Genomic DNA, 144,179 nt, shown 5'->3' with positions numbered 1-144,179 from the left:
TGAGCAGGCTGACCTACCCTTTTGATGGGGCCATAGACCTCAAACTCGCGTCGAAGCTTGGACTCTGTAGTATCATAGTTCTGCATAAAAAAGCAATATTTTATTTTAAATATTAAAAATGATGTGTCTACTGCAGCGCATTGTAAGGACTGCAATATACGTTGATCCAACCATACTAACAATTCGTGCAACAAACAAGGTCTTGAAAGCGTCTCCTTGAGCATTTGGGTCATTATGAGGGTCCCCTGTGGTAAAAAACAATAAAAGCAAGTTTAGTCTAAACCAACAATGTAAAGAAGTTTTATATTGGTACAAACTTACAAAGCTTAAGTTCTGTTTCCAAAACAGTCTGCCGTCTCTCAATTTTCTCTCGTCTCTGTAAACCAAACAAAACAACCAATAAATGAAGAACATTCACCAACATTTGTTTAGACAGAACAGCTGGTTTCATGCTGCAGATTTAATTTGTATTCAGCAATATCAATTTGCTGTACATTGACATAGACATGTGCAACGTATATTTTGCAGGTGTGACTTGTACTGACTTATTTTCCGAGCGACACACCAACACGACAGCTTTTCAAGCTACTTATGAATGAACTGGTGCTTGTAATTTTCTCTCCTGTATGGTAGTCCATTGAGAGTACCAATTGACATGATGCAAACCGTCAATACATTCAGTGGAATTGTCAGCAAATGTTCAGATGTGAAAGGCCCCTTACCTAGAGGAAATGACTGATTCTCTAAGTAAGGGGAACTGGATGTATGTACATACCTACCTACTTACACACATACAAACACAATCATATCACCTGGCTATGAAGTTCAAACCTTAATGAAGTTACCAAACCAATTTTGTATTTCAGTATGTCAGTGACAAATAGTTAAGGGTATTCAAAATCAATAAAATGATAAGAGTACCCAAATTTCTGCATCTGTCAAATTTTGTTTTAATGCATATTGCACATTTCTGTTAGTCCAATAAACATCATTTCAATACTGAAATATTACTTTGTCCATCAGTTATTAGATATGTCAAACTGAAATAGCTGTTGCAAACACCCAAATATTTAGAAATAAAATAAGATTAAAAGGGGTGCCCAAACTTGTCTATATGACTGTAGAAATTAATATTCAAGCATTTAAATATGAAGCATTAAATTAAACCTCACTCAAAGGTTAAACACAGCAGGTGTGACGCACCATAATAAATATCATTATGATTTAAATTCTCAGAGGAGCGTTCCTTTCTCACTTTTGTTCTGTTCTGTCATGGAAAATCACTCCATATCTGAAATCAATGAATGTACCACTCGGACTGTCACATATGAGCTGAAATAACATTCCATTCCTATTCCATAGGGTTCAATGACGTTGGTCCACCCTTTCCTTTGCAGCTAGAACAGTTTCAAATCTTCTGGGAAGGCTGTTCACAAGGTTTAGGAGTGTTTATGGGGATTTTTGACCATTCCTCCAGAAGCGCATTTGTGAGGTCACATACCGATGTTGGACAACAAAGCAGAAGGCCTGGCTCTCAATGTCCGCTCTAATTTGTCCCAAAGGTGTCCTATTGGGTTGAGGTCAGGACTCTGTACAGGCCAGTCAAGTTCATCCACACCAGACTCTGCCATCCATGTCTTTATGAACCTTGCTTTGTGCTCTGGTGCACAGTCATGTTGGAAGAGGAAGGGGCCAGCTCCAAACTGTTCCCACAAAGTTGGGAGCATGGATTTGTCCAAAATGTCTTGGTGTGCTGAAACATTCAGAGTATGCATCTAGTATACTCGATGTATCGTGAGTTTTTCAATTTACGATGGTTAAAATGGCACAATCGCAACCATCACGTACAAATTGTTCAAATAATAAGCTTTCGCCATCAAATTCACTGCAAGTATGGTTTATCCGACACCCTGCAAATACGTCACTAGTCTCTCCCCCCTACCAACCTGAAAGTTTTCTGTCAGTCTAGTTCTGTCGAACTAGTCTAATTACGAAGAGAAACACTGCTGGATCAATAATTTGGCAGTAGTTCAGATTTTATATGGAGGATGTCAAACAAAATGAGGTAATTTGTGAAACATGTTATAAAACTATTGCCACAAAAGGTTGTACCAAAAATTTATTTCACCACCTAATAAGACTATTCTTTTACATGCTATTAATAGCCGCGCTGCTGCGGTAGAACTATTCTTTTAAAACAAAACCTTGAGATGTAGGTATGATTCATTTAGTGCAGGCATGTCCAAAGTCCGGCCCGGGGGCCAATCACGGCCCGCGGTCAGATTTCATACGGCCCGCAGCTTCGGTCTTATAATGTATTATTTATGGCCCGCCTGCACTGTGAAACAGAATAAATAAACCATAAAACTTGAAACTGTAATTCCTCCTTTCACCAAATGGTGGCAGCACCACTTTAATACTATCAGTCTCTGCCTCTGTGCAGCGAACCCCTCTCCACTCATTTCTGCCATGGCCACTGCAAAGAAAACGAGGAAAGTTTACAGTGAGGGCCGCCGCTTTCAAGAGAGATGGGAATTACAATACTTTTTTTCTGAAAATCAAGGCAATTGTGCTTGTCTAATTTGTAATGAGACGGTTGCCTTGTTTAAGGATTTTGACGTAAAGAGACACTACCAGACTAAACATGCTAACACATACAACAAGCTAAGAGTCACCGTGCTGAAAAACTGAAGCAGCTCCAAGCTGCCCTGGCATCACAACAGCAATTTCTTTGGGCCTGGGTCAAAAGAAAATACCACCAAAGCAAGCTACGATGTTAATGTTAATAGCTAAACATGGCAAACCTTTTACTGAAGATACATTTATCAAAACTGTGTTATGAAAATGGTGGAGAACATTTGCCCTGAGAAGAAGCAAGAATTTGCGAATGTTTGCCTGGCACGTAACAGTGTGGCACTGAGAGTTGAGGACATAAAACTGAGTGTTTTGAACGGTAACGTCTGTCACTATCAGCAGTGAAAAGCCAAAAGAACATTTATGCACTTGGATTTATGGCACTTATTTTTATTAAACTCTTGAGTAAGATTTGGTTATGAACCTGTAGATGTGATACAAACTATTACTTTCTGAAAGATATTGTAAATGACAAGAGCAAAATTCACTTGTTTTAAAATTTAATAATAACAGACAATTTTGCATTACTTATAACTCCCGTTTAAAATGTTCTTGAGGCAAAGATATTTTTAAACTCATGTAAATTTAAGGTATTTTATACAGTTTGTTCAATGTTATCTGACTCTCCAGATATGAAAGAAAAGCAGAATTTCTGCTTTTAGAGTTGCCTGAGTGGCTTATATTTGGTTATTTTGTCATTTGAAAAATAAAGATAATTGTGACAATGAAAATTGTTTTATAACAGTGTGTATTTGCATGACACTTTTGTAGTTAAAAAATGTCCGAACAAACTATTGGCCCCCAGGCATCTTGACTTTATCAAATCTGGCCCTCTTTGCAAAAAGTTTGGACACCCCTGATTTAGTGCTATACAATGGGAAAAATAACTCAAAACCACTCATTCTTTTTACTCTGTCTCTTTACGGTACACGCAGACTTGTTGCGTGTACCGTAACTTGCGTGGGTGACATTATGATGCAAGGGATCTATAGTTTAAAATAATAGTGGAGCTCATTCTAAAAATATTTTGCGATATATATCGTGCATTGCAAAAATATACCGGGATATTAGCTTTTCCTCAAATCAATCAGCCCTAATTCAGAGTTCCTTTCACTGGAACTAAGAGGCAAAGTCCAGCTCCTGAAAAACAACACCACACCACAATCTCCCCTCCACCAAACTTTATACTTGGCACAATGCAGTCAGACAAGTACCGTTCTCCTGGCAACTGCCAAACCCAGACTCATCCATCAGATTGTCAGATCGCTCCTCCACTGCTCTAGAGTCCAGTGGCGGCGTGTTTTACACCACTACAGACGACACTTTGCATCACACTTGGTAATGTATGGCGTGGATGCAGCTGCTCGAACATGGAAACCCATTCCACAAAAACTCTCTGCACTAGTGCCATCACTGTGTTGTCTGGGCCATGCCAGACGATACAGACACTTTGGTACATGCGCCGAGCAAACAAGACGAAACCCTGTGTTGGCGCGCATATAGCTTTAAGGAAAACCAGTTCCTCGTTTGGTTGTGAACGAGTCAAATTGTATTTATGAGGGAGAAACTGTGTCGACACGTTTGTGGTTTTTGTTGGATGGAGATACTTTGCGTTGCGTTGATTTTTGGCTCGTATAACTGGAATCAATCAATCAAGAAAGAGGATGTTTTCTCCCATGTGGGATCATTTTGATCTTATCACGGAGAATAAGGTAAATTATTATTCTATTTTTATTTCCACTTCTGATCATATTTCTTTCAGCTTATTCAAATTCCTTTCCATGGGATATTTGAATTAGTTTACATGGATTAGCTTTTATTTACAGATGAAACTTTGCTCACATGTGCTGTCTTACTAAGCACTCCCACAATGCTGAGGCATCATCATGCCCAGCATGAGGGGAATGAACCAGTTAATAAAAACCTGGTGTTTCCAGTAAGCAGGGGATTGAACTGGAGCTTCAACTCAACCATTTGTTCCCAGTTCAGGTTTGTCATGATTGTTAATTGTGTTTATTTCAATTTTAATGTTCTTGCAAATCGCTCCATGTAATTACAATGAATTAGTAACAGAGATTTTACTTTTTTCTCTGATGACAACCTGTGGCAGCAGCTGAACATGGAAGTCGAAGAGAGCCAGGCCAATTTAAATGTCACCACTGATGGAATTATCATGGTACAAAGATGCATCTCCGAGGCGAACACACCAAGATCACAGGATCCGCTACAATACTGAGAAATGCAAAAACTTATACAAACTTGCAATTAAATTTCTATGTGCGCCATCATCATCATCATCAGTGCAATGTAAAGGTGTTCACAAAACCAGGTGACATGGTTTTGTAAATTGTGCAATCGCCTTGGCCCAAAGCTGTTACGGAAGCTGATGTTTCTGAATAAAAACACGTGAATGAACATTCTGTTTCCAGTCTTTATTGAATTTGCATGCAATGTTGAAATTCACTGAGCTCCTCAAAGCAACCCATTCTTTCATAAATGTTTTTGCAAACAGCTGCATGTCTAGGTGCTTAATTTTATACACCGGTGGCCATGCAAGTGATTGAAACACCTGATTCCAATAATTTGGATGGGTGAGCAACTACTTTTGGTAATGTAAACTAATGCATGTAAACTTCTGGTTCCACTGTATATATAAAATCGTATTTCTTGTCAGTCAGCTGTACATCTTCCTAGACTATTCAGGTTACTTTTTTAGCACTACATAAACATAAAGAGTTACACAACATGTCCACAGATCAGTGGATAAGGGCAGTGGCAAAACAAATTCAGTCACTATTTCAAATACTTGAAAACTGTTAACCAGCAATTCTAACCTTTCTCTCCAGACGCTCTTCACGAGTCTCTGCTCTGGTCGGTGGAGGGGCATCTCTTGGATCCTGACCCAAAGACAACTATTTCAGTTAGAAAATTGGACGTTAAACCAGAGCAACATACAAAACAGAAAAACCAACAATCACCTCGAAGTGCCTAATAAAGGGAGCGATACCACAGTAGGGCTGGTTGTGGTGCTTCTCATGTGGTAGTTTTTCCAGCTGAGGTAAGAAGGGTATGGGGTCCCGAGGCGCAAACAGGGCCAGCAGGTTCGGTGGGAGGAACTGCGTCATCTTTCACATCAAAAAAGAAACATCGAGTAGTTTAATTACATCCCAAGTGTCTGGTAGATCAACAGGCTAAAGGCTTGCTGCATTGTTAGCGTGATAGGCTCATTGTTGTCCCCGACTTCCTTATTATCACTCTTATTATTATTATATGTCCAGACTATAGGCCAACAGCGGTGAACCCTGCATTAAAACTACAACTAACGTCGAAACTATACGTAACATTCAATATTCGTAACACTATCGCTGCTAGGTCGCATTTAAGCCTTATCTTGTAATGCTACCTTCATCGTAGCCGCTAAGCTAACAATGCTACCACAAGCCTCATGTATTTGTCCTACCTTCGCTCCTCCACTGTTCGACAAATTTCACACCATGGACTTCAGAGAAAAACTCCCGGTGTAAGTTGCTCTCCCGGACCAAAGTAGTCTCCCAAAGCAACAATAAAATGATCCCAACAGAACCGTTCAGAGTTCCCACAAAAGTGAATATAGCGCGAGCCCAGTAGCTGGATTGGTACAGGAAACTTGCAAAGATTCTCAAAAAATACAAAATGGCGGGATGTCGTAAAACGAAGACTACTGACGTAAAGCGAACAACATGAGTGCACGTCGGCAATCCCAAAGAATGAGGACTTCGCATTACACTGTGGAGGTAAATTTGTTTCACAATTAAAAAGAAAAACTAATCTCGATTAAAAAAATAAAATTTTGGTCAAAATTTTTGAAATTGTAATAACTTTTTTAAACAAAAAAGGGTTTTAAAAATATATATTTTAAATTAAAATCACTCAGTAATCTTCAATCTTATAATATATTGGTTCTCCAAAGCACCAGTTTTAAATAACATACCCAATTTAATATTTCATATTATTAGAGAATTATATTTTTTGTTACAATGTGATTTTGAATTTAATAAAGTATACAGTATATGTATAGGTTTCATCAGCAGGTTCTCCTTTAGCCTACTCACAGTTGTTCTCTAAACATAATTTCACACCATATGCCAGTACAGAATTATTGATACATCCTTTCAAACAGAAAATTATTTTTCATGGAAAATCTATGGAAGCCCTTTTCAGCAAATGTGATTTTAAAAAATCTCATTATTTCATTATATTGAGATATTTATCTCATTATTGACATACTATCTCATTATACTGAGATTTCTTCTATTAACCCTTTCATGCATGAATTATGATCTTTTGTGTCAGAATTTTTTTCTAAACTTTTTTTGATTTTCTTAAGGCATAAAAAAGGTAGGAACATTTTTTGTAAAATAATTTTATTTAATTTTACTTTTTAGGTGATCAATTGTAATTTTCTCCAAATACAAAGTTGTTATTTGAAAAATACATCAGTAGTATTGTTCTTTAGGGGTTATCTGATGTTACAATATTTTTTTACCTGCAAGAGTCATCTACAGTAGAAGGAGGGACAGGGTCTGTTGGCATGCTTTTTTGTCTGCCGGCCATATTGGATTTAACAAAAATAATTTCTTGCATTTGCAGCTGATGACCAGTAGTTGATGGTGTATTTTATGATGCATTAGTGTCCAATTCAGTGGTCTGTGTGCATTTATAACATAAAAATCCACAAGCACAAAAAAATGGCTTTTAGATAGCGGTCCACTGTAGTGACCACTATGCATGAAAGGCGTGCAAAAATGTGAGAATTGACAGTATACCCCTGTTTTGTAACTTCGACATCCAAAATGGTCACTGTCTATAATAATTTGTGCTGCTAAAATGTACAACTACAACAACAAAAATTGATACAGAATAGGTATTTTTGTTTTCCAAAACCATAAAATGTGTTTTGTTATGACTTGTTCAATACAGAGCAAAATTTAATGTGATCATACCTGCTCAGTAGAATGAAACAATTATTTCAATACTTTACTTTTGAAAACTGATTTTCTTCCCTCTCTTTTATTGTAGCACACAGTTTGCTTTATGAACACTGCCATATTTCCAAAAAGGCAAAAAAAAAAAAAACACATTAAAATGTACTAATATTCAATTTAACAGTATGCTATTTGACTAATTTGAGGCTTGATTACATATGCAGATGCTACTAAATAAAAAAAACATCTCCTTTATGTGGCTAAAAGTTAGTTTGGTATAAAGTGGAGGTAATGTGCTAACAAACATTACATTAAGGAAAGACAAACATACGGCATATAGATAAAGGAGAAAAAAAGGCCTGATGCTACATTGTGAAAAATAAAAAGACTAATGGAACAAAATGTCCTTCTTTAAATAAGCTGTGAATGTTGTGACTTTATAAACCAGATGTTACAATAAATTCATAAGGAACTTTGACATTAATTTTCTTCCCCTCTAGCCTGAGAAGAAAATATTTGTTTAAAAATTATGATATATTTCTAAAGAAAATAAGAACCAAATACCTTTCTATTCCGCACCCACAAAGAAATTAAGATATTAGTTTGATAATTATGTATGAAGTTCTTCCTGTAACAACTTTTTGCAAAAGAAATTCAAAAATAAGTATCCATTCTTGCGTGCTTTGTGACTGAGATTGTGAAACAATGCATCTTTTTTCAATTACTTCACTAACGTTTTTAGAAAGATTTTCAAAAGTGGATATTGTACAAGAAATCTGTTCCATCCTTAAGTTATAATAGAAGGCAATTTGGTCTAACAGAGGATGAAGAGTTAAATTATGATGTTAATGATTTAATCCTCTGGCTAAGTTTTTATTCACAAATAATGTTTTCTAAAAATTACCCCCATTTTCAAGTTAAATAATTGTATTTAAGAGAGCGTTTAAACATCGCAACATCACAAAAGCCCAATCTTCATACCAATAAGCATCTTTTACTTTCTTCACAGTTAGTGTAACTATTCTTTGTTTCTTCTTTTTTTCTGCTCAGTTAATGTCAAACTCTTTTATTACTAATGTGTGCCTTGTCACATAGGCGCCGGAACAGGAGGGCCAAGGGGCCATGGACTTTCTTAGACAATTCTGCCTAAAAATTAAATGAGATTTCTGTATGTCACCTTTTATAGAACTGTGACAGTGTTTTCTTTCTAATGGCGTTGGGATGAGTTGGACAACTGTTTAACCCGCTACTAATGCGTTCACACCAATGATGTAATGATGACAAAACCTTCATACAAACAGGGTGTTTTAATACCGTCGATCTCTGTATTCAGCTGTTCTTAGGTCGGCTGCAGGTATTTATCCGTCTTTTACATATTTCCAGACTCGTTTTGAAAATGGAATAAAGTCCATACCGCCATCTAAATGCTCTGTGTAAAGCTGCCTTCTGCATGTTCCCCACTGACAACTTAACAGAGCCACCTTTCACATTAGGAGGAACAAAAACAATGAGTTAAGAGGCTAATAGTTTCAGGTTATTTATATTAAGATGGCATGCTATTGTGAGGGCAATATCAAATTAGGTGGTTTGCGAGTGTCTGTTAAATGAGGCAAGTAGTCCTCAGCCTGAAAAAGAAACACTGTAGTAAAGGGTGCGAAATGCATAAAAATATCATAATTAAATGACCAAAAAAAGTTGCAAAGCTATTTTGTTTAACACTCCATGGGTTAACTCCACTTTGTGTTGGTCCGCTACATAAAATCCCAATAGAATATGCTGAAAGTGGAGGTTGTAGTGTGGATAAAATTCAGAGGAAATGCATACTTTTCCAAGGCACTGTATTATTATTTTTTTTGATATTTCAATAAGTGCTCTACAAAGTCGAAAAGCTGGACAAAAGCCAATAGAGAAAACAGCGCGGTATAATCTTAGTGAATTTAAAGAGACTTTTGTGTGAGGAGCTGAAAATGAAAAATAAAACAGTACTGCACAGCAATTTTCAAGCAATGTTTATATTTGGGAATCCAAGTTATTTTATAAAGACATTTAGTGATTTTCCTCAACTTCTGAACCACATGCACACAATACATAGAATAAAAAGAAGTCAGACAATACAATGGATCTGAAGTGTCCAGCTCAGAGAGATGTGATAGTGTCTGTGTGAGGTGTGTCCTTGAGCATTTTCCAACTGATTATTGGTGAGTGGAACAGAGTGGTGGAACATCTCCCTTCTCTATTAAAAAGCCAGAACATCTCCTCCAACAGATAGAGGCAACAAAATGTAACTTTCATAGAAGTGCTGGACTGCAGCTAATCACAGTCAGCAGAATTCACTTCCAGGAACACTTAATTCATGATCAGGATGAGTCATCTTTACATAGAACATAGAAATAAGAGAACAGGTGGCATAAATGTGTAGACAAAGTTTCCAAAACAATAATAAAATAAATGAAACCAGTCACAGTAGTGCTCAGACACTGAGCTGGATGGTTGTTAGAAACAGACTTCTCTCAGGCAGAGGAATGCAGTGTTCCCTGCTCCCTGTCTTCTCGCTCTTCTTCATCCATTTTGCGTCCGTGTTTCCGGAAATATTTGTAGCGCTGAACGTACAGTTTTACTAGGTTGCTGACTTTTACTGGGTTGATTTCTCCAGTACGGCTATGGCAAATCTGAGAGAAAAGCAGATAGTTAACCCTGGTTTTAAATGAATTAATACCACAAAACTTTACATTAATCTTGCAAAGATTTAAGAGGTTTCACTTTTTCCATGCAGTGATTTGGATGCTTACACTGACCTTATGCACAGCCTTTCTGAGGATGTCTTTATACTCTTCCTTATTGATGTCTTTGCGCTGGTAGTAAGGTTTGATGGCAAGCTTCACCTCCTCCACTGCCCGCTCTTGGGTGTGCAGCTTCTTCAGATACTTAGAGAACGAAGTAGTAGTCATTTTAATATAGCTGCAAAATTTATGGAATACAAGCATTGTAGATTTTACTAATCAACGCTGTCAAAAATAGAAATACTCCAAGACGTACATACACTCTACCAATATTTTACAAAAAACCTTTCATTAATTTGATGGGAAACAATTCACAAAGTCCCAAAGATGGGTACAAAACGTTTTGGTATTATTTGAATGTATGTGGTGTATGTATACATTTGAATCTGTTTCCATATATGTAGTTTATTTAAATAAGAATTATGCTTATAAAAACATTAAAGTCATGTAATGTTGTTCAGAAATCTACTGAACATTTTCTGAAGGTTTTGTTTGGTATTAAAAATCAATCTGTCCAGTCCATTACCAAAATTAAGTCCTTTATGATTGAATCGGGAGATCTATTCAGTGAATATTACCATTGTGAAATGGTAGAGAACTGTAGTGTAAAGAAATGTACAAAAAATTGACCTTGAACTTCCTTGCTCATGCAAATACCCTAATTTTACACAAGACTTCTATTCCACATATTGTCTCCTGAGATTATGTACCGTAAGTGATTAGGAAGATATGTTAAAATGTGTAAAGAATTTAGAAACTTTTAAATTGCATTTTAATTCAGATTCTCTAAAATAATGATGTCTAAATAAAGATGGACACCCTGGACAGAAACCCAAGGTGGTATCTGTGCAGGGTGTCCATCCTATGTGCACTTGGCACCAGGACACCTGAGGCCGGAGATCGATGATCAATTTTGTCATTTCGTTGCAGATCCCACGTCATTTCGTTGGATCAGCAACCACATGCCTAGGACACTTGGGAGAAGAGAGGTGCGGAGCTGTCCACTGACCACTATCTGGTGGTGAGTTGGCTCCAGTGGTGGGGAGGATGCCGGTTAGACCTGGCAGGCCCAAATATGTTATGAGGGTCTGCTGGGAACATCTGGCAGAGTCTCCTATGGGCTTCTTTGGCCTGCGGGACTTCGGAAGCAGCTGATGGCTACTGGCAGTCCAAACGGCTCGGATGGTTGTGAGGCAAAAACTCAAGCGTGGGAGGATTTCGGAGAGGCCATGGAGAAAGACTTCCGCACGGCTTTGAGGTGATTCTGGTCCACCAGGGTAGGGTTAGGGCTAACCCTAACCCTAACCCTAACCCTTACCCCATCACAGAAGGGGGAAGCAGTACAGCACCAACACTGTTTATATATAGTGGGGATGGTGTGCTGCTGACCTCGACTCGGGACGTTGTGGGCCGGTGGGCATAATACTTTGAAGACCTCCTCAATCCCACCAACATGCCTTCCATTGAGGAAGTGGAGACTGGGGACTCTGGGTCGGGCTTTCCAATCTCTGGGGATGAGCTCGTTGAGGTTGTCAAAGAGCTCCTCGATGGCAAGGCCCCCCGAGGGTGGATGACATTCACCCGGAGTTCCTTAAGGCTATGAATCTTGCAGGGTTGTGTTGGATGACGCTACTCTGAAATATTACATGGACATCAGGGGAAGTCTCCTGGATTGGCAGACTGGGGTAGTGGTCCCCCTACTCACAAATAGGACACGGGGTACCGCCATTTTTTTATTTTTAGGATTTTAGGAAATCTATCCATCTATCCATCTTCTTCTGCTTATCTGGAGTCAGGTCGCGGGGGTAGCAGCCTAAGAAGGGAGACCCAGCCACTCTCCCTCTCCCCAGCCACTTAGGCCAGTTCCTCCGGCCAGTATCCGTGACCTCGTTCTTTCAGTCATGACCCAAAGCTCATGACCATAGATGTGGTTATACAAGGACCTAACAGCCCGTATCAAAGGGCCCAGTACCCCATACTCCTAGAGAACCCCTCGCAGTGCTCCCTGAGGGACACAATCGAACGCCTTCTCCAAGTCCACAAAACACATGTAGACGAGTTGGGCAAACTCCCACACACCCTTCAGGATCCTGCTGAGGGTGTAGAGCTGGTCCAGTGTCCAACGACCCGGACGAAACCCACACTGCTCTTCCTGAATCAGAGGTTCGACAGACCCTCCTCTCTAAGAGTCCTGAATAGACCTTGCCAGGGAGGCTTAAGAGTATGACCCCTCTGTAATTAGAGCACACCCTAATTTTCCCTCTTTGTGATTTATCTATTTTATGTCTCTTGGCTTAGATGTCCTCTGAAGGAACTCCCTCATGAATCCTTTCAAACTTTTCAAACAGTTAAGTCAGGCATTTAGAAAGCTTTCTTATGAATGTAAACAGAAGGTTTGCCTTTCTAGACAAAGAATAAGGTGAGATATTTATTAGCTAAGGAAAACCTGAATATTCATTTTCCAATCCAAATTCTGTATTTGTGTGTCTTGTTAGGTAGATAATCATTATGGTGGAGTGATTACTAAAGGACTTTAAGTCTAAAATACCTTGGTATTATGCTCACATCTGGACTTAGGTTTGTTTGTAATGGTTCAGGATGATACATTCATCTTTGGCTTAAACAAGTTTAATTATTTGATTATCTCTCTTAGTTTATCTAATGGAATCATTTGTGGAATCTGTAGGAATAGTTTGGTCTTGTCAAAATATGGTCTAGAGCAGGGGTGGGTAACTCCAGGCCTTGAGGGCCAGGATTGCCCACCCCTGCTCTAGAGATATGTTTTCATCACAATTCCACTCTACATCTTACATCCAGGATTCTGTACTGAAATGGCAATCCACATGATATACAGCGAAACCAAATGTATCCAAATTAAAATATAATGCATGTAAATACTTTTAACATGGATTTTATAAAAAGCTGCTCCTGCAGAATGTTTCACCATGATGGTGCTTTCTTTGCCAGAATGTTGTACAGTACAAACAAGAGCAGTAAAGGAGTTACATCATCAAATTTATTTATAATTACATCATAGCCTTTTGAATTGCAATCAAATCCAAATCCTAAAGATTATCAACCCTATTTCCTCTGCATTGTGCTTAAGCTTTAGTGATCAGAAGTTTGCGTCTACTCATCATGGGAATGATCAATGGTGAAATTAATACATAAATAAATGCTGTAGATCTAACCATAACATTAACAATCAACATATTAGCTTCTCTCAGCTGTAGGAATAATCATGGCATTCCTGTTCGAAATTAAAACAATTGTATCATGTTATACTTTTCTGTTTTTATTCTTTTTATTAATACTGTCAGTATAACTACAGGCCACTGTATAAAACTTCTTAGTCGTACCTTATCTGAATCTTTGTTCTCATTTTCCCATCTGGCTTCACCAGAGCTCCCTGTCACTCCTGACAGCCCCACAGGTAGCATCGGCGGTGGGGTCTGTGCACATCCACCTCCTAGGGAGGGGTGCAGGTGAGATGGGGGCGTTTTGGTGCATCCCACCAAAGGGAGAGAGCTGTGGAGGATGAATTGGGCTGGGCTCAGACCTGCTGGTGGAGGCACGGTGGGAGGTGGAGGGATTTGGGCGGACGAGGAAGTTGAGGAAGGAGGAACGTGATGCTGGGATTGGTTCTGGTTGGAATGGGACAGAATCTGCATGTGCAAAACCAAATCAATGAACAATTAGAGGTTACTTGAATTGAAAGTAAGAGTAGCTGTAGATGGTTCATTTTTAAAACTTTTCCTAGGCTAATTTTTTGCCAACATCTTAAATGTAATGTTTTTCTGATTTTGTTGAATAATCACATTTTTATATTGTATATTGCTTTATAAAGTTTATAAAAAACGACTGAACAGCAACAGCCTTTCTCACTCACCTGACTGGTTGCTTGAATGAACTCCTGTGCTTTCGCCCTGCTGGCAATATTGGCCTCCTCCATTTTGAAGAGTAGAGCCGTCACTGACAGAATAATAATTTACACAGGTGAGCATGTATTCCCAAATATTCACATAGAAACATAACAGAAATATAATGTTTAGAAGCTAAGTGTTTATAATTGTGAACTCTAACAACACTTCTATGAATTATGATCATTGGGCGATGGTGGCTAAGGAGGTAGGAGTTGTAACTGGTATTATCCTGGTTCGAACATACGCCCTCTCTGTCTGAGTCGTCGTGTCCTTCGGCAAGACACTTTACTCGCCTTGCTTGCTGTTGGTGGTGGTCGTAGGGTGCAGATTGTGGGGCAATCTTTCCCAGGGCAGTTGTGCTAGAACGTAGCTCAGTGTGTGAATGGGTAATGTAGTGTAGAAGTGTAAAGTACTTTGGAGTAGATAATCTACATATAAGAACATACCATTTACAATGGCATTCAAATGTTCAAGATTCATGTTTCTGAATAATCCAGAAGAGCATGGCAAGGTTCTGCTCAGGTAGGAGTACAAACTTACATGCTAAAACACCTCCAGTTGTACAGTCCACTCCTGTCTGAAGACTCCAGGGCAGAGTAGTTGCTGCTGGTGGAGGTGGAGGAGGTGGTGGTGGCAGCTTACTGGCAGAAGAGGAGGATACTGAGGACGAAGAGGAGGGGTCAGTGGAAGAGAGCGACAGCGAAAGGGAGGTGAGGCCTGCTGATGAAGATGAGCAAGGAGGCGAGGTCAAAGATTTTGACACGTCTTCTGGAGGGGGAGGCTTTACAGTCTGTGTTGACAGGGTACTTCCAAGACCAGCTCCCTGGGAAGTAGACAGGCTCGATGGACTTAAAGCTGGGGGAGAAGGGCTATTCTGATTTGGGCAGTCCTCAACTAGAAAAGCGGGCTCTGGTGTCTTACAACTACTGTCCACAGTTTGAGAGTCAGGAGAAGACTCTCTGGTGTCCCGCAAGGGAGCATTCGATGGAGGCGGTGTGTGTGGTGGAGAGGAGGAGGGTGGGAGAACACTGGTGGAGGAGGATGTAGAAGAGGAGGATGAGGAGCAAGGCGGAGGGCCAGTTTGACCTGTATGTGGACCAACTAATTTACTCCCCTCTCCAACAGCTGATGGAGCATCAAAGGAGGATACAGTCCAGCCTTCTAATGTGGATTTTTTTTGGTTCCTTTCACCAGCAACCATACCAGCTGTTCCAGCTTTTTTACTGTTTTTCTTAGCTAAGCGGCGGCGACGCTTGGTTGCCAGAGATGATGAGGGGGAGGATGCAGAAGAAGAAGTAGATGTGATGGAGCTTGGTTTTGTTTTTTTGGATTTCAGTCCAGCAGGGCTGGCTAAGGATGATGGCGGCCCCGACAGGCTGCTTCGTTTTCCCATACCAGCTAGATCTTTACCTCGGCCACCTAATGACAGGGGCTCTGAGCAAGGCTTCAGGAATGGAGACCTGCTTTCATTGTCTCTACAAAAGACTACGGCAATAGAGCCTCCAACCACTGAACCCCCTGCTCCCGCTCCTGTACCCCCTGGGCCCAAGAGATCCATGCTTAATTTTCCAGAACCAACAGAAGCTCCAGTGGTACTGCTCACTCCCTCTCGCACCAAGACCGACACTTTGGACTGAAGTTTGCCTTTCCGACTGCTGCTGCTCTCTTTCTTGGATTTCCCAGAACTTATTAAATCTTTTCTGCTGCTTTTGTCCCGTACTTTATCCTTCCCTACTTTTCTGGCTCTCTTTGCTGATGTGAGACCAGGAGTGATGGAGGTAGGACCTGAAGTCACTGTCAGTGAGGACAGGCATTTCCCTGTTGTTTTATTAGAAGAGGAAGGGGAATCTAACTTCTTTATTGTGTGAGACTTCTTTTTTGAATGACTTTGTCTGGCTTTAGGAGAAGGTTTTGCTTTAGGGCTTGGGATGGGTGGTTCTAAAGGCAGAGCAGCAGGAGGTGTATCCTCCAAAGATGGGTAATCTGAGTCCAAAGCTTCTCCATCTAAAGACAACATATCAATTTCCAATTTGTCAGAGTAGTGATCTGACTCATAGCCATGATACCTTGGTGGGGAGCATGACCGTGAGCGGCCACAAACACCTTCCCGTTCCTCTGTGTCTTCATTTGATTGCCATTTTCTTCTTTTCCTCTCCTCCGTGGGACGGCAAGGAGACGCTGCTGCAAGTCTTGGCGAGCCTGGGACTGTGGTGGTGGTAGTGGTGGTTGTCACTGTAATGGTTCGTTTAATAGCAAAGAGGTCAGAACCATTGAGGTCTTGAATTGATGGCGGGACAACAGGGCGACCATCCCGTCGATGTTCCCTTTCATGCTGCCTGTCTCTATTACTTTCCCTCTCCTCCCTACTGCTCTTATGCTTCTTTGGAAGGCCCCGCTCTCTGCTGCTTGAGTGCAGTTTGCCCTTCTTTTCCCTTTCCCTCTTTCTAGAATTAGAATCTCGTACTCTCTCATCTTTCCGGTGACTGTTGCTGTGATTATGATGCCTGTCTCTGTCCTTATCTCTGCCTCTATCCCTTTCTCTGTCTCGATGAATTTTTCTGCCCCTGTCTTTCTCTTTTTCCCGTTCCCTGTGTCTTTCTTCAGACAGACTTGAAAAAGAGCGTCGAGAATGCATCTCTTTTCTTGAAGAGTGATGGGAGACTGCAGGGCTGCCATGTCGCCTCTTCTTTCCTTTCTGACTACTGCTTCTACTGCTCCCCCTTGTTTTAACCTCCTTTAAATCCTTTTGTCCTCGTTCTTTCTCTTTGCTCTTCTCGCAACCCTCCTCTTTTCCCTTCTTCCTTTTTTTCCTTTTGACCACCTTTTCCGCTGGCTTTCTTTCTTTGCTTTTTTGCCTGTCGCGATCATTAGAACTTTTGGAGCACTTGCGATTCTTGCTTGTTTGCTCTACCGGGGGCGTGGCAGGAGAGGCAGACATGGAAGCTTGAGGAAGGGAAGGAGGCAGTGGTGGCTGAGAAGACAGAGGGGAAGAGGCAGGAAAGGACAGATATCTTTCCTTCCTCCTGCTGACCAACTTCCTTCTCAAATCCTCCACTGCGATAGCAGGCTCATCTTCAAGCTCCCTGTCATCTTCCCAGTTTCCCTCTGTACACACAGACACAAACCCATCTCCATCCAGCACACGCAAAATGCGCTCTGGTTTCGAACCAAAGAATGAAATATTGGGAGAATTCAGAGGAAGGGGTTCCTCTGAGGGCCTCTTTTTAGCTCCATCTCTGTCAGCAACTCCAACTATCTCTCCCTCCTCTATCTCAGAATGCTCTGAGTCAATGCCTTCTCTTTGCCCCCGGGCTTTGAAGCTGCTACTTTTCACTCTCCTCCTCAGATGCTGTTGGCTGGTCAGACTGGGGCTCAGTGGATTCATCAAAATCTCTGTGGAATCTGGAGGTTCTTCATCTTTCTTATCATTTATTTCAGCAATTTTCTCTAAGACCTCATCTCTGTCAAGCCCATCATCCACATTTGACTGTGGAGAGCCAGTTGGATCAAAAGGGTCATATTTCTCCCCATGCCTCTCCTCCCCCATCAGATTTCTCTCTTTCTCTACATCAGTTGGACTGTAAGGATTGTATATCCCTCTTTTCCCATCATCTTCTTCACAGCTATTGCTCGCCTGCATTGCCATGTGAGGAAAGCGCTGTACTGAGGCGTTATTGGACATAGATGTGGCAAGAGGTTGTGTGGAAGTAGAAGAAACCCTGGCCACCTCACTCAAATGTGTTACATTATTTTTATACACTGAGGTATTGACACAAAGAGAGGGCGATGAAGATAATGGTGAAGACAACGGTGAAGACGGCTCAGAAGAAGGAGGTGACGGAGACGAAAAGGCTGAGCAGGGAGGAGGGCTCCTGGCGGTTTCTCCAACCTCAACTGGGGAAGAGGAGGGTGATGACCTCCTTTTGAAGTCTGATGCTGAAGTCGAGTCCATGGGTTGGGAAACCCGGTAGTATAAAGGTCAGCCAAGGCCACACAGCATAAAAGGTCCAGGCAAAAACCTAGCAGAGAGCAGATGTGACACTTAAATAACATAATAATCTTTGTGCTTTGCAGAAGTATTTAAACTTTTTCACACTTCGCATAATTGTGAAGTGGAACAGAAAGATAGTCTTAAAAAAGCTGACAATTGTGATGTGCAATTGTATTCTGCTCCCTTACGCTGATACCCATAAATAAATCAATCAAGATTATTTGTAAAGCACAATTCAGCAAAAAGGTAGTTCAAAGTGCTTTACATAATAAAAGCACACAAATACAAAGTCATAGAACACACAGTCAACAATTGAAACATTACATTCTGCCAAGGCTGTCATTAAACAACAAACATGTTGGTCAGTGTTTCATTTATTATGGTTCAAAAGCAACACTAAATAGAATCCAATGCAACAAACTGAAGTTACTTCATATAGTTTATTTCTGCAAAACTGTTGATAAACTTGTCTCCACTCATCTGACTTAAATATCAGATTTAAGTCAGGGTTCTGTCTGGGTCACTTCAAAATGTTATGTTGTTGTTATTGGTTGACCATTTCTTTAATGCTTTAGTTGTGTTTTGAGTCACTGTGACACTGAAGCCAATAATACTGTTCAAGACCAAGTCTCTGTAGATTTCTTGATGTTATTGCAGGCAATCTTGATTATAATCCTTCTTTATGATGCCGTTTTCTCTAAAGCAGCTAATCCTGTCGGTTAAAAAACACACACCCGAAGCATTGTTTCCACCACTATTCTTGACCCTGAGGATGGTGTTCTTTAAGCAAGGCTTCCACTTTATATTAGCATGAAAAGCATTCATAACACTTAAAATAGGGTCACTGAAAGTTATTGCTCTCCAAAGAGCTACTATTACCATCTGAAGAAATGCACCTCTCCCAGGCAAACACTTCCAGAGCCAGGAAGAGTGTCTTAGTGCTGTTGATCAACCTCATGTTCTCACTGATAAATGTGTTAATAGAGGAGAAGCAACTTACCGTTCCAGGAAAATTGTTTATCCGCCGTCATCGGTGGCCATGCTAACTAGACTGAGCATTCATGGCAGCCTCAGTTGTAGTGAACCAGCTGTAGCATATCAGAGAGAAAGGGAAAGGTTGAGCAGAAGTTGGTTGACAGTGCTAAGACCCTCCTGCTGACTCTGATTGTTTCTAACAAAGCAGTGCATTTGTTCAGATGACAACAGGACCACAGGAAGAAGTCAGAGGAGCTCAATTTTTTCATAGATCATACTGTCACAACACTAACAGGTTCAATAAATATGCAAATAACATATTTTTTAAATAAAAGTTACACACAGCTGCTTCAAAGTCAACTTTTAATTTAACAAAAATGTTTTCTTCAAACTGGAAGTAATATTGAAGTCTTGAAGTGGCCCAGCCAGAGTCCTGGCATAAATTTGGGGTATAGATTAGAGTGATGGCAAGGAGGCCTTCCTCGAAGACTTAAGTACCAGTGGAAATATGCAAAAATCTGATCAGCAATCATAAGGAGGATTTGAGCGCTGTGGTTTTCCAATTGATAAGAGGACGACAAGTTGAATTTTGTATAAAAGCATTTTTTAAAACAATGAATAGTCCATTATTTTATCTTTTGAGTGATGCCAGACTCATTAGAAGCAAACTTCATATTTTCAAAAAGGTAATTTTAAATCTAAATTTACAAAGGTTATAAATAATTTTTTGGGTTAACTGTGTATGTGCCAGAAAATTCTCACTGCATATCACCCTAAAACACTACATCCTCACTCTAATACATGGTGCTGGTGGCAGGATCATGCTGTGGGGATTTTTTCTTCACTGAGGACAAGGAGGTTAGTCAACATAGATGACTAACTTCCTTGTCCTCAAGTGAGCAATCCTTGTTTACTTTCCAGCAGCACAACCCTCCAAAAATACCACCATTCCTACATTGGAATGGTTTAGACTAGTGTTTCCTAGCCCTGGTCCTCAAAGCACACTGCCCTGCATGTTTTAGGTGTTTCCATGCTTAATATCCCGGATTCAGATGACTATAGTTTAGCAAACATCTGTTAATCAGTAATAAGTTGAAATCTGTTGAGCCGAAGAACACAACTACACTCAAGTAGCGTATTAATAAGTATTCTGAAGGTAAATTCAGAATCATGACAAGATATTATATTGGATACAAGTAACATTCAGGATAAAAAATTGCAGATCAGAGGTCAAGCTAGTCTTCCTGCCTATATTGTAATAGTAGGAAATGAGTAGCCAGACAGTTTTGCTAAAAGTGATGCAAAAAAAGATTATTGTTGATTTGAATGTCAAAATAAATAAAAATTGTACATTAAGAAAAAATGGCAAGAATAATGGGATAGAGAAGAAAATTTTAGATTTTATTATAGTGTCAAAAGAGAATTTAGTAAATGTAATAGAATTTAAAAAAGAAGATATTATATTGAGGATGACATTTGGTCATACAGGATTAAACAGTACTCTTAAAATAATCAGGTTTTAATTATTGTGGACAAATAGAAACAGTACAATATATTTCTTTGGAATGTGATACATATGTTTAAGAAAGAAAAGTATTAATTGAAAAATTAAATAAGAATAAAAGTAAATTACATGTAATTGAATAATTTCAAAGATCATCTAGGTATGTAGTTTCTAGCAGCCTTTTTAGTTTTTTGAAGAAGAGCAGGTATTTTGGGAAGAATATATTTCTTCTTATAATAAAAGATTTCAACCATACTCCATTCTGGAAGGTGCCAGTAATGCACCTTAAGCTGTTTGCCAACTGCCAAAAGAAAAAGAGAAAGAAAGAACAAAAGAAATAAAGAAAAGACAAACAAACAAAAAACACCTAAAACATGCAAGGACAGGTGCCTTGAGGACCAGGGTTGGGAAACATTGTTTAGATCACAGCATAGAGAGGAATTATCCAGTCCTAAAACAAACTGAGAATTAAAAATAAGACTTAAACTGATTTTTTCAGATGTTCTCCAACCAAGCTGAGTGAACCTGAGTGGGTTTTACAAAGAGGCATCAGAAGATATTCCGTTTACAGACGTTCAAAACTGGTACAGGAAGCCCAAAAGAAGTGCAGGTGGACTTTCAGTGAAAGATAATTTTCCCAGGGACCACTGTCCTACATATTTAGATGCGTCTCTGTCCCAGAACACCAGATTCGAGTGATTGCACGACCTCCTCTGTATGCCATCAAGTGCTACAGATGCCGTTAATCGCCCCGTTATTCAAGTTAGGTGTGTGGCAGAAGGGAAACATCAAAAATATGCAGAGAATTGGTCCATGAGGACCAGAATTGAAAAACACTGCCTTAAAGTATTAGCTCAGGAGGGGAGGGGGCGTTATACAAATACACCAATCAGTTGTCATTTTTATTGGCAAAACATTTAAGAACGTTGTGTCACATTCCTTCTAATTTGCATTAATTACGGTATTTATCAAGCTCCGTGACGGGATCATTACTTTTACTATTGGGGCTAGGGAACATCTAGCATTTAGCAATACAGACACCGCTGTTAGCATCACTGCTGACGCCGCTGGTTGCCGGCCTATTCATTTTCATAGTTAAATGTCGCATACATCTAGAAAATACAAATCTATTCCTACTGAAAAAAATGACTTCGTGGTTAACTGATTAGCTCCAGTAAAACAATTCAGAATATGAAAACATTGAGCTAGCTGGGTAACCGCTTTACCCTGACAAGCCCATGTAGTGAGAATGGCTGTGTGCTAACATGCTACCTTGACTCGAATAGTCTTTAGTCTGACGGCGAATCCTCCGTCGTTCATCCACCTGAACCATTAAATCAACCAAATGATCAAAGTTTTAATTGCTAATGTATCAAAAGCGGAGGAGCCCTGCTCTATTAGTCGCCGCCATCTACCTTCTCCTGAAGCCGGACGACAAAGAATCATGGGAAACTGAGTTTTTGCGTGTGTGGTCGTCACTCCCGTTGGTTTCCCAATAAAATTTAAGCCCCAAATTCAAAGAGAACATTTCCTTTCTACTATTAGTCAGTAAAGTGGCCTTTTTGTTAAACTGTATGAATCTATCACTGTACTAAGAAATAGTCTAGGGCAGGCATGTCCAAAGTCCGGCCCGGGGGCCAATCACGGCCCGCGGTCAGATTTCATACGGCCCGCAGCTTCGGTCTTATAATGTATTATTTATGGCCCGCCTGCACTGTGAAACAGAATAAATAAACCATAAAACTTGAAACTGTAATTCCTCCTTTCACCAAATGGTGGCAGCACCACTTTAATACTATCAGTCTCTGCCTCTGTGCAGCGAACCCCTCTCCACTCATTTCTGCCATGGCCACTGCAAAGAAAACGAGGAAAGTTTACAGTGAGGGCCGCCGCTTTCAAGAGAGATGGGAATTACAATACTTTTTTTCTGAAAATCAAGGCAATTGTGCTTGTCTAATTTGTAATGAGACGGTTGCCTTGTTTAAGGATTTTGACGTAAAGAGACACTACCAGACTAAACATGCTAACACATACAACAAGCTAAGAGTCACCGTGCTGAAAAACTGAAGCAGCTCCAAGCTGCCCTGGCATCACAACAGCAATTTCTTTGGGCCTGGGTCAAAAGAAAATACCACCAAAGCAAGCTACGATGTTAATGTTAATAGCTAAACATGGCAAACCTTTTACTGAAGATACATTTATCAAAACTGTGTTATGAAAATGGTGGAGAACATTTGCCCTGAGAAGAAGCAAGAATTTGCGAATGTTTGCCTGGCACGTAACAGTGTGGCACTGAGAGTTGAGGACATAAAACTGAGTGTTTTGAACGGTAACGTCTGTCACTATCAGCAGTGAAAAGCCAAAAGAACATTTATGCACTTGGATTTATGGCACTTATTTTTATTAAACTCGAGTAAGATTTGGTTATGAACCTGTAGATGTGATACAAACTATTACTTTCTGAAAGATATTGTAAATGACAAGAGCAAAATTCACTTGTTTTAAAATTTAATAATAACAGACAATTTTGCATTACTTATAACTCCCGTTTAAAATGTTCTTGAGGCAAAGATATTTTTAAACTCATGTAAATTTAAGGTATTTTATACAGTTTGTTCAATGTTATCTGACTCTCCAGATATGAAAGAAAAGCAGAATTTCTGCTTTTAGAGTTGCCTGAGTGGCTTATATTTGGTTATTTTGTCATTTGAAAAATAAAGATAATTGTGACAATGAAAATTGTTTTATAACAGTGTGTATTTGCATGACACTTTTGTAGTTAAAAAATGTCCGAACAAACTATTGGCCCCCAGGCATCTTGACTTTATCAAATCTGGCCCTCTTTGCAAAAAGTTTGGACACCCCTGGTCTAGGGGCTTAACCCACAGAAAATGAATAAAAACATTGTTTGAATACAATCTCTTCTCTTATTCTTCCATCCTTCTGTAATTTACATTGAAGAATAGTGATGCTCAAGTTCACAACAGCCACTCTTTTGGAAAAGCACATTTATTTCTTCTCCAAGTGTAGTCAGTGTTTGATCAGAAAAGCATGTGCTTTCATGATGTATGAAAGATAATAAATTATTAATTGCGGGAAAAAAACTGCATTTGCTATAAAAGCAGCCACATCATGCTGACTATGCCAAGAGACATAGCATAGTATGCTTGCAGAGGTTGGATGAGCAGCACAGCTGTTTGCCAACAGTGGCCTGGAGCTAATCTTCAGAAAACGTCACTGTTAAGTTCATCCTTTGGATAACTTACATCAGCAGCAAGTACACAAAGTAGTGTGAACATTTAAGACCAAAATTACTAATACAAATCACCAGAAAAGCAAATAACTGCATATTACTGCAGCTATCACTCTGACTTAAACATCTGGAAACTACACTGGATTTTTCAGATTGGGTTAGTGTAACCTCACACTGGATTTCAAGCAACATGCATGCTGGTCCTCTTCACTCTTCTTCTGGAACCTTGATTTCCAAGTAAAAATACAAATGCTACTTGAGCTACTGAGCAACAGTCCAGTTCTATTTCTCCTTAGCCTAGGAGAGATAAACCCCATGTTGAAGATATCTGTTCTATGGCATGTAGTATATCAGAGCAACAGCTTATATACAGCTGAGCGAAAGCTCATCAGGAAGGCCATCTTTATCCTAGGATACCCTATTGACCCAGTGCAGGTGGTGCGAGATGGAATAACTCTGGCTAACATAACATCACTTTTGGACAATATCTACCCTCTTCCTTCTCCATTTGAAGCTATTGCAGAACTGGAGAGCTCCTTCAGTGACAGACTGCTGCATCTTAGGTGTACATATGAGCGTTACCACACATTCTTTCTCCTAATAGCTGTTAGACTTTATAACCATCACTGCTCCAAACAAACTCAATAAGTGCTCTTGCACCCTTGATGTTTTCACGCACCTCTTCTTGCTAATCTTTAACAAATACAATGACTTTCTTGTAGATTTCTTAAAAGCAGCATACACAGCTGCACATTTATTATTTTTAGAGTTGTAGCAGCTCCCCAGCAGTTGAATTAACCAGCCAGTCTCGACGGGTGAATTTAACGTTTTTATTTTCTTCGGGTGATTCAGAATCACCACAGTCACCATGAAAACTAAAACATATACAAATATTAAAATACAAACATAAACTTGTAATACAAAAAACAAAACGTACCTCGCTGCTTTCACTGGGGAACACTAAGTGTTGATTTCTTCATGCTATTCAGCTTGACAGTTCAAGTCATTGATTGACACGACGATTCTACCAGCTTTTAAAGGGCCTGCCCTCATTAGTTACAGCAGCCCAAGAGGTACAACAAAAAAAAAAAAAAAAAACATTAAAGTGCAAATACCAAACAAAACAAAAACAACAAAAATGCTAATCAAAACAGACAAACATTCATAAACAATCTGCGTCATACTTAATTTAGAAAATTCTTAATTTACTTTAATGTACCATCCGTTACACTCCCACCAATAACGCATGAACTATTACCAAAAAATCATGCGTCATTTCAAAATTTCCCTTAAACCATGCAGATTGTTTAAAACATGCTTGTCTGTGTACATTCAGTTTACAAGTCACTTTCTAATACCACCAATTTTTGCACTGGTCTATCACTGAACTCTTAGAGATAAAATCCCTTCCTGATCTTTGTTCTCCACTTCACTTTTCGAACTAAGCTGTCACTATCAACCATTGTTTCCACAACACGACCCAACTGCCACCTATTTCTTGGGAGAAAATCTTCTTTAACAATTACAACATCATTTACTTTTAGATTGCGGCGAATTACATGCCATTTTTGTCCAATGGAAATATTCTGGAGGCATTCTCTCTTCCACCCACAAAAACTCAGGACCTGTTAGCCAATTTGTAGTTAAAATCTCAGAGGCACATAACCCTCTTGATGCATGATCTGCTGGATTTTCAGTGGTGTCAACATGATTCCATTGATTTGGATTTGCTCTAATTATCTGGACCCAATTTGCCACAAATGCATGAAACCGTTGCACTTCATTATTAATATATAACACTACTTGTGAATCTGTCCAGAAAAACTCTGTGTCTATCTTCATATCAAGTTCTGATTTTAACAGAACGCTCAACCTAGCAGCAACCACTGCAGCTGTAAGCTCGAGACGAGGAATGGTTGTAATTTTCAAAGGAGCAACTCTGGCTTTAGCCATGATTAAAACACAATGAATTTCACCTTTGTCATTCTCAAATCTGAGGTAAGAGCATGCACCATATGCTAGGCTGCTAGCATCTGAGAAGTGATGTAGTTCTGTTTTAACAATTTTTCCAAATCCTTGGGGATGATAACATCTTTGTATCATTAACCCTTTCACATCCTGAAGGCTAAACTTCCACTTCTCCCACCGTACAAGTAAGTCTTCAGGCAGAGGGTCATCCCATCCAATACTTCTGTGGCACAGATCTTGTAAAAATATATTTCCCATTCATAATGAATGGTGAAATAAATCCCAGCGGATCATATAGAGATGCTATTACTGACAAAATACCATGGCGTGTATCCGATTTGTCCCTCAGATCAATGTGAAAGCCCAAACAGTCACTTTTGACATGCCATCGCATACCTAGGGTATGTTCAGTAAGTGTTAAATCAGGCTTGAGATCAGCAGAAACCACACTTGTGGCTCTCTCAGATGGATTCACACAATCTAGAACTTCAGACCTATTGGAATTAAATTTGTGGAGTCTCAAACCACCTTCTTTGCACAGTTTCTGAGCTTCAGTTATTAGTGTGGTGGCATCATTAGTTGTAGGGACACTTATTAACCCATCATCAACATAAAAATTATTCTCCACAAATGCTGCTGCAGATGAAAACTTTGATCTCCGCTGATGTGCCAACTATTTTAGACCAAAATTAGCACAGCCTGGAGAGGAGGCAGCACCAAAAAGGTGGACTTTCATCTGAAATTCTTTAGGCTCGCTCTCCAAATCTCCTTGCTCCCACCATAGAAACCTGAGGTAACAACGATGCTTTGATGAAACATAAAACTGGTGGAACATCCTTTCAATGTCACAAATAATAGCAACAGATTCTTTTCTGAAACGCAGAAGGATTCCAATTAAAGAGTTAATCAAATCTGGACCAGTCAACAAAGTGTCATTCAAAGAGGTACCACAAAATTTAGCTGAGCAGTCAAACACTACTCTTAACTTATCTGGTTTCTTTGAATGATACACCCCATGATGAGGTAAGTACCACACACAACCATCATTGATGTTTGTCTCAGGAGCTAGTTCAGCATCACCACAGCTAATGATTGACTCCATAAATGTTTTATAATGATTGTTGAACTGATAATTTCTTTTTAACCTCCTCTTTAGATGTTGTAAACAAACAATAGCCAGCCTCTTATTATTTGGCAACACAGGAAGGCAGGGTGTTTTAAATGGAAGGGGCATCTCCAAATGGCCATCATCTTTCTGTGTAATATTTTCACTCAGAAGTTGTATAAACCGAATGTCATCTTGGGAAACACATTTTCCTTCTGGACCCTTTTCATTGAAATCCAACTCCAAAACTCTTAAAACATCAGAAGCCAATGGAGCGGGCATTTCTTTCACCATCACTCTATGTACAAATCTTTGGTTACCTTGCCGATCTACATGTGGATTGGCTGCCCCGATAATACTCCAACCAAGAGCAGTCCTCTGAGAAAAAGGTTCATTTTCCCCAACAACAACTTCCAAGGGAGCCAAAGCAGGACAGTCAAAACCAATGAGTAAACCTACTTCACAGTCTTGTAAAGCAGGCATTTTGCCAGCCAGATGTTTAAGGTGAGGCCACTGTAATGCTGTACTTCTACTTGGTATGCAAGATGTATCAACAGGAATGAAGTCATGCGTGTATGCTTGCCGCAACAGTATATAATTATCAGAGAAAAAACTCCGAACTTGCAAGTCATACACATTTTGACTAGAAACAGGTGTATCAACAGAAACCATGGTACTAAGTTTTAGCTGTACTGGTTTGGTTTCAACAGTCAAGTTTTTCCACAAGATCTTCTAAAACAAAGGAGGAGTCACTCTGAGTATCAAGGAGTGCATAAGTAAGTATTTCTTTCCCAGGATCCTTCACAGAGGACAGAAAATCTGGAATAATACTTGATGTGGCAGAAATGTTTCGGGTGAGTGCATAAGATAAAACACTGTGAGAAACCTGAGGTGTTTCTTCTGGAGAGATTGAACACTGCTGACCAACATCCCGACATCTCACTCTGTCCTTGTGTAAACAAGTAGGATGACGTCGTCTACACTCTCCGCAAACATGCTGCGTTTACAATCTTTCAATAAATGGCCTTTCCTTAAACATCCAAAACAAAGATGGTTCTGATATATAAATGATCTTTTGTCTTCCATTGATTTTACTGCAAATTTGGGACATTTAGCAACACTGTGTGATATGTCTGTACAAACCAAGCAAGGCAGTTTAGATTTCAGAACATGACCAATTTCTTGTTTCTTGAACTCCGTACTGGTATTAAAAGCCTTAGCTTTCCTGGAAAGATCATTTGAAGAAGTTTTAGACTTTAACAAAAATGGAGACGCAATAGGATTACATGCTATACGTGCTTCCTTTTGTATAAATCTAGAAAAACATTCAAAAGATGGATATTCTCCACGCATCAAGCACTTCAACAACAACTCTACTCCATTTACGTACAACCCAGTCTGGTAATTTCTTCAACATCTTATGATTTTCTTCACAATCATTTAAGATGGACAGTCCTATTACTTGAGGCATAGCCTCTTCACAACTTTTCAAAAAGTCAGCAAAATCTCTGAGAGATAATGGATCATTTGGTGCAATCTTTGGCCATAACATAAGTTTATCCCTAAATCACAGGCGTCAAACTCCAGTCCTCAAGGGCCGCTGTCCTGCAGTTTTTAGATGTGCCACAGGTACAAAACACTGGAGTGAAATGGCTTAATTACCTCCTCCTTGTGTAGATCAGTTCTCCAGAGCCTTGCTAATGACCTAATTATTCTATTCAGGTGTGGTGCAGCAGAGGCACATCTAAAAGTTGCAGGACACTGGCCCTTGAGGACTGGAGTTTGACACCCCTGCCCTAAATGCTTTCTGAATTACAAATGGGTTTCCATATCTGTCCTGTAGAACTGACCAAGCACCCTCATATGTGTCCTCAGAGCTTCTGTAAAAGAAACCTTCCACAGCCTTTCGGGCTTCTCCAGAGAGATAACTTTTCAAATACAACATTTTTTCCCCAACAGAGATGGATTTTGAATCAATTAAAGTTGTAAATGATATCTTAAAGTCCACAAATTTCAAAGGGTCACCTGAGAATATGGCAGGTTCAGGAACAGGAAGGCAACTTAAACTCAATGAGCTCGTTAAGGCTTCAGCCAAGTTTACTGCAGGAATCTCAGAGCAAGCTTGAGGTGGTAGAATTGATGCAGCCCTTGCAGCTGACTTTCTTGGGTGTTTTAAAATTTGCACTGATTTAACCTCAGGCTTAAAATCAAGATTTTCCCCTTCAACTCCATCTTCAAGTCTGCTATAAACATCAAGCCGAGCTGCAGCCATTTTAACTTCCATATCTGTTTGCATTACCTTTAACTTGCTCTTCTCGTCAAGCTGCTGTAGCACTTCAGCTTCTTTCTGCCATAATCTGGGACTCATGACGCTTCCAGTCACATTCAAGCTTACTGACTCTCACATGTTGAGCTTCAATCTCCAACATGGATTTAACTTGTACCCTTTTAGCCGCAAGATCAGCTTCTGCCATTACACACCCTTGAGAAACTTGGGAGCTGGTAATTGATGAACCACATGTACAAGAACATTCAGTAGAGATTTCTCCAAAAACAGACTGATATTCGTCTCTATTTAAGACTTCTCGCACCCTTTCCTTTTCAATTTCTTGATTAAATTTTTCTTCAACAATACCCCCTTCTAAACGTTTACACACAAGATCATAAATCTCATTTGTTGGTATAGTACAGGCATCTAGTTTCTGCACAATATCTGGAGTATTTAAAGAATTACATTGAAGAAACTCATAATTCTGTTTCACTTTATCAAGACTGTTTTTATCTGCTGATTTATTTCATCCAGATTTTCCTGAGAGCAAAAACCCTTTAATTTCTTCCTGGCTTCTCTAGCAATTTGTTTCCAGGATGCATAAGAGTTAAGAAATGCTTTTATCTGTTTTGTAGACTCTGCTTCTCTGAACTGCTCTCCTTTTCAGTTAACTTTCTTGTGCGAGGACCTGAAACCAACTCTTGTCCTTTTGGCTTTTCTTCAGTGCACACATCTTCAGCAGAAAGTCCTTTTTCACGTGGCAGTGACATCTTAACTCTAAAACCTTACAGTGACATTAAACCCACAAAACTTAACATTTAGTTACAAAAACACCATTCTAATATTTTCCCTTTTTTTAAATTGCATACCTTATAAGTAATTTGGCATATAATTTGACCAAACATAGTCCCTGAACTCATTTAATTTCATACATATTCAGGTGACGTCGTTTCCAAGTTATTTCCGCGTTGTTTGATCAGTCAATTTCTCACCGCGCCAGTGGTCATCTGTTAGATTCAGTTTCTGATGCTAACTTGGATCCTCCACGAAGACAGCTCCTCATGGTGGCGTTGACTCCGACGCAGCGCCAAACCTCGGCCGATGTCCGATTCAAGCGTCTCACCGTCAAATGAAAGGCGACACATGGAAGCCTCGAGTTTTCACTGTAGCAGCTCCCCAGCAGTTGAATTAACCAGCCAGTCTCGACGGGTGAATTTAGCGATTTTATTTTTCTTCGGGTGATTCAGAATCACCACAGTCACCGTGAACACTAAAACATATACAAATATTAAAATACAAACAAACTTATAATACAAACAACAAAACAAAACGTACCTCGCTGCTTTCACTGGGGAACACTAAGTGTTGATTTCTTCATGCTATTCAGCTTGACAGTTCAAGTCATTGATTGACACGACGATTCTACCAGCTTTTAAAGGGCCTGCCCTCATTAGTTACGGCAGCCCAAGAGGTACAACAACCCCCCCACCACCCCCCCAAAACATTACAAAGTGCAAATACCATCAAACAAAACAAAACAAACAAAAATGCTAATCAAAACAGACAAACATCCATAAACAATCTGCATCATACTTAATTTAGAAAATTCTTACTTTAATGTACTATCCCTTACAAGAGTATTTTTCTTACATTGTAAATTTTCTTTTACTGTAATGTCTCTAATTTCTATTTTTTATGTGAATGTGCTTTCTTCCATCTGCATGACACTCTGCTGTAGGTACAATGTGGTAGAAAATTACTACAAGTTAACATCTGCTGATCATGTTACATTAAATGCCTGTGAACTCTCACCAAAAGAACTATTTGGGTTACATGTACAAGGTTTTAAGTTGTTTTCAACAGCCTCATCAGAACCAGACTGTCTTTCCCTTTGTTTTTGAATTCCGTAACCTTGGTATAAAACTCATGTGTTGTCTCTGCCTGGCAGAGCTTTTTCACCCAGACCTTCTTCATTATTGATTATCCTACAAGCTCTCTGTATTGTGCACAATATATGAATAAACCTGATTGAGTGATTTCACCTGACAGTGCTTGGTAAAATAGATTTTTTTTCACAACAATTTGGTGTCGTGACCCGGATCCCTCGACTGGACATCCAAGGACGTCGACGAACAGCGTTAAGGAGCCAACCTGGACTAGGCTCCAGCCTCAAACTTCATTTAGGATTTGAGAGAGAAGAGGGCTGTTGGTCGGCTCCACGGCTCCAGCGCTGGGATCAACGAACTCAAAACCACTGTTATCAGGTGGGATACTCACTCAGGCTAACAAATTAACTTTACAAATTCTAAATTATAAAATCTAAAATAGTAAAGGATCCGATAAACCTTTCACCCTGCGGAATAAAGACTGGCGTTATTAAAAGGAAAAAATCGGGTTAAAGTCCCAGGGGGAAAAAAAAAAATATAATAATTAAAAAAGAGGTGTGGGTTCAAGTCCCAAACTGGTAAAATATTTTTTTCCCACAACATACACCTTAGTGTACATGACAATGAATTCGTTTTTCTAATGGTATGAAATGAACGTTAAACAAATCACTGTCAAATATTGCTTGGAAACATGCTTTTATTAACTGCTGACCTAAATAAAATTCTCCATATACAAAGCTTTGTAATCATAATTCCATAGGACCAATAATTCATTAACTCAATCCACAAATATTTACTATGCAAAACACAGCAAAATGTTTTTCACACCAAATCTACAAAACCATCAAAGCACAAAACTTACTTTGCCAAACAAAGAAAAGGAAAGCAACAGAAAACATTTCAACATAAATAACCAAAGTGCGCTCTCAGTGGTCTGATGACCGTGAGCGAGAGCAATAATTTACCAGTCTGACCAATAAGGACTTTTTGTAATTTTAACAAAGTTCACTGAGATAACAAAGCTCACTTGTAATGGAAGATACATTGGGGTCTTCAGAAGACAGAAGACCCCAATATATCTAAATCACACTATTGCAGAAAAATGTTAAGTTTTTGTCCAGATGAATAAAATAGAAATTTTAAACAGAAAAAAATAATTTTGTTTTTCACCTATATGGTATTCTAGAAACTTTTTGACATGCTTTTAGATAATTTTATGTTCATTTAACTTCATGTTAAAACTGAAAGTTCCATGAGAAAAAAAATTGTAGAAATTAGAAAACTATTTTTCTGTTTCAAAAGCTCTGTATTTTGTAACATAAAATACAAAAATCTTATCTATTATAGTGATGGAAAATATCTGAAAACCAGTTCTTTACTTGTTCCTGTGTTACCTTTGTATTATTAATGAAACATATCTTAAAATCTGTAAACAATTCAATAAAATTGTATTAATGTCCTCTGTTATGGACATCCGTATTTGATACTTTTATCCTACATGGAAACACATGGAAATCCTACATGCAATTGAAACCTTACACAGCAAATCACCGTGAACACCCCTTTCTTCCCCTCTGTGAAACATGGGGATGGCACCATCATACTGAGGCGATGCTTTCTTTCGGCAGCAACAGTGAAGCTGGATATCCTTGATGACATGGATCCTGTTATAGGCAGCAGAAGACTTGAGATTGGAGTGCAGGTTCACATTCCAGCAGGATAATGAACATATAGGAAGAGGTACAACAAATGTATGTTTTAGAGTGGCTTAGTAACAGGCTAGCCCTGTGACAGCCTGTAACTGTTCAAAAGTAGTCGAGACATGGTCAAAGAAAATTTGGTTCTACAAAGTGCTGACACAGGAAAGTAGACCACAAATGCACTCTACATTTCACATTCTTATTTTTAAAATGTTTGAAAATAATCAGCCCCTTACTTTTACTACAAAATGTGCACATCTTTGTGTTGGTCTGTCACATAAAATTCCACTCAAACACATTAAATTTCATGGCTGCAGAGGGAAAATCTTGAAGGGGTGTGCGTATAGGCTCAAGAACTTGAATTGTGTAGAAGGGATAACATATGGAAATTAGTGAGTATCGTAATATCTCCGCATTCCGATATCATCCTGAATTGCTTTGTGATTCTCATCTCTGAGCTGTTAATTAATTGAGATACCTAATTGCATAACTAGATATTTCACCTCTCATATTTGTCTTCAAGAAACAAGAGAAGTCCAGTTCTCTTGTACTTGAACATTTCCCAGGAGACTGAGAATCTGCACCAGAGTTAGTTGGCTTCTTCACATTGAAGCCAAGTTTTCCCTTTTTGAGAATAAGGCAGCTGCTAACCAAGCTCACTTCTCCTGGCTGTGAGACAAATCTGATGTGATCACACAGTAAAACACACAGTTGTGTGATGGCGTACTCCATCTGACTAGAGAAGGTAGATTGTGTCGATTATGATCAGACTGTAAAAAATGTAGAACAGAGTTCTCCTTTCAAGTCTGAGCCAGGGATGTCCAAAACGTTCTTCTGTAAAGTCCAAGTTAAGTAACACGTTGCTGATGCCGGAGTCATTTTCTTTCAACTGTGTCAATATCACAGGATATCAGACAAAACAGAACATGATTGAACTAAGACCTAATCTAACACACAGACATCTTTAAGAAAAACAATTTAACATGCATAAAGCTGTTTTGGACTCCTGTGAGGATATTTTGAAAAATGTTAAGTTGGGGTTATTTATCCCATTAGAACAATTACGGAGAAAAATAGCAGAAATGAGTAGACACCTGTTAAAAGCCAAAACCATTTAACAGAGTTCACTTCAAAATAAATTAGTTTGATCATTCCAAGTAACTGACAGCTAATATGAATAGATTGCTATGAAACATTAATAGCTTATGGTCTATTAATAGACCATAAGCTATTATATCAAACTCACCCTTCCATATACACATTCTGCCAGGGCAACAGCTCAAGAGACTCAAGTCCCAGACCTGAAGTACAAGTTAAGTTTCAAGACTTTCCTTCAGAAACTTAAGTGCAACACAGATCCATTTATTAATGCTCATCTCTAGTCTGAGCTTTTCAAAGAAAGATGAAAAAAATGACAGAAAGAATGATTGTTCCAGAATGCCCAAGAAAATTGATGAACTTATGGGGCTCAGTGAAAGCTGCAAATGTGTCGCAGTAAACCTGAATGATTGACAATGTGTAAGGTTTTAACACAAAACAGAGATCCATGTATTCTTCTTAAATATCATCTAGAGCTGCTTAAAAACTAGATTTTAAAATATATAAAGCCGGCATTTGGCACATATGGTCTCTGCAGCCTCAACTCAGTAGTGCTAGTGTCATTATGACAGGTCTGTCGGTAACATGGTCCTCCATATAAATGGCAGGAAAAAAAAAAGAATTGGTCAGAAACTAGTAAGAATGAACAGAGAGAAACAGGCAAAAATTAAACCAAATAACTGATGATGAACCATTATGGTGAAGCATGTTAAACAAAACCTTCTACCATTAAAATCACTTCACACCTAAACAACTATTTAATTTGCCTGCCGCTCTGAAAGAAAAACGATTCTTCCAGAGAAAGCCAGGGGAGCTGGGATGCTGCTGAAGAAGGTGGAGAGACTTCCGTCTTTAGACCAGTCCAGCATCTTTGGCCATCTTGTAAAATGCTCCCTTGAGAGCGATGAGATTGGACGGAGAGTCAAACTCTGCCATCTCTCCTTTATCCAACAGCAAAACCCTAAATGATACAAAGAGTAAGGGTTTATTCTTCAAACTGCACTGCTTAAAACCAAAACAACACACACAGCCAGAAGTTTGTTTACATATTTCTAATGTACACTAAAAAGGAACTACTGAGCGTAATCATTAGAGACGTGGTGATCCATTCCTCTTTTAGATATTTATCTGTAACCTTTTTAAACTGTGATGAGACCACTTGAAAAAAAAAAGTAATTTTGTATTTTTCAAGCCATTCAGTGGTGTTCTTTTGGGCTGGCAGTGGTTCTGGTCTTAGAAGTGTCTTTGTAGGGTTGTCAAAATAATCATTATCTTGATAAGATTGCAACTAGGAAATCTATTTATTGAAAAGTATTCATTAGTGTCAAAATCAACATAAACTGACCCAATTATATTGTCGTGCTTTTGGTTGCCAGGGTTACGGAGGCGTTTGTGTAGGTGAAGATACACGACAAAAAAAAGAAAGGCCTCTTGCATGAAATTTACTTCTTCCAGCAACAGATGAGTTACAACGGCAACCGAGTTGTTCTCATGTAAGAACCGTGTGGCTTCTGGCCTCTAGCTTTGGCACAGACAGTACTTAGCTATGTCCGGGCAGTGAGCAGTGAGAGCCATAACAACAACAGAACATTAACATCAAATCTCACGATACTAGCCTTTTCTCTCGAGCTGCGTTGCATTTACTGACCTAACTTAGGCTCGGAAAACTAAAATAAAAAATACAAAACCAAGCTTAAGGTCTAAATTAAGTGGAACCTTCTTTACACTATCCCCCCTTTTAGGAATACTGAGTCCCTTCAGTACAGGTTATACAGCCAAAATTGAGAAAGAAGTGGTAGTTATAAGAACTTAACTACTGAAATGTATATGCCATAAGGGCAAGAAAACATAAACCAAGTTATTTAAATTCTGTAATTGTAACATTCAACTAACTCACTAACTTAACTAGTGCCTAAGTCTCTGCGGTCTTTTGACTAGACGACCACTAGATGTTTTAACAGTCTTTTCTGAAGAGTTTGTATTCCCCTGTCTTCCATCTGGCTGGAATCCTGGGTCCTTGGGTTGGAGGTAGGCCTGTCACGATAACAAATTTTGCTGAGCGATTAATTGTCTCAAAAATTATTGCGATAAACAATAATATTGTTTGAAGACCTTTTTACACTGATTTAATGAAAATTACGTAATAATGCATGCGATTTCCTGCCAAAGATAGATACATTTTATTTTCAAAAGAACACTTAACACTGGAACTGATAAACAAAATAAACAAAACAACCAAAAATTAAAAGGATCTCCATTAATAAAAAATGTACTTGAATAAAACCTAAACAACATAAAGCCAAAGTGGAAATAAGTACTGCATTCAACCAAAAGACTGCAGATTATAAAGTCTGTATACTATGTTACCCTTCAGTAATAATTCGATTTAAATAGAGAAGACAGGCTACCTGATGCAATAGTTCACACTACACGATTTTTTGCCCCTATTTTTCCCCATACGACAATCTTAGAACGTTGGTCGTTCTAAGATTGTTGCTTGCGATTCCATAGCCGATCATCCTGTAGTGTGTGGTGTGTTATGGTAGATCGTCGTGGCCGCGCTGATCTAAATCAGGGTTTTCCCCCGACTGGGAGCATCAATGCAGCCTGTTGAATGTGACAGAGAGCCTTTCTGAGGGGAAATTACAAAGGGGAATCCTAAACAGCTGACACGTGCAACCCGAAGTGGACATTGGAGATGATATGTGGAAACAACATTAATGTTTATTCAACATTTCGTGCAAAGAATACAGAAATGACAAGAGGAGGAGTTGGAGCGAAATTGCTACCGCAGTTGATAAACCCGGTAACTTTTCAGCTGTTCTTCGTTAACGTGACATAAATAGGTTATAATGATTTTCATTCAGTCAGGACTGACACTAGCCACATGCATTGCAGGTCAATTGTAGTAAAACATTGATTAATGCCTGGTTTTAAAATTAGTTAACTGGACTTGTAACGATTATTTTGTGCCCATTGTTGGACACCACACGGCAGGACCGAACCCGATCGAACCGTTATACCTAGGATTTCTGTCTGCTAATGTGTGATCTCAGGTTTTGAAAATGGGCTGACAATTGTCCGACAGCTCTAAGATCCTGTCATGCGCACTGGGCATTACACTAAGGAAATGAGGAAGAGAGGGTCAGTGGAGAGCACCGGAGTTGAGCCTTTTTTCATTCAGTGTCATCAACAGAAAGAGAAAAAGGCTGGAAGAGACGATAATGCCGATAATTAAAATGAGGTTGATAGTTTTAATTTATCGTACGATTAATTGATTTATCGTTTATCGCAACAGGCCTAGCTGGAGGTCTTCATCCTGATCATCTGACAGCGGTAGTAGAGGACCCAGGGGAACATCCTCTTCATTTGGTTGAAATTCTTCGTCTTGGCAATTCTTAAGCAGTCTGCTTCTTTGGCGTAAAATCCAGACTGGTATCACGTCACTGTCATACGGCTTGAGCCGATCGTGGTGTATCACTGTGCTTCGCTTGGGACCTTGCATTTCATACAGCACAGGACCACAGCAAGCTGCAATAATTAACGGGCCTTTCCATAGTTTCTGAAGCTTAGGGCTTAACCTTTTCTTCTTTGCATCGTCTTTGACAAACACCAGATCTCCTACACTGTAGAAGTGTTCTTTGGTCATACACCTTTTTCTACCGCTCTTGTGCAGTGAGAAGGTGGTCTCTTGCCAGGTCATGTGCTTCTTTTAAGCTTTCCTCCAGGTTGTAGAGGAAATCTGCAGTTTCTAGTGCATCAACCTTGAGTTTTGCAGTGCCAGACTGGTTGTCTTGTGGTTGGTGGACTTCCCTGCCGAGCATAAGCCTATTGGGTGTGAACCCTGTCACTATGTGTCGTGAGCTGCGATAAGCTGCTGTGAGTAGTGGCAGTTGTTCGTCCCAGCTCTTTTGGTCCTGGTTCACATAACATCAAAGCATCTGCAATAATGTCCTATTGAACCGTTCTACTTGTCAATTGGAGAAGTAGAACGTCTAAGACTACCCTTAGTGGGTAGTCATAGACTACCCACTAAGACTACTTAGTGGGTAGTCTACCCCTTGTCTTAGACTACCCACTAAGACAAGGGGTAGTCCTTGTCTTAGTGATCTGCATGAGCTTCCATACATTCCGAAACAGGGAGCTATCAAAATTACGACCTTGATCTGTGTGTAGCTCCAAACCTGGCAATAAAGTCGTAGACTAGCTTCCTTGCAGTCGTTTCAGCACTTTGATCAAGAACAGGAAAAGCTTCAACCCATCTTGACCCATCGTGACACATTGTGGCTCCACCCACAACATCATGACATTCTTCAATCTGGGATAATGGATAAGCATCCTTGATTGTTAGATTGTTCAGACAGCGGTAATCTATGCACCATCTTACTCCTCCATCCTTTTTTCGAACTAGGACCACTGGAGAGGCCCGCTCAGATGCTGATGGTGTGATTACGCCCTCCGCCAGCATTTTTTAAAGACGTGCTTCCTCCTCACCTTTAAATCCAAAAGGGATCCTTCTCACAGGTTGACGCACAGGTCTGGCAGACCCAGTGTCAATTTTGTGTGTTACAGCGAATAAGTAGCCATGGTCAGTGTCACTTTTAGCAAAGATGGATTGGTACTTGAGGAGTAGCTGAATGAATTGCTGTTGCTGTTCCTCACTGAGAGTCTCACTTATGGTAGCCACCAAACTTTGGAGATGCTCAGAAATGTCAGAGATTGTTGCTACTCTCCCAACCACCAGTGATGGTGCAGGCATTGCATTTGGTTTTGGTGCAAATAGAGGTAGAGGATAAACTTCAACTAGGAGTCCAAGACTTACTCCTACTGTAGAACCACTCTCTTGGTTGAAAAATTGCACACTCTGATTGGCACCTTTGGCTTCATGGTGACAACAATGCTTCCAGAGGCTACATTATTTGCAATGTTCAAGGGTTCCAATAATGCCGTAACCCCTCCACTTCACCCCACACGACACATTCAAACTTGGCTGGGATGATTGAGGTTCTTTCCAGAGTTACTCTAGCCACACAGCAGTGTGATCCATCATCTCGCACAATTTGTGAGGGGACCAATTCATCCCCAATGAAAACTTTGCCTTGGGTATAGATGACAACATTATGGGCCTTCATCAGATCCTATCCAAGGAGGACAGAGTCTCTTATAGGGGCTTCATGCACTATATATATATCAATATACCGTATTTTCCACATTATAAGGCGTACCTTCAACGAATGGCCTATTTTAAAACTCTTTTCATATATAATGCACACCACATTATAAGGCGCATAGAATAGACGCTACAGTAGAGGCTGGGGTTACGTTATGCATCCATTAGATGGAACTGCGATAAAGGGAATGTCGACAAAATAGTCAGATAGGTCAGTCAAACTTAATTAATAGATTACAAACCAGCGTTCTGAAAACTCCGTTCATTCCCAAAATGAACAGCTGTTGCTTCCTCCACTTCCGCACCATTGATTCGTTCATGTTAAATTCTCTCGCTGCTGCTCTATTCCCGTGTTCTACTGCGTGACTGATCGCCTTGAGCTTAAACTCTGCGTCGTAAGCGTGTCTCTTAATAGGAGCCATTTTGGGGTCTATACACAAAATAGCTGCATCGGCGGCTGCTTTCTCCCGTTTCTTCTTCTACAGGGAAAATGAAGTCGGTGTCTGCTTTCCCTGTTTCTTCTTCTACAGGGGAAAATGAAGACGGCGGCTGCTTTCCTCCATTTCTTCTTCTACGGGGGAAAATGAAGTCGGCGTCTGCTTTTCCCCATTTCTTCTTCTACAGGGAAAACAGGATTAGATCAAACCCTATTTCCATCATGGGAGAAGTGGAGTTGTGGTTGAGGAATATAAATACCTCGCCTGACAACAGACTGCACTGGAGACAACAGTGAACCCATCTATAACAGAGAGCAGAGCAGACTGTACTTCTTGAGGAAGCTAGGGTCCTTCAAGGTTTGCAGCAAGATGCTAAAGATCTTCTATAAGTCTGTTTTTGAGAGCGTCATCTTTTCTGCCATCATCTTTTGGGTGATGGCAGCAGCATCAGAACCAGGGAAATAACCTGACAAAGAAAGCTGGTTCTGAGGATGTCTGTGGAACCTCTGCAGATGACGATGCAAAGAAGGACTCCTCATAGGTTTGATAAAATTATGGACAACAATGACCATCCTGTTCTGTACTATATTGGGAAGGCAGAGCATCTTCAGTCAGAGGCTGTCAGATTCAGTGCAGTACAGACCGATACAGAAAATCTTTCCTGGCAAAAGCCATCACGATCTTCAATAACTCTTTAAAGAATTGGGGGCTGCTGTGATGGTGCAAGGATTAAGCACAACCCACATAAGGAGGCCTTAGTCTTCGATGCGGCCATCGCAGGTTCAATTCCCTGCCTGGTGACCTTTGCCGCATGTCTTCCCTCTCTCATTACCTACTTTCCTGTCAAAGCACCTTCAAATAAAAGTCACAAGAGCAAAAAAACAACAACAAAACTCTTTAAATAATCTTAATTAATGAGTTACAACAACATTTAATTTCCCTTTGGGATTAATAAAATATTTTTGAATGTGAAATTATAGTAACTTGGCATGCTCATGCTAATATTAGCCTTGTACCTAAAGTAAAGATTTTAGCTAAGTTTTGATTTATTACCTATGCTTTTCATACTCAATGCATTAGGTCAATGTAAATCAACATTCTGGTGATACAACAGATGCTACTGACAGCATATAAACTAACTTTAGTATTCTGCCTAATTTTAGTTTATAAAGTAATGTTATCATGCAGAATGGAGTAAATCCATGTTAATCGACATAATAATGATACTTCCCATACTATAGACTACATTTTACATTTTAGTTAACCTTAGCAATGTTGCTAATTTTCAGCATTAGAATCCTGGGTTCAAACCAACATGCACTCTTTGGTAGGCCCCTTTTAAATTTCCTCTGAAATTTTCCAGTTGAGCTAACTACATTGTTTGATAACCAATGTCAACTGGAATGTATGAATGATTGCATACTGAAACTTAGGAGAAATAACTGCTGTACTTTGATTATTTTAATAAGCCATGACATTTTTTGATCTGGGTTTTTTAAGAGGTGTGATACTGGCATAACAACAGTGCACACATCTGATGTTCACAGTGGTCCAACGAGTTATCTGGGAGTTTCAGTGTGAACATGCATTCAAAGCCTCACATACATTAAAAATTTGTTACAACATTGGTGAGGAGGTGGCAGAACTCTACCAAAGAGTTATGTTGAACTCTTACATTATTTAAAGGCATGTGGAGTAAGATTACATGTTACGATAGCCATCATAAATTGTGACCTGTGTGATCCTAGCTGTTTGAGGGTCTACTTCATAAAATATATTTGGGACATCGAATTTGTGACTTAAGTAAAATATGGCGTTTTATACAGTCCTAACTGTCAATTCAGCCACAGAAAACAACCCATAGGATTTATTTTCAGGGTTGGTATAATCTACAGTTTCTTATATTGCACAAGAACACACAAATATACACATCAAGCCTTTTAAAATAGTGTAAGTGGTATGCATCAAACCTTGTGTAGTCCATGATGGTGTTAAGGCGATGGGCTATTGTCAGAACGGTGCAGTCGTCAAACTGTGAGCGGATAGTAGATTGGATCAAGTTGTCTGTCTCCATGTCTACAGCAGCGGTGGCCTCATCCAACACCAGGACTTTAGTCTTCCTAAGAACAGCTCTGGCAAGGCACAGCAGCTGCCTCTGGCCCACGCTAAGGGGATACACACATGCAAACAAGCATAGAATTCAGCTGGTTGAGCTCACTGTCAAATTAGAATGGGCTCCCAGTTACAGTGACATGTAAACATCTACATACCCTTACCTGTTCTCACATTTCATCAAATTAAAACAATAAACGTCCATTTATTTGAATAGTTTAATGTGACAGAGAATGTAGAACATAACTGAGAAGTGGAACATTTTTGACCTATGAAAATCTAAAAATAGTAGTCTGAATCTATCAAGTAGAAAATGTTTGAAATAATAGGCTATTAGATTATAAAATAAATAACAGTTTCCCATGTCATACTTTTTCTCACTTCTGTTACCAGTGAAGCTGAGCTGTCCACTAAAAATTGAAAACGTTTGCTCCCTTCATGAGACAAATTGCTTATAACTGAGTGGATAGATGAAGCTAAACTATACTGGCAGAAGTACTTGCTCACCAATCCAAATGATCAGAATCAGGTGTTCCAATCACTTCCATGGCCATAAGTGGCAAACATTTGTGAAAGAATGGGTCGCTCTGAGGAGCTCAGTGAATTCCAGTGTGGAATTGTGATAGGATGCCACCTGTGCAACAAATCCAGTCGTGAAATTTCCTCGCTCCTAAATAGTTCACAGTCAACTGTCAGCTGCATTATAAGAAAGTGAAAGTGTTTGGGAATGACAGCAACTCAGCCACGAAGTGGCCATGTAAACTGACGGAGCGGGGTCAGCGGATGTAGAAGCGCATGGTGCGAAGAGGAAAGAGGAACTTTCTGCATCAGTACAGACTTCCAAACTTCACCTGGCCTTCTGATTACCGGCCCGTGGCACTGACTCCCATCATGATGAAGTGCTTTGAAAGGCTGGTAAAAGAACACATCGTCTCCAGACTCCCCTCCACATTCGACCCGTTCCAGTTTGCCTACCGCCGAAACCGCTCCACTGAGGACGCCATCTCCTCTGCCCTACATCTGAGCCTGGCTCACCTGGAGGAGAAGAACACTCATGTGCGGATGTTGTTCCTGGACTTCAGCTCAGCGTTCAACACAATCATCCCACAGCATCTGGCAGGAAAACTGGGTCACCTGGGCTTCAGCACCCCCCTGCGAAACTGGCTGCCAGACTTCCTCACCGACAGACCTCAGTCAGTCCGGATCGGACAACACACCTCCGATGTCATCACCCTCAGCACAGGCTCCCCTCAGGGCTGCGTCCTGAGCCCTCTGCTGTTCACTCTGATGACACACGACTGTTCGCCACCAATCACATCGTGAAGTTCGCGGACGACACAACGGTGGTGGGTCTCATCAGAGACGACAACGACCTGGACTACAGAGAGGAGGTGGAGCAGCTGAAGGACTGGTGCAGAGACAACAGCTTGATCCTGAACGTTGACAAGACGAAGGAGATGATCATCGACTTCAGGAAGAACCGGCCCAACCACGCTCCACTGCTCATCAACAGCTCGGCTGTGGAGGTGGTCAGCAGCACCAAATTCCTGGGGGTGCACATCACAAACGACCTCACCTGGACTGTGAAGACCACGTCTCTGGTCAAGAGGGCACAGAAACGCTTGTATTTCTGCAGAGGATGAGAAGAGCACACCTGCCCCCACCCATCCTCAAGACGTTCTACAGAAGCACCATAGAGAGCATTCTGACCAGCTGCCTCTCTGTGTGGTGTGGAGGCTGCAGCGCCTCCGACTGGAAGAACGTGAGGAGAGTGGTGCGGACAGCAGAGAGGATCATTGGGGCCCCTCTTCCCTCCATTCAGGACATTTCATCCCAGCGCTGCGTGTCCCGAGGCTGAAACATCGTGAGTGACCCCTCACACCCCCACCATGGACTGTTCTCCCTGCTGCCCTCTGGAAAGAGGTTCCGCAGCATCCAGTGCAGGTTCACCAGGTTCCGAAACAGCTTTTTCCCACTTGCCATCAGACTGCTGAACTCTTAACTGGACTGCACTCAAAAACTGGTCTCCACTTCATACCTTGCACATGTACATAGCTAAATAACTTCTATTTTACTGTCATTCCTGCACTTTATATTTTATATTTAGATTTATATTCCGGAGTAACCTCATAACATTGGAACCTCAAAACATTGTTCTGAGCCGTATGCAACGAAATTTCGTTCTGTATACACCCTGTGCATGCAAAATGATAATAAAGTCAGTCTAAGTCTAAGTCTAAGTCTAAGATTAGCTCAAGAACAGTGTGCAGAGAGTTTCACAGAATGGTTTTCCAAGGTTGAGCAGCTGCATCCAAGCCATACATCACCAAGTGCACTCCAAAGCATGGGATACAGTGATGTAAAGCACGCCGTCACTGGACTCTAGATCAGTAGAGGTGCATTCTCTGTGACAAATTGTGCTTCTCCTTCTGGCAATCTGATCATATCTTGGTTTGGCGGTTGCCAGGAGAACAGTACTTGTCTGACTGCATTGTGAAAAGTGTAAAGTTTGGGGTAGGGGGGGGATTATGGTGTGGGGTTGTTTTTCAGGAGCTGGACTTGGCCCTTTAGTTCCACTGAAAGGAACTCTGAATGCTTCTGCATACCAAGAGATTTTGGACAATTCCATGAGCCCAACTTTGTGGGAACAGTTTGAAGCTGGCCCTTTTCCCTTCCAACTTGACTGTGCACCAGCGCACAAGGCAAGGTCCATAAAGACATGGATGGCAGAGTCTGGGGTGGATAAACTTGACTGACCTGCACAGAGTCCTGACCTCAATCCAATAGAACACCTTTGGGATAAATTAGAGCGGAGACCGAGAGCCAGGCCTTCTTGTCCAACATCAGTATGTGACCTCACAAATGCGCTTCTGGAGGAATGGCCAAAAATCCCCATAAACATTCCTAAACCTTGTGGACAGCCTTCCCAGAAGAGTTGAAGCTGTTCTCACTGCAAAAGGTGGACCAACGTCATATTGAACCCTTTGGATTAGGAATTTGATATCATTTAAGCTCATATGTGAGTCAAGGCAGGTGAGTGAATACTTTTGGCAATATAGTGTATGAGGAATACTTGCTCACCTAAAAACATCTGAAAAAAACTTTTTGTGACATATTAATAGTGTACTCAGTGTTGTAGTCTAGACCAGTGGTCCCCAACCATTGGTACTGGGCCGCGCAAGAAATAATGAACTACTTCTGGATCTTGTATTTTGAAAATCCTAAACCGGATTTTACTGGTTACGTCTTGCGCGTCAAAATTGAGCCAATTTGCAGCAGAATGAGTAACAAAACAACATTGGAGTACTGCTCCACCCCCCCCCCCCCCCGAACAACAGCATCGGACTCGATACTTACGACGCGTCGTCGCACATGTGCACATCACAAGTTTTGAGAAGAAGACTTTCAAAATAAAAATATAATCAAAAGTATTACAAGTTTTGAGAAAAAAACACATGAAATCCTACTTTCAGTCTGAACATTTGTGCTCTTGGAATATGGCAGAAAAATTCCCCCATGTATGTAGGGAATTTGTCCCCCAAGACAGTGGAGTGCCTGACAGCAAATAACAAAAAGTCACGTTATTGCTTGGATTTGAACAGGTATGTTGTAATGAAATGGTAATAGGGTAATACGGTATTTCTATGTTCATTTTTTTTTTTAACTTTATTTATTATAATAAACAACAATACAATTGTACAGTGAACAAAACTCAGGAAGATAATAACAATAATTTACCAGGGGGAGCATAAAAAAGCAAGAAGATAAGAAAACGACAATCAATATAAATATGTATAAAGGAAATAGCACAAATTGTGATATGTGTGCCAGATGTCACAGTGCATTAACATAAAAGATAATCCAAAATTCCAAGTTGATTACAAGCCCGTATTGTTGATTCTGCTTTTTGATTAGTGGAGGATTGAATTGTTGATAAATAATGTTTAAGTTCGATCAAAAAAACTAAAAAATTTGTTTTTTTCTTCAAAAATTTACATTTATGTAGGTGAAATTTAGCCTTAATAATTGGTAAATTGATAAGGAGACTCTTTACATTCATTCCTCCATTTTGTTGAAATCCAAATAAGACATTTTCCCAAAATAACTGAAAAACTGCAGAAATTTTGGAATCAACAAAGTTACAAAAATGTTGCCAAAATATTTTAGAATGAGGACACAACCAGAACAAATGAGTGACCGATTCTGGGCAAACAACACAGAAGGAACAGTTCACATCAATGTTAGAATTGAATTTCTTTAAATAGACTTTAACGGGGTAGATTCGGTGAATGAGTTTAAAGGAAACTTCCTTTATCTTGTTAGAGAGAAGAGAGTGATTAGGGAGCAGCCAGATAAATTTCCAAGACATAGTAATACGAAAGCGATTCCAATAATGAACAACCACAGGAGTAGAGGTCACGTCCTTCAGAAACAGGGATCTGATCGACTTATTATTGTTACAAGGAAAAGGATTCAAACAAATTTTGCCAGCAGGAGAATGTATGGGAGATAAAATGGGTGAGTGATAAACGATTCTTGGCTTCTGCCAGAATAACATACAGATCTTTGTAGAAACGGCACCAAAAACTGTGGCATATTCTCCAGGAGAAACAGGAAAATTGAACTTACAGAGAAATTCTTCATAAGTCAACAATAGACCATCACTGTTGAACAATTGGTCAACCAGAACAATGTTATTATTAAACCAAGAATCAACAAATATAGTTTTCCTCTTGTATAGAATGTCCTTATTATTCCAAATAAAGTATCAGTGAGGAGAGAAGTTATGCTTGTAGATGAGTAACCATGATAAAAGGGCCTGCCGATGAAAGTTAGAAAGTTTAATTGGTAGTTTCGTTATATCAAAATTACAAATTAGAAAGAAATTTAGACCACCGAATTTAGAAAAAATATGAAAGGGTATAATATTCCAGAAAGATGCTGGAGAATTAAAAAAATTACGGATCCAATTTATTTTAAAAGTATTATTTAAGATAGAGAAAGATAAGCAGTTAAGTCCTCCGTTTTCATATGAATTCATTAGAGTAGATTTTTTAATATAGTGAGTCTTATTTTTCCATATGAAGTTGAATAGCAGTTTGTCAATTTCCTTCTCATTTTTATTGTCAATGTCTAATGACTGTGCAGCATAAATTAGTCTGGAGAGGCCTTCAGCCTTTGTAAGCAGAATACAGCCGCGCAAAGAAAGATCTCTAACTAACCATTGATTAAGTCTTTTTTTAGTCTTTTGAATTAGCGGGTCGAAGTTTAGGGAGCTTCTTTTTATTTCATCCTTCGTGATGTTTATACCTAAATAAATAACCTCATTCTTAACTGGTATAGCTTCAATTGAGGCTATAGAACAGTCCTTAATGGCCATTATCTCACATTTTTTAAGGTTAAGAGAAAGACCTGAAGCTTTGGAGAAAGTACCAATTTCCTTAATAGCTAAAGAGATTTGGCTCTGATCTTTTAAAAATAAAGTAGTGTCATCTGCCAGTTGTGCTAAAGTAACCACTTTATCAGCAACAGTGATCCCTTTTAAAGGACCAGTCTTAATATGATCAGAAAGAAGTTGAGCCACTAAAAGGAACTAATATGGGGAGACGGGACAGCCTTGTCTGATTCCTCTGCAGAGGCTGAATCTAGAAAAGGAGCCGTTTCTTAATTTGATGGAGCTGTTGCTGTTTTGATATAAGGTTTTAACAACAGAAGTAAAGAATTTCCCAAACCCAAATTTTTTAGACTCTGAAAAATAAACTCATGTTCGACGTATCAAAAGCTTTATAAAAGTCTAGAAATAAAATAAAACCATTATCACAAACAAGATCAGGATAATCTAAAATATCCTAAACAAACCTTATATTATTTGTAATATGCCTATTTTTCATAAAACCGGATTGAGTTTCATCAATAATTGAATGAAGGACGGATTTTAATCTTTTAGCTATAACTAAAGCAAAAATTTTGTAATCATTGTTAAGAAGACAAATGGGACACTAATTATCTAGAAGTAAAGGGTCTTGTTTTGGTTTTGGTATCAGAGAGGTTAAACCCTGAGTGAGGGTTGTAGGGAGCGAACCGTTTTCTATACTTTCATTAAAAACTTGCAAAAGAAAGAGAGCGAGGTCGAACAAAAAGTGTTTGCAAAACTCAGCACTCAGACCATCAATTCCAATCAAATCAATCAATCAATCAAATTTTATTTGTATAGCACATTTCAGCAGCAAGACATTTCAAAGTGCTTTACATCATTACAAACACAGAAACACAATGCGATATAGAATCAATAATCAAAACAAAGCATTAAGTCAAGTTCCATCCATAAATTTGTAATTGATTACATTTCAAATACAATTCTAAACAGGTGGGTTTTTAGTTGAGATTTAAAAGAAGTCAGTGTTTCAGCTGTTTTACAGTTTTCTGGAAGTTTGTTCCAAATTTGTGGTGCATAGATGCTGAAAGCTGCTTCTCCTCGTTTGGTTCTGGTTCTGGGGATGCAGAGCAGACCAGAACCGGAAGACCTGAGAGGTCTGGAAGGTTCATACAACAACAACAGATCTTTAATGTATTGTGGTGCTAAGCCGTTCAGTGATTTATAAACTAACAACAGTATTTTAAAGTCTATTCTTTGAGCTACAGGGAGCCAGTGTAGGGACTTTAAAACTGGTGTTATGTGCTCTACCTTCCTGGTTTTAGTGAGAACGCGAGCAGCAGCATTCTGGATCAGCTGCAGCTGTTTGATTGATTTGTTGGGCAGACCTGTGAAGACGCTGTTGCAATAATCAATACGACTGAAGATGAACGCATGGATGAGTTTCTGTAGATCTGGCTGAGACATTAGTCCTTTAATCCTGGAAATGTTCTTCAGGTGATAGAAGGCCAACTTTGTGACTGTCTTTATGTGGCTCTGGAGGTTCAGGTCAGAGTCCATCACTACTCCCAGGTTTCGGGCCTGATCGCTGGTTTTTAGTTGTAATAACTGAAGCTGTGCATTGACTCTAGATCGTTCCTCTTTAGGACCAAAAATAATAACTTCAGTTTTGTTTCTGTTCAACTGGAGAAAGTTTTGGCACATCCACACATTTATCTGTTCTAAGCATCTGTTCAGTGATTGGATGGGCTCTGAGTCACCTGGTGACATCGTAATGTAGAGCTGTGTGTCATCTGCATAGTTATGGTAGCTAATATTATTTCCTGTTATAACCTGAGCTAGTGGGAGCATATAAATATTGAATAAAAGGGGTCCTAGGATTGAACCTTGGGGTACCCCACATGTGACCTTTGACCTCTTTGATGAAAAGTTTTCAATTGAAACAAAGAAATCCCTGTTCTTTATGTAGGATTTAAACCAGTTAAGCACTGGACCGGAGAGTCCGACCCAACTCTCCAGTCGATTCAGTAATATGTCATGGTCAACAGTGTCAAAAGCTGCACTGAGGTCCAACAGAACCAGCACTGTGGTTCTGCCACAGTCCGTATTTATATGGATGTCATTGAACACTTTTATGAGGGCGGTCTCTGTGCTGTGGTGAGCACGAAAACCAGACTGGAAGGAGTCAAATAGGTTGGTTATAGTTAGGAAGCTAGTTAATTGTTTACACACAGCTTTTTCAATAACTTTGCTGATGAATGGGAGGTTGGAGATCGGCCTGTAATTCTGCATTAGTGATTTGTCCAGATTGTTCTTTTTTATAAGTGGTTTGATTCCAGGGGATTTGTTCATTTTGAGATGTGAGATGGCGTCCACAATCTCTTGTAAAGAGATTGACTCTTCACAGCATTCTCGTTTCACTATTAGAAATTTGATTAACTGATAAATTGGTCAACAGGGCATCAGCTGAGACTTGACAGAAGTTGGAGAGATAAAGAGTTTCATAAAAGGAACTGCAATATCTAGCTATATCATCAAGGTTATCTGTAACAGCATTGTTAATCTTTAGACTGGTAATAGAATTATTGGTCGAATTATGTTTTTCTAGATTAAAAAAATAATGAGTGTTTTGTTCTCCCTCTTCTAACCATTTTCTTCTTGATCTAATAAACGCACCTTTACTCTTATTAATGTAAAAATGATCCAATTTAAGTTGTAATTCAGTTAACTCTTGTAGTTCAAAGTCATTTAAATTAGAAGGATTCGACTGAGTGAGTTCAAATATTCTCGTTACAATTTTGGTTTCTTCATTTCTATTTGTCTTAGCCTTGTTACTACCAAATTTTCTTAGAAATTTTCCAGATTCGAATTTAAAAAGTTCCCAATTAATACCATGAAGATTATCTGTTTGAGCTTTATGCCAGAAGAATTTTAATAATTTTGTTATCTTTAAATTTACCTCTTTATAGTTTAATAAAGAATTATTCAATTTCCAGTATGAAGGAGAATAACTAGAATATTTACCATCTGAGAGTGTTATAATTATTTCAACAACTTTATGGTCCGTAAGGGGAGTAGGTAAAGTATTAACAGTCACAGATTCTTTCTTTACTGAATCTGAGATCAGCCAGAAATCTATCCTAGATTGTTGAGATAATGACTTATTACTCCAGGTAAATAAATAATCATGTGGATGTTCAGTTCTCCAAATGTCAATTAGATTAAATTTTTCCATAAAAGCTTTAATAATCGGGCTTGAGGCATTTGATCGACCAGGAGGCCATTTATCAAGGTTACCATCCAGGACAGTGTTGAAATCACCTACCATAAGAATTATAGCATTTGGCCATTTTTTAAACCATTCTATAAGGATCTTTTCAGCTGTGATAAACAGCTTATCGTTATCTCCTTTATTATTGTAACCATAAATATTGGCACAAATGAAATGATGATTTTCATAGAAAAAGAGTTGAAAAATAAAGTGTCCCAGCGAATCACATTCAGTAGAAATAATATTCCCATTAAATCTATATTTTAAAGTCATAACTCCTGCAGAGCACTCAGACCCATGAGAAAGCCAAACAGAATTACCCCAATGGGATTTCCAAAAAGTAACATCATCAACTATATAGTGACATTCCTGAAAAAAACAGAAATCAGATTTAAAATTTTTGGCAAACTAGAATTATGCTTTTCTTTATAACATATTGCACAACCCCCTGGCATTAAGAGAAATAAGCGAAAGAGATAACATATAAACAACAGAAAAAGTAACTTAATGAATGAAGGTATTTAAACACGACATGAACACCGTGAGTCAGTACCTTATTAAAGTTCCAGATCTCAGTTTGCAACCTAGGGTAAAGTTTCAAAATAGTGGACCCATCAATGAGAATAGACTTGCAATTATTCTAGCATTGGAGTAAACACTGCGGGTATCTCCACCCCGTTGATAAAATCACGACCCCCTACGAAGTAGGCAGATTTTCCCTCTTCACGAGCCTTCTGGATACATGGCCAAAGCTTCTGCCGGGATTCACGGTCTTCTTTACAAAGGTCTTTGGTAAAACGGAGACCATTTCTCTTCAGGAAGTCATTTCCCTTAGCTGCTTTCCATATGGAATCACAATATCTCCTTGCAATAAAGCGAATGATGATAGAACGAGGGCGGGAGTTGGCAGCGACCTTTTTACCAACTCGATGAGCGACATCAATGAAGATCTGAAGCCTTTCTTTATCCTTCAGAAGAATCTCCTGGCATACCCGCAACACCTCCTCCCGCACATCCTCCTTCTCGGTCTCAGCGACTCCATGAAGTCTGAGGTTCCAACGACGACCATAGCGCTCCATCCTCAGTAACACGGATTAAGCAGGACGTTGTATCTTTTTCATTGCGCTCCACTCGTTTTTCCACTGAGTTAATTTTCATTTTAATATCTTTGATTTCTTCTAGCATACTTCCCAGCTTTGTTTCTAAAGCATCACTTCTCGTGTTGATCAGGTTAGCAAGCATAGCAAAAGCATCATCAGGATTTGAGTTGCTATTTGTTCGTAGCATATTTGGAAAAGGCTTCTTGGCAACAGGAGGCTTACTTGGAGTCACGGGGAGCGGCGGGAAATCCTCCTCGCCAATCTCCGGTTGGAGAGCCGGACCGACATAGTCGTGGTCTTTTTCATCAACACCAGTGCAGGTTTTTTCCAACTTGCTGTGGTCACTAGTTCTTCTTTGGGCTGTTTTAGGCATCTTCCCGAGAGTAAAGTAAGCTTACAAAGTAGAAAAGTACTCAACTGAGCGCTCGTATACTCAGGAAAATAAGAGTGCTAGTACTGAGAGCACGGCACAGGGTGACTTACGCTGCCGCCATCTTTTTCGCCTCCATTTCTATGTTCTTTGATAATCATCCGTTATATAAGGTGACATCATCAACTTCTGTCTGTAAAATATGTTTTGAATGTCTATTGTGTAACTGACCAATAAAGGGGATATCATCAACTACTGTTTAACATGTTTTGAATGTCTATTGTCTTGATGATCACGCTCTGTATTCGTGGGTAGCTAATCACGCTCTGACCGCATGGACAGAGAGCCTCGCGCTCTGATTGGATGACTCGCCTGGGGGGAGAGAATCTCCCCTCCTCCTCTCACACGATGCCGATTGTTAAAAATTATATAGTGGTGGACAAGCCCTCGTTTTTGCCAGAGTCTGCTGTGGGTTAGTACGAACGCCCAGCTGCGTGGATGTCGCTTCGACCAGACTGACGGCTCTCCAGTCAGGTGTCACGGTAGGAGCTTTGAGAATCGAGCACCACGTAATTCAATTGAAGAGTGTGTATGTTGCTTTGCTATATTTTGTGGCGGAATAAAGAGACACAATTTATTCTAGCAGAAACAGTGTTTGTATTGAGCACCACAGATTCAATTGAAGAGTGTATGTTGTTTTGCTGTATTCTTTGGCGGAATAAACGGACACATTTATTCTAGCAGGGACAGTGTTTAGTCTCATTATTTGCCGCCGATCACCTCCGATCTTGTTTTAAATTTCATAAAACATATGTTTTGTATCTAGTGAAAACAACGATGTTGACAAATAAACTGGACGATATGCTGGCAATTTAGTGATATTTTTACAGTTGTGATCTTGACTGATCTTGAAATAAAATGTCAGAGACTGAGACTAAATGCGGCCGAGTACAAGACAAGCTAAGACCATCAAAAAGACTGGTCTCGAGCACTACAACACTAAGTGTACTCACCTCCATTTAATGCTTACACCTCTTGTTTTAACTGAGGATCTGGTCCGATATGATTTGTTATTTGTTCTACTCTCCCTATTAGTCTGAAGCACTTCTGTTTTGTGGAGCAAGTTTGCAATTGTTTTTACTATTTGCAACGTTGCAATGCTATGCTAAGCATAACTCCTAAGCTTCCACTGCAGTGCTGTCACTCAAATAATGTTATCCAATGTATTTAACATTAAGACAACCCGCTATAGTTTTCTGTTTGTAAACAAGATGGTAGCAGTTTTGGACGCATAGCACCGACAGATAGACATAGCTATCTTTCCGTGCTACGGTAGGAAAATCTGACGAGGTAGCACTGATAGTCAGAACAGTGGCACTGTGTGTAGTGTAAAGCAGACACAGAGAGCTGTCAACGGACCCCCGGGAAATGTGATCATTCTCCTTTTAGTTTGAAGGTTATTTTGAATATTCTGATGGGTTTTGTCCAGTTGGATTTGGGTGTACTGTATACATTCAAAGCAGAGCAAGAGTTATAATGAATAATAGTATCAAAATTAAAGCTGAAAGCAGCATCGGCAGCCCTCACAGTTCACACGGTTTTGCAGAGACTACAGGATCTCTGGCACTGCCACCCTGTTGCCGTTGTGAACACTCTCAGACCTTTTATGCACATGTCCACCAGGTGATGCACTTGGCAAATCTTCCAAATGGTCTATAGTCAATTCAACTTGAGTCCAGAAGAAAGTTTTTAAAGTTAGGTCAAAAATCAACCTTTCACCTTCAACCTTTCAATTGATTTATTGAATATAAATCAATTGAATTATATTCAATTCCTGTTTAGTGAATTGTGAGTACTTTGAGTACTTCCTTTAGGCTTTTGAACATATCATCTATGGTTATCAAGGGTTAATGGATGCAGGCCAGTGTACAACAGGGCCAGGCCCTGCAGTGCAAAAAGAGTTTATCAGTTCTGAGGTGGGTTAAACTCTGCAAAAGTACTGCAGGGGTAAATTGTTAGTTATGTCTTAACCTTTCAAAATAGGAAGTTATTTGGAGGAGGCTTACCACTTCAGTCAATTAAACTTCTCAGTGAAGGGAGTTAGATGGGAGGGGTTTAGCAACTCACACAACACACTAGAGGTGCAATGGAATGAATTAAATCTGAGCATATTAATGTGTTAGGGCGACCTAGTTAAACAGGTAAATAAAAAAAGCATTCTGCACTTTGAGAAATGTGTTGTCGTGCATTTTATAATTTTGCTCTATTTTATGCATAGATATATTTTATATACTTATAAAATATAGTGAAGTATTACAGCACATCACATTGTAATGCCATATAGTCAAGACTTTTCAGATGGGAACTACTCCACCCAGGAGGTCAAAACATCAAATGATTAGAAAAAAATACAAGAAGGGTTCCATACCTAAGATTTTCTCCTCCTTCACTACACTCATGGCTGAGTTTGTTGGGTAGGCTAGAGACAAAATTCTTGAGATGGGAAAACTCCAAAGCCCTCCATATTTCCTCATCAGAGTAGGAGTCAAAGGGGTCCAGGTTCATTCTCAAAGATCCGGAAAACAGCACTGGGTCCTGAAAGGTGAGCAGATAGTGATATCAGGATACTAAAGGTGTATTTTTACAGATTTAGCCTAGCCCTAACCTTTACCTAATCTCTCCTAGGATGATCTTCATTTGAGTTTGTATGCGGTTTTAAGAAATTTGTCCAATCTAGGTCTGGCCAATATTACCAAAACCCATATCATAATATAACGGATTAATATGCAAAAAAGAGTTGTGGTCTATATCAATAATTGTTAGTTTTTTATTTTAAAAATCTGAAATACTGACAAAAGAGTGATGTGACCTTTCCAGTTTTGTTCATGTTTCCTCTTGAGCTGTTGTACTCGTTTCTTCACGTCACACCATTGTTTTTTATTTTAATTAAGCAGTTATGAGGCACTGAGGAAAAATCTGAAACTGCTCAAGTTACTCTACAGCAGTGTTTCTCAATTATTTTCTGTCAGGCCCGCCGTAGGAATCATAACATTCTTTCACAACCCCCCCAGTGTCCTTTCCTCTCCCAAACTGAAATATTATTGCAAATCTGATAACATTTAATAATTTATCTGTACAAACCAATGGCATTATATGACCTAATTACCAAAACAGCTGTTTCATTGTTCTCAGTCTCAAAACAATTTCCCTGTTCAGTTTATTGAGCCAATCAGTAACATTTAATGAAGACTACTCAATTTGAAAGAGAAAAAGTGCAAATGATTCAGTGGATGTGTGTTTTTAAAAACATTTTAAAAAACTGTAAACATTGATTACTTGTCAGCTTTTTCAAATGTCTTGTTTTTACAAAGTATTGAGTTTTAAAAATTTATTGTGCAAACTTTTCAGCAATATTGTTTATATTTCAGCTTGTCAGCAGAAATGTATAACACTTTGCATTAACACTTAAAAGGTAGGCTTTGTCTATTTCCTGGCCTTTCTCTGCAAGCTACACTTACTTGCTTATGATGGAGTAGGGCCAGACTGAGAGTTTTTTTGGTTTGTGATTTAAATACAAGTAAAGTTGTACAAGAATAAAGTCGTAATTTTATAGTAACTCTTCACTACACTTTGCTAAAATTAGGAATATTGAGAGTATCTATTTATTAATGTTTTCTAATATGCTTGAAAAACTTTGTCAATACCTTCTATAATCTGTTTTCTAATATTTCTATCTGTGGGTTTATTATTGAAAACATTTATTGCATTATTTTATTTTTTTTTATTTTTCTTGCAAGTAGTTTTGTTGCCTTTGGCCCTGTGTTATAAAATGATTGTCTTAGGAATTTATATATTTTTTCTTCCTCTTCTTTATTTATATCCAAAATTGTATTCCTTATCTTTTGAATTTGTACATTGATTTGATCAAGTTGAGTTCTGATTTGCATGTTCTCCGATCTCCAGTTCTTTTAATTTCTCATCTAATTCGTTTAGTTCTTTTTCCTTCTTTTTCTTAATAGCAGTGCTTAGTGATATAAATTTGCCTCTAATAAGTGACTTCAACATGTCCCAGAAAATATCAGGATAGACTTCCCGTTGTCATTTAATTCTAGAAAGTATTTTATTTCTGTTTTAATTTCTTTTATGACATTTTTATTATTTAGCAAGCTTGTATTTAGCCTTCCTATTGGTTTTTTTTGTCTCATATCCGGTTAAGTATTAAATATATTGGCGAGTAATCTGACAAGTTTTTAGTATGAATTTTACAGCGGTTGACTCTCTGTCAATCATTCCTAAGAACCAAAAAGAGATCTATTCTTGAAAATACTGTGTGAGTGGGAGAAAAATAGGTGAATTTGTTTCCTGTTGGGTGCATCTCCTGCCAAGCATCCAGTAAATCAATATCATAAAGGCCCCTTTTTAGCAGTTTACTTTGTGGTGTGGTTGTCCTTTTGTTATTAGATGTGTCATTTTTATTCAAGACTGTATTAAATCCACCTGCACATATCAGACACATATCAGAGTCACATACCTTGTGACTCTGATTAAATAACTTCTAGGACTTTTTTCAAAAATGTGGGGCATATAGATAGAGAGAAGGGTAACTAATTTCCTTTCGATCCTACCCCGAACCAATATATACCTGCCTTCACTATCTCATATATGCTTAATAAGTTCAAAATGTAGGAGTTATGTATTAGTACTCAAACTCCTCTTTTATGACCTGTCTTGAATGAACCATGAGAAACATCCCTAAATCAAAATTTTTGCAATTTCTTATGCTCTACTGAAGACAAATGAGTTTCTTGAAGGAGCAGAATCTGAATTTTCTCCCTTTTTATCTTGGATATTACTCCTCTTGACAGGGTTATTGAGTTCATTAATATTCCATGAAGTTGCACTAATATCACCATTAGTCATATCAGCAAACCAGTTTGCACATGTCGACAGTTTGAACACAAAAACAACAGAGATTTAGAAAACATAAAACAAGCAGAATGACTTTAGGGCTCCACTATGCTATGTCATCCTACAACCTCTTTTCTTACATTATAAGAGTAACAGACCTACTCTAATTAGGGGCTCCTTCTCTGCCACAGACAAGTTCCCTCAACTTTGAGACAGTCATTGCTCCATTAATCCTGATCAGAATAATGTTTTAATATGTGAGGGGTGGTAGGAGGGGACTCGGGTGTTAGAACTAAAGAAAGATTACAAGCGTGGGATTCAGATTTTACATAAGTAGTTAGGATCTGCATCAAGAAAGCTATTTATACTTGTTCTCATTGGAATTCTTGAAGCTTTTCTCGCACAAGTTTGGGGCATAACACGTGCCCCAAATGCTAGTGTGAGCTGGCCCCTTTGTTCCTGTGCGCATCCTGGTTGACAGCTGGTCAACCAGGAGTCTGCAGGCTTTGATCGCGGTGTATCTACATGGTATTTCCTCTTCCTTATGTCATCCGCTGCTTCTCATGCACTCATGTACAGGCATGGTTTGTCTCCCAGTGAATCCTCATCTTAGTTGGGTATGGTGTTTGGAAACATATTTTTTCCTCTTTGATATTCTTCTTGATGTTTTTGTATTCTTTAAGCTTGTTGTTTATCTCTGTCGGAAGATTATGCACAAATGACATCAATTTACCATCATAGAAGATCTTCTTTCCCTATGACGCTTTTAGGATTTTCTCTAATGTCATATCTGTGAAAGGTCACCCGTTGTTCTCCTTCAGTTAGTCTAGCACAGGGGTGGCCAACCAGACAAAGACCAAGAGCCACAATTTTTACCAAGTTACTGCAAAGAGCCACATCATATGCATAGGCACACATGAACATCAATCCATCCCTTCCTCATACTCATACTTTTGCTCAGCCAGATTTATTGTAAATTTCACACACTATTTTAACACTACAAAGAACACAGGCCAGACATTTTCAACAATGAACACTGTGCACGTTCTCATGCAAACAAACTCTGTTTAACCAAATAAACAAACAATAATAGAACAATTTACAATACACTTTTCCTTTTATTATGTGCATTACATGTGTTATTTAATGGGACTTCTGGCATTCCTTGTCTTGAACAATCCTGTTCAGATCTGGCTTGTACTCTGTTGTTGTCACTCGAAGCAATTCTTTGACATGGATGTCGGTCAGAACAGACCGATGCTTCGATTTCACATGTTTCAGGGTAGAAAACACAGACTCGCAGACATATGTTGAACCAAATATTGACAGTATCTTAAGTGCAGCTCATTTGACATTGGGTTATTTTTCCATTGGCACATGTTTCCAGAACTCAATGGTCCCTTCCTTTAAAGCAGGTTTCAGTTGGTCCTCCTCACGAAGATCAATAATCTCCGACTCAGCCGCACACTCATCTATGACTAGCGGGGCTTTCAAACAGTCTGTCTCAGCATTAAATGGGTCGACAAGGAATGTAATCTGTGGCCTTTTCAGTTGTAGATCATGGAACCGGGCCACAAAGCTTTCGTGCAGGTTTTCAACCAGTGTTGCATATCTGGCTCTTTGCTTGTTCAGGGTGGCACTGGTGACCTGCCCCCTGGCTTTTAGTAGAGTGGAAAAATGTGTTAATTTCCCTTTTGAATGTGCGCCTGGAACAAATTCAGTTTGTTGACAAATGCAAACACACTTTGCACCAGGTCAGGCAGCCCATGCAATGTTCCAAGCCAGTTGATATGATGCAAGCGTTACAGTCTCTGAGTGCTTTGTAAATTTTTGGAAAAACTTTGCCTGCTTTTCTGTCTGACTTTCAAGGTAACCAACTTGTGCTTGCGAAGTTCAGTCCCTTTTGGAAATTCCTGGTCGATGTTAGCATGGAGTGAGCTGAAGTGGCGCTGAAGGTTTGAAGCCTTAAAATGCGACAAGGACACCTGACATATAAGGCAGAATGGCTTTCCACTACGTTCAACAAAAAAAATATAAATTTTCCCACTCTGTCAAAAACGTCCTGTGTTCATCTTCATATTTTCGTTTTCCTGTGCATTTTTTCCCTGCCATTTTGAGCGCGAAAGGTTTACTCAAATGATTTTACTCTTACTGAAAAGCTGCGCACATGCGCATTTGACGAAAATACCGTATTGCACTCAAGCGAAGCGAAACTTGGATATTATAGCAACCCTACAGTATGTGCTAAATGTTATTGGATGTTACGCTGTTTAGAGATTAAAATTAGAGTGTATGAATTCCCATTGTCCACAAATGCATCAGGATGGATGAGAGAGCGAGGGAGTGCGGGAGTGAGAGTGAGGGGTGAGCGGAGGTTTGTGTGAGAGCAGATGGCAAATGACTGGAAAGAGTAAGGCTGCAAGAGAAACAAAGAATGTTTTTTGTTTGTGTTGTTTTTGCGTGGTTACGGCCAACAGTAATGGATGCTGCTGTTGTCAATAATTGACAGTTCATTTGACTACTTTTCGTCATTATTGCACATCTGGCAGAATGCGACTATATGAACGTAAGAGCCGCATAGAACCAGTCAAGGAGTCACATGCGGCTCTCGAGCCGCGGGTTGGCCATCCCTGGTCTAGCACCTTCATTTTGAATGTTCGTACTGACCTCCTCCCGCTTCTTGTTCATTTCACTCTTAAAGCTGATCAGATCCTGCTTGATATTATTTTTCAATGCAATGATGTTGTTTTGCAATTCTTTGATATTGTTGCATAGATTCTGGATAGCCTTAGCAGTTGTTAGCTCGCTCTTCTCACTTGGGTCCATGGCCTGCATCATGCTGGCTTTGTTTTCAGCGTTTGCTGTTACTAAAAGTCACGGCCAGGCAGGGACTGGCCATGACTTTTAGTCACCCCTGGTCTCTTTTTAAATTTAAAAGTAAAGTATGTCATCGTGAAGAAGAACTGAATCCCTTTATCGAGTTAAGTGGAGTTTTCCTCGTCTCTGATTAGGACAGATTTAAGATTTAAACCGCCATCTTGGAGACACTCCTGGAAGTCCACTGGCACATCTTTAGTGTTGAGAATGATAAGAACCACTTACATTACAATAGTCCTCTGCAATGCTTTCCCTGCTTGGGCCTAACCAATGTAAATAAAAAGGATTCTGTGAAGAGAGGTGGAATGATTCAATTTGATATGCTTGTAAATAAACAATGGTTTCCTCTTTTAGTAAGGAGCAGAGACAATTTACAGTTGTGCCATATAAACATTGCCTCAGCCTTTGTCTCCACTGTATATCTAGCCACTAACGGCTGCTTTGCTACAGGTGCACTGATCAGGTGAGATTGCTTTTTTGGGTCCTATTTACTCACCTGTGGGATGATGGTGATTCTGGAGCGCAGCTCATGGAGGCCGAGCTTAGCAATGTCCACTCCATCAATGAAGATGTGGCCTTCTGCTGCCTCAATGATCCGGAACAGGCCCAGTGTTAGAGATGACTTCCCAGCACCAGTCCTCCCCACAATCCCTATCTGTTGGGAACCAGCAGCACATCCACAATAAATTCCTCCAGTGTCCAGTCACAATGAGTACTCCTGAGCCTATGAGAGCTACAATAAGATTCACCTTCTCTCCTCCGTTAATAGCAATGGTGATATTGCGAATGGCCAGGTCCAGGTCATGGCGATAGCGCAGACCAAAGCCTCGAATGTCTATGCAGCCCTGAGTGGGCCAGCCAGGGGGAACGGAGGGAGTCTCATGTTGCCACTCTGCCTGCGGTCAGAGAATAGACATGAATGCAAATACTCAAATGAATTTCAATCACAATCAAGCTCAGCCAAAGTCCTAACTTGGTTAGGTTTTCATTTGCCCTTTCTCATGACTAAACAGTTGACAGACTGTTTATTGATGTCACTTTGTTACCTTTTCCAACTATGGTTTTAGAGCATGGTTGCCTTTGTGGAGTGCATATAGACCTGAACAATGTCAAACTCAAATAGGCAATTTGGTTTAGAAAGCATCGATTTACTCCATTCCCCTGGGCTTTTGAAATTATCTGCTCTTTTCTGACATCAAGACTTACAAGTGTTTCCACAAACTGATCCCAGACAATCTCCCCAAAACAGCAGGTCTTCCAGAACTACCTTTTCACATTCTGCTCTTGTTACTAAATGATAGAATTTCAACACTTCGGAAGATGGCAAGTCTCCAATTCTAAAAGTAACAGTAATCAAACCATGTCCCTGCATTTTATAAGGTTGTGCTGAAGCATTTCAAAAATCCCATGGAACTCAGGCCAGTGACAGAGACATTATAAAATTCATGTGGTACAATGAACATTGAAATGACTGAAAACAACAGTTGGAGATATGCATGTGTCTGTTGCGTGTCCAGGGCATGATGACGTCGTAGAGTTGGAAAGATAGGTGATCTACTATTGTTAGATCAATTGAAAAATATGAACTGCCTTGAGGTCTATGGATATTTGAATGCTTGTAAGTCTTTTATAAACATGTAAATGTGGTGAGAATAGCTGGCATTACAAGACTTATTTTAGAATTTAACGCAAACCAGAGAACAGAAAGCTCTTTACAACAGAATTAACTTTTTAAAAAGTTCAGATGACGACTGACTCTTGCAATATGACCAAATAGAATCTCTGATAGAAGTTACAAGCCCATATCACTTGGAGTTGTTTTAATTTATTATTTTTAAGTGTAGATATCAAATTAGGAATTATGCATATAGCAGTTTATAAAAAATATATTTTTTTCTAATATCTATTCTTTAATATGAAGTCTGTTTAATGAGATGACAGTAAAATCAATTAACAATATAAAACCCTGGTGGGAGTATTTATTTAAGCCCAAAATCAAAGACAAGCCACATAAACACAGAAAAATAAAAAGGACAAAAGTCAACCCTTAAACATTCCAATGTTAGGATGGTTTTGGTCCAAAGATTGTGCAGTGTACCTCTTTCCCTGTGCAGCAGTATTCCTTCACCTTCTCTACAGCTATTATATTTGTCTCTACATCAGAAGACATTCTCACGAGCCACGTCAATGAGGCAGTCAGCTGCATACGAAGCAAACAAATAAAGGTTAGGTTAGGCTCAAAAGCGTATTAAACAAATTTATTAACATTTTGCAAAAAGACATTGCTCCACTACTGGTGCTGAGAACTACAAAAGCGGTACTTTTACCTGCAGGGCGTAGGAGATGGAGAGCCCCATGAAGCCTGGGCTCAGGCGATCTCTGGCTATAACAGCAAACAGGGCAGCAAAGGAAACAATGCAGTTTCCTACAAACTCCAGGCGAATTGCCAACCACCTACACAAACACAAATTCAAATACAAACAAGAAATATTTACTAAGATGGAAATGGAGAGGAAAATAGAGATGAAATTCTGGGCTGGTGACTTGAGTTTAAACTCGATTGGTCCTAACTAGAGATTGGCCGGTTGTAAATACAAGAACCCAGTCTTTGATCAGTGATTGTACCTCACTCAGCAACACTATTCAAATTGGAAACTACTTTGAGATTCTCTTTCTAGAGAAAGAGAGAGAGTTCAGAGGAAAGAAGGACATAAAGAAAGAGCAAAAAAGCATAAAAGAAAGATCAGACACAGCAAAATAATGGAAGAGTATGCAAGAGAAAAAGAAAGAAAGGGTTTTAATAAGTTAAAGTTTTACAATAATCTTGGGTAGTTACTGGTAGTTACTTGGGTTGGCTACTGGCCTACTACGATTTTGTGCAAATTTCAGAAACAAAAGGTACTACTCCTATAAAAAATATTCATCTCCTCGGTGCTTTTACGAATCAGTTTTGATCAAGAAAATGTTACTTTTTTGGACAATTTTTTCTTACAAATTTCAAAGTGAAAACTGAATTCTACAAAATGCAGCTTTTATAGTTTAAAGTTAGAAGCAGCGTCAGGCGGCCCTCGCTGCTCAGGTATTCTGCCACCCCCATCATCACACTGTTCCTGCATCCGTGCACTAAACGGTCCAGTTCAGTATGAGTCCAGCAGCAAGTGTTTAAGTTTTGCTAATATCCGACCTACCAGACAGGAGTCATCACTTCCTGTTTTGCGGGTAATGTTTGGCGAGGACTGTAGGCTTTGGAGCACATTATGTTTGATTCTCAATGTTTATTGAATATGGTTTTAATCTATCATACAGAGAGCAGCTAGAGGGGTCGTTGAATAGTATTCAGTTTCTTCTCTCAGTGGGCGGGGCTTAAGTGATGGCATCAAACTACCACATCAATGTGTCTAGGAATGCTCCCTGTTGATGGACTCTCTCTGTCATTTAAGTGCACCCGTTGCCGTGGCAACCTCCTGCGCTCCGCAAACTGAGCAGATATTACGTTAAGAACATAACACTCAGTCTGACACAATATTAGGTTTTTAGGCTTGATATCTATTTTGTGAGTATTAATAAGAGCTCCCCTGAACACAGCGGTGGCTGATAAGTTAATTTGAAACTCTTGCTCTGCTAAAGGTGGTCTGTGGGTCGCCTTTTTTTTGATAATGGAAACGAAACGCACAGAATTGCACAACACTTTGTTGAAACAATTATTACTGAGATTATTACTTTTGTTGGGTCATTTATTTGAAAACGTTTTGTTGATTTCTTTTATTCTTTAATAAAGTTCTAAATGTTTTGGATCTAAGTGAATAAGCGCATCAGAAGAGGACGTGCTGGTCTCAGCCTCCTGGCAGCGTTCAGTTTGTCACCTACTGCCGAGATCGACTCAAAACCTTCCTGCGATTGACCGCTCGATCACGATCGATGTATTGAGCACCCATGATCTAAAACATGCACGGCAGTGTACCTTGATGACCAGGATTGGGAAACACTGGTCTAGCTAGATTTATACAAGCACTATATTCCTCCCCAAAATCTCTGAAGGTCTTGAATTCCAGGGGATGTTCAGTGCCACCAAAGTCCTTTGGAGGCTCAAAGTTAAAAAAGGGCACATTGAACAGGATCTTAAAACACCGTAAAACAACATAGCAACAACCCATGTTAATCAAGAATTTAATTGGATCCGACTATATCATTGCCATCATGCGGGGACAATGCAAAGCAAATGTAGTATATATTTTCCCAAACAGGTATAATGTTGTCGTTTCTGCTGCTGACAGTCCTGGAGGTCTGAGTTGATCTGAGACTGTAGCTGTTATACAGACCATCGAAGAGAAGGTCTCTGGTTATGAAATAAGCCAATTTGCTGCCATTTTACTAGTTAAGCCCTAGTAATATCTATTTAACCTCTAGAACAACTTGGCTGTAGACTGCTTTATAAATCAAAAAAGCTCAAAGGGATTAACTCTATATAATTTTTTGATATTAGCACCTCTGAGATCTAGAATTGTAAGACTGGGATATCAAGGCAAAGAAAACTCAGTAGTTGCTGGTAGGGGTTTTCCAGACATTCAGGGGCCCCTAGAAATGGTTTAATTGTAACACAGACAATAGATCTAAACCTGTAGCATAGAGAATGACAATGTTGTTAAATTATATTTAATGCATTCAGCTGAGAAAGAAAATTACATTAAGGATTTAATTAGGAAGTTTACTTTGTAAAATTTTAAAGAATCATTTCATTGTTTGATTGTTGTGTTACCATGGCTACAATATGGTGTAATCTTTGTGTTTGAATTGGATTTGTTCACAAATACATTACAGCAAACAACAAATAATCAATGATCAATTTTAAACTCAGCCAATAAACCTGGTCTCCCTCTCACAGACTTCACCTTGTCTATATTTAAACACTGTTAGTGATGCTGAGGTTCTTAGTAGGACGGGTTTCAGGGGGTTTGGAGGATTGGGCATTTAGAAGCCTGATTAAGTTAAAGTCAGAAGTTTTCTATGCTGCCGAAGCATTTCTGTGTTTAGGGGCGAGGCGGGTTTTGTCCCGCTATTGCGAGGACAATTACAAAAATATAAATAGAAACTGTTTTTCTAACGTCAACATCAGACCTAAGGTTTTACTTACAAACCAGTATATGAAAAAATATTCTTGCCCATATTTTGATAGTTAGAGGGCACAGATCTGCCCCCTCCTCCTCACCATGGACCCGGTGTCTGAACAACATGGAGGCAGCGAAACGTATTAGACTGAGGGCAGCCAGACTAGTTTATTTTGCTAGATTATTATATTTAGCTAAATATTATTGCTGAGGGGCACAAGAAGGCCTCCTGACACACAGATTAAAAAAAATAAATAAATTGAAAAAAAAAAAACAAAAAACAACTCAAAAAGGGGGCTAGGGACATGAAGGATAAAAAGGGCAGGAGCCCCCACTCCCTGCACCTGTCTGAGTGCCACATGTATCCAATCCCCTGACTTCTCAATTTCTCTAATTCTCTTGAAGTGTTTATTTTGTCCTCATGCTGTAATGGTAGCCAGAAATACTAATTAACCAATGAATGGACCTTGCAGACAGTGGTGTCTATATACTACAATCACTTGAGACACAGTCACTGCACTCAGGTGACTTCCATCTCACCATTTCTGAAAGAAGCACTAGTTGCCTGGACCTTTGTTTAATTAGGTCAGTCACTTTAAAAGGAGTGAATATTTATGCAATAATTTATTTTATGTTATATGTTTTTATTTAATTGATATTTTGTAAAAATCAGTTTTCACTTTCACATTAAATTAATTTTTCTATAATTACTTTGATCAAAAAGCAAAATTTTACTGATCATGATTGGCTTGTCAAACTTATAAAAAGGTTCAAACACCTAGGAGAGGGTGAGTACATTTAATAAGAACTAGAGAAGAGAAAAATAGCACTGCTCTTAACCTGTTAGCTACTATGCTGGGGTAGTAGGCCTTCTGGTTGTGATCTACTCGCTGGTCACTCTCATGGATGAATCGCTCCTGCTCACCAAAAGCTCGAATGACAGAAGTGCCCAACAATGTTTCGTTAAAGTGGGTGTAGATAGGTGAACGGCTGACAGACTCCAGACGCTTCAGCTGGCGAGAAGTTGCCACATAAAACCTCTGTACACAAACAAGCAATATAATGTTCAACAATTTTAATCACGCCTAAGAACAAGTCAGAGCTGCACACACAGCAGAAATACAGAATGTATTTTTAACTAACCTGCACAAAAAAGTAGAGCAACCCAAGAAAAGGAATGATGATAGCCACAAGTGGTGTGGCAACCAGGATAATGACACAGGAACCCAACACGTTGAACAAGGATCCCATGAACATTTTAATAATGCTGGGGATTACAGAATCAATGGTGTCCATCTCCTTGGCAAAGCGGTTAACCAGATTACCACTTGGAGTTTTCTCAAAGAAGGACATGGGTGACCGCAGGACATCAGATAGCAAGGACTGGTGGAGATAGCGGGACGCCATGATGCCCCCAATGGACATGGAGAGGGAATAACCAAAGACTGCTACACCTACAAGATAACAGTAAAAATTATGACCTTTTATAATGCTGAATGAATGACTTTAAACACAATTCTTTGTAAAGATACACATTGCCCCTTGATTTTTTTTCCACATTCTGTATCACAATCACAATCTGAGACCATGCTGAAAACAAAGTCCAAACAGGATTATGTATGGCTTTCCGTCAACATTTGCTTTCTTTTGACACTCTTTGTTCATGATGTAAAGAGTGAACAAGAAATTGTTCTATCAAGCGATTCTCCCACTTCAGCTGTTGATATTTTCAGCTCCCCCAGAGTTATTCTCAGCCCTCTTTCTGATCCTGTGATTATAGTTCTCTATTCCCAGCCTGTCAGTTTAGACAGACACATTCAATTGGCACAGTTCTGGACCAAGCTTAACAATCTCCTCTACTGTTCACAGCCAAAAAGTATTTCCTTCGTCCTTTGATCCAAAGGTCAGAGGATGAGGAATGAATCAACCACTTCAAATTATTTAAATGTCCACATTCCTTTAAGTACAGAATGAGGTGGAGCAGAAGCAAATCTTTTTATTTTTTTATTGGCTCTATGGCCTTTATTTGAAAGTTGTTAGACACGAAAAAGAGATAGGGAAGAAATGCGGCAAAGGTCACCAGGCCGAGACTCAAGCCTGCAATGACCACGTCAAGGACTAAGGACTATGTGGGTTGTGCTTTAACCCTGCACCACCACAGAATGCCAGGCAAATATTTTTCATTCAGATTTACTCATTAATCCTATTGATAGCTACTGTTCTTTTGTACATCTACTCCTTAGTTTTCTTCCTGATTTGCAAAGCACTAAAACCACACCTGGTTGTAGTTTTATATATCGTCCATCAGGGTCTTACTCTATCTTTAGACCAGGCATGTCCAAAGTCCGGCCCGGGGGCCAATCACGGCCCGTGGTCAGATTTCATACGGCCCGCAGCTTCGGTCTTATAATGTATTATTTATGGCCCGCCTGCACTGTGAAACAGAATAAATAAATCATAAAACTTGAAACTGTAATTCCTCCTTTCACCAAATGGTGGCAGCACCACTTTAATACTATCAGTCTCTGCCTCCGTGCAGCGAACCCCTCTCCACTCATTTCTGCCATGGCCACTGCAAAGAAAACGAGGAAAGTTTACAGTGAGGGCCGCCGCTTTCAAGAGAGATGGGAATTACAATACTTCTTTTCTGAAAATCAAGGCAATTGTGCTTGTCTAATTTCTAATGAGACGGTTGCCTTGTTTAAGGATTTTGACGTAAAGAGACACTACCAGACTAAACATGCTAACACATACAACAAGCTAACAGGGAGTCACCGTGCTGAAAAACTGAAGCAGCTCCAAGCTGCACTGGCATCACAACAGCGATTTCTTTGGGCCTGAGTCAAAAGAAAATACCACCAAAGCAAGCTACGATGTTAATGTTAATAGCTAAACATGGCAAACCTTTTACTGAAGATACATTTATCAAAACTGTGTTATGAAAATGGTGGAGAACATTTGCCCTGAGAAGAAGCAAGAATTTGCGAATGTTTGCCTGGCACGTAACAGTGTGGCACTGAGAGTTGAGGACATAAAACTGAGTGTTGAACGGTAACGTCTGTCACTATCAGCAGTGAAAAGCCAAAAGAACATTTATGCACTTGGATTTATCCATCCATCCATCCATCCATCCATCCATCTTCTTCCGCTTATCCGAGGTCGGGTCGCAGGGGTAGCAGCTTCAGAAGGGAGGCCCAGACTTCCCTCTCCCCAGCCACTTCTTCTAGCTCCTCCGGGGGAATCCCGAGGCGTTCCCAGGCCAGCCGAGAGACATAGTCCCTCCAGCGTGTCCTGGGTCTTCCCCGGGGCCTCCTCCCGGTGGGACGTGCCCGGAACACCTCACCAGGGAGGCGTCCAGGAGGCATCCTGACCAGATGCCCGAGCCACCTCAACTGGCTCCTCTCGATGTGAAGGAGCAGCGGCTCTACTCTGAGTCCCTCCCGGATGACTGAGCTTCTCACCCTATCTCTAAGGGAGAGCCCAGTCACCCTACGGAGAAAACCCATTTCGGCCGCTTGTATCCGCGATCTCGTTCTTTCGGTCATCACCCAAAGCTCATGACCATAGATGAGGGTGGGAACGTAGATCGACCGGTAAATCGAGAGCTTCGCTTTTTGGCTCAGCTCTCTCTTCACCACGACGGACCGGTACAGCGCCCGCTTGACAGCAGACGCTGCGCCAATCCGCCTGTCGATCTCCCGCTCCCTTCTTCCCTCATTCGTGAACAAGATCCCGAGATACTTGAACTCCTCCACCTGGGGCAGGACACCCCCCTTGACCCGGAGAAGGCACTCTACCCTTTTCCGGCTCAAGACCATGGCCTCGGATTTGGAGGCACTGATCCCCATCCCGGCCGCTTCACACTTGGCTGCGAACCGCTCCAGCGAGAGCTGCAGATCATGACCTGATGAGGCCAGTAGGACCACATCGTCTGCAAAAAGCAGAGACGAGATCCTAAGGCCACCAAATCGGATCCCCTCAACACCTTGGCTGCGCCTAGAAATTCTGTCCATGAAAGTAATGAACAGAATCGGTGACAAAGGGCAGCCCGGCGGAGTCCAACTCTCACTGGAAACGAGCCCGACTTACTGCCGGCAATGCGGACCAGACTCTGACACCGGTCATACAGGGACCTGACAGCCCGTATCAAAGGGCCCGGTACCCCATAGTCCCGGAGAACCCCCCACAGGGCTCCCCGAGGGACACGGTCGAACGCCTTCTCCAAGTCCACAAAACACATGTAGACTGGCTGGGCGAACTCCCATGCACCCTCCAGGACCCTGCCGAGGGTGTAGAGCTGGTCCAGTGTTCCACGACCAGGACGAAAACCACACTGCTCTTCCTGGATCCGAGGTTCGACTATCCGACGGACCCTCCTCTCCAGGACCCCTGAATAGACCTTGCCAGGGAGGCTTAAGAGTGTGACCCCTCTATAATTGGAGCACACCCTCCGGTCTCCCTTTTTGAACAGGGGGACCACCAGCCCGGTCTGCCAGTCCAGGGGAACTGCCCCCGATGTCAATGCGATATTGCAGAGTCGCATCAGCCAACACAACCCTACAACATCCAGAGCCTTAAGGAACTCCGGGCGGATCTCATCCACCCCTGGAGCCTAGCCACTGAGGAGCTTCTCAACCACCTCGGCGACCTCGTCCCCAGAGATTGGAGAGCCCAACCCAGAGTCCCCAGGCTCAGCTTCTTCAATAGAAGGCATGTTGGTGGGATTGAGGAGGTCTTCGAAGGACTCTGCCCACCGACCCACAACGTCCCGAGTAGAGGTCAGCAGCACACCATCCCCACTATAAACAGTGTTGGTGCCGTACTGCTTCCCCCCCCGAGACGCTGGATGGTGGACCAGAATCGCTTCGAAGCCGTACGGAAGTCTTTCTCCATGGCCTCTCCAAACTCCTCCCACGCCCGAGTTTTTGCCTCAGCAACCACCCGAGCCGCATGCCGCTTCGCCTGCCGGTACCCATCAGCTGCTTCTGGAGTCCCACAGGCCAAAAAGGCCCGGTAGGACTTTCTTCAGCCTGACGGCATCCCTCACCGAAGGTGTCCACCAACGGGTACGAGGGTTGTCGCCGCGACAGGCACCGACAACCTTGCGGCCACAGCTCCGACCGGCCGCCTCGACAATGGAGGCACGGAACACAGTCCACTCAGACTCCATGTCCCCCACCTCCCCCGGGACGTGTTCAAAGTTTTGCCGGAGATGGGAGTTAAAGCTCCGTCTCACAGGGCATTCCGCCAGACGTTCCCAGCAGACCCTCACAACACGTTTGGGCCTGCCAGGTCTGACCGGCTTCCTCCCCCACCACCGGAGCGAACTCACCACCAGGTAGTGGTCAGTGGACAGCTCCGCACCTCTCTTCACCCGAGTGTCCAAGACATACGGCCGCAGATCCGATGAAACGACGAGAAAGTCGATCATCGAACCGCGGCCTAAGGTGTCCTGGTGCCAAGTGCACATATGAACACCCTTATGCCTGAACATGGTGTTCGATATGGACAATCCATGACGAGCACAGAAGTCCAACAACAGAACACCATTCGAGTTCAGATCGGGGGGGCCGTTCCTCCCAACCACGCCCCTCCAGGTCTCACTGTCATTGCCCACGTGAGCGTTGAAGTCCCCCAGTAGAACAAGGGAGTCCCCAGGAGGAGCCCTCTCCAGTACCCCCTCTAAGGACTCCAAAAAGGGTGGGTAGTCTGAACTGTCGTTCGGCCCGTAAGCACAAACTACAGTCAGGACCCGTCCCCCCACCCGTAGGCGGAGGGATGCTACCCTCTCATTCATCGGAGTAAACCCCAACGTACAGGCGCCGAGATGGGGACCACTCCTGCCCGACGCCTCTCACCTTGGGTAACTCCAGAGTGGAAGTATGTCCAGCCCCTCTCAAGGAGACTGGTTCCAGAACCAGAGCCGTGCGTCGAGGTGAGACCGACTATTTCTAGCCGGAACCTCTCGACCTCACACACTAGCTCCGGCTCCTTCCCCACCAGAGAGGTGACATTCCACGTCCCAAGAGCCAGCTTCTGCAACCGAGGATCGGATCGCCAGGGTCCCCTCCCTCTGCTGCCACCCATCCCACACTGCACCCGACCCCTTTGGCCCCTCTCACAGGTGGTGGGCCCATGGGAGGGGGGACCCATGTTTCCTCTTCGGGCTGAGCCCGGCCGTGCTCCATGGGTTAAAGCCCGGCCACCAGACGCTCGCCATCGTGCCCCCCCTCCAGGCCTGGCTCCAGAGTGGGGCCCCGGTGACCCGCGTCCGGGCGAGGGAACGCCAAGTCCAATGTTCTTATCCGTCATTGGGGTCTTGGATTTATGGCACTTATTTTTATTAAACTCTTGAGTAAGATTTGGTTATGAACCTGTAGATGTGATACAAACTATTACTTTCTGAAAGATATTGTAAATGACAAGAGCAAAATTCACTTGTTTTAAAATTTAATAATAACAGACAACCTTGCATTACTTATAACTCCTGTTTAAAATGTTCTTGAGGCAAAGATATTTTTAAACTCATGTAAATTTAAGGTATTTCATACAGTTTGTTCAATGTTATCTGACTCTCCAGATATGAAAGAAAAGCAGAATTTCTGTTTTTAGAGTTGCCTGAGTGGCTTATATTTGGTTATTTTGTCATTTGAAAAACAAAGATAATTGTGACAATGAAAATTGTTTTATAACAGTGTGTATTTGCATGACACTTTTGTAGTTAAAAAATGTCCGAACAAACTATTGGCCCCCGGGCATCTTGACTTTATCAAATCTGGCCCTCTTTGCAAAAAGTTTGGACACCATATCTCAGATTTTTTATTTTATCGAGTGGTAAATACTGATATCAATATAGTGAGGAACTAAAGCATTTATGTTGACACTGACAGTGATAGCCAAAAGAGTATTTGTTAATACTCTTAGAACAAATTGGCTTTACTCAAAAAATTCACTATCCTACTCACTATCTGGTTATAATAAATAATAGAATAGAATAGAATTCAACTTTATTGTCATTGCACTGTCACAAGTACAAACAACGAGATGTAACCTCCATGTTATTCTTAACCAGGATATGTTAAGTCCCACATTAAGCAAGTTTCTAGGATTTCCTTATTTCACCTTGAGAAAATTGCCAAAATTAGAACTATCAAGTCCACAAATGATACTGAAAAATAGTTCTGATAGAAATAAAAAATAGAGATCATATTTCTCCTATTACAGCTTCCTTTTATTGGTGTCCTATTGAATCCAGAATAGAATTTAAGATTCTTCTTCTCACATATAAAGCCCCTTATGATGAAGCTCCATCATCCATTTTCCTGTACTGCTTTTCGGTTTGCATTATTTGGTATTATTCCGGTATTATTTGTTTTCTTAGTTATTTTTCTCTCCATAGAAGCTAAACCCAAACCTGGATGATGGCATCAGCTGAGATGATGTTGTCATCTCAGCTAATCATCCTCCTCTCCTGATCTTAAGTATTTTCATGAACATTGAAGATAATCCTACATCAGTTCATCTGTTTCTTCTTGTGAATTATTCTCAGACTTTTCAAAGGCCCAGTTGGTCGCTTGTACTCAGCGAGGTTCTGGTTCTAATTCTGCTGGAGGCTTCTTCCTGTTAGAGCAGAATTATTCCTCTCCAGTCATGAATGTTCGGTATTGAGGATTGCTGTTAAGTCAACAAAACAACACAAGGAACTTTTTTGCTCATCCAGGAGTGAATGTTGAAAGTCAATAACTCAATGCAAACTGCGAGGTTTCCTTAAGTTTGCTTAATGGGTAGGTAAACCTTTTAACTACTTTGAACAATTCATTGAGTTCACTGTACCATTTGATAATTAGTATCAAATAGTACATCACTTTTTGGAACAACACCTCAAGTGTTCCTGCTGTCGGCACTAACCTTGCAAGAAGTGCCTCAGAGGCTACTGCAGGTGAAAGTTTTTGTGAGGATAGTGACTTAATTCAGAAATTATTATTTTTAAATATTTTATTACAGTATATTATAATATGGGAAATGTACAGGAAAATACAAATACGGTAGTTTCCCGGCCAAAATGGGAAACTTCTTATGGTCATTAGGTATATAAGAGATCGACAAAACAATGAGTTAAGAGATGCGGGATGGTGTGAAAATAATTATCTCATCTTGAATGTGAACAAAACATAGTAGATTATTTGAGATTCAGGAGAAACTGGGTTAAGTCAAAAACTATTTCCATAATTGGAGGTGGCTGAGGAGAATAAATACCTCAATGTTCACCTGGACAACAGACAATGAAAACATCTACAAGAAGCAACAGAGCAGACCATATGTCTTGAGAAAGAATAATTCACCCAGCATTTGTAACAAGATGCTTCTGATGTTATTTATGTCTGCTTTGGAGTATGCAATATCTTCTCTCATCATCTGTTGAGGTAGCAGCATCAAAGCTACTAAACTAAATAAAAATAACTAGTTGATGAAGGCTGGTTCTGTTCTGGGGACTGCTCTGGAACAACTGGAAAAAATGGTGCCGGAGGGACCTGCACCATTTCCCTTTTCCCCGAGCATCTTCTTCATTAAACTGATATACAATAACAGTGTCTTTAGTCAAAGACTTCTTCAGAGCCGCTGTAATGCCAATCGCTGCAGAAGATCCTTCCTGTCCACAGTCATCAGCTTCCACAAAAACTCTGAAGAAACTTGAATGATAAGAGTTACAACATTTAATTTTCCCTTTGAGAGTAATTAAGTATTTCAGAAATGAACTTGATTTTGTTCAAAGCTTGAAAAACCTAACCCTGTTTTAAACTGCTTTACTCTGCGGTGTTCTTTTGTCTTTATGATGTGGTTTTGTTCACTAAGGTTCACTTGCAAACATCAAAAACTGGAGGAATGTAATTACTAGTTAGGCTGAAGAAATGCTGAATACAAATGCAAACCACACTTGCAGATTTTTATCAGCAAAAAAAAATAAATAAATATATAAACATATCTCCCTTAAATTCTATTGGTCTGTCACAAGAAATCCCATTAGAAATATACTAAAGTATCACCAAAATACAAAATCCTGACAGAGTATGAATACAAGACACAGTAAATACTTAACTACAACACAGAGCCTTATTTTCTGACTTACCTTGGGTCAGGCCAAAGCTACCGTACACAGCAAGTCTCCTAAGTCTGTAGGGCTGAGTGCCATTAACTACCAGGTCATCGGTCCACAGGCTAAGCCAGTAGTTGGAGAACAGGGAGACCAGGTGATGGGTGAGGAACAGCAACAGACTGATGCAGGACAGAAGTACACCGATGGCTTTCAGATAGGCCCAAAATACAGACAGCTTCACCTAAGGAGGGAGAGCATCTAGAATCTGCCACTGATTGCTTAAATGACAGGTAACATTTATGGAAATACAGCCTCTTTACATTCATTTTTTGTACAGGATAAATTCATGGGTCTCCTTGATAGAATTTAATTAAAATAATCACACCCTCTGACCAAGAGGACCGAGGGTTTGGCCATCCTTTTTTCCATTTTGCTGTTAAACAGCAATATGAAAATGTGTGCCTAAAAGCGCTTGTCAAGCAGCAGTAATGACTATATGGGATTCTTGTTCAATAAAACTGATTTCATTTAGTAAGCTTGGTCACCCTGACATAGTGCTGTGGAGTGTTTGATGACACTGCTTAAGCACTCAGTAACACTGTTTTCCATTCTATAATAGACTTTTGGTAAACTGTATTTGACGGGTTGTGAATAAGACTGTCATGACACCGTCATGAACATGACATAACACCTGTCATGAACATGAGTAAGTCTTCATGAATATTTATGACTGTTGTCATAAAATATCATTCGGTAAATCATGATACTTTTAATACAAATTTGACATTATTCAAAATGTCTTTGTTATGACAACTTGACCAAAGAACTTGACCATTAAACTTTAGCCTTAATAACATAAAGCTACATCATTTTTAAAGTTTAATCAGTAATACTTTTATAACAAATTTATGTCAGATCATGATTTCTTGGTTAATGTCAAGTTGTCATAAAGACATTTTTGTCTAAGTTAATGACAAGTTGTCATAACAAAGACATTTTTGTCTAGGTTAATGACAAGTTGTCATAACAAAGACATTTTGAATAATGTCAACTTTGTATTAAAAGTGTCATGATTTACTGAAAAACTTACTCATGTTCACGACAAGTGTTATGTCATGTTTATGACGGTGTCATGACAGTCTTATTCACAACAAAAGTCTGGTAACACAATAAAGTGTTACCAGACTTTCTTATTTTCTCCCTCTCCCAAGAGAGAGGGCGAATTTAACAGGACTCAGCGACTCAAGGAACGTCTAAAGAAAGAGCTTTGTTCCACTGTTGCAAAGCCTACTTCTTTATAAAGAAGGAAATTGTAGACTTTGTGGCTTGGTTGACCTCTTCCACTTACTAAGAACTTTCTATGGCTACAGAATTCAAAAATGTCTGCAGTTTGGAGCAGAAGTTGTGCTAGACTTTTTTGCCGTCTGTCATTTTTATGAACAGTGTCAATAAAAATCCTGTTATAATCTATTTTTACCCATAATTTTAAAAAAATTACATTTAATGCATTTCATTTTCATTCTGTTTAATTAATATTCAACAAAATGAACAGATAATTCACATTGTGTCATCATCAAACTTAATACATTTAACTTTTTCTCTGCAGTGACAAAATTTTTAAAGGTAACATTTTACTAGAAGTCAGCAAGTCTCTGAATGCTACCTGATCCCACAAACACTCCCTCAGTGGTAGAATAATTTTGCAGCAGCGGATTATTAGTGCTTGTCCATATCTCTTTAATGCACAGTTGTGAGCTCTCGAATAGCGATGTGTAATTGATTGGACTGGAGCCGCATGAGAATTTGTTGTGCTCGTTACAGTTTAATGAACATCTGTACATTCATTTTCTTTCCTTCCTTAACAGGGTAAGTTATGTATTCCTCTATTTCGACTATAAGTAGAACGACACAACTTTACTGGCCATTGTCTTTCTCTGTGTATTGTAGGTCTATTAAATGGGCTACAGAAGCCTGATCCACCATAAATTTTGGGTCAGGCTCAGGCTATAGATCTAAATTCTAGCGACTACTTTCAATGAGTAATTTGCTAAAGCACTCGAAGACTAATCTGTATGACATACTCTATTTATGATTTATTAAAGCAGTCAGAGGGACTATAGGCTTAACACGAAGAACAGCCACCCTGTTATTATAAATAAAATAAATTTGTTATCAAAAGTTATTGTGTGAAGTATAAGTACCAGCTTGTTAACTACTCTTTGGATTAAGTGCCTTGCCCAGGGAAAATCAACATATGACAGGAAAAAACTGGAATTGAAGCTAACACCTTCTGATTGCAAGACAACTATGCTACAATTGCTGTTGTTAGGAAACAATGGTTAAACAACAATGTTTATGGAAAAGCTGCTGTCAATCTGAGGCTGTACTTACTCCGTTTTTATGGCCTAGTAACTTCCAGAAGACTTTTATACTGTTTTCTAGCATATTATATTCAATAAAGGATCTAACCATATGTATAATACATATTGCTGTTTTTTACTCTACATACCTGCCCAGTACTGGCCTTGTCAGCTTCGGTCAGCTTCCCCATCTCAGAGTTCTTGGTCTTCTTGTTCAGTTCTCTGGCATTATCAGTCTTATGGGGCTTTTGGGTTTCAGTCTTAACTGCCGGCTCACTACCCAGAAAAAGGAGCATACAGGTTCGTAATTGTCAAAAGATTCTATATATTATGACAAATGTTTGGTAAAAACGATGTGCCCTAAGGAAAAAAAACAGAATATTGGGGAGATTTAAGGCAGTTCGTGCAGCTCTGATGTTTACAATCAATTATTATTGAATAAATGTCATATTCATTTTGGATGAAAACTGGACTCAGCTGGATGTTCAAACTAGACATTGAGCCCAAACACACATCAGAACTGTCCATGTTGTCAGGGTTCAGGCCCGTTTTCTTTTAGAGACATCTTTCTTCCACCAATGCAATACTACTCATTTCACTGCTCATTTCCATGGTTTTATCCTGTAGACTCCACTCCTGCAACAGCATCCTACATGAACTGTGCTCCACTGACCACGTCACCCCGTTCAATACCAGACACAATACAAACTACTCCTCACTTACAAAGCCCTCAGTAACCTCACACCCCAATCCCCCAGATCTCACTGACCATTAAACCTCACTAAAATGCCAAAATAAAAAGACATTAATGCCTATAATGCATGGATGTAAACCTCAAGTCAGAACTGCACATCTAAAGCTTGTCATGTTATCCAGACTCACTCACCCAATAAGAGCAGGTAGATCACCATTTTCTACTGCTTTGGATCCACTCTTTGGTGCAGTTTTTAAATCTAAGACAGGAAGTAAAAATGAAAACTTTGTAATGGACGGTCTACATCTAAATTAGGCCCTTCTACAGACACTACAGGAAGCATTAAGATTAATAACAGAAATACTATTGACGCCTCCAGATGGCAAATTTAGCAACTTTCTCTGGAGAGTAAAAAAACAACTCCTAGAACTGGCAACTGGAACATGTTGAAATGATGAAATGTTGCTTACCACCATCATCAGTTTGGTCAACAGTGGCATATGTTCGCAGGAACTCGGCAAAGGCTCCCTCCTGGACCATAAGCTGTTGGTAGGAGCCTGCTTCTGTAATCTCCCCATCTACCATGACCAGGATAAGATCGGTTTGTGGTAGGAAGCTCAATCCATGAGTCACCAGCACACGAGTCTGTACACATATACATTGTTGCCAATTCATTCTGCTGCCTATTAATGCAGATGTTTTTGTTAAAACTAAAGGAGATAAGAAAGGACACTTCTAATCAGAAGTTTAAACACTAAGGACATGAATAGCACTTACATTATGGGCCTTTTGGTCAGTTATTGCCATTTATCTTTCATAGTTGAGTGAATATACAGCAAACAATAGCCATACGTTTTAAAACCAAGACCTGGCTGCAAAAGTTTAATATTTTTGCAGATTTTCACAAGCCCAAAGCATATTATAAAGAATGACATGTATATTTATATCCTGTAATATTTAGTTAATATTTAGTTAAAAATCCAATATCACAAGGTTTTGCAGTTGTCAAATAGATGCCATTAAAAACTGTGGATGGATATTTGACCCCTCAGCTTATCGGAATTTGTAAAACTCATTTAAATTACAGTGTATTGTAAGCTTGGCGGGCTATGCATCCTTTGTTAATTAATTTTATATATGTTTTTTATACACCAGTAACACTGATAATAAAAGACAGGTTAAGATAGGTTTATAGTTGGCACTGAATAGCTGCGAGGAGGTGGGGGGAAAAATCATGCTAAATATCATGCTGGATATCAACGATCCCTGCTCAATCTCCAACACTGACAGACTGCACCTCCAAATTCTTGTAACTTCTTTTTCTGAGGGAAACCCTGAAGTTAATTGGTTTTTGACAAGAACAGACTCCTAAACACAGTTCACAAACTCTTCTTTGGCTTGAAGTCGAAGTTTTGAAAAGGCTAATCCATAATTGATATTATCTTTCTTTAGAGCTCTATGCATGTTTCCTTTTAAATTGCTAGCCAGAAAAAAAACCTTTGAAAATCTGGAAGTGTTAACTGGAGAACTTCTACAAAAGTGGTTTGAGTATCCAGTTTCAAGTTCTTCAGAAGTATAAATCTGTTTCAACCTCTACTTCCAGAAGCCTGCTGAAGCCAGGCCTCTGCATCTATTGACAAGATGGTATCTTTTTGGTTTTCCATCCAACAGCACCAGTGGTTCTGCGGAGAAACTTTAGCTTGAACAGACACCAGTCAGTTTCCCGTGCCGGACGAGAATGACTTTTTTAAAGCTATGTCTTTTTCAGAATTTTTTTTTCTTTGGACGTCTGGACATTTTGTCTTGACCAAATGGCAGTCGGCTGACCAACTCAAAATTAAGACTGTTCTGTTATATGAGCTGAAGTAGATGTTTAAATAAACACATATTGTTAATCACCTTCTGTTGCATGCTTGCTTAATGTATTGCTGATAATATGCAGTGTTATCCTTATGGTATTATGTTGCTGTATTTAAGTTTGCCACATGTCAAAGACTGTGATTCCAGAACAAATCAAATCAAATCAAATTGCATTTGTATAGCACATTTCAGCAGCAAGGCCTTTCAAAGTGCTTTAGATCATATCAAACACAGAAACACAAGGCAACATAGAATCAACAATCAAAACACAACATTAAGTCAAATTCCATCAATAAATTTATAATTGATTACGTTTCACATACAATCCTAAACAGGTGGATTTTTAGTCGAGATTTGAAGGAAGTCAGTGTTTCAGCTGTGTTACAGTTTTCTGGAAGTTTGTTCCAAATTTGTGGTGCATAGATGCTGAAAGCTGCTTCTCTTCGTTTGGTTCTGGTTCTGGGGATGCAGAGCAGACCACAACCGGAAGACCTGAAAGGTCTGGAAGGTTGATACAACAGCAGGTCTTTATTTGTTATTGTGGTGCTAAGCCGTTCAGTGATTTGTAAACAACAGTATCTTAAAGTCTATTCCTTGAGCTGCAGGGAGCCAGTGTAGGGACTTTAAAACTGATGTTATGTGCTCTATCTTCCTGGTTTTAGTGAGAACGCGAGCAGCAGCAATCTGGATCAGCTGCAGCTGTTTGATTGATTTGTTGGACAGACCTGTGAAGACGCTGTTGCAATAATCAATGCAACTGAAAATAAATGCATGGATTAGTTTCTCTAGATCTGGCTGAGACATTAGTCCTTTAATCCTGGAAATGTTCTTCAAGTGATAGAAGGCCAACTTTGTAACTGTTTTTATGTGGCTCTGGAGGTTCAGGTCAGAGTCCATCACTACTCCCAGGTTTCGGGCCTGATCGCTGGTTTTTAGTTGTAATAAGCTGTAATAACAACTGAATTCAGTGCTGCTAGAATTCATTGGCTCCCTTTTCTGCCAATCTATTCTCTCTATCTACCTCCTACGTCCTTATCCACCAGGATTAAAATACACTGGGGCAAACCCTGTACTTGGTTTCCTTAGTTTGTGTGTGACTTCTCTTGGTTTATTGTTACATCCCCAGTAGTTTCTCTCATGTTGTTGGTCTGCCTCCCAATTCTACTGAAGTCACACTTACCAGTAATCTTCAATCATGCCATTCAGTTGCGACATTTCACCTAATCTATTGTTCATTATATAAGCTCTGGAATTTTAACTGTTAGTGACAGATTTTCAGTTTTCATACCTTGATTCACACCTAGTTCTTTGGTCTGCTCCATACCAGTTTTTCTTGCTTATAAAAATGTCTCAATGACTCATCAGGGGCAGTCTGAGCATTGGCTCTGTCTCCCCATGTTGTCATAGACCCTCTGCATGTGAGCAGAGTGCACCAGTGTTCTGACTATCTGTGCTACTTTGTCAGATTTTTCTACCGTAGCGCATCTAGATACCTATGTCAATCTGTCGGTGCTACTTTTCATAAATTGCTACCGTCATGTTTGCATACCAAAGACCTTAGCAGTTAGTGTCAATGTTAAAGACTTCTGCTAATTATATTTAAGTGACAATTTAAGTGGCGCTTACGTAGCATTTGAAAAAAAAAAAATGTGAATGACGAAAACTTTTTTAAAAGTACCTGAATCCCCTTTTAAAAATACCTTGTGTAAATGCACTAAAACCCTTCTTGAGAATAGTGTACCTGTGTTGTTGTATGTCAGTTTGTTGACATTTCACAGGTTAATACTATGGAAGTGTTCAGTTGTTGTTATCTAGTAGCGGAATTTAGGTACTGCATTTAAGGGTCTGCCGTTTTTGATCATGTCATTAAAAGCAGAATACAAAGCATGGTTTTCTCTCAGTAACACTGTAACTTCCATTCAGTTGGTCTTTGAAAATACTGTTGGTATGCAATTTTGCAATGGATATTTTGTTGATTGAGTAATTTAGCTATTTGTAAGAAAGCAGTATATCTTTTATAAGAACTTGCCTTGAGCTAAATATTTTCTCTGGACCAAATTTATTGTACATTTAAGTCCTGTATTGTTTGCTACTGTGAATTATTTCTGAAAGTTTGTATGTTCATTTCTCAGTTTTACCGTACTCCAACTGGCTTCAGTAAAGAGTCAACGTTAGCCCTCTTGTTTGTGTGGTCATTTTGGAGAGGAGTTTATCTCCGACTCCAACAAGGCGATGGAGGTTGAGGACACGACAGTGCCTGTTTTAATATGTAACCCTGGTACATTTAGATGCACTAAAACCCCATATTTGAATCCTACCTTCATAAAATAAACATGGTAACATGTTGATTTACCAAACCTCCATCTGTCGTGTTCTGTGTTTTCTGTGTGTTAATTTCGAGTTTTCTGTGTCCTTGAGTCTCTTCGTTGTCCTGTCCTCCCCTTGATTGTTCCCAGGTGTGTCTCATTCTGTGATTACCCGCTGTGTATTTAACTCCACCTGTGTTCCTTGTCAGGTCCTTGTCAATGTCTTGTCAATTCAGTGTCAATTCGTTGTCTAACGTGCGTGTTGCCTGTTGTTTGGACAGTGTTTTCTTCATTAAAATCATTATTCATCTTACCTGGGTCCGCTGCGTCTGCCTCACCACCCCTCACTGCACCACTTCGTGACACCATCAAAATATCCTACTTGGTAAATATGTGGGTACCACATTTCCTAAAGCAAATTCCGTCACTTGAAATACATAAAATACAGAGGCAGCACATGTTGATGCACTAAATCTCCATCAGAATATCCTATCTGGTAAATGTGTGGGTAGCTCATATCGGTGCATTAAGACAGTGCTTAAAAATATCTAAAATAATAATATTTAAATATTAAAAATATTTTAAATATAGAGGTGTTTGTAAGAAGTGTTTGTAAGAATGAATGAGTATCAGAAAGGGGAAACAAGTTTTTATTGAAATTAAATTAAACACAGACATCTACAAAAATACAGATCCCTGCAAAGGTTGTATGGCAGTCTTTATCAAATGTACTGTAGCCAAAATGCGTCCATCGAACTGCGCAGGTCACTGTGCACCTGAAATGATAGGGTATGCTTAATATAAAGTGATATTACGCCGTAGAAATACACAGACACAATTCCAAATAAAATATCATTAAACATGATATTTGCTCTATTTAGCACGGTTCAAATTTAGATTTTTATTAAACTAAAATATTTTAAAGTATAAGGACAAAATAGCCCACAAAAACAATGTAATTGGTCCTGATTCATGTGGTTGATGCCAAGCAATGACTTTCTTGATTAGAGTATACAAGTATAGTAACAACATTGCAGATGGCAAACTGAAGCCATTTTCAAATATGTCTACAAGCTGCCTCTCATCTAAACTTAAAACATGAAGTAATACAGCAGCTTAAAGAAAGCCAGATATAAATTAAATAAAGCTTACCTTAGTCTTTGACGGAATAAAACAGACAAAACGAAACTTCCATAGGTAGGATGTACAGATAAGAAATCTGCTGAGTAAGCAGTTTGTGACGGAACATCGATGTGCGCATGTGCCTTACCACAAGGCAGCGGAGATTGATGGGTAGCACAGATAGTTAGAACACTGGTTATAGGCTGGGAACATATTGATGGGGAAGTGCAGACTGATGTAAAACCACAACACTGGAAAAAGTTCTGGTATGCACTGAATGGCAACATTTGCTACATTTTTCAGCTAGTATGGTTTGCTTTGCCATAATTTTGCACACACTGCAATGTGGCAAAACCACAAACCAAGCACTTTGAAATCCCTGTTCTGTCACGCACCTGTGGTGGCAATGCACGAACAACAAATGAAGGAAACAAAATCTTTATAAGGAACCTATAAAGAAAACATGAGCGCTTCCTTTTTCATAAAATGTAAACAAAAATGGAGTGGGCTCAGATTCAGGTTTGTTCACCCACCTTTTCCCTCAATATGCCCTGTGGGCCGATGACATAATCAAAGATGTGCTTTCCAACATGAGCATCAACAGCAGACAGTGGGTCATCCAGCAAGTATACAGCACGGTCACAATACACTGCCCTGGCCAGGCTCACTCGTTGCTTCTGGCCACCAGACAGATTCACTCCCTAAACACAGAATGGGTAAGAAACTAAAATGAAAACATCTCAGAGGCTGCACATAATTAATTATTTTTGGCTTTGGGATCACATAGAAAAAAAGAGGCACATAAGACTGGAGCTGCTTAAATTTGTTTTCAACAGACAACCTTATGTGTGACTTAATTAAAAGCTCTTCCTATTGATGATGAGCTGTAATTGAATTATAGAATATAAAAAGCATCATGTTACTGCTTACGTATAGAATCAGCTCCAGAATGAGCTACATTAAAAAAACTTTAACTGAACAAACGCCTAATATTTCAGATAGTCAAAACACCTGACTGAGTACATCCCTGACATTCCTGCAGATATTTAAGTATATTTTTTCATGGGACAACACTGACAAAAATGACACTTTGACATAATGAAAAGTAGTCTGTGTGCAGATTATGTAACAGTGTAAATTTATTCTTCCCTCAAAATAACTACATATACAGTCATTAATGTCTAAATATTATGCTATGTTATAGTGATTAATGGACAGAGGGATCCTCAGTCAAAACCTTCTCTCCAATCTCAGTCTCATCCCCTGCAGGGAGAATCTCCAGGTCTGGCTGGAGAGCACACACTTCCACCACATGGTTGTACCAGTCTTCCCTCCTCTTCTGACCAAACACAATGTTTTCTTTCAGTGTGGAGTTCTGGATCCAGGCCTGCTGTGGAACGTAGGCCACAGAACCCTGAAAGCAACATACATGTACACAGATTCATATTAAATCATCTCATTTTCAGATTAAGTCTCACATTATTATGTCAGACTACAACCTTCGCTTTAAACCCAGAACATCATATACAGTGCTTTACAAAAGTAATCATAGCCCTTACACGTTTTTACACTGTCACATTACTACACAGAATAGTAGTACCACAAACCTACTTTATTTTATTTACTTTTTTTAAACTATCAAAAATCCTGAAAAGTGGCCTGTGAAGCGTTCATCCAGGCAAGGCAGGAGAATTCTGACATATGTTCTGCTCTCTGGGTGAAATTTACTAGCCAATCTGTCTTCTGCCCTACACTTACGCAAATGGCTGGTCCATATGAGTTTACTGTTGAAACACAGAGCTAGACTCTCTAACTTCTTAATATGAAAGATTTTTCTGGGTCCAATGAAGAGATGGAATCTTATGGAACAGATCACTGTTGTTTAAGCTTGGTGCCACCTCAGATCTGCTTAAAGATTCTTTTGGTACAGAGTTGGTGAACTCATCAGAATGCAACAAATTAAAACAAGAGCCTAATTGGATGTTCCTTAAGGATAGTTCATTAACCATGTAGGTAAATGTCAACATATCCCTTCTGGTGCCATACCTGGTCAAATACCCCTGTTATATCATGGGAGCAACACAACACAACACTCGGCTGTACTGAGGTATAGCCAGATTATTAGATATGCCATTATGATTGAACAGACCTCATGCTCTTTCATACTCTTTTTGTGTGCTTTGTTACCTTAACATAATTTTGTTGTTGTGACAAAATATCAAAAAGCTTAAGAGGTGTGAATATTTTCGCATAATACGATAAACTATACATAATGCTATATACTACACAAAAAGCCTATAGACTACACACAATACTATAGACTACACACAAAACTGTAGACTATACACAATACTATAGCTGTGACCTCACGCGCATAAGATCCCACCCACTCCCTCACCCCCTTCTGGAGGGCAAAATGCTGCTTGCCAACAATGACTACTATTAGTTTTAGCTTTTAAATTGTCAACATAACGCACTAAATCTTAAATGTACGCCTGATGTATAAAAGAAAAAGGGATGCAGTGATTTGCTACTTATTGTCAACACTACAACAACTAGATAACAAGGTCAGGAAAAGGTTTTAATAAAAAAATTAATTGTGAGGGTGAAGGTAGGTCAGTTATGATAACTTCACTGACAACCTTAACATGTAGATATTCTGCAAGAGTTTTGTGTTTCAGTTCAATTAAAACAAAATAAGCCAACTCACACACCAACTTTCTGACAGTAGAGAAGGTACTTAAATTAGCTAGCTACCACATTGGTAGTTAATCTACCACAGTGATGATAATTGATACAATTAATAATCGTAAAATCGCAAAATAAACATCAAGCTAAATAAACATAAAACTAATGGACTGAACTGTTCTTTGTGAGGAAAATTCATTTAGTTAATGCAATTGTATGTATATATATATATATATATACTGCACAGTATCTTGGCACAGCCAAGATACTGCGCAGAACCCTCAAGCTCCCAGGCCTCTGGTAGAGGACCCGAGCTCAGAGGATAAGAACCACCCACGGTGGGTGAGAAGGGAATTTTTTTTTTCTATATATATATATATATATATATATATATATATATACAGTACAGACCAAAAGTTTGGACACACCTTTTAATTCAATGAGTTTCCTTTATTTTCATGACTATTGACATTGTAGATTCACACTGAAGGCATCAAAACTATGAATAACACATGTGGAAATATGCACTAAACAAAAAAGTGTAAAACAACTGAAAATACCCCTTATATTCTAGTTTCTTCAAAGTAGCAACCTTTTGCTGTGATTACTGCTTTGCATACACTCTGCATTTTCTTGAGGTAGTCACCTGAAATGGTTTTCACTTCATAGGTGTGCCCTGTCAGGTTAATAAGTGGGATTTCTTGCCTTACAAATAGTCATGAAAATAAAGAAAACCCATTGAATTAGAAGGTGTGTCCAAACTTTTGGTCTGTACTGTGTATATACAGTATATATATACTGTGTATATATATATATATATATATACTGTGTATATATATATATATATATACTGTGTATATATATATATATATATATATATATATATATATATATATATATATATACACACACACAGTAGAAAGAAAAGAAAATTTCTTTAAAATTGACTATAAAATACTCCGAAATCTTGTAGAAAAAACTTGTCAGATTTCTTTTTTCCTGAAACTCAAAAAACCTCCATGTTTCTTCTAGAAAATTTACTAAAAAATACTGTCGTATTTGCTAGAAAAAACAATAAAATGTAAAATTTCTGAGTTTTTTGGTGGGAATTTATGCTCCCTTTTTTTCCTATCTAAAATGACTCTAATACAGTGGTTCTCAAATGGGGGTACGTGGAGGTACTGCAGGGGGTACGTGAAGCTTTTCAAAATATCTTTAAAAAATCAGTAGGCTCCTCATAATAAGTCTTGGGAAAAATTATTTTGTAAAAAGTTCGATAAAATATAAATGTGTGTTCATGCACTGAATTTTATATTCAGTATTTAGTTTCAATATCCTTTAAAATAAAACGGACCCCCCCACCAAGTTAGTTTGACCCAGGGCACTCGTCAACGACCTGTCGTTATCATGATTACACTGTAACTATGGAGACGTGGCTAAAGCGTAGCTGCAATGCTGCTGAAAGTACAGATAAAGTGAAAAAGAAGGCACTGTACCTCTTTTTTTTTCCAAAAATGTTTTGCCCGTGTCAGGGGGTACTTGACTAAAAATATATTTTTAAGGGGGTACATCACTGAAAAAAGTTTGAGAACCACTGCTCTAATACACCAGTGTAAGTAAAAGTAGTCCATGATACTATTCAAGTAAAAGTAAAAAATACAGTGCAGTAAAACTACTTCTATACCCTTTCCCCCGTCAAAAAAGTTACTAAAGTAAATGTAATCAGTACTGCCCCTGAACAGACAACAAAATTAGTAGCTTATTTTTGATAATATTCTCATCCCCTGCAGGGAGAATCAATTAGCCACATTATCAGCATCCAACAGCTTACTTGGTATGTTTGAAAAAAACTATGCAAAGACCTTTGCCATTTGCTCGTTTTCTGCCATGATTCAAACACACACTGGCATACTGATTGACACAGCAGCATGTCTCTGTTGCTGCCCCATAAGTACGACGTGCAGTCATGTTGTGTTTAAAGGCGGCTCGGAAAAACATGTTTAAAATGGATTAAACTCTTGTAACTGGTGAGAAAAGTGCAGGAGACAGATACAGGAAGTGTGGGAAACTCCTGCTGTATCAAATTGAGACAGGACTAATAGAAAGTGGACCACTCTGAGGAAAAAAAGAAAAAAAAAAGCAGTCCAGAGTGGGCATGTAATATAAATACAATGTCTTAATCTATCTTAATGCTCAGTACGAGAACCACAATGAGCTCAAGATTATTTAGTACACGTCACATACTTGAACCAGCAGCCCAGCACCAGGGTTTGGTTCAATTTCCACTGTCTAGTGCAGTGTTTCTCAAAGTTTTTTGGGCCAACGCCCCCTATCCATTATTCAGGTTCCTTACAAAGAACAAAGCTGGTTCTTAATAAAATCCTAATGAGTCAAATTGAAAGTGTCACAGCAACGTCATCAGCCGTTGTAACGCTGAATTGATGTGGTGAAGCTGCAGGAGCTAGACCGCGGAGATGCGCCAAGAAGCTACAAACACTGAAGAGAAGGAGAGCTACCATTGATACAGTCGTAGCCAAGCATGTTTTAATGTTACACAATACAATTTTAGCAAGTTGCTCAAAGTCTAAAATGATATTGTTGTGCATTTAAGAAGTAAAGTTTACCTTCCAGCAAATGCCCCCCAAAGGAATCGCAGTGCCCCCCTTTTGTAAAAATTTCGGCCAGCGTCCCCTGCTGTCCTCTGAATGCCCATGTTGAGAAACGCTAGTCTAGTGTATATATGTCTTTGCTTTGTAACAGTGTGAAAGAGTAAGAGCAGCCACCTTCACAACCACAGATCCTTCAACTTTGTCCATCTCCCCCAGGAGGGCAGAGAGCAGAGAGGACTTTCCTGAGCCAACGTGTCCCACAACTGCTACCAACGAGCCTTCTGGGATGCACACATTCAACCTAAATACAAACACATATACACAAACCACAGATCCATCTTCTCATTTCACTTTTAATCAGGAAATTCTCAGGCTCATTTGTACATTAATTAAATAATAAAAGCTTGTAGGTTTCCCATACTCAGGGTAAATGGGACCTACCTCTTGAGTGTTGGTGATTCAGCTCTGGACCACCTGAAGATTCCATCTACTATAGAGATGCTGTGTGGGGCTGGAAAAGAATATCTACATAAATGAATTAACTCAACAATAAATAAGAGCTCTTTCCTTCAAGATTGGGTTGGAGAAATATTGCTTTTTTTTTTTAATCAAATTTTCTTCTACAACCTGAACTTTTGGAGTGAGCTATATCACGGAGCTAGGGGACATGGGAAATATGTTTTATGTTGCATTACCTTGCAAAAGTATCACATTCCCTTGCAATAGGTTTTCTATTCCCTTGCAATAAGCAAATACACCCTGGTTAATTTTTGTATACAGTGAAAACTTCAAATATCTCACAAACGAGATATTAACATACATGAAAAATCTTACGAAAACCTTATATTATAGCAGAAATATGGTGGCCACTGTAAGAAAGACTTTCAGTATTCAAGTAAGCTGCATCAACTGATCAGTACATTATTGCAAGAGAATGCAAAACCTTTTGTGAGATAACGCCAAAGGAAAAAATAATCTTCCATGTCCCCCATGGGGCTCCGTACTATATAATACAGCTCTTTAGTAATATGTCAAACTGTTTCTTAAGACTTTATTTACATAATTTTCAGTTAATCCTTTTACAAGACTAAAATCGAAAGCATATTTTTCATTCATATTGAATGAACTGCAATCCACCACTGAGGTCCAAAATTATTGACTAATACCCGTCAGCTTGGTGTGTAATCCTAATAGTATAGCTCTGTAAAATCTTGAAGGTTTGTATTTTCTTCCATGACTAGTATTAGACAGCACATTTGGGGAGACTTACAGCCAGCCATTGTTTTGTGCTCTACACTGTCTTCTTGCAGCTCCTCATGTGACAAAAATACTCTTAGCCTCTTCAGAGACACACTGACCTGAAAACAGACCAAACGAAGGAAGACTACAGTCAAGATTGATCAAGTTTTACAACATTCATTCAAGCCTTGAGGTAAGAATTGAACCAGTCTTTCTTGCTATAACAGATACATCACTGTGCAACAATGTTCTCATAGTAGGGGTTGCACCATTTAATACATATATTTTTTCTTTTAAGTTTTTTTGGCTCTAGTGGCCTTAATTTGAGAGTGGTTGGACAGAAAAACGGGTAATGAAAGAGAGGGAAGATGTTCTGGGAATCAACCCTGTGATGTCCACGATAAAGACTGAGGCATCCATATGTGGGTTGTGCTTTACCCCATACCACCCCTGTCCTCAGCCTTTTAAAGTTGAGGTCAATGTAATAAAAGTCGAGTTGACTAGTGGCTGTCATGTCATATAAACACCAAAGTTTCACAGCAACTTAGAGGCTTTATTAGCTATACTGACAGCAAAAAAGACAAAAGACAGCTTGGAAAGAGAATGCAGAATAAAAATAACAAATAAAACATCATCCGAGATTTCTTCTGTAGAAGCTGAACGGTGACCTTCTGTCACTGTCTTCTTAAAAGTTGCACAAAGTAAAGACTGACCTTTTTTTCTTCCAAACCAGATAGTGTAATGATCAGGTACATGATCATCTTGGATAGCAGCATTTACTTATGAGTCAAATTATTATGCTGACCACAACTGTGCATGTTGGAACATCATAAACTAAACTTGATCACCTTTTGATTACAGTTAAATTCAGTGCACCCTATGCTTGCAACTGGACAATAGTGCTGTGTCATTCATGATCAATCTGTTCAAATGAACAAATCATTTGAGAGAACAAACTGAAGCAAATCACTTCAGACCTCATTCATTTCTGAGTTCAGATAAGGTGCCAGTTAGATGGAACTTCTGAATTCTGAGACACAAAATAAATGCTGAAGTAAGAGACACAGCGCCACTTCAGTGCAGCAGCTGTAATGCAAATCAGGATGCAATCCATTCATGTTGTGACACAGTGCCACAGCACAGCGTGCTGCGAATTACAACTGATCCATTCTAACTCGATTACACAGAGCAGTGGAACAATAATACACAGCTCAGATTATAAATTGTTCAAGCTGTGACACAAAGCCACAATACGGTACGTTACTTACTGCAGGAATAAGGACAATCACTGTCTAATCCCTCAGACAATCCTGTAGGCTTAATGCAAAGCAATATAATAGTTAATTTGATGCAACAGACTTATTTTGACTGAAGAATGAACACTGTGCGAATACATTTCCATCCTGTCAGACATCTAAATGGTATGTGACTAAATCTCTTGTAGCTAATTTTTTATTGCACTGAAATGAAAACAAAAAATAAAAATGGTAAATAATAAATCAAGGGGAAATGAGAAACTAAGCCTAATAAATACTGTACTTTTTTTTTTAGATTTTATATGTTATACGTCTCATTTTCTCAAATTCAAATTCAAAAGTACTTTATTAATCCCAAAGGGAATTAATACCAGCCCTGTTTAGTCCACTTTAATCAGACTGTAATGTGTTTGTCTAGAAAGTCTGATTCATTTGGGTAGTGTGATTGCAGATTTGAATTCCAAAACTGACTAAAAAAGTGAACTCTGATCCGCCTAAAAGCCTCGGCCTCGGTCCAGGTGAAGTGAACTCTGAAATGGTTGGAATGCAGTGAAAATGCAACTGGGGAGACAGCTCCAAAAGCAGGAAGCTAACTACAGTGCAGGGCATTCTGAGAGCATTGGCCTCAGAATGCTCTGCACTGTATATTAGTCAATATATCCCCTAGTGAAAAAAATACTTTAGTATATTTGAAACATATATTCATTTGTGAAAGTACATTTTAAGTAGGCCTGTCACGATAGCAAATTTTGCTGAACGATTGTCTCAAAAATTATTGCGATAAACGATAATATTGTTTGAAGACCTTTTTACACTGAAAATGATGTAATAACGCATGCGATTTCTTGCCAAAGTTAGATACACTTTATTTTCAAAAGAACACTAAACACTGGAACTGGTAAACAAAATAAACAAAACAACCAAAAACAAAAATAAAATGGATTCTCAGTCTCCATTAACAAAAAATGTACTGAAAAAAAAAACTAAACATAAAGCCAAAGTGTAAATAAATACTGCATTCAATCAAAAGAGGGCAGATTATGAAGTCTGTATATTGTGTTGCCCTTCAGTAATAATTAGATTTTAATAGAGACGATGGGCACATCGATTACCTGATGCAATAGTTCACACTACATGATTTTTTGCTCCTATTTTTCCCCTTACAACAATCTTAGCACGTTGGTCTTTCTAAGATTGTGTGGTGTGTTATGGTAGATCGTCGTTGCCACTCCAATCCAAATCAGGGGTTTTCCCCGACTGGGATCGTTAAGGCAGCCTGTTGAATGTGACAGGTAGCCAATCAGAAAGCACAGATTCTCCTCTATGCTTTCTGAGGGGAAATTACGAGCGGAATCCCAAACAGCTGACACAGCGCAACCCGAAGTCCAGCGGACATTGGAGATGATATGTGGAAACAACATTAATGTTTATTCAACATGCAAAAAATATAGAAATGATAAGGGGAGGAGTTGGAGCGAAACCGGTAACTTTTCAGCTGTTCTTCCTTAACGTGACGTAAATAGGTTCTAATGATTTTCATTCAGTCAGGACTTTACGCTGACACTAGCCACATGCATTGCAGGTAGATTGTAGTAATGCATTGATTAATGCCTGGTTTTAAAATTAGTTCACTGGACTTGTAGCCATTATTTTGTGCCCATTGTTGGACACCACACGGCAGGAACGAACCCGATCGAACCGTTATACCTAGGATTTCTGTCGGCTAATGTGTGATCTGTCAGGTTTTGAAAATGGGCCGACAATTGGCTGACAGCTCTAAGATTCTGTCGTGCGCTGGGCTTTACACTAAGGAAATGAGGAAGGAGGGTCAGTGGAGAGCACTGGAGTTGAGCCTTTTTTCATTCAGTGTCATTAACAGAAAGAGGAAAAGGCCGGAAGAGATGATAATGCCGATAATTAAAATGACACCGTACGATTAATTGATTTATCGTTTATCGCGACAGGCCTAATTTTAAGTATACTAAGGATTAAGTGTAATACATATACATAGTATACCAAGAGCATGCTTGTACCAATTTTGACATTATAACTTTAAACACACTTAAATATAATTGTACCACAATACACTTTTAAGAAATATATTAAATAAAAGTATACTTTAAGTGAACAAAATATGTATATGCTCAAATGTACCAATGAAACAATATGCTTTTAGAGATATTTTGCTTATATTTAAAAATATGTCCTCAAAATAGAATTTTTAAAAATTCACTTAAAGCTTACTTTAAAAGTAAACTATTAATTTTTGTGCATCAGGAGGCATGCTCGAGTCCCTCAACAATAGCATTTAATTAACAATAACAATTTAGCAAAATAAATAAAGTCTGACTGCCCTTGGCTTTAATAATGACTGAACTCATTCAGTCCATGTCCATGGTAAGGAGGAGGGGGGATTCTCAAAATATGGGCAAATATATATATTTTTTCAACATAGACTTGTTTGTGAATAAAAAAGTAGGTCTGATGTTGAAGTTAGAAAAATCGTTTCGTAGTTGTCCTCAAGGATAGTGGGGGAAAAATACCCTCTGTCGTGTTCTGTGTTTTAATTTCGAGTTTTCGGTGTCTCTGTGTTGTCCTGTTCTCCCCTTGATTAGTTCCCAGGTGTTTCTTGTTCCCTGATTACCCCCAGTATATTTAGTGTCACCTGTGTGTCTGTTCTTTGTCGGGTCCTCGTCCAATGTGCGTTTGTGTTGTTCCGTTGTCCCTTCATTTTTACGGTTGCTACCGTCGTCGAGCCCTGGTTTCCGCTCGGCCGTGCTGCCCATTATTTTGCACTGTGTTTTGCTGGACATTCACCATTAAAATCATTCATTTATCACATCATGGGTCTACAGCGTCTGCCTCACCACCTCAACACCCGCAATTCATGACACCCTCCTTGCCCCCAAACACAAAAATGGTTCGGCTGCAGAGAAAACTTCTGACTTTAATTTTATCAGGCTGCCCCAGTGCTGGACTAAATTCCTGGTTCGCTATAGGCAGCCGGAGTCAGTCCTACCGCTGTGCTCAGACATCCTGATATAAAGAAACAGTACAGCAACTGTCACTGTGGCGCACTTCAAAGTCCCGGTACCACCTGCTCACCAGCAACTCTCTGCTTCACCTCAATGTTACTACCAGACGAGTACGCCCCGCTGCTAACGGAATCATAAATTTAAGGAATCTGGGCTGGAGGTGAGCTGCTGTGAGTAGACGTTACTGCACAACCTCAACTGCTTCAGCATTTGGCGCTCACAATATACCACATAAACGTTAGCAAAAATACTGTACCAATTATCAGTCACTGCTACTACCTCATAAACAAAATCTCCCTATTGGTCTCTCACATCCAGCAGAGAGATGCGCATCGCCGGGGCTAGCTCTTCATGCAGGGATGGCCCAAAGCAATATGGGGCCTTAGGCAGAATCTGATTTAGGGCCCCCTTACTACTAAGAACATAAGGATCACTAACAGTGTTTAAAAATAGATTTAGTGAAGGCTGTGAGAGGGTGTCTACATTAATTGGCAATCAATCACTGATTATTGGGTATATTTGCTGTGATATATTTGTGAAGAAACTGAGCTCAAACACAAACATTACAAATAGCTTGATTGTAGCCATGTAACACAACAATCAATCTATCAAGATGGTTCTGCAAACTTTTATTAAGTAAACTTCCTAATTAAATCCTAAATGCATAATTTAATTTAGGTGCCCATCTAAGAACATCAACAGCATTAACAGCGTTTCAACTAGGGCCGACCCAAGCCATTGGCCTGAAGCAAAATTTGGTTTTGGGGCACTCTGTTTCTGCTCATAATGTGGCAATAAGTTTGCTGGATACAATATGTCCTATATGCATGTATAACATAGGATACATTTATCGGTCAGCTGATTTTTCAGTACCAATTTCCTTAACTTTAGGGATTGGTGATCGGCCGATACTTACACGTGAAGCCGATCTTATTCCCTGATCTTATCTACCACTGCAAAGTGTCAGGAAATGGTGCGGTGTTGGTGGTGAGGCAGACGCACATGTAACCAGGTAGATGAATGATGATGATTTAATGAACATAAAATCCAAACAGTCCACAAACACCGGGCAGCACGGCCGAGCGGAAGCCAGGGCTCGACGCTGGTAGCAACCGGTTACACGAAGGGACTAGACGCCACAATGAGACGACAGCTAGACAGTATGACGCAAACAAAGACAAGGATCCGACAGCGACGCAGACACACAGGTGGCATTAAATACACGGGAGGGTAATCACAGAAACGAGACACACCTGGGAACAATCAAGGGGAGGACAGGACAACGAAGAGACTCAAGGACACAGAAAACGATAAATAAATACACAGACAACACAGAACATGACACAAAGGTTTTAAAAAATACATATATCAGCCACATTCCTCTTCTGTTCTGCAGTGAGAGAGTTTTGACTGACCGACCCACCCACCAGTTAATGTCTGCACATTTGCAGTTAACAATAGTGACCCCACTGTTGCAAAAAAAATTTGGATATTGAAAGAATTTAAAATAAATAAATAATTAATAATAAAAACTATGATATAAATATATACAACAAAAGACTAAATTAATGGGAGTTTTGTAGCCTTATGACATGAAGGATAAAGCTGTTCTGGAAATTGGTTGTTCTGCATTTGAAGCTACTAAAACTTTTACCAGAGGGCAGCAAGGAGAACAGATCACGGTGAAGGTGGAAGGGATCTTTTGTAACTGCCCACGCCCTGGATAGGTAGTGCCTGCATGACTTGGAGGAGCTTAAACACTATGTGGACAGTGCAACTCACGAGTCACAGCCTTTTGACTTTACTTCTTGCCTCACCTGTGGAATCTGGTGGCAGCTGCTGTTAAAGATCGGGACACCCATTTTGACTGTCCTGATCCTATTCTGTCTCTTTACAACCTGTGTCATCCCATGTCTTCGTAGCATGATGCTAAAGACATTTAACACCGCCATGATCAGCTATCAGCTGGTCAGGGTAACCTTTGACACAGATGAGAACTACATATCGCTCCAGACAGATGAAAATGAACTGAAAAAAGGTCATATGGGGCGTGCCGTGGTGGCGTAGTGGTTAGCGCGACCCATATTTGGAGGCCTTGAGTCCTCGACGCGGCCGTCGCGGGTTTGACTCCCGGACCCGACGATATTTGCCGCATGTTTTCCCCCTCTCCTTCCCCGTTTCCTGTCAGCCTACTGTCATATAAGGGACACTAGAGCCCACAAAAGACCCCCTGGAGGGGGTAAAAAAAAAAGGTCATATGATGATGTCCTATAATTAATAAACAGATTAAATCATTTGCTTAATGAGTCCTACACTGAAAATGTGAAAGCAAGTGGTGTTACTGATGAAAAATGCATTTGGTTTCTTACTGTTTTCCGTATTCATTAATTTCTTTTTATAGCGTGTTTGCATTCTTTTACCCAGAAACTAATGAATATATATATATATATATATATATATATATACAGTATATATATCAATGACGTGTGGTCAAGGGAGGCAGGAGTTGCAGAGCCTCATCTTCCTCACCTGTATTTATATATTACAGCTGATTCAGTAATATATAATTAAATATATATAATTATATATTTAATTATATAATTAAATAGCATAATTATATATTATTTTCATGGAAAAATAAAATGATAAAATTATTTATATTGCTATTTTCACCCTGTGGTTTGTATTATAAAGTACCCATTTTTCATTTAGCTTAACCAATTCTGACTTTTTTTTCTTCAAAATCGCTGAATTTTTGCATTTTCCAATTCAAATGCTCGGAAACGAAGCCGGTGAGGCAGCAGCGAGCTGAGCCTCACCTTGGTATGCGCATCCTCTTGCCAACTGCACTGGCTGCCATTCTATGAGAGCATGCTCCTCCTGTCTGTCCGTCCCCAATAAAATGTTTAAAAAACATTTAATATATGAACTGATTTTACATAATTTAGCTTATTTGTATAATGTACAGTGTTTTTTGTCACCAACTGTGTGTGTAACGTGTTTCGTGTGCTGAGGAGCGATCATAAATGACAGAACAGATTCCAGGTAAGGCAGGCAGTTCTCTTGCCCCATGGCAGGGGGCGCTCATGATCCCAGACATTGTGACTCCACAACTGCAGAGTAAGAGACAGTGACAGCGAGCTAGTCACTTAGCACAGGTATTAAACTCCAGTCCTCAAGGGCCAGTGTCCTGCAACTTTTAGATGTGCTTCTGCTGCACCACACCTGAATAGAATAATTAGGTCATTAGCAAGGCTCTGCAGAACTTATCGACACAAGAAGGAGGTAATTAAGCCATTTCATTCCAGTGCTTTGTACCTGTGGCACATCTAAAAACTGCAGGACAGTGCCCCTTAAGGACTGGAGTTTGACACCCCTGCCATACAGTAAAGTCAAGTGCAGCGATATATTTATATTTTCTGCTCTTACCACAGTAATCACGTATTAATAATGATAATGATATGATAATGATAATTTATTTCAGACAGACATATCACCAACAAACATAATAAAGAAGACTTTCATGTTTCTAAGTGTAAATACAATACCTATCAAATTTACATATTTACATACTCAATACATGTAAATACACCACTTATTCGGTGACTGTAAGTCTGAAAGGGAGTATGATGAAGTTTAACTTATACAATCATACCCCTTTTCCATTCATTAATTTATAGCATAAGTAGTCTTTCTATTTCTAGTATCCTTTCCAAAACAATAAAACAATAACTAGAAAATTCCTGAAGAAATTTAACCGGGGCCTGCCAAAGTGTGCCTGTCTGTTTGGGCCAGGCGTTGTCATGCTAGAAATTAGCATCAATGCTAAAGAACGCTGCAATGTAATCAATAGCATGTGGAGAATCACAAGAACGTTAAGTAAGGTGGACGTGCACCATTCAGTATGATTTAAAATTTTGTCAAGGCTTTTATTTTGAAATGTTTGTTAAGCTTCATTTCAAAGCGCCAAACTAATCCTATGTTTATCAGTGCTTTGGATAAAAAATTCACATAATGCCCAAAAGAGCAAATACCTGATGTAAAATTGTCAAGGCTTTTAATTTGAAATTTTCAGTATGCTTCATTTCAAAGGGCCAAACTAATACCATGTATAACAGTCATTGGATAAAATCAGTTATATAATGCTCAAAAGAGCAATAATCTCATGTAAAAATTGTCAAGGCTTTTATTTTGAAATTTTTAGTTGAGCTTCATTTCAAAGGTTCAAACTAATCCCATGTATAACAGTCATTGGGTTAAATCAGTTATATAATGCTCAACAGAGCAATTACCTGATTTAAAAATATTCAAGGCTTTTATTTTGAAATTATTATTATGCTTCATTTTAAAGTTCCGAACTAATCCCATGTGTAACAGTTACTGAGTTAAATCAGTTATATACAGCCCATATCAGCAAGTAGTTCTAAAGGCCAGTTCAGTCCTCCTCTGTTTCAACTGAGTGTTCCACTATAGTTAGAACTACAGTGATGCGTATTTGTAGTCCTAATCAGCAGCCAATAGCCTCTTGAGTTCCGTTGCTATGGTAAATAATTGTCTCAGCAAAGTGTGAGCTGTACGGTGGCCGACAGGTGCAAATGCGCAGCAAAAGAGAAAACATGCAAACAAAAAAGAAGACACCCCCGAATGAAATGCAGCAAATAAAAAGAGAGACGCAAACACCCCCGAATGAAATGCAGCAAACAAAAAGAGAGACGCAAACACCCCCGAATGAAATGCAGCAAACAAAAAGAGAGACGCAAACACCCCCGAATGAAATGCAGCAAATAAAAAGAGAGACGCAAACACCCCCGAATGAAATGCAGCAAACAAAAAGAGAGACGCAAACACCCCCGAATGAAATGCAGCAAACAAAAAGAGAGACGCAAACACCCCCGAATGAAATGCAGCAAACAAAAAGTGTTGAAAACGGAAGTGCTCCAGACCACTAGGGGGAGTCAAAGAAAATAGTATTCATTTCTATGGGACCAGATGCAAGATTCAGAGAAAGAAATTTGAAAGAAAGTAAAGGCATCTCTCTGAATCTTGCATCTGGAAAGTGTGATTATTGTGAGAAGTCTGAAACAATAGAGCATGTTATTTTAGAGTGTTGTAAGTATGAAGAAGAGAGAAGATGCATGCTGAGAGAGTGTATAGGTATTAAAGAAAGGTTTAATTTAATAGAATTTTTGAGGAGAAATTTCGGGAGTAGACATATTCAAATAATTATTCAGTATCTTAAAAAAACAAAGCTATTTCATAGGATATGAGTAGAGCAAGTTGGGTGTGAATGTGTAAAGAATATCAAAGAGGGGTATATAAAGTTATAAGCAAGTTGGATAATATAAGCAGGTGTGTATGTGTGGGGGTATGTTTAATCAGGAGTTAATGGAGGGAAAAGGACCATCTCGAACCACACTCCATACTGGTAAGTGGCGGTAATGCTACTGTAAGTTTGTTGCCAACCGCCAATAAATACCAAGAAGAAGAAGAAGAAGAATCTTGCATCTGGTCCCATAGAAATGAATACTATTTTCTTTGACTCCCCCTAGTGGTCTGGAGCACTTCCGTTTTCAACACTTTTTGTTTGCTGCATTTCATTCGGGGGTGTTTGCGTCTCTCTTTTTGTTTGCTGCATTTCATTCGGGGGTGTTTGCGTCTCTCTTTTTGTTTGCTGCATTTCATTCGGGGGTGTTTGCGTCTCTCTTTTTATTTGCTGCATTTCATTCGGGGGTGTTTGCGTCTCTCTTTTTGTTTGCTGCATTTCATTCGGGGGTGTCTTCTTTTTTGTTTGCATGTTTTCTCTTTTGCTGCGCATTTGCACCTGTCGGCCACCGTAGAGCTGTTAGTGAGAGAGGCTGGGGCAGACAATTCTCTGTTTGAGCCAGCTAGTTTTACCCAAAAAAAGCATTGGGAACAAGTCCTTTCCGTTCGGGAACCGTAATACATATTCGAAAAGCGTTTGAAGCGTATGAGAGGGCTATGTGTCTTCTGCTATAGTCCCGAGATTCATATCTCTACCTCACTCAGAGCATTTACAGCGATGAGAGAAAGAAATGTTGTGCCCAGATCTGAAATTCTAGTCAAATACATGGGAGAGAGCCTGAGACAGCCTCAGAAAATCCTGTCGCATCACTTTGCTCTGAAGCACCGTGACAGAAAACCATACGGTCTAGATAAATTTCGAAAACATTTTACCAGAGCAGACATGCGTATCAATGTCAGGACCGATTTTGATACCAATCGTGCAATATTTGTGGGCGTGATGGCGATTTCAAAATTAGCTTGGGGTGAAAAATTCTCTTCATTTCTCACTCTAGCAGAGGGGCAATCAGTCAGAGACACACTCTAATTTTAGGAAAAATGAGAAACTTTGGGTTGCTTAGAGACAAATTGTGGACAAACCGTAATTGGTATCGACGAGCCGTCTTCACTTTCGAAGAGATCACAGACGTATCTACAAAATGAAATTTGAATGGCATTTCTACGTGAATTCGTGACGACACAGAAAATCCTCAAAAATAGGGTATTTGTAGAATTTTTCCCATTGACTTATAATGGGGTTTTTTTCGTAGTTTTTTACGAATTATGTCGCCATGTTAACCCCGAATCCCACCAAAAGAAATAGCTCCAATGGCGTGAATTTTCTGCACGTTTTGATACCTCATTTGTAGGTGTGCACGCAGCGGTATGAGCCGCATTAACGGTTACGGAAGAAAAAATAAAGAAGATTAAAGAAATTCGAATGGCTCTTATCTGTAATGTGCATAATGGTTGAAGTGAAGTTTTGTAAGTGTTACCCCAAACTTCCACACAGTAACTTAAATATGGCAAAATAAGTGAACAATAAAGAATATGAAGGGCAGAGGAGTTTAGAAATTTTCTAGCATTAGAGAAAAATAATCGCAAAATAAACATTAAGTCTAAAACCATACTACTGCAACAGGCTGAATGTTCTGCTCTTTGTATGGGAAATATCTGAGGGGTTTTTTTTGTGGCGTTGTTGTCGGTTGCTATGGCAATGAGTCTGCGCATAGCTACAGAGAGTGAGAAACAAAGTGGTTTTGAGTTGTACTTTAGCAGTTTTTCCCTTTGCTGTGGAGCACAGCACGGAATTAATAATATCTACATTTCCAAGTTTGATTGAGTTGGGTAATGTTGGAATTATGATGTGTCATTATCACTCTTACATATTTGTGCGTCATTAGTTGTTTTGCATTTAATGGTCTTAGCCTTCTGTTATGTGTGTGTGTAAACTGATACTCTGATACTATGTTGAGGATTTGTGTACTTCAGTACAGCACATCTCCACACATTGAGGCTGTGTAAAAGTGGTAATTCTTTTAACAGGTTAGTATCAAACAAAACAAGTTGAGGGTCCCTCAGACACAGCAGAGGAAGAATAAATCAGATCGGGGGGGCAGTGGAAAGTGGTGATGCAATTAGTTGGCATGGAATCAATTATCTTTGAGGTGAGGATTGTGAATTGCAAACAACATACTCCAACACAGCAGTGAGAGCAAGCCAAGAGAAACAGAAGTGCACCAACCTGCACAATGCTACTTATGACCATCGGCAGCATGTTGAGAGGAAAGCGCAGAATATTGAAAAGTGCCAGCGAGACAAAGGCCTTCTGAGCATCGAGGACGTTCTGATCGTCAATCAGCACATACACGGCAAAAGTGGACAGGGCAACCTGTAGAGCAGCAGAAAACACTCGATCATTTTAATGTTTTTATCAGCAGAGAAGAAGTGGAATGATTAACAACATTCTCTCAGAGCAGGACTCACCAGAAAGGGAGCACAGACCCAGGTGAAGGTGGAAATGGCGCCCAGGTAAGCCGTCTTCTTCAGCACACGCAGCTCACTCTCTCGGATTTTTGACACCTTTTCTTTGAAGGCCAGCTCCCATGCATAGAGCTTTAGCACCTTTATGCCATTCAGCATCTCATTCATCAGCTTAATGCGACTGTCCTTGCTTTTCATCTGAGCCACCTATTCAACACATGATTACAGCAAAAGATGAGCTTAACCATGCCATGTATTTATTGATGTCATGTATTTATTGTAAAGAGTCATTAGGATACAGACAACCAGAGGTGAGGAGTTGTGAGATGGTGTACCTGGTAGGTTTTAGTTTTCATGGCAATCACGGCATTAATCGGAACCATCAGAACCATCACAGCTACTCCTGCTAGGACAGATGGACCCAAGTTCTGGACAAATAAACAGATAAAATGAAAATTTGCCCTCAAGAAAACAGACAGAAAAGCATCAGCAATCAATAATTTAAATAGCAGCTTTACATTCTCGGTAATTTTACCTGCCAGAGAAAATAGAGGGCTAGCACCACTTGCAGAGGGGCAGACCAAACCATATTGATGTATGTGACCAGGTCCATGAAGCGCTGAGCATCCACAGACATCAGATTGACAATTTCTCCCACAGTTGATGTGCGCCGTGCTCCGTTGCTTATGACCAAGGCCTGAAAGAGCAAATCCACTAAGTGATATGTCCCTGTGGAGATTAAAGTATAGTGCTTAGCACTATATGTATGGACATGAAGGACAAGGAATGTATACACAACAAAAAAAGCGCTTGAAAGCATTGGATTCTCTAAACTGAACCTATATTAAAGCATACAGGATTTCAAAAAAAATAGCCAACACCCCCCACTGAAGAAGAAAAGAACATCATTATTCTGTATGTGGCTGGATTATTTGAGAAACTAAGTTAGATATTTTGTAGAAATAATATTCTGGTGCATTTTAAACCCACCAACATTCCCAAAAATTGGTTCATCCCAAGGACTGAGCATCCAAACAAAGCAAAGCAGTGCGATACAGTGCCTTGCAAAAGTATTCGGCCACCTTGAACTTTTTAACCTTTTGTCGCTTTTCAGGCTTCAAACATTAAGATCTAAAATTTGTATTATTTTGTGAAGAACCCACAAGTGGGACACAATTGTGAGGTGGAACAAAATTTATTGTATATTTTAAACTTTTTTAACAAATAAAAAACTGCAAAGAAACAAGAAACCATGTTGCTTGAGGTCCAGTCTAAGGTTTCCACAGTCATTGATGGTTTAGGTGCCCTGTCATCTGATGGTGATGATCCACTGTGTTTTCTGAGGTCTGAGGTCAAAGCAGCCAACATGTTTTTGACCAGCACCTATACTCTTCCCACTCAGGCCAAGATGCTGAGAATGCGGTCTCACTTGATGCTGAGAGCGCATTTGATCGGGTGGAGTGGGAATATCTATTTGCTGATTTAAAACTTTCTCTCTTGAAACAAATGTAACCAGACATGAAAAAAACGCATAAGATATCAATAATTTAGCATTATCAAAAGGTAGTTCTTTTCTCTTCACCTGCAGGCTGAAGTAACGTACTTGGGAATTAAAATTACTAGGGGTGCATGATAAATATCGGCCTAATAACAATAAATTATGACATCATTCTTATCGGTCTGACATAACTTATCGGTCGCGGCACCGATAACACTTTTGGTGCCATGGGTGTTTTTTTAATCAATCACTCCCACTGCTGCATGAGACCTGTGTGAAGCTCAAGTGGCAGGAGTATAATTGGAGAAAACAACTCTCTGACTGTAAATAAATCATGTTAAAATTCCCTCATGTCAGAAAACCACTCAGTCATAATTAAATAATAGCTAAAAAATAATATACCAATTTCAGCAGTGCGCTACACTCAAACAACACAAACATAAACAAAAAAGGTCACAAATGACCCACAAACTGGGAACTTTCAACGCCATGTGAATGCGGCCCAGCTTGTCAGTAAACAAAAACCATAAACGCTGTAGTTTGGAACTTCTTTAAAGTTTCGGAAGAGGTTAATATGCTGGCTTTGTTTAACAAATGTTGAAAGAAAGTTCCACGAGAAGCAAAAACAGCATGACCTTTAACACGTCAAATTTGATCAGTCACCGTAAACATAACCATTGCTTTGACAGAGTATTCAAAGCGTTTGAGGACACCTGCAGTGCTAAAGATGGTAGCAACACGGCAGCCATCGAGACTGAAATCCATCGATGAAGTTTTGAAAAAACAAAAATTTCCCAGAGGGGATACAAGGGCTAAAGCCATTAAAGATCTCATAATGAAATGTCGGCATTTCACAACCAGCTGTCTGCCCTCGTTGAAGACAGGGGGCTGTTTTTGGCTCATTAGCCACTACAGTACATATGTTGGTCTGTCACATAACATTCAATGAAATGCATTGAGGTTTGTGGCAAGACAAAATGTGGAAACAGTGGAAATTCAAGCGGTACCTCCAGTATTCATCCACACTTAAAGTAAACTCAATTTTAGCCTTTTTCTGGACTTCTTTTCCCATGACTTTATTATACAGAAAAGATTCTACAATGTTTTTGAAGCACAGTGCTGCTGTTGTCAGTACCTTCCTGTAGACAGCTCCGATGATAGCAGTCCGCAGACGCATGCCTGAGACAAAGCAGACATGAAAGTACCTCTGAAGAATCAGCGACTGCACACAGGTGCATATGAAGAGCAAAGCAGTGTAAAAATAGCCCTGCCAGGAGAGGGCGCTGGTGTCATTCACAAAGTGTATAAGCAGTCTGGTGGAATCAAGAAAAAAGACACAACATAATGACTACATGAATAAAGGCATTGTTCGTTACATGAACAGTAATTTTTTAGTATTGTTCTAAAGGACTTTTACTATGAACAACCATGGATTCAGTTGAGAACTTTCTTCATCTTACTTGTTGCAGTTTTATAGCCGATTACCAATCATTAAAAAGCCTGACCTGTTGATTCCGATTTTGACCAATATCAATTTCTTTGCCTGAAATGTCTCTAAATATAGCAAGAAAGTTGCTGAGTTGGCAACCACTATTGTTAACTGCTGTCATGTCTGCATGTCTTATTCAGGCATTGGCTCAACAAACTCTTTCTACTTAGCAACGGCTACATATGCGGGACATTTTAGAAATTGTAGTCGGTGATTTTACAGAAGGCATATGGATTCAACACTTTCAAATGACAAACTCAACTTCTGATGAGCTTTGCAATGCCTTAAGACCTCTAGTGGAGCCAGCTGTGCATTGTCCACGAAGGCCAGTGCCTCCAAACAAGCATTTGCTGCAGCATGGCTTTTGTGGTGCAACAAAAAGTGTATTTATTATATGCATTATATAAATAAAAAAAATTGATGTATTATTTTTTGTAATTCTAATTTGGTCAATTATATCAGTGGAAACCCAAATTGTAGTCCTGACATCTTTATTTCTGTCTGCCTCTTGTTCTGATATACCTTACAAAGTAATGGAAGGTTTTAGAATCGCCTTGTCCAACCAACTCAAAAGATAACATTTTATAACTCCATCTATAAGCTTGATATAGAAACACTAGCCCACGCAACTAATACTTTAAGTGTGATTAGAAAAACTATCATGCATGCCATTAATCATTAACCAAGCAATGCTACAAATAGAATTTCATTGTATAAAACTGTAAATATCAAGTCAAAAACTTGATATTTAATCTACTCACCTAAGGATCTCGGGACCAACAAACATGAGAATGTCTTGGATTATTTTATAGAGACAAGAGATGAGGAAGTAGGGTCCAAAGGTCAAGCACAATGCCCAAAGCAACGAAGGCTCTTTTGTTTTCCTGGGAGACGTTAGGAGCAAGATTTCAGACTCTTCCACAGGTTGGCCCTCTCTGTTCTCACCATGTAGAGCCCGTTTAGGGGAGTATACCATTTGTTGCTCGGTTCTGCTGAAAACAGAATGGATGGGTATTTTATCATGCACTACCTTGCAAAAATATTCACACTGCTTAAATTTGAGTTATATTTGTATCACAAAAAAAATGTCAATGTCAATTATTAGGATTTTAAAAGACAGAACAATTCCAAGTAGTGCATAATTGTTAATTGTGGAAGGAAAATGATACATGGTTTTCAAAACATTATTAAAGATAAAAATTGGAAGAGTGTTGTGTTCAACTACAAAGTCAGTAATTTGTAAAATCATCTTTCATCTACAGGTCTTTTGAGGTATGTCTGTACTAGCTTTAAACATCTCCAGACTGCTTTTGCCCCAAATCTTTTTTGAACCTGGGTGAACCACTATAACACATTAATCTGCTTTGATTTAAACAATTCCACTGTATGCATAGGGTCATTGTCCTGCTGGAATGTGAACTAATTAATTAAGGAAAATTATATGTCTTAGGTTTACTGAAAGACATTGAATACATCATGTAGAAGGTGCTGAATTCATAAAAAATGTATTACTAATTTAGTCCTGCTAAACAAAGTTGAACCTCACTGTTTATCTTGCTGACCTCTTGACTTTTTGGCACTCTGAGTTCCAGCGATGCACCAGCTGTGGTACCACTCTGTGGGAGCAGTCATCAGGGTTTAAAGACCAAAGATCTTTCTCTTCCAGGGGGCGTCTATATCCAACCATCATCATCCTGGGAGAGAAAATGACTCCAAAGATGAACACAATTGATCTAAAGGTATAAATTCTTCATCCTTCTTTATCCTACATTAGGGTCATTAGTCTCCAGAGATATAGTGAATATAATTTCTTGCTCAGTTCCGATTTACTGAATAATTTATCTAGTTTTAGTGTACTTCAGTAATCACTTGAACACATTTCAGTCCTCTGACCAGGGTTTCCCCCGTGTATATTATAGGCCTGGCGGGCGCCATGCTTTAAGTGTCCCCCTCGCCAAGCGTTGTTTGTTAATTATTAAATAAGCCAGACTGCAAGCGTCTCTTCTGCAGTGAGCATTTCACTGGTAGGGCAGAATTATTCCTGAAAGAAAGATGGGTTTGCATCTTTATAGTTTTTAATAGTTCATTGAACAGGGAGCGCGCAGCAGTCAGACAGCTGGCGCCTTTGCGTGTTGACTGCTTCGGGCGCGCTGTCTTGACTTGATCTGTGAAGTTCACCTCGGCGCGGATTGCTCATATAGGCTCACCTATATGGACACTTATATCGAAAATCCAAAATTTATTCCTTTCTATTTTTTACTTGTAGGAAAATCTCAAGGTACGTACAGTGCATATAGCCATACAGCTATAGGCACTACTGCCTATAGCTCTGATAGTAAGCAGTCACCCTTAGACTTAGACTGACTTTATTGTCATTTTGCATGCACAGGGTGTACACCCTTGCGTCTGCGCATAATTCTGAACTTTAACCCTAGAAAAGATTACTACGTTTTATACATAAAGCAATTTATTTTAAACATTTTTTAAATTTATTTTTATTTAAATTCTACATATAAACAAATGTTATTACTTTAATGTGAAATTATTTAATTACATACTTGTTTTGGCAGTGCTCCCTGACGACAATTGCTATTTTTAGAACTTGTTATTCGGGCGACTGACAATGTACCTTAGGCGACCAGGTGCCGCAGGGTACCATGTTGGTGACTCCTGGTCGTGGTGGTTGGACCACCAATATAACCAACAAGTTAGCACTACATTCACAGTACTTTTCTGTGCTTTCTGTGTGCTTACCCTGTAATCCACCAGAAAGTTATCCTGGAGAGGAAAGAAGCTCCAGGCTCAGGACAGGGATTCTGTGGGAGGAAACCTTACACTTTACAACTAGAAAGTATGTGATGATTGTTTGGACTTGGATTCAGGATGCCAGACTTTGGTAATATTTTTGATTAGCTATCAATTTGCAATAATTGCCAAAATGTTTTTAAATGACACAATAATGTTATTGCAAACTCTCTTTAATATTTTAAATCTGTAGATTTTCTAACATGATGTACCATGTCAGAAGGTAAAGTTATAACTAAAGAGTTTCAGGGATCAGAACATTCAGGAAAATTCTAGGATTTTTCCCCCCTGTTGCCAGTTCTCAGAAAGAAGGAGAAGAAACAGCAGCAACCAAACTTTGATAACCTTCAAGCTCTAAGACAACACTTCATAGTTGGTTAGGATTTTGTTCAGAAGTTAGTATCTAACATGTGAGAGAGTTGGGAAGAAAATGATCAACAATGAAAACATTGATCTTTAGAAAAATATGATTTATTTGGTAACAAAACATTTAAACTTCTGAGAAGTTCTTAAAGTTTTTTTCATTAAACCATAGAAACGAGTGAAAAGTCAAATTAATGAAGCCACAAAACCCCATGTGGGTAACAGCCAGAGAAAGCTTTGGTTGTCTCTGTAAACCAAATATAAAGTGGTAACTGTTGCATAATTCAACTGTGAAATAGCAGTGTGGGTTAGTGTTTACAGCATTCCTTAGTCTGTATGTGATTGTCTCACCAATTCCTTGGTAGCCTGGGAGAAAAGCGGTGGTTGGTCAGTCAGGCAGGAGAGAATCAGAGCGACCAGAAGAAAAGCATAGTAGATGTAGAAGGTGGTGTACTTCCATATGCACACAGTCTCTGGCTAAAAGAGAAAAAGAAAGAAAGCATAACTGTGGTACACTCAGGGGCGCCATATAGAGGGGGAAAGGTTATGACAATTCTAAGTGCCCCTGACCGACAGGGGGTCCTCCACAATTTATTTATTTATTTTTTGTTCATAGAAATAAAAAAAAAATTGGGACTCTGTCAATTACAAAATTAATCATATTGTATTTTCGAAGATTGTTTTTAGCAGTAAAAAATTAATGTTCTCAGTCCCAGACCAAAAAACACACATCCATATTTGCCCTGAACCCCCCCAGGATCTGCATGAAATGGTTCGTTCCTGCTTAGAGCGCTTGGCGGTGACGGTGTTCAGCAACAGTCAGTAGAAGACACAATCGACTGTAGCAGTTACTATGCTACTAAGAAAAATTATAAAGTAAAAAATAAAAAAAAGAGAGAGAGAAAGGCAAGAGTGTCAATTTATAACAGTTTTTATTCAAGAGAGGTGAGTAGATTGTGTGAGATTATCAACCATTTAGCATAGTTAGCTTAGCTACAGACTACTGTTTGCCTCCATTTCACTAGCATTTAATGAAGTAAGGCAAAAAATTTCCACGACATTCATATATTTAAGGTGTCCCTTGTACCTTTAACCACTTAACAACAGATGAATCAGTCAGCAGCAACTCTAGCAAATGACCCTCCTGACCTGTAGTCTCCTAAGTTAAATTAAAGCTAAAGTATGTAACTTTTATACAAAAAATATATATATTTTTTACATATTTGTTAAAACTGTCATTATGTTGTGACAGTATGGTATGAGAGATAATCTGTGAAAATCTATTTCCTCTGATTTCTCAAAGTGCTAGAAACAACCAGTCAGTGGCAGGAGAGTTTTAGTGCTGTCAATCACAATCTCATGTGGCTGCTCATCCTTCCTCCCAATCGCTCTGTGCTATGCTGCAGCTAGCATAGCCTGTTGTAAATGCTTAGTCTAGTCTACCAGTGACAGCAGATAAACATTTTTCCTGTAATAATAAGTTGTTTTTCCACCATTAGCACATTTAGCAGTGAGTGATTGAAGTTGATTGACAGTACTCCTGATTCTGATTGGCTGTTTTGTCCGGAATGTTGCATTACTTTAGCTAGCAATAGTAATTCAGGGACGAGGTGGAGGAGATTGATTGTTTTCACAGATTATCTGTCTCATAACAAACTGTCACGACATGGTGACAGCTTTAACAAATATGGAGAAAACATTTTTTTATTACAGTTATGTACTGCAGCTTGAATAAAATGCAACTACATATCATTTTTTGAGAAGTCTGGATTTCTTCATGTATATTTTGCATGTTGTCTATGACTGTTGCTGGTGGGGAAAGACATTTCAGTAATCTAAAACTACTTGAAAAAATTTAAGCAACTTACTTGAATATTGTATGCGGACTGGTGGATGTAAAATTCATGAGCAGTAAATATTGTGCCAGTTATCAGTTTTGGACCAAAGAAAGCAAGGCAGTTGCAAACGTTTAAAATTGTGACGCTTTTGATGGGTCAGATAGACTCAAAAAATTGTAACAGCAGCTGTGCTGGGGGGGCTCAATTTAATTTTTTGCCATGGGGCCCAAGATTCCTGGCAGCGCCCCTGGGTGCACTAACTGCAATTTCTTAACTGTATAAATAAAATCAATAAACATATCCTTGAACAATTCATTTTCTGGTAGAAAATGTAAAGAATCTTTTAAACTGACCTCATTCCGCGCCTGGAGAATCTTTGACCTAAAGGAGACCGTGGCACACAGCAGAGCTAACAGCCAGAAGATCAGCAGAATTCCACAGGACTGCACCCCTTTTAATCGTTCATATTGAATTATGAAGGTGGCCAGCAGCTGGATCACAGACAAATTAAGGCACATTTACATGAATTAATTTCAGCAAACTCATCACAGTCATGCAGAATTCTATAACCATCTAATCACTGACAAAATATCTGCGCACCTCTTAGAGTAAAGGTTAGGTAGCACTTCATTTGACGGGGTGTGCATAAGGCTGACATGACACTGTCATAAAGATGACATAAGCTCTGTCATGAACATGAAAGAGTCTTTATGAATGTCTATGACTGTTGTCATGAAGGGTAATTCAGTAAATAATGAAATTTTTAATGCAAAGTTGCTCTAAAAGTTGCATTGAAAGTCCATTAAAAGTGACAACTTTGCATCAAAGTGTCATAAAAAAAACACAAGGCAAAGTTGGTCATTTCAATGGCCTTATAATGCAAATTTTAAAGCAACTTTGAATTAAAAGTGTCATTATTTACCAAATGACACTTCATCACATCAGTCAGACATCCATAAAGACTCCTTCATGTTCATAACAGGTGTTACGTCATGTTTATGACGCTGTTATTTTAGTCTTATGCACACTCCGTCAAATAAATGTTACCAAATGTTTTTATGAAATTTGAACAAACATATAGCAATCCCTTCTAAATAAAAAATACAGAACAAAAACAAGAATCTTTTAATTATAAATACCACAAAATATTTTTTCTGCTCCACAGAGAGATGATGAATAAAGGTAAAATAATCTCTCACCATTGTGAGGCCAAGTAAAGTAGGACTGACGAGGTGGACGGGTGCAGTGGAGTTGCTGCTGTGATTCCTTTCCCAGAAAGAATAGAACACATCTGACCAGCAGACAACCCACAATAGAAAACCTACCACCTGGAAAAAGGAACAATTCTGAACTTCAGAAAAAGCAAAATCTAAAATTGGGGAAATTAAATCACACAGCTAATATTAATATTAATATTGCACATTAATATTAATAGTTTCCCTGAATTATTAAATAGTCACTATGGAAAGCAACAAAATTAATTTTTCATTCTAAGGACCAAAAGCTGAGGGAAGTAACCCCCTTAAGGTTTTACATATCAGGACATGATGAAAATAATTTAGCCTCTAGAAAATTCTGACCTCATGTATTATAAGAATACTAATTTCACAACGGTATTGTTTTCCCTCCATATATAAAGCCAAATTGCAACTCCCTCCCATTACTGCTTCTACTGAATTTTATCATAAACAAGTAATGGTAGTAGTGGTAATAATTAAAACATGCTTAACTGATCGACTGTGTCAATCCAAACATGCTGTCTAAGAGCATATGGTCTGAATTAGGACACCATCAATATAGCACCAATTTCTTCTACTATTCAACAGAGTGAAACAATTGGAAAACATTTAAGACTCATGCCAATGTTCCCAGAAGTGGACCAAAAGCATAGCAGAAAAATATTTAAGAACAATTGAACCTTTTGTTCAATTGTTTTTCAATTGAGAATCGACATCTACTTGTTAGACTTAGACTGACTTTATTGTCATTTTGCATGCACAGGGTGTATACAGAAGACGACCCACAATAGAAATTATTTCATTATTAATTTTTGCGTGAGATTCAAAAAATACAATGCATCAATTTTTTGGTATTTTGGGTACTCAACTGATTTTGAGATTTGTTTTTGTGACGTCTTGTGCGATACTCTTTTCTACTGAGAAGATCTATCCCCCCATGTCAGATGCACCCACTGCAGCCAAAGAGGTGCAGTGACAGAAATCTTTTTCAACTTTTGCCATGTTTAGTTTAACTTGTGGTTATCAATCACCCACCATGCTGATTGAATTTAAGAAGTACTAATTTTTAAGGGTGAACTGACTGCAATTTTCTGACCGATTGTCGATCTTTAAAGAGAGGATGTTTTCCACAGCTGGAGACACCTTAAGAAAGACCCTTCCTGAACAGTCAGACATGCAAATTTGTCTATTTGATTGCAGAAACAGCTGCCCTGGAGCACACTAAAAATTGTTGAGGCTGTCATGCACTGGGCCCTCTAACCACCACTGGTGGGGAAGGTGGGTGAAGAGTCTTGCCTAAGGACATAACAACAGAATTGGACGGAGCAGGAATCAAATCGGATACCCACCAATTGTGGGATGAAATCCCATCACTGTCAAATTAGCTAATTATTTAAGTACCACACATTCAAACTCTCTAGAGATACTTGTTTAGTGCAGCATAAAACAGTTATTGACAGTAAAGATGTGGTAAAGTCATTAGGAAACTACAACAAAGTTGCCTCAATACTAATACCACAAATGTTGACCAGCAGTTGCTTCTTCATCAAAATCTTGTTGTTGAGATGGGAATAATGAATTTTATTTTATTCATTAGATAAAAACAGTAATTAATCTGGGATGCATATTGATTATAAAACAAACCAAGTTAAGAACTCAGATCGTATAGAGCACCGGTCCCCAACCTTTTTAGTCGCGCGGACCGGTCAGCCCTTCGCAATTTTGCTGCGGACCCAGGGGATGGGGGGCAGTACTCCGATGTTGTTTTGTTACTCATTCTGCTGCAAGTTAGCTCAATTTTGACGCGCAAGACGTAACCAGTAAAATCCGGTTTAGGATTTTCAAAATAAATGATCCGGAAGAAGTTTATTATTTTTTGCGCGGCCCGGTACCAATTGGTCCGCGGACCGGTGGTTGGGGACCACTGGTATAGAGGAAAGGCCACAGTCCCCTCTACTTTCTGAGGCAGCTGACGTCCTTCAACATCTGCCGCACTTTGCTCAGTGTGTTTTATCAGTCTGTGGTTGCCAGTGCTATCCTGTATGCTGAGGCAGTGGGCTGAGGGTAGAGGACACCAACAGACTGAACAGGCTGATCTGCAAGGCCAGCTATGTTGTTGGAGTGGAGCTGGACTCTCTGGAAGGAGTGTCGAAGAGAAGGATTCTGTCCAAGATGCAGGTCATCTTGGATGATGAGTATCATCCATTTCATGATGTGCTGGCTGGATTCAGGAGCCAATTGAGCCAGAGACTGATAGCACCAAAATACACCACAGGAAATCATTCCTTCCTGTACCCAATAGACTATACAACACCCAATGTCTTTAAATTTAAGTTTACTCTGGACTCACTTGTAGATTTATAAATTCACATACAGTATGGATATAAACATTTATAGACTTACATTATCTATAAACCTATAATCTATACCGATTGAACCGATGTAGGGGTGGTATCGGTACACCCATACATTAAACTGACAAGTTCAGAGGGTCTTCATACCTCTTGAACTTTTCCATAGTTTGTCACATTACAACCACAAACATAAATATATTTCATTGGTAATATATTTATGACAGATCAACAAAACATGGCATACAATTGTGCAGTAGAAAGAAAATTATACACGATTCAAAATATTAACAGTAAAGATGTGGTATAAATATTAAATATATAACACATAAAAAACTGAAAGGTGCTGAGTGCAAAAGTATGTAAAATTCGTAAATCTTTCAATAGAAATGTCCTTTAGGCTCACCATTGTAGATCTTGGTGTTTTTTTTTTAACTCAAGTAAAAAATACTTTAGAAAAAACAGAGTTCCCACTGGTATTTAGAAAAAAATTTCCATGACTTTTCCATGACTCTCCATGACTTTTAGTATAATTTTCCATGACCCACTTACAAAAGAAAGAAAGAAGTGTGTATGACTGAAAGACCTAACCCCATCAAGTTGATCTATAGAGAGCATGTAAAAGTGCAGGCAGATAAGAGAGGAAACATACATTACAAAAATGTGGAGATGTAGCCCACACAGACAGGTATGAATTAAAAAGTGTCAGGAATCATATGATAATAATGTCATAAACAAAACATATTAGCAATAATGCAAACACAATATTGTACATGTAATTTTAGTTAAAAAAAGTACTTCTAACTAAAGTAAAAAAAAAAAAATCAACTTTTAACTTTAGTTAAAAGCAGAGCAGAAAATAAGACCAAAGGCTTTGATGATCACTCACAGTTTTTGCTTTGTTGAGGTGACTCATGCATATGTAGCCACGGTCATGACTGTGGAGGTAGAGGAGGTAGATGGGGGCACACATCCACAGATAGAAGCATGGCACCCACACCAAGACAGTATTTTGGAAACACGGAGTTAGGTCTGGATTAGATGTGTTCCACGTACTGTTCCAATCCTGTCGGAGACAAATGGATTGAAAAGGATTGGAAAATGGGATGGTTAAACCAAAAAGCAGTGAAAAGTTTGGCTATGAATAAGTGGCAAGAGAAATTATTAATAAAGATGGTCATCTTAATCAAAGTTAACAAGTCAGCACACCACCTGATTATCAGGAATTAATAGTCTAACAGCTCACAGTCTCTCTCAGTTACTGTTTTATGAATGAAGGAGTAAATTTATGCACTGGCATAAATTTGGGTTTTGGGGTCCTCAAAGCATCCCAGAAATTGCAATGAGGATAAATTACCTCTGAAGTTAACAAAGAAAACTTGCTAGATGTTCAAACAACCAGTCCAAAATACAGGCATATCAAGCATTAAGCTAGGCTTGCACCAAGTACTTGGCCAACTGATTTATCAACGCTGTTTTCCTTAGTTTTGGAAGATCAGTGATTGGCCAATACTTGCATGTGAAGCTGATTTTATCCCCTGATCTTATGTACCTGAAAAAAGCCTAAAAATCAACCACTGTCCTCTGTCCTTCAGGACATCGAGACACGACTAATGACAAACGACAGCAATGACTAGAGACAAACGACTAAAGCCCGACAGGACAATACACACAGGTGGGATTAAATACACAAGGGGTAAACAGGAAACATGAGACACAACTGGGATAAATCAAGGGCAAGACACAGGGACTAATAAACCAAAACACAACACAGGAACCTAAGTCCTCACCATACCCTAATATGGCGAGGAATGTGTCGTAGTTTCATGAAACTACGAAACATTTCTATTATAATACATGCCTCGGTTTAAAAAATATACACTGCTCAAAAAAATAAAGGGAACACTTAAACAACACAATATAACTCCAAGTAAATCAAACTTCTGTGAAATCAAACTGTCCACTTAGGAAGCAACACTGATTGACAATCAATTTCACCTGCTGTTGTGCAAATGGAATAGACAACAGGTGGAAATTATTGGCAATTAGCAAGACACACTCAATAAAGGAGTGGTTCTGCAGTTGGGACCACAGACCACTTCTCAGTACCTATGCTGTCTGGCTGATGTTTTGGTCAGTTTTGAATGTTGGTGTTGCTTTCACACTCGTGGTAGCATGAGACGGACTCCACAACCCACACAAGTGGCTCAGGTAGTGCAGCTCATCCAGGATGGCACATCAATGCGAGCTGTGGCAAGAAGGTTTGCTGTGTCTGTCAGCGTAGTGTCCAGAGGCTGGAGGCGCTACCAGGAGACAGGCCAGTACACCAGGAGACGTGGACGAGGCCGTAGGAGGGCAACAACCCAGCAGCAGGACCGCTACCTCCGCCTTTGTGCAAGAAGGAACAGGAGGAGCACTGCCAGAGCCCTGCAAAATGACCTCCAGCAGGCCACAAATGTGCATGTGTCTGCACAAACGGTTAGAAACCGACTCTGTGGTGGATGCTCCTCCCACCACCACATCGTGTTAGTATTTTTTCTTTATATTATATTACAGTTTATACGTTTAAGTTAGTTATTTCATTTAGACATATATTTTCTAATGGGTTCACACTGATTTAATGTCTGTCTGAATGGTTTATTTACACTTGTTCTTTGTTTGAGGTGCTGCTGAGACAAACCAGCTGGAGGAGGAAACCTGGAGCATACCATTTGTTTTTGAAAGACTGAAGGGGGAAGACTTGTTTCAAGTTGTTTTTAATTAGTTAATTTTGTCACTTAAATATTCACTTATTGTTTCTGCTAAGTAAGAGTTAGTTTTGCTTTATTCATTTCATAGAATGCTTTAGTTAATTTTGTATTTATTTGTTCTTTTGTTATGTCGTGCCTCCCTCATGTGGTAGATTTAGGTTACTCCACCCCTATTTAAGCAGCCTTTTGTTCTTTGTTGGGAGGTCAGTTTTGTTTGTGTTCAGTTAGAATTCAGTTGACCTCAGTTAAGTTGGGCCCAAATTTGTTATTTATTCTTTGACTTATTTTTGCATTAAATCTTTATGTTTTGTTTGCTATTTTGGAATAATTGAATTTTTGCTACCTTGAACATTTTTTTTGTCCTCGTTTGAGTCTGGTCCCTCACAGACTCCATGAGGATGGTATGAGGGCCCGACGTCCACAGATGGGGGTTATGCTCACAGCCCAACACCGTGCAGGACGCTTGGTATTTGCCAGAGAACACCAGGATTGGCAAATTCGCCACTGGCGCCTTGTGCTCTTCACAGATGAAAGCAGGTTCACACTGAACACATGTGACAGACGTGACAGAGTCTGGAGACGCCGTGGAGAGCGGTCTGCTGCTTGCAACATCCTTCAGCATGACCGGTTTGGCAGTGGGTCAGTAATGGTGTGGGGTGGCATTTCTTTGGGGGGCCGCACAGCCCTCCATGTGCTCACCAGAGGTAGCCTGACTGCCATTAGGTACCGAGATGAGATCCGCAGACCCCTTGTGAGACCATATGCTGGTGTGGTTGGCCCTGGGTTCCTCCTAATGCAGGACAATGCTATACCTCATGTTGCTGGAGTGTGTCAGCAGTTCCTGCAAGATGAAGCCATTGAAGCTATGGACTGGCCAGCCCGTTCCCCAGACCTGAATCCGATTGAGCACATCTGGGACATCATGTCTCGCTCCATCCACCATCGTCACGTTGTACCACAGACTGTCCAGGAGTTGGCGGATGCTTTAGTCCAGGTCTGGGAGGAGATCCCTCAGGAGACCATCCGCCACCTCATCAGGAGCATGCCCAGGCGTTGTAGGGAGGTCATACAGGCACGTGGAGGCCACACACAATACTGAGCCTCATTTTGACTTGTTTTAAGGACATTACATTAAAGTTGGATCAGCTTGTAGTGTTATTTCACTTTAATTTTGTGTGTGGCTCCAAATCCAGGCCTCCATTGGTTAATAAATTTCATTTCCATTGATGATTTTTGTGTGATTTTGTTGTCAGCACATTCAACTTTGTACAGAACAAAGTATTCAATGAGAATGTTTCTTTCATTCAGATCTAGGATGTGTTATTTGAGTGTTCCCTTTATTTTTTTGAGCAGTGTATATTTTGTCTGTTTTTCAGGGGAGGTGCCAAAGAACCAAGGGTCATATTCAAAACACCAAAACAATTTTAAGAAGAGTCAAGGTTGTTTTCTTGTTTGTTTGGTTCTTTTTCCCATTTTGTGCATATGTCAATAGAATAGAAGTACTTTATTCAGCCCAGCAGGGAAATTACTTCGCAGTTACAGCATAGAGACAAGACACAATAACAACTACCACTGAGTAGTAGTTGTAGATAAAATAAAATATAAAATGCTATAAATTGTAAAAATATGAAATGCTGTTAATATAAAAGCAACTTAAGAGCAGTCCTTGCAAAGATTCAAAAAAAATGTTCATGACATTAGTTCTGGTGTAAATATCTCTTAAAATTGTACTTTTAAGCGGTGGCTCTTTTTTGTACATATACAAAAAAGTATTTTTATAATCATATTTTGTCTTGGTAGTCTTTGATGTTAATACTGTAAAATTAATATTCTTTGCAAAGTGAATAATGTCCGCTAAAGTCAACAATGTTCAACGAATAATAATAATATTACTAGATTATTATTATTATTATAAATTATTATAATTTAATAATAATAATAGTTGATGTTATTGCTATTATTATTATTATTATCCTGTTATTAGACATTTGGTTAATGTCAGTGAACGTCCAACCACTGTGAACCAAACATGGACGCTTAATAGTGTTTCAAATTCGCTGAACGTTCACGGATTAACGTGGCAAAAGTATGACTTTGAAAATTGAACACTCACATATCTTTCTGTATGACATGCTAAATAAACCAAGTTGCTGCTATCCATTTTTGATTGTGTGACTTTATAAACAGCACTCCACAGTCTAGCAGCAGCCCAGGTGTTCTGTTTTTCTATGCTACCCATGGTAATGCGCATTCGCACATCACACGTCACATACTGCTTACCCAGCAGATTTCTTACAAATACGTCCTACCTGTGGAAGTTTTGTTTCATGTGTTTTATTTAATCGAAGATTACTGTAAGCTTTATTTAATTAATTTGATCCATAGTTGAGAAAAAGGGGCAGATATTATAAGATTATTTTCTTCTTTCTGCTACCTTTCATTTCATTTTTTTTAAATTATTTTATTTTTTTCTTTGTATTAAAAATTTTTTTATTTGTATTGAATGAAATGAATAAAAAAAAAAAAAATAAATAAATAAAATTTATACCTGGCTTTCATTAAGCTGCTGTATTACTTCATGTTTTTATTTTACATGACAGGCAGCTTAGGCTTTAGTTTGCCGTCTGCAAAGTCGTTACTACTGTAAACAAGTCATTGTTTAGCGGTTAATCAGGACAAAATATGTTGTTTTTTGGGCTATTTTGTCCCTATATTTTAAAATATTTTTAGTTTAATTACACTCTGTTTTTATTATTAAACTTTGCTAAATAGATGTTAGCGATACTATGTGGGACTGAAGCTGTGTAATAGCCGTGTAATATTAGTGTATATTAATCATATCCTATCATTTCAGGAACACAATGAACTGTGCAGTTCGGTGGACACATTGTGGCTGCGCTGCATTTGATAAAGTCTGTCATACAACGTATTAATGCGCAAAAAAGAGTTGCGGTGATCTGTATTTGTCTGTGTTTAATTTAATTCCAATAAAAACTTGTTTCCCCTGTCTGATACTGTTTTATTCTTACAAACACCTTTGTATTTATAATATTTTTTAAACAGGTAGGATATTCCAGTAAAAGTTTTAGTGCATACATCTACAGCTTTTCATTTTAAACGAGTAGAATATTCAGATAAAGGAAGTGATCTTGTGGTTTTGTCATGTATATAAATTGTTCCAATGCTAAGCTAAGCATAACTCCTAAGCTTCCACTTCAGTCCCGTCACTCAAATAATGTTATCCAATATATTTAACATTAACACAACCCGCTGTAGTTTTCTGTTTGTAAACATGACGGTAGCAGTTTTGGACGCATAGCACTGACAGATAGACTTAGCCATCTGTCGTGAACGGCTACCTTTTATGAAGAACCAGTTATAGACCAGTTATGCAGCTTGTAGAACTCAACTTTTACTGTGTGTGACTGACACCAACTGGATGTACAGCGCATGCTCATCGGTTTGCCCCCAGGCTACGGAAGCCTCACTGTGACATATCATTACATCTCCCCCTTTCAGCAGCGAAACACACATGCTTAACCTTATACTGGTACTTTGCAGAAATACTTACAGGTTAGAAAATAGCATATCTGAACACTAGGACGTTGGGGTAGACTGCCCTCAATCCACAGCAACGTAGGGATTATTCTGCCTTCAACAGTTGCTGTTCCCATCAATCCTACAAAACAAACTTAAAACTTTTACTTGCTTTTAGTAGACTGCTGGTAACTCCAACATCTTTAGCATGTGAATCTCTTACAGTTCTAGTGCACTTTCAAATTCCAATTTACTCATTTTCTCTCCTCCCCCTTTTTTTTCGTGTCAAATTACCCTTATATGAATAAATCAAAATTGTAATATGCAATAATTTTTTGCCTTGTAATCTTAAAGTAGAACAAACTTAAGACATTTCTGAACGCTATAGGTTTCACACTTAAACTAACATGTGAAGTAGAGGACTTTTGAGTCACTAAGTGTCTCTATATCTCAGAGGAATTCTGACTACTCTTCCCCTGGATGTAATCTGTGAACCTTCAAGTGAAGCAGGATGCTCCACCTCTGGGTACAGCTGCTTTTGCACAGGGCTTCTGGCCATGGAGTCGGAACTATCCTCACGTGGAAAGCTACTGGTCGGTTTCACTGGGGAATCAGGTGACTGTAGCTGATCTGGTCGATCGGTGGGCTGTGGGACGGCTTGCAGGTGTCTCCGATTCTGTCGTAGCACAGCTCCATTCTCTGTTTCCACCATGTAAGACCGTGGCCCCTTGCATTTGGCAATAATCTTAGCCGGGGTTTTCCAGCCTTTTCACCATCCAATTTTATCCTGACGTTCTGTCCTGGTTGTAGTGTGGGAAGTGATTGTGCAGAATGATGGCGATCATGGAAGAACCGATACCCTGACTTTGTCCGATTGTCCTTTTGCTGTACTTTCTTTGTCCACCGGAGCAGCTTGCAGCTTGTTCTCCAGCATCGGAAGTGTAGTTCTATTCTCTCTTCCAATCATAAGTAGTGCAGGGCTCACGCCTGTAGCACTACTAGGGGTTGCTCTGTAGCACATCAGGGCCAAAAGGGGGTCAGGCTGCTTCAAGATGTTCTTAGCAGTCTGAACCGCTCATTCAGCAGCACCATTCGCCTGAGGGTAATGGGGGCTAGAGGTCGTGTGCACAAATCCATACTCTCTGGTGAAGTCTTGGAACTCAGTAGATGTGAACTGAGTGGCATTATCACTGACCAGTTCCAGTGGAATTCCCCACCTCACAAACATGCCCTTGAGTAGACTGATGACATCACGACTAGATATAGAAGACAGACGAGCTATTTCAATGTCTCTGGAGTAATAGTCAGTTACAATGAGATAATTCCATCTCTCAAACTCACACAGGTCAGCAGCAATTCGCTGCCAGGGGCCCTCTGGTAGGGTAGAAGTCAGGAGAGGTTCATGCCTCTGGGTTGGTTTGTTTTCAATGCAGAATTTGCATGATGATACTGTCTGTTTAATCTCAGACTGATGCTCGGCTACCACACAGCCATCCTAGCACGTGCCTGGCACCGTGTTAGTCCTTGGTGTCCTTTATGTAGATCTGATAGCACTTCAGCCCTCTGCGCAGCAGGAATGACCAGTCGGTCCTGATATAACACTAATCCATCCATTTCTGAGACATGCGCTCTTGCAGAATAATAACGATGAAGAGGTGGGTTCATCACCGTTTTAGGCGACCATCCATTCCTGATGAAACTTGTAATCTGCTGCAATTCATGATCTTGCTGAGTGGCCACACGAATCTTAGAGAGTCTTTGGGATGAGACAGGTGCATTTGCTACAATCGACTCAACATGTGCTTGTACCACATGATCTGTGGTCTCGTCACTCACGTATCTCTGCGGCCTCCTGGATAAAGTGTCGGCCACCACCAACTGCTTGCCGGGAACATGTTCTGCTTCGACATTGAACCTTAAAAGGCGCATCAGGAGTCTCTGGCACCTTGGGGGGGCTTTGTCCAGGTCATAAGTATTTATGAGTGGCACAAGTGGTTTGTGGTCTGTTTGCAGAAGGAAACTGTCCATTCCCTGAACGTAGCGTGCAAACCGCTCACATGCCCACACCCCTGCCAAGCACTCTTTCTCGATCTGAGAGTATCTTCTCTCGGCGTCCGACAGCGTGTGGGAGCAGAATGCCATGGGCTTTAAGCCGTCCTCATGTTCTTGTAGTAGAGCTGCCCCTAAGCCATAGCTGCTTGCATCGGTGCTGATGACGGTTTTCCGGTTTGCATCATAATATGCAAGAGCTGAGGCTGACACGAGCATGGCTTTAACAGCGCTGAACGCCTGTTCTTGTGTGTCATCCCATACCCACTTGTTCTCTCTTCTCAACAGGCTGGTGATTGGGTGTAGCTTGGTGGAGAGGCCTGGCAAAAATCTCCCCACATAATTAATCAGACCCAGAACCTGATGGAGCTCTTCCACATTTGTGGGACTCTGCATCTGTGTGATGGCTTATACTTTGGTCGGGTCCGGTTTAATGCCTTCCGCACTGATGATGTGACCAAAGTACCGAGTTTCTGATTTGCTGAAATGACACTTTGCTTTGTTCAGCTTCAAGCCACTGTTCTTGATGGTCTTCATAACTGCATTCAGATGGTTGTCGTGTTCCCCCTTAGTCTTTCCATAAACAAGAATGTCGTCCATTCATGGTCCTTTAACAGAGTGGATAACTGTCTGAAAAATTTCTGGCACTGACGTGATTCCATATGGCAGTCGTCTGAAGCAGAATCTACCAATGGGGGTTATAAATGTTGTCAGTCTTCTGCTCTTTGCATCCAGAGGGATTTGCCAAAATCCACATGAGGCGTCTAAGGTGGAAAACACCTTAGCCCCTGCCAGCTTTGGAGCAATGTTTTCCAAAGTCGGTAAGATGTAGCGCTCTCGTTTTACTGCTTTGTTTAGGCGTTTCAGATCCACACATACTCTTACTTGATCTCTGTTTTTCTTTTCGACAGGAACCATCGGGGCACACCAATCGGTGGGCTCAGTAACCTCTTCTATGATGCCCAAGTGTAGCATACGCTTCAGTTCTGTTTCAACCTTCGAAAGGAGAGGAAATGGGACGCGGCATGGCGTTGTCAGGCTGTAGGGCTCTGCGTCTGCTTTCAGTTCTATTTTGACGGGGTCACACTTAAGCATGCCAATTTCCCCAAATACATCCCCTAGGAGGTCTGTGTTGATGTTGTTGATCCTTCTGACCAAACCCATCCTCCTAGCAACACTGCCTCCCAACAGGTTGTGAGCATAGGGTCCCATTATGACAGTAACCCAGAACCGGTATTTATGTCCCTTAAACTGACTTGTGGCCAGAAACTTGCCCATACAGCGGACTTCACCTCCAGGGCTGGTGACCAGTGGCATTTTACTTGCTGTGACCAATCTTGGGCTCTTTGGCAGTCTATTAAATGCACCCTGAGACATCACTGTAATGTCTGCACCTGTGTCGACTTTAAATCTGACATTTACCGGTAACTCTACAAGCCACTCATTTTCTGAATCTGGCTGCTCAATTATTGCTGGCTTAACGTTAGTTACCGCTCCAAGAAAAAACATGTCCTCCCTCTTGGTCGGGTTGTCAGAAGCCACTGTCACCTCTTTCAGCATTTTTGTTTTGCAGGCAACTTCAAAATGTCCAGTTTTATTGCATTTCCGGCACCTCTTGTTCTTAGCTGGACATGGCTGCGTTTTTCCGTGTTGTCTATTACAGCGAGAGCATGTAAGGAGATATTTGGACTCACCGAGCTCCGGTTTTCTCCGCCATTGTGCATCATTGTTGCTCTATTTAGTGTGAAAATGCCGTTTCCCTTGACTCATTCCGTCCACAGCATGTTCCACACGTAAACTCGCGCTCTGCTGTTTGGTAGCTATTCAGATAGCACGCTTTGGCGTGCTATCTGAATAGCTTGTTCAAGCGTGGGGTCTGCCTCTGTAACCCAGGGTAAAAACTGCCCTTAATCCCACCTTTGGTGCTCCATTGGTTAGAGTGACAGTCACACAGTGCATTCAGCCAATCACTGCATCTTGAGTGGTTAATTAGGCCTGCTCCAGCTTTTCCGGTCAGGTGTGAGGGGGAGAGCTGGAGACAAAGGAGCCACAGGTTTGTTCTTTCAAACAATTAGTTTATCTCTTTGTTTATTATGCACTTTTAAAACTCACAATATAAAAAATCATGTAGATCTGAACATCCAGCGAGCTTGGAGCCATGAAGTTGTCATGCACTGAACTATTTATGGAATTGGTGAGTAGTGAACACAAATGTTTGTTTGGTTGGCATGTTGGTGGTGGTAGCCAATGCTAATTGTTTGATCATCAATTGTAGCTTCTTAAATTCAATATGTGTTTAAGATAATGAGATGAATGCTGATATCTTTAATTTGTCTGAAAGATTAGATTGTGGATATAATTGCTTTTATTTCTGTATATACAAGTCTAGTTAACTAGCAGGCTGGTAATTTACTGGTCCTGTTTATTTCAATACAGGCCAGGTGATCCCTTTGTAGGGTTAAAGGATGGCGAGCTTCTGACAACTGGCTGGAGCCAGGAGAACCTGAAATTTATTCCATACTGGTCTGGTAGGAGTCTGAAGGTCCATAACATTTCCCCCTCAATCTCACTACCTAGACACACAATCCATTATTCATCTCTTTTCTGGTGGAAACAAATTGCACTTGGACAGTTTTTCATCTCAAATAACTGGACAATTAAAACATGGACTTTTAAATGTGTGTCAGTCAGACGATGTGCTGACCAGCGGGGAAAGTTAGGACTCTTTGTGCACATCTATATAGAAGATCAGTAGATCTACAGTAGTAGTACTGTATATATATATTGTATTTATGTATTTATTGTTTTGGTTTCTATGTATGTTTGTGTTTTGTGTGTTCACTTAATTTTTTCTTTAAAATACATAATATTGAAAGCAGTTATTCTTTTGTATTGTTTTATTGATTACTGACAACAGCTCCAGTAGATGAATCTAGTCTTCTGGTGTTATGTGCCATCTAGTCCCTTAACTACATTAAGTTGTGCTACACCTCCAGCTGTAATTTTTGGGAAACATCTCGGTCCAATATGCCTATCACAATCCTGTCTCGAATTTGTTCATCTTTGGTGCCTCCGAACTCACAGTATTGCGCTAGCTCGTATAAGCTTCTAACGAATGCTTCGACTGGCTCTCCGGCTTTCTGCACTCTCTTATGAAAGCAAGCTCTGTCGTGAATAATGTAAATTTTAGGCACCAAATGGTCGCTAAATTTCGCCATTACTGTTGTGTAGTCCAGCTCGGGATGGATCTCTACAGTTTCTTCATCTGCCGTTTCTTCGTCGTTTTCTCTCTCATACACGAAATAGCCTCTGCCTCTCGTCCCAGGGCATAAAGAAGCGTGTTAACTTGTACTTCCCCGCTCTCTCTGTCCAGCTTCGATGCTACTCTGAAGCGGTCGAAGCGACGGCGCCACATGGGCCAGTCCGCCGGGCGGGAGAAGTCGAAGGGTTCCGGTGGTCCGAACTTTGCCATATCTCACTCAGTAGGCGTCCTGTCGGCCACTTCTGACACCATGTCGTGAACGGCTACCTTTTATGAAGAACCAGTTATAGACCAGTTATGCAGCTTGTAGAACTCAACTTTTACTGTGTGTGACTGACACCAACTGGATGTACAGCGCATGCTCATCGGTTTGCCCCCAGGCTACGGAAGCCTCACTGTGACATATCACTACAGCCATCTATCGGTGCTACGGTAGGAAAATCTGACCAGGTAGCCCTGATAGTCAGAACACCGGTCCAACAGGAGCAGTCCGGATCAGTGGGGTATCTAGGCCTGTTTTAGGGTGCTTTCGCACCCCTAAAACTGTATCTCAGCACCCCTGAATCCGGTTGCCACGCATCCCGTAAAATACGGAGTCGTCCTTAAGTCGGCCGTTAAATGTGCGTCCTGTATTGAACCGATACATTAGTGTCCGATAGAAACGCCTATCATACACACATCAACACTAAGTTTAACAATATTGACCAAAATAAAACACAGGAAATATTAAGGTCAGCTAAATTGTCGTGGCGGAGCTAAAGGACCCCAAAACGCTACAAACCGACGCTGAACGTCACCGTTGCCTAGAGACGGACACTACGCAGCTGTGGTGAGCTGCTATGAACCCGCGTCTTTTTAAAACGCCTTCAACCCGATTCCATGTCCTTAGAAGCAAAAACACTTTTAAAAATACAGACGTGAGTGAAAAGACGCACATCATAAGCTGAACAATTTCAGAGAGTATGGATACTGTGTACATCGAAAGACAAAAAGGAAAAAAAAGTTTCCGTCGTGGCGCAGTGTGCTACTGTATATCAGACAGAACGGATCAGGAGAGGAACTGCAGACCCATCAGAACCTAAAGAACCAGAAATCAGCATCTCTTCATCCTCAATCATCTCCGGAGGCTGATATGGTACAGAACATTCAGTTATGATTTAAGTTTCTTATTGTGATTTTAGCTGACTATTGTGGTTTGATTATTTGCTTAGGATGTTGAGTTTGGATAATATTTAATAAATGATAGCAATAGCCAAAATAAGTGGCCATTTAAAGAACAAATCATACGAATAGATTAACAGTAAATATATAAATATTTCGTACATTACATTACTTTCTGCGTGTTTTATTCAAAAATGTTGATATATTTTATGAATAATTGTCCAGTGGTCATTTAATATATTATTTCACTAATATTTTATTAATGTGGTTTACCAGTTTGGATAATCTGACTTCCTATCAATGAAGAAAAATCATGCTAAGCAAAAGTGCACCAGACCCAGACCTGCAGGCCAGGGCCTGTTCTAGATGGGGGCTAAGATGGGTTCTGAAGAAATTATACTAAATAAATGTCTTTTTTAAATATTCAGTGGCGGATATTTTTTCGTCACAATTTTCTTTTTAAGGTATTATTAAAAATACATAAAAATTATTTTTTAATAAAAATTAATTTAATGAATTAAAAATTATAGTACTGCTCTTTTAACTGCTGTATTAAGATAGGACCACACTTTCCATCTGCTAGATTAGGATCTGCAACCTGAATCTCTGGAGACACAAGTGGCTCTTTGGCTCACAATATTAACTGATGAAATATTGCTGTTTTTGTTTAATTCCTTTTTAACTCTCTCCATAAAAACATAGACTACATAGGTCCCTGTGGTAAATTTGGTCTAGAGCCAGCCTCTAAAGAAAACAGTAAAGACCATTATATATATTTTTTAACCAGCTTTAAGGGGTCAGACTTGTATCATCAGAACCTTTATTCAGATGAAAATTTGCAATTCAAAATATTATGCTCAGTGATTTTTTGCAATGGGCAATGCAGTACTTTGTGTACATTGTGTACAACATTGGTTTTATTTATTTATTTGAAGAGTATTTTGTAATTCTGTACAAAATGTTGTATATGTGCAAAATATTTGGATAAATAATGGGTTAGTCTGATCCTGGTCCTTAGCCTTGTTAATTACTCTTATTTTAATTTACTCTTTTTTAAGTTTGATTAGTGACTGTTGTGCTGTTTTGTAATTAATTTCCCAAATCTCTCTGGAGTCACTTAAATAATGTCAAACTAAAGAACAGTGCAGAATGTCATTCTATTTCTTTGTGAACAGAAAGGAGTTTGGTACTGAAACTATGATAGGCCCACTTCGTGAACTGTGAACTGAAATAGTAAAACTCTGACTCATCATGTCTACTTTTCCATAGATGGACATTCATTGTTCTAAAAAGGCCAACAGTCACATAACGTTCACATAAAAATAAGGGTAATGCAAATTCTAAGTATGATTTCCAAATAAATGACCTTCTACCTTGATAATAAACTGGTTTTAGGTTTATTAATCCTATGTATTTAGTGTTCTTCAAATGACTGGAAATGCATAGTTTTGAGTACATTTTATTTTAATTTCTGGGGAGCAGACCTAGGACTGAGTGACTCCACAGCTGCTTGTGTCTCATTAATGTTAGCAGATGTTGGCAGGTATGATGTGATCTAGAGATTCTGTTTCAAACTGAGTTTATACACCTCTGGGAAAAATTTCAAGTTTCTCTGATTTTACTCTTTATAAGTATATGTTTGAGTAAAATGAACATTGTTCTTTTGTTGTGTGAATTATTGACAACATGTCTCTTAATTTTGTTTGTGAATGTATGTAAGTAAGCTGTTAGATTTAGAAAACCGCACCAACGAATATCTTCTCATACCCTGCTGCGGGCTAAGCACCCCTAAAAGTCAGATCCTAGAATCGCCCCTGGTCCGGATAAATCTAAGGTTTACTGTTCCACTGATCGTTGCTAGTGATAGTGTGCGTGCGTGCCTGCGTGTCACGTGCCTGGTTCAGTCGCCCATCCAGTAGGTTAGTTACATCATAGGCTTCAATCTCTGCTACACTGACACTGGAACACTACATTAAATTCTGTTAATTAAAGTAGTATATCAACGTGAAGACTAAAGTAAATGGCTTAGAGTAGCTGCATTCTGTGACAAAGACCAGCATTGACTCTGTCTGGACAACCCAAATCAAACTTCCCGGGGCCATAGCTACAGTCTGTTAGCATGTGCAACCCGGCGGCTAACGACTCGCTACCGACAGACGACTTTAGACAGGAAATAAAGAGGGAACGAAAAGAAACTTACCCAAAACGGATCCGAACTGTCCGCACTGCAGAACCTTTCCAGTCCCATTCGCCGTCACGTCCAGCTCCCCACAATTTTTCTTAGTTTTTTTTTATATTCAGCAGTTGTTTTGTAACCAGAAGGTAAACCTAATCTAAAGGTACAGCAGAAGGTTGTTGTTTTCTCATTTCTTCTTTTTGAGTAGTGAGAAAAGCAAGGTGCTGCCACCTACTGTCTAAAAGAGTATCTATTACCGAGAATATCTTTTCAGGTTTAGCCCGACTATCCAACTGCAGTGCACTAAGACAATAAGTCTTAAACTTTTTCACTTCATTGTCTTCTTTTATTTGTATTTTATCCAAGAATTGGGGGAAAATAGCCTCAGGGAGGAAACATTATTTGTCTTTGTTTTGTTGTTTTTATTCTACTTGAAAATAAAAACGGCAAAAGTCTTCTATCAAGGTAAAATACTTGTTGCTTCACATTGTCGTAGAGTGTGCTCAAGCACAACAAAACTTTGGCACAGTTCTTGGTGCAAATGTGTTTCACAAACAATAAAAACACAAACGGAATCCTTTAACAGATAGTGTATTTAATCGGCTACTTTGTCCCATTCCTTCATATCTACAATTAGAAATAGATCTATTAAAAATGTGTCATTTTGTTATGCCACGGGGAGTGGAGATGGGGGGACTGGAGAACAGGTATATCACTGCAGAGAAAGGTTAGTCGGGATCCAGTTGCTCTAAAATTTTGTACCCGACACTCTTCTGACATTCCGCCACTGTTCAGCCAGCTGCAACAGGATATTTCCGACTGTAAATATGAAAATAAAAGCACTTTCTGTTACATTCATTTAGAAAATCTATACGAACGATAGATGATTAACATAACTCAGTATGTTGTAATCATGTCTTAAATTTGAGCGACTTTGCGATTTAGAATGGGTTTTTTATTTAGATTTAGCAAAATATGAAAAAATATCTTAAGCTCAGAGAGACGAAAATGCTCCAGACCAGTGCAATATTTAAAGGGGTGTTATTATGTTACCATAAGTTGATATGGTAACAAAATTTTAAAGACTGTTGCTTTTTATGTCCGTTTTTATTTTATTTATTTTATTTTTGTGTCTTCATTAAGCAATTTGTGATTTCAATGTCTGTGATAGGTGCTATAAACATAAATTTTGCCAACTTACTCTCAGAAAAAAATTTTGTACACTCAACAGAAAACTATCACGTGCATTGTGGTTAGTGGTTAGCTCACACTAGACTCTACTCTGCGGTAGAGTTTGAGCTCAGTTGGATGGAAAGACTTTCTGAATCTCAACATTGTGAATGGAGAAGCCTGCCACTGTAGGAGATGCTGGGTGCTGCCAGAGGGCCATGCATGGAGTGGGAAATGTCAAGAAAAGGATGACAGGTTCACAACCATTCTCCTTTCACTCACCTTCACAGGGTTTCATAGGGGAGGGCACCCTATTATTGGGGCCTGCCTATAGCAATGCATAGGGATGTAATCCCTATGCATTGCATGGCAGGCACCTATTGTTCTACACCTCAAAATAACTGCCGCTTCCTACTACCGTTAATGCGGCTCGTACCGCTGCATGCCCCCTCACAATATATATATCAAAACGTGCGGCTCAATCCCGTGAGGGGAGCTATTACTTTTGTTGGCATTTCGAGTAACTGTGGCGACATAATTAACAAAAAACGAGCCAAATTTAACTCAAAACAAAAGTCTAACTGACACAAAACTGTGTCAGTTAGACTCAAAATAGACATAGAATTTAGTCTGCCTCTCTGAACTGCTCTTTAGAACTACAATGACTGAAGGTTAGAACTACAACATGGCGGACACTGAGTGCCTACAAAAGAGGTCTGAGCTGAATGTCAGAACTACAAACATGGAGGAACTGTCAGTTACTACAGAGGAGGACTGAGCTGGCCTTTAGAACTACTTGTGTTTTGGGCTTTTTATAACTGATTTTACCCAACCATTGTTACACATGATATTAGTTTAGCTCTTTGAAATGAAGCATACTGAAAATTTCAAAATAAAAGCCTTGAATATTTTTACATCAGATAATTGCTCTTTTTGGCTTTTTGACTTTTTTATCCAAAGCACTGTTACACATGGGATTAGTGTGGCAATTTAAAATTAAGCTTAACAAAAATTTCAAAATAAAAGCCTTGACAATTTTTACATCAGATAATTGCTCTTTTGAGCATTATATAACTGATTTAACCCAGCAATTGTTACACATGGGATTAGTTTGGCACTTTGAAATGAAGCTTAACAAAAATTTCAAAATAAAAGCCTTGAGAAGTTTTACATTAGGTAATTGCTCTTTTGAGCAATAAATAACTGATTTAACCCAATGACTATTAGACATGGGATTAGTTTGGACCTTTGAGATTAAGCTTAACAAAAATTTCAAAATAAAAGCCTCATCATGCCCCTGAGGTTAGTGCACCGCCGCAGGCGGTGCAATAATATTATTCTGCATTATCTTTTTCTCTCAGGTCAGGTTAAAATGCTCATTAGCATTAGCATTTTAGCTTAAATAAGCTATTAGCTATTTATTTGACTTATTAGCCATGTTTTTTCTACTTCTTGGAGTAAGTCCATTATAGAGAACATCCTAGTGATATCCCACATGCTAGTGACAGCAATCATGCTAACATTACCATTTTTGCTAATTTTAGCTGATACACTTACTTTATCATACTGAATGGTGCAAGTGAATGTTAGTCAACAGTCTTGTCAATCTCCTCATACTATTGCAGCTTTCTCTAGCATTGATGCTAATTTCTAGCATCAGAACGCTGGGTCCAAACCGACGGGCACACTTTGGCAGGCCCCGGTTAAATTTCTTCAGGAATTTTCTAGTTATTACTATTATCTTTCTAAAAAATAAAATCCAAACATCATTGAAGTTTGTCATTGCTGACAAAACTTGAAAGAGTTTATGCAGTACTATAGGTACATATCCTCATCACACCACAGGACTCTTACCATGTCTCATGACTGCCTGGATTTTGCAGGTGTACTTCAATGTGCATCTGTGCTTGTTGATCTGCATTTATTTTAGCTACTAATACGTAAGATCTTTCACTTGTTATATTTTTTCAAAAGCCGCATTGTTGCACTTCATTGGAAATTGCCCTTCCAGTTATATCAGAGGTCTGCAGCAACTATTTTTCAACCAGATTTGTAGATTATGCCAGTCAACAGCAACAATTCTTTCATAAAATTTAAACCTGTATTTCTGTTCTCCAAATTGCAAAGCATTAGAAATGTATTGGTTTTCTAATAAAATGAAGAACCTTGAAGTTATTTAAAGCCTACATTAATAAGGTTTTTGGGACTTCATTTTTTTCACCTTTGGAATATTGGCAAGATTAGGAATATCCTGTAAAGGAGTAACACTAAAAAATACTAAAAAACTAGTCTATGCATTTGTTTCTTCAAGAATATACTACTGAAATTCTTTGCCATCAGGAAATCCACAAAATGCAGGCATTAGAATTTAACTGATCAAAAACAGCTGATGAAAATTAAAAAGAGAGATCATATTTCTCCTGTTTTAGCTTCTCTTCATGTTGATGTTAAATCTAGAAAATAATTTAAAATTCTCCTTCACACAAATAAAACCATTATTAATCAAGTTCCATCATACATCAGATTGTTCTATAATCCTAACAGAACAATTCACTTTCATACCGCAGGTTTGCTAGCAGTTTCTAAAGGTTCTAAAAGTAGAATGGCAGATCTATTAGTTATCAGGCTCCTCTCCTGTGAAATCACCTCCCAGTTTTAGTCTGTGAGGCAAACACCCTGTCTACTTTAAAAACTAGACTTAAAGCTTTCCTTTTTATGGTTAGACTGGCTTAGTCACTTTTTTGAGAAAGTACTCTTAGATCAGTGCTTCTATTTTTTGTGTACATCTTCTGTCTTTTCAAACCCCAAGTTGGTCAAGGCAGATGGCTGCTCACACCGAGCTCCCCAAGCTCCCACTGACTGCTGCCAAACACAATGCATTGTTGCTACATTCTCATCCATGAGTTATCAGAAGTCTGATAACTAAATCATTATGAATTTACATATTCAATAAATTAGAATATATGTTGAAATGAGTCTTGTCAGATTAAAAGTACCTTTTGAAAGAAAGGCAACCTTAAAAAGGATGTTAAACATACTTTTCATTAAGCACACATCTCTGATTTTACAAATAGATTTTTATTGGTCTGATGTAATATTCAAGTGTTAAATGTTGTGTTCAAAATATATTCAAATTAACAGGTGTAATTTATAGATTTTCAATAGGGCTGCGGAGAGACCTCTGGAGCGACAAGGGCTCAAAGTTAAAAAGGGGCACATTAAACAAAATCTTAAAACACTGTACAACAACATCAACAATCCATATTAATCAAGAGTCTAATATATTTTTAAAGGTTTTGTTGGCTCTACTGGCCTTTATTGGAAAGTAGTTTGACACAAAAGAGGGTAATGAGAGAGGGGGAACATATGCAGTAAATGTCACCAGACCGGGAATCAAACCTGTGACCACAAGGACTAAGGCTTCAATACATGGGTTGTGCTTTGCCCCTGCATCACCACCTCATAAAAATTAAAGTCAGAAGTTTTCTCAGCAGCCAAACTATTTCTGTGTTTAGGGTCCAGGAGGTTTTCCCCCCCCCTCAATTACGAGGACAATTACGAAAATAAATAGAAACAGTTTTTCTAACTTCAACATCAGACCTACGTTTTTATTCACAAACAAGTGTATGTTAAAAATATATATACAGTACAGACCATAAGTTTGGACACACCTTCTAATTCAATGGGTTTTCTTTATTTTCATGACTATTTATAAGGCAAGAAATCCCACTTATTAACCTGACAGGGCACACCTATGAAGTGAAAACCATTTCAGGTGACTACCTCTTGAAGCTCATCAAGAAAATGCAGAGTGTGTGCAAAGCAGTAATCACAGCAAAAGGTTGCTACTTTGAAGAAACTAGAATATAAGGAGTACTTTCAGTTGTTTTACACTTTTTTGTTTAGTACATATTTCCACATGTGTTATTCATAGTTTTGATGCCTTCAGTGTGAATCTACAATGTCAATAGTCATGAAAATAAAGGAAACCCATTGAATTAAAAGGTGCGTCCAAACCTTTGGTCTGTACTGTATATATTCTTGCAAGTAATCTGATAGCTAGAGGGTGCAGTTCCATCACCCTGCTCCTTACCATGGGCCCAGTGTCTTAACAACAGATGTAAAGGTACTGAGAATCCATTCAGAGATATTAGACCAAGGGCAGTCAGAGCACAAGCAGGCTTCCTGAAGCACAGATAAAATAATAATAATATAATTTTTTTTAATGAAAAAACTCAATAGGGCATTTGGGGCATCTAGGATAAAGGGGCAGAGGCACGAACACATAAAATTTTCAGCAACTCTGTCAGGATTTGGGCATTTAAAAGCCTCCATCCAAGGCATATTTATTTTTATTTATTTAAGTTTATTTGGTAGGGACAGACACACATAGACATAGACAAACTGAACAAAACAGCAGTCCCATATTTGCATCGTAGTGCAATAGCAACAGCTAATTCGCAGCACTTGTCCCTATATGGGCTTTTCTTTTTTAAATTTTTTAAACTCTCATACACAAAACGTTGATAACTCCAACATTACACACCAACACACCAAAATTATAATAATAGAAAGTAGCAATAAAAACAGGATCTGGTCTGGTCAGGTGTAGTAACAAATATTGAATTTATTTAGAATAATTCTCTATCCTTGGGTTACTCTGGGTCCTGCAGGCAATGTACACAAACAAATATTGTTATATTGTTTCACAGATTGACATGGCAATTACAAAACCTGTATAATAAGTTAATATAAACTGTATGTTTAAACACACAGTTTAAACATACAGTCTAAACATACAGTACAGTCTAAACATGTTTGTTGCTTTGTCTGCACAATTTCTGGTTTATCTAATAATCTAATAAGGTGAAGTGCAAACGGCAATCATGTAATAATAAATTTAAGGGTCAAGCTTAAGTTGCAGAAATGATTGAAGCAGCTAGCCAACCCTAACCCTATCCAAAAAGGATATATATATACACATGTGTACATTGGTAAGGAAAGAAGTTTTTTTTTTCTTCGATGCATTAGCCTTTTGGGGACCTAAACAAGGTTTCAGTTATACTGCAGATTTTAGGATATGGAAGGTTTAGATCAGAAATGTCATGGTAAAGATTAAAATTGTTAGCTAAAAGTACAATATGCAGGATAAGATTATCATTTATTTTGATAGAACAGTGTATCATGTACTGTCTCAAACTGTAGTGAAAATGTATTATTATTTGTACAAAGTTTGGAAAACCAAACCTTTCCTTCCATTTCAATATTGTGTGGCTCTTAGTGTTGGTCCATCATGTAAAATTCCACTTAAATAGATTCAAATTTGTGGGTGTAATTTGACAAACTGAATTCATAGGTTAGGGCTAGATATGCAAGGAACCATATTCTCACTTTTTAGCATTTTATATCCAATACATTGATCTCTAAGCATATATTTTAGCTTTTTATTAGATATAATTCAGAGCAAATTAAAAGTAACATTTTAAAAGTACGGATTGACAAGTAACAATAGTAAACACACATATTATTGCTTATTTTTCAGTTTTTGTTCAGTCATTATTAATCAAATGTATAGGGTACTCAAAAAAAAGAAAATGAAGGTGAAATGTATTAGTTGGGCCACATGGTGGCAACATATGGTTGGCCTCAGTTATCATCATCAAAGACGTCAGCTACAGTCCTGTGGGTGCAGAGAGAAGAGTTTATAAGCTACAGGTTAGAAATACTTCAACAGAACTGGCCAGAGTGTACAGTGAGAGTAAAAAGAAAATACATCCCCTTTAAATTCTTAGGTTTTTGTGCCAGTTTAGTTTTTGGACTGCACCTAATATTTCCATGGATTTCCAATTTAAAATAACAAATGGAAAAAAAACATGTCAAAATGTACATTTTGAACACATGAGGTTTTATTTGAATAATACTTCAACCTATTAAACATCAGATCATGTTTCACATGAGAACCCAGAATTGGTGAAAGGGAGTACTTTCTTTCTGGTGTACCTGTCAATAAGACCTACTTGTAGATTGATCCAGTTACTTCATCAACTAGTCCTCCTGGGGTAAAAAGGGACAAAGAAAAGTAACAGCAAAGGCAAAAACATCTGGTTATAAAGAACAGTATTGTCTTTGCAATGTTGACCTGCTGTCTTACTTAAGCCAAATATGTTCATGTATATCTTATGTTGTTTCAAGAGTTTTGAGAACTGAAACGCGCTATATAAATAAGATGTATTACTATTTACATAATCTGCATGTCATATTAATTTAGGACGTTTCATGATTTTTTCCCCAGTGGAATGATTATAATACTACAAATTTTAATTAATTTTATAGAAAGGAGCTATGTTCAACTTGCTTGAAATTTTTGTGGGTTTCTTATAATCCAAATAGGCACATTTATAAACAAACACCCCCACTAATATTTGATGAAATGGTCATTAGCAAATTGCAAACAAACATCTAGCTTCTGCCATAACCTTGGCTTGGTAGTTGACCACTCCTAAACTTTTCATGTAAAATATGGGCTTTTAAGCATAGTCCATAGATTTTTAACATGACTTGGATAAGAGCAATTCCAGAATTTTCAATTTAACCTGCTTTATCCATTCCAAAACCAGTGTAAATGTGTGTTTTGTTATGATCCACCCCAATCACAAACTTGAGGTCAGGTTTAAGAATTATATCCATTAATCTAAGTTATTATATGTTCATATATTTGATTAAATTTTCTCTTATTGGACACACAGGAGAGGCGCATCTTAACATTGCAAACAAGCATTTATGCACACTTACATTTACTCACACGCCCTTAACTTAAAGAGAGCCAAGTTACAAACCCTTCAGCTATAACTTGAAAGCTGAAGCTGATCAAGTTAATGTTTAACTTCATCAACTTTATATTAAAAAAGCGAAAGGGACTCTTATACATTCACTGGCCAAAGGATTAAAAAAGGGGGAAGAAAATTCAAGCTACTTCTTCAAATGTGAAAAGCAAAGAAACAAAAAATTATATCACTAAGCAAATTCAAATGACACAATTATGATGACCCCAAAATAATTGCAAACATATGTGAAACTCTTTACAAATCATTGTATGAGTCTAGACATTCTCCTGAAACAATTGGTGACCAAAACAAAGTATTATGTGACTCTCCAATCCCACATGACGAAATTAAAGAAGCTATTAAGATTCTTAAATCAAATAAATTCACTGGTACAGATGGACTTACATCACAGGGTTTCCTGCCAGTGTATTATAAGCCTGGCGGCCCACCAAGCTTATAATACACCACCAGGTTAAGCTTCGCTTGTTTTTGGTTTCAGAAAAATAATAAAAAACAAAAATAAAAACTTTTTTATTATTATTTAAAACCATATTGCAAGTGTCTCTGTTGCTCTGAGTGTTTCGTTGGTGTAAGAGCGGAAATACTTCTTATGGAGTTGTTTTTTACTGAGGAAATATGGCACCATAAAAGGTCAATTTGACTTTGCCTCCCAACTTTCCCTTACGTGCGAAGCCAAAGTGAGACTGAAACAATGTCTGAGAAATAAACTGTTCGGATAGATAAGAATAATAATTGGCTTGTTTGGCACTTCTGATGCAGAGCAGATGAGAGGTCAGAAAGGTTGAATACTCCCAGAAAAAGCCCAATACACATTCAACACATGGGCAGCCAAGAAACCTATGTCAAACACAGGCAAGACACGAGCAGTAATATTATTGGTTAAAACTTGCCAGCTCAGACCAGTGAAAGTGAGATTATATAAAAACAGGTTGACTCCAAGAAGAGTTTGAGATTTTGGGGAAATTTTTTGAGATTTTGACTTTGTACTGATGAAGCTGTAAGATGATCTGTGGAACAGTGTAATAAATCTCCACCCGCAGTGGCCTGCAGCAAAAGGACTCATCTCTGAGTATTATTTCTTATCTATAAAATATAATTAAGAGTTTAAGACCTTTTTTGATCCTACATTGGCAGAGCAGCTGTATTTCTAAAGGATAAGTATATAATTGATGCATTTTAAGCTAGGAGAGCATACCAATCACACAGCTGGCGCCTCTGTACGTTGCCTCGCGCTCTGCCGCTGCATTATCTCTGAAATTTACTTCAGCATGGATTGCATGCGCCTCCTTTCACTCAGACTGGACACAGGCACATAGAGCCCTGTGTGAACCGCAGGAATAACTTGTAGTCGTGCTTTCAGGACGGCTTAAGGCATAAGCAAACTAAGCGGCCCTTTAGGGCCGCTAGGTTCCCTCCTAAGTGGAACAGATTTTTTTGGTGATTATTTCTATGTGATTATATTAACAATAACGCACAAATTCATTATAAAGTTGTGATTTTATTTTACAATAATATACACTGTGTTCCAAATTATTATGCAAATTGGATTTAAGTGTCATAAAGATAAAATTTTTGTTGTGCTATTAAATTTATAGATGGTATTGTGTGTCAGGGTTCTTCGAATCACTATAATTAATTTCAGAGAGCTGGGTTGATTAGTTTGTCTGGTGAGCTCAATTAAAGGAAATCTTCTTAAGAAGGATGTTCCACATTATTAAGCAGGCCACAGGTTTCTAGCAATATGGGAAAGAGAAAGGATCTCTCTGCTGACAAAAATCATCAGACAGTGTAGTGCCGTATGACAAGGTATGAAAACATTAGATAGTTAACGAAAACGGAAGCGTTATCGTACTATGAAGAGATTTGTGGCTGATTCAGAACAAAGATGGGTTTGTACAGATAAAGGCAGAATGAGGAAGGTTTCTGTTAGACAAATTCATCGGATTAAGTGAGCAGCTGTTAAAATGCCCTTACAAAGCAACAAACAGTTATTTGAAGCTGCTGATGCCTCTGGAACCTCAAGGTGGAGGAACCAGAGGCTTGCGGTGCATGAATCTACTATTCGGCCACCCCTAACCAGAGCTCACAAGCAGAAACGGTCGCAGTGGGCCCAGCCATACATGAAGATTAATTTTCAAACAGACTTGTTCACTGATGACTGCTGTGCAACCCTGGATGGTCCAGATGGACGCAGTAGTGGATTGGTGGTGGATGGCCACCAAGTCCCAACACAGCGGTGACATCAGCAAGGAGGTGGTAGAGTCATGTTTTGGCCCGAAATCATGGGGAGAGAACTGGTCAGCCCTTTCAGAGTCCCTGAAGGTGTAAAAATGACCTCAGCAAAGTATATGGACTTTCTGACTGATCACTTTCTCTCATGGTTCAAAAAGAAGAGCTGTAACTTCTGTAGCAAAATCATCTTCATGCATGACAATTCACCATCTTATGCTGCAAGGAATACCACTGTGTCATTGGCTGCTATAGGCATGAAGGGGAGAAACTCATGGTGTGGTCACCATCTTCCTCTGACCTCCACCCTATTGAGAACATTTGGAGTATCTGCAAGCAGAAGATCAGAGGGTGGAATGTAGTTCATATCAAAACAACAGCTCTGGGAAGGTATTCTGACATCCTACAAAGAAATTCAAGCAGAAACTATCCACAAACTCTCAAGTTCAATGGATGCAAGAATTGTGCAGGTGATATCCAAGAAGGGGTCTTATGTTAACAGGTAACCCTAGACCCCACAAAAGACTCCCTGGAGGGGAGGGAAAAAAAAGTTGGGGTGCACCGATTGCAGTTTTCTGGCCAATTACCTATCTTTAAAAAGTCTTAGCTGCAAATTTTGGCCAATACCAATTTTTTTTGTCTGAAATGTCACTAAATGTAGCAAGAAAGTCACTGAGTTGGTAACAGTGGGGTCTCTATTAACTGCAAACGTGCAGACATGACCTGGTGGGCCGGTCTGTCAATCAAACCTCTTACTGGAGAGCAGAAGAGGACAGTGGCTAATTTTTAAACCTTTGCTGAGGATAGGATCAGTGAACAAGATTGGCTTCACATTTAAATATTGGCTGATCACCCATTCAAATTAAAAAAACATAAAACTGTGAAGGACTGAATGTTCTGTTTTGGTATTTCTGCGTACTTTGTGTAGGAATTTTTTTAGTGTGTTTTTTTATGCTAATTCCTAATACACTTGAACTTAATCGTTGCTCTTTCAACTCCAGGAGCTGTTGTCTGATGGTTGCCATGGCAGCGAGTCTATGTCCAGAGAGAATTCAAAGTTTACATATTCAATCATCGGCACTTTTCGCATCTTTAATTTAAGCCACATATTAAAGAAATTGGATTAGCAATATGGGGACTATAACTATTATTTGTAACAGATTACTGCTCATCCAACATTGGAACAGAAAGTGGTTTTGTGGACATGACTAAGGGTGTCCGCCGTCCACAGGTGCACATCAATGGCTGTTGGGGCTAATAGGCGATGTCCAATCCAGTAACATATTATTATATACAGTATATACAGTAATATGTATTTTTCTATATATATATTATATATACTATATATTATTAGGCCCGAGCAGCAAAGCGCTGCGAAGGCCTATTGTATCTGTACTGTTTCTTATTAGGCCCGAGCAGCAAAGCGCTGCGAAGGCCTATTGTATCTGTGCTGTTTATTATTATTAGGCCCGAGCAGCAAAGCGCTGCGAAGGCCTATTGTATCTGTACTGTTTATTAGGCCCGAGCAGCAAAGCGCTGCGAAGGCCTATTGTATCTGTACTGTTTATTATTATTATTATTATTACGATTCTTCCCACCTCTTCGTGTGCCTTTTTGGGGGCTTTATCATATTCAAAAACTCACCAAACTTGGCGGTCGCGACTAGAAAATTTAAAAATTTTGAATTTTAAGGTTGTCGCAAAAATCGCAAAAAAAATTGCTGAACGGCGGCAACTAGCAATTTTCTGTTGACACAATGGTATGAACGTACTTCATCGTAGAGACATGAAATTTGGTACACTTGTAGAGCTCACCAAAAGACTCAGAACTTACATTTAATGTTATAAGCCAACTATCACAGAAAGTCGGCCATTTTGTATTGAACGTCCATTTTTTTCCTCGATTTTGCTGTTTACAGCCTTCGTATTTGATCGAACTCCTCCTAGGGATTTCGATTGATCGGCTTCAAACTCGGTCAGTCTGATCATAAGGCATGTTTGATTTAAAGTTATCAAATTGGTGAGTTTTGGAGCATGTTGAAGGGGGGTTAGCAGGGGTCAAAGTTCACCTACTCGCCATGAAACACGAAACTCTTATATTTCCTATAAAAAAACACATAGAGGGACCAAACTTTCAGTGATTGATCGTCATCGGGTGTCCTAAAATACCCTGTGGTGAAATGATGACATCACTTAGGCCACGCCCCCTGAGAACAGGAAGTGTCATGTTTTACTGTGAACGGTCGCTATCTTAGCCCTTTGACCTAATCAACATGAAACTGTGTCCAGACACAGAAGACATGTTGGTGTGTTGAGGATTCCAACCCTGACCGGCTTTGAGATAGCAGCTGGGCGTGGCGGCGTGGCGAAGTGACCTGTAACGCCGATGCCATACGTTTGCTTCTAGATTCCACATGTTTCGACCGAGCTGCACCAAACTTGGCTTGAGTGATGCTGGTGTGATACCTGAAAATTCTATGTCATCAGATTATGACGTCATCTAAGCCCCGCCCCCTCAGAACAGGAAGTGCTATTTTTTTCCTTGGAAACTTTCATCTATGGCTCTCTTGACCTAATCAAGGTGATTCTGTGTTGGATGACAGATAGGAAGTTGGTCTCGCTTGCTTTAAAGTGCCAAGAGTTTTCAATGGCGGCAACGCCGTTCGTATACGTTTGCCTCTACATTCCACATATTTTGACCGAGCTGCATCAAACTTGGCCTGAGTGATCCTGGAGGCTTGCCCGTCAATCCTACGTCATCACATTATGACGTCATCTAAGCCCCGCCCCCTCGGAACCGGAAGTGCCGTTTTTTTCCTTGGAAAGCTCTGTTTATGGCTCTCTTGACCTAATCAAGTTGATTCTGTGTTGGATGACAGATAGGAAGTTGATCTCACTTGCTTTAAAGTGCCAAGAGTGTTCAATGGCGGCAACGCCGTTCGTATACGTTTGCCTCTACATTCCACATATTTTGACCGAGCTGCATCAAACTTGGCCTGAGTGATCCTGGAGGCTTGCCCGTCAATCCTACGTCATCACATTATGACGTCATCTAAGCCCCGCCCCCTCGGAACCGGAAGTGCCGTTTTTTTCCTTGGAAAGCTCTGTTTATGGCTCTTTTGACCTAATCAAGATGATTCGGATGATAAACTCTGTCAATGCTTGCTGCTGGCTGAACCGTGTAGGCGTGGCCAAATGGCGAATATCAGTCCCTCGCCATATGCATACGTTTGGCTCTTATTCACGCATAGATCATCCGATTGGCGCCAAACTGGATATGTATGACCTTTGTTCACCTCTAAAGAGCCCAACGAGGTTGAAATGTAATTTGGCTCCACTGCGCCCCCTAAGTTAATACATCGGCCGTATCTCCTCGACGCATCGACCGATCTGCACCAGATTTTTCGACAGTCGTCGGGGAGCGCCGCCGAACGCATTCATGCCTGTCGCCCGGTGGACGGGCGTGGAAAATGCGCGACAGCTTCTGCGGCGGCTGGCGGGCGGCGGTGCTGGAAACTGCGGCGGAGCTTCCGCGGTGGGGAGCGGGCTGCGGCTCTGGAAACCGCGCGAGAGCTTCTGCGGTGGCTGGAACCCCCGCGGTGGCCAATAGGCCGGAGCGGCGCTTGCTGCGAGGGCCGCCCGAGGCTGCTTGCAGCTTTAATTAGGCCCGAGCAGCAAAGCGCTGCGAAGGCCTATTGTATCTGTACTGTTTCTTATTCTTCTTACGATTCTGCCCCCCTCTTCGTGCGCCTTTTTGGGGGCTTTATCATATTCAAAAACTCACCAAACTTGGCGGAAGCGACTAGGCGGTTTAAAAATTTTGAATTTTAAGGTCGCCGCAAAAATCGCAAAAAAAATTGCTCAACGGCAGCAACTAGCAATTTTCAACAGACCCATTGCTATTCACTTACTTCATCGTAGAGACTTGAAATTCGGTACAGTTGTAGAGCTCACTAAGACGCTCAGAATTTACAAGTAATGTCATAGTGCAACTATCACAGTAAGTCGGCCATTTTGTATTGAAGGTCCATTTTTTACCTCGATTTTGCCGTTTACAGCCTTCGTATTTGATCGAACTCCTCCTAGGGATTTCGATTGATCGGCTTCAAACTCGGTCAGTCTGATCATAAGGCATGTCTGATTTAAAGTTATCAAATTGGTGAGTTTTGGAGCATGTTGAAGGGAGGTTACCAGGGGTCAAAGTTCACCTACACGCCATGAAACAAAAACCTCTTATATTTCCTATACAAAAACACATAGAGGGACCAAACTTTCAGTGATTGATCGGCATCGGGTGTCCTATAATACCCTGCAGTGAAATTTTTTTTTTACGTAGGCCACGCCCCCTGAGAGCAGGAAGTGTAATGTTTTACTCTGAACGGTCGCTATCTTAGCCCTTTGACCTAATCAACATGAAACTGTGTCCAGAGACAGAAGACACGTTGGTGTGTTGTGGATTCCAACCCCGACCGGCTGCGATGAAGCAGGTGGGCGTGGCGGCGTTGCGAACGCCATCGAATTTTGTTTGGCTCTGAATTCCACAGTTTCGGGGTGAGCTGCTCCAAACTCACTAGGATGGATCCTTATCCATCCCCGAACAGGAATCCATAGCGATATTTGGTGGGCGTGGCCTAATTTTTCTATAGCGACCCCTAGAGTATTTTAAATGAACAGCCCCAAGCCATGCTTAAACCTAGAATTACGAAACTTGGTACACATGTGTATCTTGTCGGGACGTACAAAAAAGTCTCTTAGAGCCATGCTCTAAACCCAACAGGAAGTCGGCCATTTTAGATTGAAGTTCATTTGACCTCGATTTTGACGTTTACAGCCTTTGCATTTGATCGAACTCCTCCTAGGGTTTTCGATTGATCGGCTTCAAACTCGGTCAGTCTGATCATAAGGCATGTCTGATTTAAAGTTATCAAATTGGTGACTGTCTGAGATTGCTGAAGGGGGGTTACCAGGGGTCAAATTTCACCTACTCGCCATGAAACACGAAACTCTTATATATCCTGCACAGAAACTCACAGAGACACCAAACTTTAAATTATTGATCATCATTAGGTGTCCAAAAATACCCTGTGGTCAAATGATGACATCACTTAGGCCACGCCCCCTGAGAACAGGAAGTGTCATGTTTTACTGTGAACGGTCGCTATCTTAGCCCTTTGACATAATCAATATTAAACTGTGTCCAGAGACAGAAGACATGTTGGTGTGTTGTGGATTCAAGCCCTGACCGGCTGCGATGAAGCAGCTGGCTGTGGCGGCGTGGCGAAGTGACCTGTAACGCCGATGCCATACGTTTGCTTCTAGATTCCACATGTTTCGACCGAGCTGCACCAAACTTGGCCTGACTCATCCTGGTGTGATGACTGACAATGCTATGTCATCATATTATGACGTCATCTAAGCCCCGCCCCCTCAGAATGAATTAGAGAGATCTTCTGTGTAATTACATAATAAACAGTCCATGTTCTTTGTTTGTAGGGCAATGCTGCCCTCTGCTGCCCACTGAAATAGTTTCATTATTTCAGTAATTCGACACCAGAGGGCAGCATTGCCCTATGGAATGACAGTTCAATGTTGAATTAAAGAGGAAAAAATTAAATAATTTGTAATTCTAACTCAAAAACTGACAGAGACACCAAACCTGCAGTTATTGATCATTATCTTGTGTCCAATAATATCCAATGGTTAAATGATGACATCACTTAGGCCCCGCCCCCTCGGAACAGGAAGTGCTATTTTTTTACTTGGAAAGCTCTGTTTATGGCTCTCTTGACCTAATCAAGATGATTCGGATGATAAACTCTGTCAATGCTCGCTGCTGGCTGAACCGTGTGGGCGTGGCCAAATGGCGAATATCAGTCCCTCGCCATATACATACGTTTGGCTCTTATTCAGGCATAGATCATCCGATTGGCGCCAAACTGGATATGTATGACCTTTGTTCACCTCTAAAGAGCCCGACGGGTTTGAAATGTAATTTGGCTCCACTGCGCCCCCTAAGTTAATACATGGGCTGTATCTCCTCGACGCATAGACCGATCTGCGCCAGATTTTTCGACAGTCGTCGGGGAGCGCCGCCGAACGCATTCACGCCTGTCGCCCGGTGGACGGGTGGGGAAAATGCGCGACAGATTCTGCGGCGGCTAGCGGGCGGCGATGCTGGAAACTGCGGCAGAGCTTCCGCGGTGGGGAGCGGGCTGCGACTCTGGAAAACGCGCGAGAGCTTCTGCGGTGGCCGGAACCCCCGCGGTGGCCAATAGGCCGGAGCGGCGCTTGCTGCGAGGGCCGCCCGAGGCTGCTTGCAGCTTTAATTATTATTCTTATTTTTCTGCCCCCCCAAAGAGGCGCCTTTTTGGGGGCTTTATCATATTCAAAAACTCACCAAACTTGGCGGAAGCGACTAGGCGGTTTAAAATTTTTGAATTTTAAGGTCGCCGCAAAAATCGCAAAAAAAATTGCTCAACGGCAGCAACTAGCAATTTTCAACAGACCCATTGCTATTCACTTACTTCATCGTAGAGACTTGAAATTCGGTACAGTTGTAGAGCGCACTAAGACGCTCAGAATTTACAAGTAATGTCA

The 144,179-nt window shown here is 39.6% G+C and overlaps 3 protein-coding genes and 2 long non-coding RNA genes across 6 annotated transcripts in view; all 5 read right to left on the bottom strand.

Annotated features, from left to right (window-relative positions):
* Window positions 1-6,306, bottom strand: part of snrnp70 (small nuclear ribonucleoprotein U1 subunit 70) — a 14,803-nt gene extending 8,497 nt beyond the window's left edge. Inside the window, exons 1-6 of the mRNA XM_014474953.2 lie at window positions 6,095-6,306; window positions 5,613-5,759; window positions 5,469-5,531; window positions 322-376; window positions 181-245; window positions 18-80 (exon numbers count right to left, since the gene is read on the bottom strand). Of these exons, the coding sequence (XP_014330439.1) occupies window positions 18-80; window positions 181-245; window positions 322-376; window positions 5,469-5,531; window positions 5,613-5,759 (393 nt within the window). The 5' untranslated portion in view covers window positions 6,095-6,306. The remainder of the gene's footprint in view (window positions 1-17; window positions 81-180; window positions 246-321; window positions 377-5,468; window positions 5,532-5,612; window positions 5,760-6,094) is intronic.
* Window positions 6,307-9,591: 3,285 nt separating this feature from the next.
* On the bottom strand, window positions 9,592-22,229 carry scaf1 (SR-related CTD associated factor 1). Of its 2 annotated transcripts, XM_005815095.2 has the most exons (7): window positions 22,044-22,229; window positions 19,293-19,380; window positions 14,842-18,320; window positions 14,268-14,350; window positions 13,738-14,043; window positions 10,394-10,522; window positions 9,592-10,267 (listed from the first exon to the last, which is right to left on the bottom strand). In XM_005815095.2, exons 3-7 carry the CDS (start codon window positions 18,251-18,253, stop codon window positions 10,109-10,111), a joined length of 4,089 nt encoding a protein of 1,362 aa, XP_005815152.1. In that variant the 5' UTR covers window positions 18,254-18,320; window positions 19,293-19,380; window positions 22,044-22,229; the 3' UTR covers window positions 9,592-10,108. The 2 variants fall into 2 exon arrangements, with proteins under 2 accessions (XP_005815152.1, XP_023204721.1); XM_023348953.1 differs by lacking the exon at window positions 19,293-19,380.
* Window positions 22,230-30,231: 8,002 nt separating this feature from the next.
* On the bottom strand, window positions 30,232-30,824 carry LOC111611552. Its single transcript, XR_002754080.1, has 2 exons — window positions 30,702-30,824; window positions 30,232-30,636 (listed from the first exon to the last, which is right to left on the bottom strand). It is a non-coding gene; the product is annotated as an uncharacterized LOC111611552 (long non-coding RNA).
* Window positions 30,825-32,739: 1,915 nt separating this feature from the next.
* On the bottom strand, window positions 32,740-127,536 carry LOC102231469 (multidrug resistance-associated protein 1-like). The gene is made up of 31 exons (XM_023349342.1): window positions 127,364-127,536; window positions 113,294-113,470; window positions 110,015-110,143; window positions 109,169-109,306; window positions 107,329-107,454; window positions 106,564-106,625; window positions 105,372-105,503; window positions 104,571-104,801; window positions 103,456-103,633; window positions 101,358-101,519; window positions 101,158-101,250; window positions 100,826-101,029; window positions 100,584-100,730; window positions 88,778-88,865; window positions 87,949-88,018; window positions 87,682-87,808; window positions 83,448-83,624; window positions 82,744-82,911; window positions 77,393-77,567; window positions 77,115-77,181; window positions 76,378-76,504; window positions 73,902-74,109; window positions 65,918-66,228; window positions 65,615-65,814; window positions 61,997-62,123; window positions 61,768-61,869; window positions 60,419-60,565; window positions 60,166-60,324; window positions 54,313-54,479; window positions 41,628-41,822; window positions 32,740-35,011 (listed from the first exon to the last, which is right to left on the bottom strand). Exons 1-31 carry the CDS (start codon window positions 127,409-127,411, stop codon window positions 34,903-34,905), a joined length of 4,551 nt encoding a protein of 1,516 aa, XP_023205110.1. The 5' UTR covers window positions 127,412-127,536; the 3' UTR covers window positions 32,740-34,902.
* A 5,575-nt stretch (window positions 127,537-133,111) lies between these two features.
* Window positions 133,112-135,839, bottom strand: LOC111611577. Its single transcript, XR_002754089.1, has 2 exons — window positions 134,527-135,839; window positions 133,112-134,189 (listed from the first exon to the last, which is right to left on the bottom strand). It is a non-coding gene; the product is annotated as an uncharacterized LOC111611577 (long non-coding RNA).
* Between the last annotated feature and the right edge of the window lie 8,340 nt (window positions 135,840-144,179).

Source organism: Xiphophorus maculatus, chromosome 16, assembly GCF_002775205.1.
Source record: "Xiphophorus maculatus strain JP 163 A chromosome 16, X_maculatus-5.0-male, whole genome shotgun sequence".
In the NCBI taxonomy this organism is placed as follows: Eukaryota; Metazoa; Chordata; class Actinopteri; order Cyprinodontiformes; family Poeciliidae; genus Xiphophorus; species Xiphophorus maculatus.
Note: the sequence above shows the minus strand (reverse complement) of the source record. Positions and strands in the feature narration are given on the sequence as shown.

Bases quoted from the DNA above. Each gene is read 5' to 3' on its own strand.
- scaf1 (XM_005815095.2), bottom strand. From the start codon at position 18,253: ATGGACTCGACTTCAGCATCAGACTTCAAAAGGAGGTCATCACCCTCC. The intron at 14,044-14,267 runs GTGAGTGAGAAA...TTGCACATGCAG, and splicing joins TCATTCAAGCAACCAGTCAG to ATTCTGTCCCATTCCAACCA. The intron at 10,523-13,737 runs GTACGACTAAGA...TCGTTCTCTAAG, and splicing joins AGAACAAAGATTCAGATAAG to TATCTGAAGAAGCTGCACAC.
- LOC102231469 (XM_023349342.1), bottom strand. From the start codon at position 127,411: ATGGGACTGGAAAGGTTCTGCAGTGCGGACAGTTCGGATCCGTTTTGG. The intron at 113,471-127,363 runs GTAAGTTTCTTT...TGTCTCCGACAG, and splicing joins ACAGTTCGGATCCGTTTTGG to GATTGGAACAGTACGTGGAA. The intron at 60,566-61,767 runs GTACACTGCACA...CTCTGACCGCAG, and splicing joins ACTGCTGCACAGGGAAAGAG to GCAGAGTGGCAACATGAGAC.